The 121,896-nt window shown below is 37.7% G+C and overlaps 1 protein-coding gene across 12 annotated transcripts; it reads right to left on the bottom strand.

Annotated features, from left to right (window-relative positions):
- Positions 1–1,826: 1,826 nt before the first annotated feature.
- LOC121312688 (voltage-dependent L-type calcium channel subunit beta-2-like) lies at positions 1,827–118,704 on the bottom strand. Of its 12 annotated transcripts, none has more exons than XM_041244363.1 (15): positions 118,415–118,704; positions 117,021–117,113; positions 34,319–34,438; positions 23,679–23,801; positions 23,067–23,200; positions 22,145–22,218; positions 21,273–21,412; positions 18,779–18,859; positions 18,340–18,398; positions 14,144–14,253; positions 13,109–13,117; positions 11,086–11,237; positions 7,102–7,197; positions 5,851–6,036; positions 1,827–4,735 (listed from the first exon to the last, which is right to left on the bottom strand). In XM_041244363.1, the coding sequence occupies exons 1-15, from the start codon at positions 118,493–118,495 to the stop codon at positions 4,211–4,213; spliced, it is 1,983 nt and encodes a 660-aa protein (XP_041100297.1). In that variant the 5' UTR covers positions 118,496–118,704; the 3' UTR covers positions 1,827–4,210. The 12 variants fall into 12 exon arrangements, with proteins under 12 accessions (XP_041100297.1, XP_041100303.1, XP_041100298.1 ...); XM_041244369.1 differs by lacking the exon at positions 21,273–21,412 and adding an exon at positions 21,108–21,127 and having other exon boundaries at positions 118,415–118,703; XM_041244364.1 differs by having other exon boundaries at positions 21,279–21,412; positions 118,415–118,703.
- Between the last annotated feature and the right edge of the window lie 3,192 nt (positions 118,705–121,896).

Consider the following 121,896-nt stretch of genomic DNA (forward strand, 5'->3'; position numbering starts at 1 on the left):
GGATTGCAGAAAGTGGCATGGAGTCAACACATCAAATCATTTTTTACGTGGAACAGATGTGATGTTTTGAGCCACTATGCCTGTAGTCTAAAGCCAGATATTTAGTATAGTACATACAGAGGTGTGCAGACAATCTGTAGTGCACGTTCTCACCTGTACAAGATTATCTCGTGCTGCTTAATTAATTACACCAGGAGTATGTTAGTGCCACATTCATAAGCTGGTGAAGTTAGGAAACAACCTCACTCAAAGTGTTTAATTATTTATTTATTTATTTATTTTTTTCAATGCTGCTGTTGACACTAGTTCAAAATCCCTGCAACTTGTTCCCAACATTATCTAAAAGACTGTGTTCTATCCAGAACCTAAAAAAAATAAATAAAATTTGTTCCACTCGATTCACCCTCTGGTTCCCTTTCAAATACAAAATGTAACCATTACCATATGGTTATTTACCTGTAAAGACCTGAAACCTGAATATTTATACAAAAGCTGCTCAGCGAGTCTGTGACACAGTCATGGCCCACCCCCAAGAGCACAAAAGGACTGCGCTCACAGATCTCCGTGCCATCTTTCCTTTCAAGACTGACTGGATCAGAGAGCCTGATTAGGACAAGTACGTGTTGATTCTGACACAAATTTTTCGTAAATTATAGTTTCATATAAAATCTATGCGATATTAGATTAACAGTGTAATAATTTTACTAATTACGTATATATTGTGCCCTACAACCTGTTGCATCCCGCTCCGTCCTTGTGCCCCGCATTAATCCAGCGGCTTGAGTCGCTCCTTCCCAAGGATCCAGCAATGTAAGTCGGCTGACTTTGTGGTCTCCCCCAAGGCTGCAAAGCTCCTGCTGGTTATTTTATTTTCATTTTGGCTTTCAGCTAAAATACGAGCCGTTTGATATTATTTCTGAAAGTGTTTTATTACTGTTTTTGGGTCTCCTGCACATGTGCCCTCTGCAGGCCTGCTTCTGCAGATGGGTACGACGCCCAACGCAGATATGTGGTGAACCTTTTAAAAGCTATTCAAACTGCCAAGCCTTTTTGTTTTCCTAATTCCTGGAGTGTTGTTTGTCTTTGTCACTATTTTCAACTTATGGACTCTGTCTTTCAAAGGCTTGTTTTTTTCAAAGTTAGTAACAGTTAATAATAAACTATTTATTCTTTTAAATTATTAAAAAAAAATAAAAAAATTTAAAAAAATGCTTTTCACAGCGCTCTACCAATTATCTCCACCCCCATGTACGACTTGCCTGATTACTGCTTTGTATGGGATGTGTTTTACTAGTTTTTAGCACTTTGTTGATGGGAAACCTACACAGCAGTTCTCAAATCCATCAGATGCTTTTGTCGACTGCGGGACTAGATTTTGTCAGTTTTCCAAGAGGATGCAGTAACGTTTTGTTTTAATTCGCTAAGTTGAACACTTGAACTTGGCGTGGCTGTCATTCTTAATCTCGGTAGCTTGTCTGACGTAGCAGCAGTATCTAGAGCGTGAAAAGTGGGCAGGACTAAAATTGGATTTGCGATTGGTGAATTAATTCTGTCTCCCCAGGAGTTCACTTCCTGGCCACCTACGAGGGACATTATTCCTAGCTGGGTGAGTGAGATGCAGGCAGTCTCAATACTGAAAGCCTGCTTACTTTTTACAGAGGCCAGGACTAACGTTATGCTTTATATCAATCCTGCCTTTTTGCTGAAAACTATCTCAGCATTTCATGTCAACCAGTCTGTGGAATTGGAGGCATTCCATCCACCTCCTTTCCAGTCTGACAGAGAGCGACAGCTCCATACACTCTGCCCAGTTCGGCCCTGGCGTACTACGTTGACAGGACAAAATGTTACCCTTACAACACAGGCACAGATGGGAGTTTATCCCTCAATTGTTTTTGCCCAGCAATATGGTAATGCACAAGGCAGCCTCTTGGCTTCACCTTGCAGCATTCCAGTTGTTCTGCAATATTGCCCTTGATACACTCACCCATACGGTAATAGTTACATTTGGTACTTGAAAGGAAATGTTAGGTTATTATCATTCAGTTTTTGTTAAACGAGAAGCTATGTCCCTTGCATGAACATTGTGAGCCACAGCACTTCAAATTATAGTGCTTAAACATCATCACTTAGGAGATCAGCAAGCGTTGTGCAACATTTACACCATTTAAAGGTCTGAACAAAATCAGATTACCATTCTGCCTGTTCTCTAAATAACCCACCCTGAAATAACTTAAACTGCAATCACTGGTGTAGTGTATCCTGTTTTAACAGTGCTTAGGCCATTCCACTGTCAGAACAAGTGGATACACTAGTATTCAATATTGTGATTTTAGGTTCTAATGGCCAGTCTATTGGGAAAAACTAGTGTGTGCTTTTGGCTTGCAGTTTTAAAAACACTGTCGTTTTTGTTTCTTTGTTCTGAAGTTTATTTTTTATTTTTACACATATGTTCAATGTACATTCTTTAAATAGCCACTTGAGACCTTTTAAACACATAAAAGAAGTCTATGTGAAATTATATCAGTGAGTGAATTGTGCATTTAGTCTCCAAGCAGAAAAAAGGTTGAAAACAAAAGCCAGAAAAACTCATTGATCATGCCAAATGTATACTGTCTGCAAAGATGCTAAAACAGGAAGAACATTAACCTATCCCAGTTGAAATGATTCAAATATCTTTGTTGTATAGCAAAAGCATTGGAACACAGTTCATGTTGATGCAATGAGAGTCATACATGTTAAAATCAACATGTACATAATAGCCACCATTTGTACAGTTAAATAAATAAATAAAATCCATTTAACAGTGCAACAGGTTCATATGCTCACATACTGTCAATATCTACAAAGGCAATTCTGAAGTATATACAAATGCTTACAAATATTTTTTGGAAAATAATAATAATAATAATAATAATAAATCAACCACGTGCTTATTCAGTACCCAGCACAGTTAAGCAATGTTTTAGAAGCTTGAAAAATGCTTTTTAATGTGACAGTTTTATTCACAAAACAACAAAGAGAAAGCAGTTTAAAGACTAATGGCAGAGGTAACTTAATTTTTCACTTCCAAAAAAAAAAAAAAAAAAAAATGAATTTGATTGAAATGAAAATGATTTCACATTTAGAAAAAATGTATATTCAGTCTACTTTAAAATCAATTTTAGTGCAGAATAAAATGGGAACTAGCATAACACTAAATGTAAATCTAGACAACTCCAAATAAAATTAGAATAGAACAACAACAAAACACATATCCATAACACATTTAAACGTAGACTGAATATAACTAACAGGCTGATGATTTAATGGTAACTAAAACGTATGCAGCACTTTGAAATGGTTTGACTTATTAGAATTGATAATCTGCTTAAATTAGAGAGGGCTCTATAAGAATTAAAACTGAATTCACACTCGCTGAATCTATGTGTTCAAATCTATTTTAATTATGCAATTAAAATAGAAACTATACCAGTACATACTTGACCATGTTTACCACTGCAAATCCATGTGAGGGGTTATTTACCCTTTGTCAACTTAAAAGCACTAAAATCACTTTGGACAAGTCCAACTTGGTATAAAGTGTCTAAATACAAACAGTATGATACTTCTTTTTAAGACAGCATCAGAACATTGTGTTACTATTCCTTTGTCTTGTAAGGCAAGACCAAGTTAAGTCCCAAAAGAGGTACGTATAATTCATAACCTTTCAATTATTAGCATGCAAAAAATTTAAAACATAAAAAATAATGCATTACAATGCTAATCCCAGGTTGCTGAAAACAAAGGAGATTTTAACCTCATGTATATTTTTGATTAAAAACTCTTAACAGTAGTTTGATTGTACTATATATTGTTCAAGTGGCAGGTACCAAACAATTCCCTCAAGAAGCACAGCACAACACTGGGGTGTCTGAAATTGTACCATGCTCATTTAAATAGAGCACAAATGAAAAATATGTATGCATCTTATTTCTTTCTATAACAACACTGCTGCTGTATTAGCAACAGCTGTACAAAGTAGTCTCACATTAGCAAGGTTTGCCATGTAGACTAGAAAGTAGGGTCAACCGGAGGTACGAATGTTACACAAAACTCTTTTACTCTTTGTCAATTTAAAAGGAACACAAAGAAAGGGTAGGTTTGGGAGTCAAGGGTGTGATGGTGGGGAACAGTGGTGGGTGGAGGGCTGTAGCCGAGTCGGCAAAAGTTACTGGTGAATGTACACATCCTGGTTCCATTCAGCGACATCATTCCGTTTTTTGGATATGACTTCACTGTCCCTTTCGCTGAAGCAGTCTCTGGATTTGTGCCGGCTGCGCTGTTTGTTGCGCTCGTTGTGATCCTGTTCCCGGTCACGCTCCTTGGACCGGTGCCGTGACTCTCGGTGCCTGTGTTCACCCCCGCCGCCCCCGTCCCTGTGATTGTGTTCCCTGTGGGAATCGTAATGCTCATCCTGTTCCTCTGTGAACTCCTCCTTGGGCTCCATGTAGGCTGAGTCCCTGCTATCCTGCTTCTCCGCATCAAAGGTCTCCTGGTAGGCAAGGCCCCGGCTGCCTGTCCCGCCTCCGCTCCGGTGGTGCCGGTGGTGGGTATGGTGCTGTGTGGTGGCCGAGGAGGAGGAGCGATGCTGTGATTTCTTCGTAGTCTCAGTTCGGGGCTCCTCCTCCTCCTGTTCTCGGGAACCGGTCCGTTCAGGCGCAGACTTCGCGATTTTCTGTTCTCCCTGGGAGCCCTGGTTAGTGTCACACCATGCAAAATAGTTAGTGTTGTTTTCCCACACAAACAAGCACACAAATAAAACAGGCAAATTGAGCCCCCAGACAAGTATTAGGTAACTCACATTATACTCTGCTTTTACGATGGTAAACTTAAGCTAACAGGAGGTCGGTGAGTTCTCAAATAATAATTAAACAAAATGGAATGCATGCAGCAAAGTCCCTTTGCTTTTTACAATACCACCAAACAATGTACAGCACACAGTAAGGTTAGGGATATAATCAGTACACTATCCATCAGATCATTGTTAATATACTGTACAAAAGTGAATGGCTATTATTTCTTAAGTAATGGGCCTGAAAAATATCTACATTCACTGATTCATTTAAACTTTTTCTAAGAGGTAAAAAAAAGTTACATTTAAATTGTAACCAGATGGTGACGAAACTATAACATACAAAAATGCACCCATTTTGAAAGTGATTTTACCATTCAGCTGTGAAAGTGATAAATTATTCTAAATGTCATCTTCAAAAATGGAAATATCGAGTCAGAAATAAAGCATCTGCTATGTCAATAAAATGATTATCATGGTCTGCTCTGCATAGCCATTTACTAACAAATGTTAGAAGCTATAAAATGATCAGGGATATACAACGTAAAAATGTTATTTTAACAAATCCATGGAAGAAATAATAAAAAAATAAATAATCTGAGTGACCATATCCAGCTAATACATCCTGGATTCAAACATTAGTGTACTTGTTCCCACCCAACCAGAGATGAACAAATGATACTCATGAAGAAGCAATACAAATATTTGCTTTAATCTTCTTGACATATTACAAAAAATACATTTCAAGAATCAAAGGGACAGGCTTCGGTGCTAGCCTACATTTTATCTAGAGGTAACCCGACTGCACCCAGTTAGCATTCTCATGCATGGCTTTTTGGGAGATACCAAGAGAGGGACATTCTCACAAGGGGTCACAAGGTGGCATACTTTTTAAGTTGGCCATCTCCTGCATGTTCTGTTTTTCATATATTCTTTGCTTTGCTCTCCTGCTCATCTTCCTTCTCACTGGAACTCCAAAGCCCCAAATTGGATTTAAGTTTGGTCAGTACTTGTACCTGGAAGTTGGAAACGGGCACAGGGCTGGCTGGCAGGGCTGCTGTGGCTAGTGTGCAGCTCAGGAGAGGGTTCGGAGGGTTGCTGCTTGGGGGATGCGTTGACTTCCAGTAGGCTTCCAAATAGTCAGCCATGTGTTCACAGGCATCTTCCAGCTGATTCTCGTCCAGAATGACATCAAACATGTCCTGGTAAAGAATATGTTATTGCATATCATTCATTGTTTATCATACATTTCAAACAACTGTTTGTTATAATTCAGTTTATTAACCAGCAATATCACATATACATTCTGGACATAAATAGATTATGTATTAACTTTTAGAGGTTTTACGTACAAAATAAACCTGTTTAGATCATTTTTAAATACCTTTTATCAGAATTGGGTCCCTAGACCCAATTTTTATGTAATTCTGACCTACCCACAATTCTGACTGTGGCTAACAGTGTCCAAACTCAAATTGGTTTTAAATTTCGTACACATCTGGTATATGCAGAACGGCCTGCCTAAAAGAGACCCCAAATGTGAGTTTGGGGGGAAAGTTGGGAAAATCAAGCACATAAACACAGCAGAGAAACAGCTACAGTAAGATTTATACTGTGAGTAGTGACTAGTCATTTACTGTTAGGGACAGTCTCTTGCTCAAACCATTTGCTTATGAACAACACCAAAAAGTGTTAATTGTGAAAATCCATTGGGCTCAAGAATGTTCTGACAGAGCCACCTCTGCATTTACTTTCTTCAGCTGCAACAAAATAATCGCTATCAGCTGCAGAAACAATCATATTTGTAGCCATGGAAATATTTCGATGTTGAGTATTTGGCTAAAATAAACCTGAAGTGCAAGACGGTCTAAAAGCATGGCTTGCAAACAGAGATTCATCTAACCTATAGCCGTACCAGATATCATGTGTTTCTTTCAAAACTGCACATTTCAGACCTATATAGTGAAAAGGTGTGAATGGAAGAAAACCTTTATAGAACTATTGTGCTAACTTTAAACTCTTTCAATCAGCACATTGGAATGGATTCAATGTAATGGATTCAAAACATTTAAAATAATGTTTGTAACAACTGATGCAATCAAAACCAGGCAGCAAAGGTAGTGGTTGGTACCTGTAGACTTTTTTTTTTATTCTTAGACGGCAGAAAATGGGATAAAGAGAATAAAGTAACATTTAAATTGAAATTTTCAGATTGGGTTAAATTGGTAAACCATTGATCAAAGAATTTAGTGGTGAAAGTTACTCACTTGAGGACACTGGGCCAGTTTGTCAGCTGCTACCATCTGGACATTCAAGTGCTTTGCCTGTGATTTCCCTCGGGATTTTATTAACCTCTGTAAAACCTTCAAGTAATAAAAAAACATTCACAGTATTATATACATGAACAGTATCTAGTTGCTAATGCATAACTTATTTGTTATATGAAATTGTTTTCCATTTAGTTTTCCCAATATTTTGTCAACAGCTTTACACAGTGGCACTGGAACAATTTTTAAAGTGGGAGTGCTGAAAGCCATTGAACAAAACTGTAACCCCTGTATATCATGGAAGCCATGCAAAGCCTTGGCTTTACATTACACATAAGAAGAAGTCATAATGGATGAGTCCTGGTATATTGTTTTGGAGTTAGTGAGAATATAGTGCAAAAGACCATTTCTGATTTATTTAAATATACTGTGTGTGTGTGTGTGTGTATATATATAATATATATATATATATATATATATATATATATATATATATACCCAGTCAAAAGTTTGAGTACACCTGCTTGAAACCAGGTTTTTCATGATTATCTATGCTTTTAACTGTATAAATTTGTCTATAAACACTTAATATTTCATTATATGATACGTGTACTTATATAAGCTGATAATCATAATTGAATTTTTAAATGAAAATGTAAATCTTGTTAATTTCAATGAAATAGTCAACTCAAAGCAAATGGATTTCAGTCTGAAGCCCAAGTCAGTTAAATGTCTGAAATGTGTATAACATGGTGTTAGAACACTGGCCTAAGTATAAAAGTGTCTTTGTTAGATGTTCTCTGAGTTAACTAGCATGTTACCTAATTAACATTTTGTCACCAATTACTGTTAACAGATGAGGGTCCATGATTACTATAAATATAGGTAGCATAGGCACAAGTTTGTCATTTATGAATGTAAGGAAGCAGAAAACGGAAAAATACGCTCAGTTAAGCAAAGAAAAGACTTTAAAGTAATTACTTTAAGAAATGAAGGTCAATCTTTAAGACAAATCGCAAGAACTTTGCAAGTGTCTGTAACTGCTGTGGCCAAGACCAAATGATTTGAAGAAACTAGCACTCAAGAGGACCGAACAAGGTCAGGCAGGCCAAGGGTGACCTCAGAATCACAGAACAAGTTCATTCGAGTCACAAGTCTGTGAAGCCGGTGATTAACTGCCCCTGAAATACAAGCTCAGCTAAATGCTACTAGAAGTACAGATGTTTCAGGATCAATAGCGTGATGGAAATAGCGTGAAGCTGGCCTAACTGGAAGAATTGCTGCAAAGAAACCATTGTTAAGAGTGCAGAATAAGAGGAAGAGACTTGCCTGGGCCAAAAAACACAGAAACTGGATGTTTGAGGAGTGGAAGTCGGTCTTATGGACCGATGAGTCAAAATTTGAAATATTTGGGTCCAACCGCCGAGTATTTCTAAGACGCAGAGAGGGTGAGCGCATGAGTTCTGCATGTGTGGTTCCCACTGTCAAGCATGGAGGAGGCAGTGTCATGGTCTGGGGTTGCTTTGTTGGTGACAGAGTTGGTGATCTTTACCAAGTCCATGGCAAGCTCAACCAGGATGGCTATCATAGCATATTTCAGAGGCATGTCATTCCACCAGGATTACAGCTAGTTGTGCAAGAACTATCTGGCAAAGAAGGAAAGTGAAGGACAACTCAATCTAATGACCTGGCCTGCCCAGTCACCAGACCTCAATCCCAGAACTTGTATGGGACGAACTGGACAGAAGAGTCAAAGCAAAGCTACCCACTAGTGCCCTACATCTCTGGGAATTGCTGCAGAAGAGCTGGGAAGACATTTCGGGTGATTTCCTGCTGAAACTTTTTGTGAGGCTGTATTAAGGCAAAGGGTGGCTATTTTGAGGAATCCAAGATTGAGACAATTTTCAATTTTCTTGAACATTGCTTTGATACTCCTTATGCTTTGCTTTGTACATTGTAACCTGTGTTTTCATTTTCAAGTATTTACAGAAACGTATACAACGTAAAACATTATCAATTATGAAAAAAAAAAAACTAGTTTCCAGCAAGTGTACTCAAACCTTTGACTGGTACTGCATGTGTGTGTGTGTGTGTATATATAGACACACACAGTTTTAGTCAAAAGTTTACATGTCCCGATGGAAATGTATAATTTCTAGAAATTTCTCGAAAACAAAAAACTGTAGGAAAAATCCTTTGTAGCAAGAGTTAAGGAAAAAACTTACAAGTATGGATGTCTACAATAATTCATGTCAGCAGTTTTTTTTTTTTTTTTTTTGCAAAACTCCAAAAATGCTAATTCATACCCTTTGATGCTATGACAGTGTTGTCTACAAGGTGCTAGAAATTTCAATATGATAATGTAGAACCTAATTCTAGAAAAGTCTAGAAAATGCTGGATTGTAGGTGAACATTCTTAGAGAGTATAAAAAGGTTAGGCATAGGATGATTGCTGTCACTGCCAATAAGGCAATATGGGATCTGAAGACCTTAGGCAGAAAATAATTTTATTTAAGATTTCTAAGCATTTGAGTATCCCAATTTCAACTATTATTTTCTATTATCAAGAAGTACAAGACTCATGGTACTGTCACAACGCTCCCTCGGTCTGGAAGAAAGAAGGTTCTTTCACCAAGAACAAGTAGAAGAATTGTGATGACGGTTAATAACAATCCGAGATTGACTGTCAAAGATATTCAAAGTGAACTGGCTGCAAGTGGGACTGGGGTTTCCATTTCAACCACAGGTCGAGTATTGCATGGTGAAGGTCTCAATGGTCGCAGGCCAAGGAGAAAGCCACTCTTAGGAAAACGTCACAAGGACAATCGCTTAAAGTTTGCAAAACGGCATTTGAATGATGGATATGAGTTTTGGTCAAAGGTTTTGTGGAGTGGTGAAACAAAAATCAAGCTATTTGGTCATGTGTGTGTCGTTACAATTGGAGAAAGTCTGGTGAGGTGTACAAAGAAAAGAACACCATACCTACTGTCAAGCATGGAGGTGGTAATATCCTTCTATGTTCTTAATACACATCTGAATAAAATACAAAATAAAATAACTTGCTCTCTATGATGCACACATAGTGAAGCAAAAATGTAACTTTCTGTGAATTAAGCATATAAAGCACCATATAATATATATATATATATATATATATATATATATATATATATATATATATATATATATATATATATATATTATATATATATATTTTTTTAAACAAAAAAAAGGGTAACATTTCCACTCATGGATCATTTTAATTAGCAGTTTTTAAACTATAACTAGCCTGGCTAAACGGTGGTCAGGAGTTCTGTTCGAAGTGACAGACAAGCAAACCAAGTGCGAGAAGGAGAGCGGGTCAGGCGAGGGGAAGAGAGAATGGGTTCGCCCCAGGTTCAGCTGCCGGAGCAGGGCTGAAACGAAGCTGAAGTGTCTCATCTTCCGGAGAAAGCTGCAGCTCCTCTCACAGCAAAAAAGTAAATACATTAAGAAAGATAACCACGTAATAGGCCTAATATTTAGATTATTTATTTGACGCTCGTTTTGTAACATTAATGTGATTTTTCTCTTATTCCAAAAAATAGACATTAATTAAAGAATGATGGAAACGCTTTGAAAATATGTCCCTGTGTGTTGCAGAGGGACTGTAGATATTGTACTGAATGTATACACATGTTGATTCATGATTCTGTCAGCTCTATTAAGACCACAGGGATGCTTTCATTTTAAAAAAGTCACCAAAATGTGATGACCAAAACATAACATGATAAAAAGGTCTTCTAAAAAACAACTGGATCCTACCTACCGAGAAAGCCACCATCAACAGGTGTTTTACTTCTTTCAGAAAAGAAAAGCGCCAATGAAACTGGTGTGTTCTGAAGAAAGACCCCTAATTCCTGGTGGATATAATTAGACTGACTTCAGTTTTTGAGGTGCTTACATTTGAAAACAGCTGTTATAGTACATTTCGAATGCTCCTACCTTTGGAGATGAAATCTTTACATAAACAATGATTGGCGCAAGTGAAGTTTTTCCCAGCTGAGTTGGATGGTTGATAGTGTCAGCGTCCAGCACTACCAGCTGCAGGGTTCTTGCTAGTTCAAAGATTCGTTCAATTTCACTTTGTACTTCAGCTACACATAAAAAAGGAACAAACAGTAATTATTTTTTAATGTTAGTACCAAGGCTTTAATCTAATAGCTGTCCACATGTTTTTAATGATTAGATACTTGTCTCCATAGTAAAACATATACTTACAAAAACAACAACAAAAAGTTCAGCTGACAATCGACATGTGACACTTTTACTATACGTAAAGGGCTCTATCCTTGAACCATAGAAGTATGTAAAGATAACTAAGACTGTTTTCAAATAATATTTTCAGAAATATTTTACACTGGGAAATCCATGATATTACTCAGCTGCTAAGGGCATTTACTCTATTACCACTGAGGAGAAACCATCTGTGTCAGTCACTTGTCAAGCTGGTCATCTTAACATTCCACCACTGCTTTTGCTTACAATCATACATACAGTTTTAATTTGGAAGAAGAGTGTTAATATAGGATTATCCAGTTAATTCTGAAACAATTCCTGATAAACACATGGATGTCAAAGTACTTCCACCAGAAATGTTAAATTTTTTGTAGCACAACATAAAATCTCGTCTGTAGACCTGAAAGTACAAGTTGGCGGAGAAGACGATTGGTTAAAAGTACACAAATCAATCTTTGGAAGATATTAAAACATTACACCCTATATCTATCTGCCATGTAGGAGATTCTGTTTCCCCACAGTACTTATGAATGAAGCACTCTATGAAAGGATGTGCCACCATCCCACCAGATGAATTCATTCAGGGATTCAGCTTGCAAGACACAGAAACAACCCACAGGTTTGAATGGACATTATTCTTCAATATGTTTCAAGAATAGAGCCCTCAAGGTGAACTCTCCTGTAGCCAAGGTTTCTCAGGGAAAGGGTTAAAACATTTTCAAAAGCCAGGAATGGAATATTCTCTTGAAGCGATTCAGAGAATGAACTGAGAAAAGTAATCTGAGTTAAAATACAGGATGGCAGGAGGTGAAAACTGTGTTGAAGAGAAATGAAAGCCAAGATGATTCATTCCTGAAACCAGGATCAACTATATTCTCACTGAGCCAGTATTTAATAACATATGCACTTGCTTCTATTTGTTTTTGTTATTAAAAAAACACACATACTGTACTATTTAATTACTAGTATACCACCACCTAGAATAATTAAACATATTACACTATGTCAGTCAGAGAAAAACAACATATGAATCCAAATTAACATGTATTTATACTAAAGTAATATAAAAATGACTACAAAAGATTTAGAAGTGAGTATTTTTTCGAGATTTACGATTATACTGTAAATTTACAGTTTACCATTGGAAATAGTGATATTTTGAAATATCACTGTCCTGGTCACAAAAGCAAAGTCTGTGGGGAATAATAGCTATTTTCTATACTTTTGAGGCATAAGCAATTAGGAAATAACATTTACTACCCAGGAACAAAAAAAAAAAAATTGTTACACAGTGTTATTAAACACTTGAAAAAGTTCCTGGAATAATGCCTCTGAATCCATTGTTTTGTTGTACTTTACTGTTGGCAAGGGTTGTTAATTATAGCCTCTAACTGTTACAACTGTTCTAGGTTTTCAAAATGTTCAATATATAGGACAGTATTTCATTCTAACTTTAAGTAAGAGACATAAGGTTAAACCTCTCTACTTTTTCTACTGAATAACATTTACTATTAATAAAATGCTAATTATGTTTTAATTTATATAAATTCTGTTAAATTAATCATGACGTTTTAGGTAATACATGTGTTCCGGTTCTTTAAAACACACATTTGGCTCCTTCTAATTTGCCCCTCTAATCTGTTCTTGAAGTATTGTATTTGTATAGCACACAACAAACACTGCACACAAAGAAACAGCTGGATAATTAACAATCATATCATATACATACCCAAAGCATCTGGAAAGGGAGGGCAGAATGATGCAATAGAATGGAAAAAGCCAGAACAATCAGGTTCTCATACAAAGCATTGAAAATGTAATAATCAATTGCAATAGTAAGCAAGCAGTGTACAACATGTGGTAGACAGCAACAAAAGAAACACCTTCTCAGAAACTGAAAATGCGCATTAGTGAGCAATCGTGTAGAATGTTGTAAGAGCCAGCCATATTATTATTATTATTATTATTATGAAACTTCTGTGATTAATTACTATAAGAGAAAAAAAGATTCTGCAATAGCAACAAAAGGTGCAAAAAACTCCAGCTCTGAAGATGGGTTTATCTATTTTAAAAACCTTACCTCACCCAATAACATAAGAATAATGTATTTCCCATCATTACTGGGACACTTTCTCCTGCAATATGATCAGTCATGGCTTTATTTTTAAGAGAGGAGATACGTCTGGATGGCACTGTCTTATGTAATTCACAAAGATGTCTCATCAACAAATCGATTGCCCAGTGTTTGAAAGTGCTCTAATAACTTCCTGAGGTGGCATATCAGAGCACAGTCTAAGATGATAACATCTATATTTAAGTATATTTAAGTCTTGCATTTCTTTTCTTCTTGATTACCATGCTCTTTACAGTATTAGCTGTTCCTGAAAGATTAACCCAACTCAATGTTATGGGTATTTATCCTAAATGCAAGCATCAATGACGGGAGTTTCATCAAACTAAACTTTAAACATGTTCGGTTCTTAGAACAATTCAACCTATGTGCGTACTAGTAGGTAATCTATATAAATATACAGTGGTCAGACAGGAGGAAGACAAGGTAGAAGATCCTGGATTCAAACCCCAACTCAGCCCCTGATTTGGTTTGCAACCTTGGGAAGTACAAATCTGCACTTGTGGAAAGGAGATATTGTTTCTCATAGATTTTTTAAAGTCACACCTGCAAATGAGCTGCCACCACCTGGATGGGCTGAATACACATGTGCTCTGAATACACTTCGAAAGAAACAGCATTCACCATACTCACCTAAACTGGACCTTGTGTTGGAGCGCTCGATTATTGCATGTTTACTGGGATTGTTTAATACTGAGCGTTTGGCAAGTGAGATGTCGGCTGTGACCCGTGTGATTGATATTCTGAAAAGAAACCAACATAACGTTAGGTTATTATCATAACCCTGGTTCCCTGAAATAGAACTTAAATCATTACCGTATGGGTATTTACCTCCTAAAGACCCCGAAGATAAACCAAAGCTGCTCGCAGAGCCCGTGACGCAGTCATGACTCCGCGCCCGAGGACATAAAAGTACTGCGCTCACAGATCTCAGCGTCATTTTTCCTTCAAGCCTGCTGCAATCATGAACGCAGCAACCTTGAATGTTAATGCTTACATTTCTATTTCAGGGGACCAGGGTTATAATAATAACCTAACGTTCCCTTTCAAGTACCAAATGTAACCATTACCTAATGGGTGAGTATACTAAAGCCATCGCGAGGGCAATATTGCAGAACGACTGGAATGCTACAAGGCTAAGCAGAGGGGCTGACCTGTGTGTTACCATTAGGAACCCCAGTAATAATTAGTCTGTGTTGTAAGGGTTGACTGAGAAGCCGCCCTAACCCTCTAGTTCTAAAACTATGGATCTGAGGATCCACGACACTAAGTCTGTAGAACCTATTAGAGTATGGGAAGTATAGGGAGTAGCCCACACTTCTGCACTGCAATGTCCTTGACAGATGCACTCTGGAATAAAGCCCACAAAGGTGCAATGCTCCTGGTGGAATGGACAGTAAGATTTTCTGGAGGGGGAAAGTTGACCAGCTCATAGTCAGTCCAGACCGTGTCTGCTATCCCCTTGGACAGCCGCTGCTTCGACAGGGCTTGACCACAGGACTTCGCCCCATAGCAGACAAAAAATAATTTAGACTGCTTCCAACTTTTTGCCCTGTCAATGTAGTACACCAGATCCCAATCTAGGCATAGCGTATGAACCTGTCAGACTGGAAAGGAGGTGGATGGAAAGCCTCCAGTTCCATAGACTGGATGACATGAAACACAGAGACAGAAAAGGCAGGATCAGTGTGGAGAGTAACCTTTGTCCTATCATCTGTAAAAATTAAGCAGGCTTTCACAATAGAAAATGTCTGCGACTCACTTATCCAATTTGTTCAGGTGACAGCGAGCAAGAAAGCCACTTTCAAAATGTCAGGGGCTCAAATGGAGCCTTCATGAATGCATTAAGTACCACTTTTAGCTTCCAGTGAGGAACAATTTCCTTCAAAGGTGGTCAGTAAGTGAGCTCCTGGGGAGACCGAGTCAATTTTGACATGGTCCTGCAAAAATTGTGGTATTACTGCCATGGAACAAGTCGTGGGGTCAAACCCACGAGGCAGACACCACTTCTGGAAAACACCCCATTGTACCCACACTGGATGGTGCTCTGGCAATCTTCAGTGTCAATAACCCTGTTGGACAGACCAATGACGGCTTAAATGCCGCCGTCCAGGGGACAGACCCAGAGCTGCAGGCTCAATAGATCAGGATGCTGTAAGGTCCCCCGTACCTGTTTGAGCAGGTCGTGGTGCTTGGGCAGTCTCCACAGCTGGTCGCTCAGGAGCTGCATCAGGGTTGAAAACCGGTCTCCTGGGCCAACAAGGGGCTAATAGGAGCACCTTGGCCAGGTCCTGTCTGAGTGCCTTTAGTCAGTGATGAGACACTGTTAACACTGTAACCACCGTAGTTACAATCATAACTAAAACCGCCGCCGGCAGTCATTATGACGGTTACATTTTAAACAACGAAAACAATAGAGGTCGGCATCGGTACCCGAAAACCCGGCTATCCGTCGGGTTTTATTACCTGACTGCTACCGGGTTTCTTTTTACTACCCGGGTAGGTTATTAATTTGAGAAAATGTTGAAAATATGAGAATGCAGGTCTCTGGCCAGTGTAATAAAGATAATGTTAATAAAACAAGCCTTGTATTAAGCCTTTTCTTAACTGACACAATATTATGGTTTTACAGAAAACAATAACAGCGGCAATAACAACAACTGAGGCGACTATTCTCAGGATCTAAATCAAAACAACAACATAACATCCTGTTGGGTTTATGTCATTGCTAAAATAAAACCATATAACATGTGGCTTCAATACCAAGCCCATAGTCACCTATGAGGCACGGAGCTCGGATAAAATCATACTAATTATTTATTTAGGCTCTTTTACACGTTTAGTTGTTTTGCTGCAAAAAAAAATGAATTTCATCCCTCGTGTGCATACAAGAATTCTCAAGTCCTGCTGATATCTAAAGCCTCTGCTGTGCTTTTCAAAAATGTTTACTGCAATTGCAGAATACAGCAACACCTTACGGCTCAGTTCATACCACCACAGCTAGTTAAACGCGTTCGAATGGCTTCGAAACAACCAAGGACTTTTTTTTTTTTTTTTTTTTTTTTTTTTTTTAAGAAGGTGAGGCAAACTACTGTAATAATTTTGATTAAAGAAGTACACATCAACCTAATAATAAGGAACAATACTTTCCGGTAGCCTGCTGTTCAGTGAACCCAGCTTATTATTCCAATGCTAAATCGCTAGTGGAAAAAGCACGCACTCCAAAATGAGTAGGTACAAAATTAAATCATTATGAGAAAAACATTACTCACACACTCACAAAACGTTTAGCTATTCTGTTTTGAGTTAAATAAAAAAAAAAATTATTATTATTATTATATTATTATTATTATTATTATTATTATTATTATTATTATTATTATTATTTTGCTGTTTCCAATACTAAAAAAGGCTACACAAGTCTACAGATCTGAAGGCACTAAATGTATGTGTACTATATAGTATTTAAATGTGTATCTCCTTAAAATTTTTTTTTTTTTTTTTTAAATCATTACCCGAAAAAGATCCGGGTACCCGGGTATTTTTCACGGCGGTTGCCGACCTCTAGAAAATAATCTTTAATTATTCATTTAACAAACAATTATGAACAAGTGCTGTTTACAGAATTTAATTCCAACCCTGTTCTATTTAACAATCAGGCACACAGAGTATATAAAGCGTGGACGATCATTTCCCAATAGGGATGGTGCTAATTCCACAAATGAAAAGCATGCAACATGACTTTTTAAGGCATCGGCAGCAATGATAGACCCATCCCTTCAGTTGTTTTTTTTTTTGTTTTGTTTTGTTTTTGTTTGCTTTTTACTAAAAAGGACCGTTAGAAGCTTTTAAATATGTATTTTTTGAATACCTTCACCTTTTTTTATCCATACCGAAAGTAAAACTAAATTATGTTAGTCATGCCAGAAGTGTGCTTACTAAACTATAAGAACTGCAAAATCTAATGTTTTACAGTGTTTTAATCTGTCTGTAGAAATCATACAATTCAATACATGTAGTTCTTGTATTTCACCTGTGGAGAGCAGCACAGAAGAGATGTGGAACGTGCAGCAGAACGTGGGAAACTAGACTTCAGAATCATGCCCATCTAATTGCTGAGTTCAGTTAGAGATTTCCAGCCATAATGCTAATTTGTGCCAAATGATAAAAAAAAAAAAAGATCACCAGACTGGGCTGGCACCACTAGGGGTAACGCTAACTAGTCGACCAGCTGACTAGAAAAGTGTCAGTCAGCCTCAGAAGCTTGTACTAGAGGAAACGCACATTTCAATTTCAAAGCAGCAGCAGCAGCAACAACAGAATCATGTTTTTGTGTGTTTAGAGTTTACACTAGTAGCGAACTGGCAGTTTGAGTTAAACAGAAAGTAGTAGCGCGTGGTTTCAGCTGGATGGAAGTGCAGAAGCGGTTGCAATCCATTACATACAAATGACAAAAAAATTCAAAGCAGTTTTAAAACATTGTGCACAAACAGCAAAGTGTTACACAACTGTATAAACATAAAGAAAGAAGCACACATTATTAAATACATTGTTTTTAGAGTGCTGTGTCCAATTCAGTACAGCCTTTTATTTTAGGAAATATCTGAATTAAAGACATTCTACTTTTTTTGTGCTTTCATCATAATAATCTACACTGTCCAAAAACACAATATTTACTGTAATATACTAGAGACAGTAATGTTGTATTTTTGTATTTATTATAATGAGTTTATGGTATATCCTGAACACCAATAGCTGCTTCAGTTGTTTTTGATTTCTTTAAATTAACTTTATGTCAGATGACTGATAAGAGACATCACAGAACTTACCGTCCTTCGAATCTGTGTTTTAAAAAGTCAAACAGTGCTTTCTGCATCATGTCCGTCACCTAGAACAAAAGACATTGAAAGAAAATATAAGAGCTTTATTCAATCACCTGACATTTCTTTTGAAATAACTGGAATTAATATAATGGCAAAAATAAAAACATGTTTTGTTGGATAATTTTTACAAAACACTGCTCTGAGCATGTGCTCCTAAAGGGATATGTACTGTATTTAGGGGGTGGCTTGACAATATCCAGGTCCACTTGTATTTTCAATAATACAATTTAAAATTTTCCTTTCTGAAAAGAAAACAGAAGAACTTTTCGTGAATGAATCAAATCTGATTTTATTTTTCTATCCCTGGTTCTTTGCTCCTCAGTTCCACAGTTTATTATTTAAACAGGGCACAGATTAGAATTCTGGTGCAGCAGATGTTGCTTACCTCATATCCTTTCAAAGAAGGCCCCACTAAAACTACAGGTCGCATAGAAGGCACTACATCGTACGGAGGGATGTGTTCTGTCTGCATAATGAGGAAATAAACAAAGTCATTTTCATATATATTTTTCAAATTCAGGCTAACTTCACTATAACGAACCCTTCTTTTAACGAGCACCCATTTTTAATGATCCCAACAGCAAGAACTGTTTTCTTCAATGCAAATTAGCCCTATTAGAACAATCACGTACATGATTGACCCAGATACAACGATCTCAGTACTGACTGACACTGAACTTTCTCCAGTTTCAAGTGTGATATTCTCTCAGTGAAAACAAAGACCATGGTTGACTAATTGAAAGATAACGCTAATTCAAAAGATGCCCTATTGTAGTATGAATCATGCATGATGAATGCAGTCATGAAGGAGCAATCTCTACGCTGGATAGTTTTTTCAAGAGAAAGGACACATAATTACTGTATTCAGCATGTAAGTGCACATTCTTTACTGTTTTCTTTTAAACATACCTGTAGCAGGGTGATTGCCCTGTACTGGGGGAAATGAGTGTTGGTGGAATTTATATGTGGAAGCTGGTTTGTTTTTTTGTTCTTCATAAAAGTAAAATATATTGATAATCAATCCAAATTTGCTGTTTTGTCATTATTTTGATACAGAAAAATGCCAAATCCTATTACAGTGACCACCCTGACATAACAAACATTTCTACAGGTCCCACGGGGGTTCTTTATAGTGAAGTTAGCCTGTACATATTTTTTAAATACATTTAAATAAAACATAATAACATACTTATAAATCTTAATCAGTCTAGGAATTATACAATAAAATGTATCAGTCTATCTGTAAAGTTGCAAAACAGGCTGATCATTAAAATAAAAAGTCAGTACAATGTACACTGATTGAACACTGAATTAGAGACAACTACTATTCTGAACTGATGGGATCCAGTCAGTTTATTCAAGTTACCTGACGTGTACCATGCAAAAGACTGGGGTACTTTTCAAGCCCCCGGATGCGTTCAGTAGTTCAGGACAAGCCCACACAACACAGGATTTGTAATGATTAGCATTTATGGTGGAGTATGGTACATTTGGCCTTAAACCCACTTGGCTTGAGGGTTCATCCCATGGGCATGTGGTTGAGCCGTCCAGGTTAACCACTGGGTATTTGAAAAAAAATGTGCCAGTGGGGGAGGTTGAGGAATGTGAATCATTTGAACAAAAAGCAGGGTAAGTTACAGATCAGTTTGGTTTAGTTTTCTGATTGGCTGAATGGTGACATTATGATTGTAGAGGGTCGGCAATCCTTCCTCTTCAACTGAAGTTAAAAACGTACATTTATAGTATTTGGAACAAAAAAAAAAAAAACTATTGGAATCTCCATAAAACAACACAGAGCAAATCAAAGCACACTGATATTACACATAAACACACATGCACACACACAGTAAATGTCACAAGCACAAAAAAATGCACCACATTTACTGAACGCTAGTATTCCAGCACTGTCGGCATTTGTACTAGAACAAATTGGGACACATTGTTTTTTGTTCTTAGACTGGAAATAACAAAAATGTATCAACGTGGAGTTTTGCATCTACTTTCTGCTTATTAAGCAGGTTTCATTTGGTGCTTGCCTACAGTTCCCTGTGCAAACTTGCATTACACCACTGTGTGAATGTAGCTGTTGTAGATGCCTACAGCTGCTTCTATAATTACCAGAATAGTAGGATGCTGGTATTTCACCTTCATTCTCATTAAGAGAAATAAGGATAAAAGCATTTATTTTTATTTAAAAAAATTAAAAAATAAGACTATGTAAAGTGGTTGTCTGTTACTTATAATTACAAAGAATCTTGTATTCAGTTTTACTTATAATAAATCAACTAACATTACAAAAGATAAAAATCCTTAGTGTGAATTAATAAAGTCATTTGATTTGTTTTAAGTTACTTTTTATCACCATTACTTGCTTTCGACTACTTTCAGAATGGCCACATTCTTTTACTATTTCCAAAGTAACTGTGTTGGTTCACTGTTTATTATGAGTACTGCTATTATGCAACTGTGAAGCGGCCCTCATTTCTATTACAGCAGTAAGCAGATTAAAAGATTATTCAGATTTGAAAGCTGTTGTATAGTGTGTTGTACAAAGGATTCACTACATTATGATGACCATTAGGTTTTAATATAGAGAAATATTATTAAAAACACTGATATCACACACCAATATACAGAATGGTTTCACCATCTTGCTGGAGTTTTAAATGCTAGCAGTGCTGGTAGCTGGAGAACGCATGTCAATGTGAACTTACCGATTTTTGCTTCTGTTTAGCTATAGTGGCATAGAAGAGAAACAGAATAACAAAGCATGCAGGTTATTGACTTGGCAGAGGACGCAGACAGTAAACATGACTGGTTGCGTGGCACCGTGCAGAAGGGTAAGCGGCATGGACAGGCGACAGGAGCTCAGAAATTACCTTTACCTTCTTAAAGAAGGGCATTCTTTTCTCTTTGGATAGGGGGGACGTTACATTGTTTGGACTTGTTTTAGGGGAGCGGTGGTTGGTTGAGCTCTCAATGTCTTCCGCATCTAAGCCAGTGGCATCTATATCAGTATCTTTGTACAAACAAACAGGCCCAGTGTTATCGAAGGTTACATTATTTCAAAAGTAACAAAGCATTAAGAACAAACGTTAATTAAAACAGGATGAAATATAAAATATATCAAAGTGAAACTCGCACACAGTTACTCTCCAGTCAGGGCCTGCAGTTGAATTTAAACTTGGGAGTAAGATCTGATGAAATCCTTGCTAAGAAAAAATATATTGATTACACCGGCAATGCATGAAGGTTCATTCACACGACAATCTCAAGAACCTTTCATACAGGATATATTTAGAGATGACCTTGAATAAAATCAATACCCAGTCATACATGATATACGGTTGCTTGCTTTTAGATCAGATCTTAACCTTTAGTAACAATGAACACATTCCCTTTACAGTCACATCAGCAACATCTAATACATGTCTGCACTAAAAGTTTACACAATGTATGGTACACTCTTATAAACAGAAGAGTGTCACTAATCCTAAAACAAAACACAAGAAAATACAGTTGTACATAGTATTGCTTTCGTATCTTTCTTAAATTATAAATAGCTAATAGTTCAGTTTAATATTAATCAAAATATAAATGACAACCAGACTCTGCTGTTTTACTTTCAATAACTTCAAAGCTCTATTGCTTCTTTAAACATTTTGCATGTTAAGATTTGTTTAGAAAAATCTTATCTTAAAAATGTGCTTGACAGATCATTTTTCTTAAGCAAAATACATTTTATCCTTACCAGATGCCAGTGGAGTAGATTTTCTGGAACTAGCTACATCACCTAAACTGGCAGATGAGTTTCCTCCTGATTTACTGTATAAATACAAATATAAAAAGAATGTAAGACTGCACAAAGAATACAGCTCTAGAATAAACAATGTACATAGTATCCCTGGATGAGTATATTAATATACAATCTACGTGAATCTAATACAAATGTAATTAATTCCCAGAATAGAAAAAAAACACGACTCAATAATATTGTATTGTTAAACCGCTGGATTGAAACTTGCACCATAATTGGCTAGTGCACCAAAAATAGCTCATGCTGTTATCTAAAATACAGTCTATAGTTGAGTGGTCAATATGACTCCACCCTGGACCTGCCACAGCACCATGTATTTTTTGGATAAATCATTTGAAATAAGAGTTTAACTTTAATGTCAGAAAAATACTTATCTTGTCACAGCTGGAAATTCAAAATTAGAGCTATCAGCATGATGAAAAAAATGATGAAAACATGAAGCGTTGGAAACAGACAAACACCCCCATGTGTCCATCTATGTATTACAGACACAACCATATATCTCCAGAAGGCCCATTCCACATTATGTGTGTCACATCAACATTAAGGACTCTAAAAATCACACCTTATGAGTTTGTTAAATGTAATAGCTTTATATAAATGTGAGTTACACCAAGTTCTCAGCCTACATTACAATGCAGGACAGTGTGCACCAAACTGCAACACACGTAAATTGGAATGGGCCAGAATCTGATATTCTCAATAATGTTACCAACAAACATCATGGCAATTGGAGAAACAATTGCCCAATTTGCAGGTCTTACAGTGGAAAATTGCCCCTTGGTTTTGTTTGTATTTGTACTGGTTTTCTGATGAATGGAAAGCCTGGACTTTGAGATTTTAAATGCAGGTTTACCTTGAGTAGAATTTCCCTTTCGCCCGCTGCTCGTGCTGTATTCGCATGTTCTCCAGTTTCACCGGGCTTGGGATGAAGCCTATTTCACAACCTTCTTTAACCAAACGTCCTATCCACCAGTCATTATTAAATTTCTAAAACAAGGACATTAAATATTAAATATATACACTAGTTTACTAAAAGTTCACACTAAAGCCAACTTTAAATGGCCTCAATACACAAATAAAGAGTTATAGTGGTGTCTGGTCTGAAACTGACCCCTAATTGCAATCCTTAGTACAATGCACCCAAAACAGATTAAGCAATATGACTTGGAATTAAGGTTGACTGCAAAGATAACATTTGAAATCAGGTCTAAATCCATCAGGTCTTAGACTTAATAGGTCATTAAAAAAAAAAAAATGCCTGTAATGTGACATACATTTAGCAACTATAGCGTAAATACTTAGTGTACTCCACTGTTTGCTTGATTTGAAGTTACTTTGGTTGTCGTAATCAAAGGATTCCACTGTAGCTATTACAAATATAATTTTGGACAAAGTACGCCTTTAGCACAAGGGTTATTACTTCAAAAGACAATGATGGGATACAAAGTGAATCCGTTTTCCTCACCTCTTTGACATGAAGGAAATCCTTTGCTTCAAAAGAGACAGCCATGCTGGGGACAGGGACCTCATCGTCACGGGCTGCGCTGTAGTTGACGTTGGTCCGAACAGCAAACGCAACATGCTTAGCCTGCCATTGAGAAAGAACAAGAAAACAAGGGTTCAGTCTTAGTCCAGTTAATATGCATGAAATACCAGCAAAGCCTCTCACTTTGAACATTAATCTCTCAGCATCGCTCTCACCAGCATTATATTTATAGCATGTAATCCCTGGGGACTGAGGGAGCTGCATTAGTCTCAAAAAAAGATCAGTTAAGTCTTCTGTTATATAATAGTATGAAATGTGTCTGTGAAATAACAGCTCAAAGGGAGAAGTTGAAGACTGACTGACCCCCATTTCCGTATACCAGCAATGACACACAACATTTTATTTATTTGTGCAGCCACTGGGGCACCTGTGATCTTATTAAAAAGCTGAACATAGTAATGCACGTTCCAAAAAAAAAACCCTGCAAGCTGGCATTTTGTTTTGTTTATATTTACTGTGCTCTCTATCTTTCAACAGTGATGCAGGTATAGCTAATGCAGCTTAACCTTGTCTTCTAACTATGAAGCAGCCAGATCTGAAAACTATGGACACTGGCAAACCAATCTAACTATTTTCAGATCCTCTTCGGAATGTGATAATAAAATGACTTTCCACTCCAAAGTCCACCCTTTTTTAAATCAAGACGACTAAAGATTGTATAAAAGCCTTTACATTATATCTATGTTGTTGGGTTCTTTAAGGTGCCCATTCCACTATTTGTCACTTATTGTGCTCCAGTCCACGTGTGGTCTAACTGCAGCCAGACCACTGGTGAGTGGCTGATCTGTGGCCCAGGAAGTGAGCACTATAGGCACTAGGAAGCAGCACTTTATTCAGTAGCAATGTGTTCGAAACATCTGAATTAGTTAAAAAAAAAAAAAAAAAAAAAAAAACAAGGACAGTGAAAAAGGGTAGGGATAATGCTGCTAGTGCTAAATGGAGATTCTTATTCGCACATCAAACCCAGTCCCCATTTTAAAGACTAGTGTCTGCTATACTGACAGAGCTGAACTGATGGTCTATTGGGAACTGTTTTTTGACCAGCTCTATTTATTGAGACCAGTTCTCTACTACAGTATTTCAGTATTAATTGTAGTTAAATTGACTTGAGTCACAATGTTTAAAAATGCAAAACCCATTTTTACCTGCAGTCACTGCATCATTTCATAACCTTTAACTATTTGTACTCAGAAGCTTTGTTTTCTGCAGCTTTTCTGAAGGACTTTCCTTTGGAATCTTTCAGGTTGCATTACTGCTGATGAAGCTTTTTTTTGGACTGAAGCCATTTCCTTCTCCTTGATGTGAATGTGCCAAATATATAATATTCCAAGAATCCCGAATCCCAAGCACATCAATGAGCTCCTGATGCAGTATCTGTTCTGTTTTCAAACATTTCACAAACCATTCTGTATTCTTTAGAAAAACAACACGATAATCTGTGTGTGCAAAATGCCCATATACCGTAGAACATATTTCAAGGTAAAAGATGAACTTAACAAAAAACCCACAGAGCACCCTATGCAACACAAATTGCAGCCCACTTACTCATGTTACATGTGATGATTGGAAGCTAAAAATAGAACAGCATTTTATCAAAGATAACCGCTAGAATAAACAGATGCTTAACACCAGCATATCATTCACTCTGAATCTTTTTTTTTTTTTTTTTTTTAAAAGCAGGACCATTTTTTAAGAAACAAGATACCCCTAACAGACTAAATTAGTTCAGTTTAAAAATTAAATGCACCTTTGTCAAGGAGTAGCAGCTTGAGATTCCTATTATATAAGCTCAAGAATGGAAGGGACAGTGTTAGCTGCCTGTACCTCCAAGACTTCCAATAGATTCTTCAAGTAAGCACTTTCACATCTGCCTGCTTTATCGATCACATCCGGTGTTCAATTAAAACATATGATTTAATCTATTAAACGTGGCATTTATCGTCAATTTACTTTAATAAATAAATTGCACGATTTACCGTACACATGCTTTATTATTATAAAGAAAGGTAACACAGTAAAATTACAAGTTATTAGTAAAACTGTATTGCTCATTCAATATTGTGCCCAAAAAGCATACCAACAATGTATACAGTATCTGATATGCAAGTATGGTATTGACTAACGTTTCGGAATATTGAGTGTAAGTATTAAAATCAGAACATAAAATGACAATGGAAAGCCCTGTACTGGAAAAGGGTGCATTTCTTTACTATTGATGGATGAGAACTGGTGTTAGTGGATTGGGTTCAGGGTTTGACTGACCCTTATGTATTTAGAATACTTTAGATTTCATAATGCTACGTCTGGAAAAAGTAATAATTAGATTACACTGACATCCAGTAGAGATGCAGCCTTTGTGATCATTTATTAAATTTACTGTAAATGGATTAGTAAAATGCATGATCAGAAGGTTAAGGGGAATAACAAGTGAAATCCAAAAGCAATCATTTAAAAGCCAATTTAAAAAAATATTTTTTCTATGACTGTTGTTCTACAGTAATCTCAGTTCCAGCTCTATTTCCCCCTGCCAAAAAAAAAAAAAAAAAGTCATAATATATACAGAATTTTCCCTAGAACAAACTCAGCCACCTTCAGTACAGTGTCATATTTCTTTGTCTAGCACAAACATCACACTGTGGGCTACCTGTCACCACGTTAATTTAAAACCTGACAAAACACACAAAAAAATCTCCAATAGATCCCTCAGCCCCTGCCCCAAATTGGCACATGCAGATTTCAAACCAGGATGCTAAGTATGTCAGTTGTGAGCTCAACGAATTTTTTTTTTAACATCATCCTATTAGAAATGATCCAGTCACAAGGCTCAGACAATTGTAACTAGTCACCTAAAACCCCTATTCCTGCCTTTTTCTTACTAAGTTAACACCCAGTTATAGTGCATTCTTATTATGATTGAGTGTTTAAAGTCATACTTAATGTATACACCATATGTTACAAGCACAAAAATAAAATAGCTCAACTGAACCTTTTGATGTAACCTAAATTATAAACACACCAAAACCCAAACACAACTTCTAACTTAGACATCTGACAAATACATCACAGTACAATTCTTTAAACAATTCTACAGTTCTGTAATATGCATAGATACAGTAGTACTAGTAGCAGTACTATGTTAAACAGCATAAATAGATTTTGAACAAAGTCTGAAAGTCTTTTAAGACCTAAGCCTAATTTAAGACTAAGCTTAAATTACAAATGTTAAACAGTTTTTAACAAAAGTTTTCTTTGGATCCTTGCAAAAAGTCTGTCAGGTGTGCCTATTTCTCCTTTACCAAATCATGATACCAAATCAACAGTGTCACTTTTTTCAGTTTCTATTCAGCAGAGTCAAAAATACAACTGCGACTCACACACAGCATCCTTCATGGGTTTATTATCCTCTCACTTGTTGCCCAGTCCTAAGTGCTGATGAGCTCAGGAATATTCTTTTAAGACCAGTCTGTAACCCATATTCTTTCTTCTTTGTCTGTCAGTTGGCTGGTAACTACTGTCATTGACAAAGCTGGACAAGTTAAATTTGTCTGGGGATTGTATCTGGACCCCCAGAGGAAGGGATTTAAAAACTCCTCATAACTCACCAAATACAGCTTGTTCACTCCTGAAAGATCATATTGACAGTGAAACAACTTTTTGAAATTAGGCTGTTTCAGGATTTTCAATAATTACGCCAAGCCTACCTCAGGATGGATCAGCTTTTTCATATACAGTGAAGGTTGGCATAGTGCAGTCATTAACAGTTCTGTGGTGGCATCATTCCAAATATGTTGTGCAAGGCCCCCCAGAATTCTGGGGTCCAGTGGTTTCTACTGACTTCTAAAAGCACGCTGTGAGAGGCTACCTGGCCTCTTTCCAGACATGCCTGCTTCCAGTCAATACATGCCAGGAGAAATATAAATATTTACTGATGCCTAAGGCAGTGCCAGGCCTGAGCCACAGCCTAGCTATGTGACATCAATCGAGTGGGACTATAGTTAATGCCATTACAAAAGGTGGAAATAGGAAAGAGAAAACTAAGACCACAGTGGAACACATACATCCCTACTATTGTTAGAATCTGATTGATGAGTGCTTATGAACTGGAATTATACTGAAGCCTGATTGGCCAGTAAACAAAAGCAGCTTCATATATTTATTCAAAGGGGCACACAACATGTCTGCTGTCACAGGTCTCAAATTGAAGGATCTCTGGGAAAGCCAAAGTATCTCTGTGACTTATGCAGTGGGAACCTGGGTTATATCTGGGTGTCAAAAACATTACTGGGTTATTGACTTGGAATACTACCCCCAGTGTCTTGACTGCATTAAACAGCAGAAGAGCAATAATTAATGCATTTTACAACCATTCTTTTAAGAGATCGATCAGAAATATAAAGGATACTCATGGTCACACATAGGAAAATGTTTTAGGCCAAACCATTGATCGAGCATTGCAGAGTGAAAAGGTCAGTACTTGTCAGTACAAAGGAAACTCCCACCCTATCCATCAGCTGAATCATTTTATAAAATGCATGTTTCAGATACAGCTATCTATGAATTAGACTGAATGTCAGATACCTGCATTGCATTAAAAGAAACAGGGAACCAGTGACTGCAAACATGACACTTGACGATGCCAGTAGAAGCTAACCAAGGGAATGTGACACATCTCTGAACCCTTGTTTTAACCGTGCACTACAGGGAGAAGATTTTAAGATCATGATTGTTACTAACCCCTGCAGAGAAATTCCACATGTAAAAACGCTTATACTGCATTTTAGTGACATTTGACAAACCTGTGCTGGAAACAGCTGGGGTTATTATCATATTAGGGTTAAGCCTTTCAACAGGAGAGCTATTTTAGTTCAACATCCATTGAAGTCACAGAAAGTGCAAGGATTCCGCATAGAAATGAAGTGATAAAAAAAATTGTTTGCAGGCAGCAGGCTAGAGAGATGTGCGGGGACAGGAAAAACAGGTTCCGAATTACCATCGCACGCTGCTGAATCCAGCAGACTGCCGAGTCAGGCGCACAGTGAGGTGTCAGTGTCATTGTGCATCCTATCAAAAAGCGTATCTATTAGCTGCAGGTCTCCAGAGAGAGACAATGAGCCACAGTAACAGAGGTCCTCCAGCCACAGCCCCAGAAGAGGTGGGTGGCTATGGCTCAGTGAGTGCCATAACTAAAATGAATACACAGAGCTTTCGGTGCAAAGATCACACTAGATTTATAATAAGGCACAGGATCTCTCCTGCAGCAGAGCACCCTACTATAACATGCTGTGGTTTGGGCTTTTTTACATCAACAAAAGTTGACAACAGACTTCATCACTTATATTAAGTTAGTGTACTGATGGTTTCTCATGTACTGAAGACACTAGCTGGATTGTTTCTTCCTTTAATTAGATCACCCTGTACTGCAGCTTGCCACTGTATATAGAAACAAACAGCTGAAATTCAGTGTCTCTCATTATCCTGTAAACCAAACACTGCCAGGTTTAACTGCATCCACATAGCTCAAACCAGGGAACCAAAACTTGTACTCTCTTAATCAAATAATCATTAAAAAAAAACAACCTTTTTGTAAAACAAAAACTGGATAACCTTCAATGCTAAGAAGCACGTTGCGTCAACTGAGACTATTAATTCTATACCCTTTGTACTGTTGCTAACCACTGGCACCTAGTATAAATAAACTATTTTGAATAATTGCTCACAACCCTCTCTAGTCACAACAGCACTTCAGAAGCAAAACAGTAACCTCTCCACAGAGATCAAACTACTTTAGTAGCTGGACATATCATTTACATACTGTACTACAAGGGCTTAGCCAAACTAGGTCATCTGCAATAAACAAATCCTTTCATTCAGCTAATTTAGAGCAAGTCTTGATACCAACCAACTGACCTAATCACATGTGAAATAGTGTCTCCTATTAACCTTTTGGCTCTGCTCAACAGTATGGGATAGACACAGCATTTTTATTTCATCAACAAAGTAAAATTAAAGATTCACCCTATATTAATCTTAGTAGGCCGGTCAGCCTTGCTTATTTGCTTTTAAGCTGTGCTAGAGCCTAACGGCTTGGGCTCAGTGAGTTCTGTTAACCTGAGACACACCTGTACCTTCACCCCTTTACACACCCCTCACATCCCATCCGTGACCTCATTATCTCTTACTGCTACTGTCATGAGCTATAATCAGAACAAATACTGTAATACAAATATTGTTGTAAGTGATGCTGCAGCTGATGAATATAAGTGTTCAATTAATTGTCTTTAGTTTTGACATTTAACTTTAATAAATAATTCACTTTTACTAAATAGCACCATCTGTTTTTACAATCTTTTTAAGATAAAGGCCCCTTGGATAAATACCCCAGGATTACCGTGTGTCAATTAAGTTTAATCTCAGCCTGTCTTGCTTTGTATTTTGAAGGTGGCTGTGTGGTCCAGTGGTTAAAGAAGCAGCCTTGTAACCAGGAGGTCCCTGGTTCAAATCCCAGCTCACTCACTGACTCATCGTGAGACCCTGAGCAATTAATTTATCCTCTTTGTGCGCTGTCCTTAGGGTGAGATGTTGTTGTAAGTGATGCATAGTTCACACACCCTAGACTCTGTAAGTCACCTTGGATAAAGGCATCTGCTAAATAAACAAATAATAATAAAGGCACTTGCAGGTCCTTTAGGAATTAAGAAGGTGACACAATCCCAGCCAGTGCCAATGAAAATGCCAGCCCTGGTTACAGGAAAAGACATGCCTGGAATGTTGAATTGAATGTTGAATATTTGTCACCTCTTATTTGCATTAACAACATGATCACTGCCAGACCTTATTTGCATGTGCAAAACTTAGCTCGGTTCTATGCTTATTTATTTTACTTCAATGCAGATATACCATTTAAAGAAATTACAACACAGGGAATTAAAACTATGCCCTGATACAAAATCACTTGCAACGTTCAAGTTCAGATTTAAAATGTGATCTACAGCGCAGAAAACATTGGTATTGTACCAAGTACCCATAGCCCTTTTTTGAGAAATATACGTCTTGCAAGAAAATTGGTGTTAAGGTCTTAGCTATCAGCAGTGACAGCGTGCAGAGTGATGTCACGGAACAAACTTTTCAGCTCCTGACTATCTGCGTTTTGTAACTTTTTAAATGACTATACCTTAACTTCTTGTAACATGAATATCTATTTATATTGTAGCCTTTAGACCAATATACATATTACATAAATAAATAAAAAAGGTTCATTCCCGACATTTACAAGGAAAGCTTTTAATAATGAATTAATAATTAAATAATAACATACACAGCATCAAGTCACTGTATCTAACAGTGAACGCTGACAGCTGAAATGAACAGTGCAAGATTCCTGCAATGACTAAACATGCACATTCAATGCTTTCTAAGGAGCATTTGGATCCTAGCACTCAGGTTTAATTAAATTACTAATTAGTTTATTACCATCTTTCTGGTACTTGGACCTCAGGAGAATGGAGAGACAGATAAGTAGGGCTGTATTTTTTTGTTTTTTTAACGGTACAAAATGGCTTATTTAACACCATTTCACCGTCTAAAAAAAGGTATTTAAAGATAGTTCACAATTAAACATGACATCTATTGAGCAGTTGTCACATTCAAAATTGATAATTTTCTCTAGTTATTACACAAAAATGATTCCTAAATATTTCAATGCTTACCTGAAAAACAGTAAATGCTAAATTGTAAAGTTTTTTTTTTTTTTTTAATGTCCACCTTTTAAAAGACACTCTTTTCACCATCGGTGAAAACAAAATAAAAAACATAAATAAATGTAAAAATAACAACAGACTCGTGAAGTATTCTCTTCTTGTCCTGGACAGAACACTCTTTAGCAGAAATATTTCTGATCATTGATGCAGCTGGTTTCTTTTTTGTTGAAGACAGTTTGAGGAAATCATGCAGCTCTACGCAGTGCGTTCAATTATTTACTGGAAGCAAATTAAACCAGCAGCCAGGCTCCTAAATGCAGCGTAATAGGTGTGTGTCAATAAGGCAAATGTTTGTTGTATTTATTTTAAGTGATAAAATATATGTATATTTATACTATTCTTTCAGAAATGGGGATTTTCATGGGCAACTCCGTATTACACAGCAATCAGTAAATTTCACAGAAATCGTGAAATCTGTCAGAACTGTGAAAAACAAATACAGTCTTACAGATAAGCAGAACTTGGCTGCTTTCAACAACTGAAGCATCTGAGACCACTCCTGAGCAATTGTTTTCTTGTTTTGCTGGTTAGCACAGGCCAACAGGCTGGACACAATCAGCAAATATTGTCAAACGTTTGAACAGTTGAACTCAGACCTGACTTTCCACAGTTTCCATTATGGAATGCAATGGCGTGGATCTCCACTTTCTAACACACCTTGCAATGCTGTGAAACGATTTGTAATGGCAAATAACAATAATAATAACAACAACAACAACAACAACAACAACAACAACAATAATAATAATAATAATAATAATAATAATAATAATATCATCCATGTTGTTTTGAATCAAAAGATTTGACATTCCCTGGTACTGTATCACTGCCTGGATTTGTGAATTTGGAATTTTGTAGGTGACATTGAATTTTACCACTTAGTTTCAATGTGCATGTTCCATTCAGACAAGCTACAGTAATCAGCTCCTATAGAAGCTCCAGTAAAAACAGGTGTGACTCTTTAACAGCAACCCTACCCATAAGGTTATCACACTACATAGGTGGCCCTCAACATCCTTGTGAGTTGATTGACTTCAGGGTTATTAAGCCTATAGCCCCTATGAAGTTTTCATTAACACTAGTTCTTCACTGAAATCCTTGACTCCACAAGATTGCATGTCCAGCCTGTGTCTTGTCACATAATATCTCAAGGTGACCAATCATGAAATCTAATAGTATCAGTGCCATAACATATTAGGATTACATGTCAACTTCCCGGTGTGGAAACCACTTTATAATTTTATAACTCTGCCAGCTCAATAAGTAGCATTGCCTTGATGTACTGAGATACAATTTGGAAAGTCAAGGTCTGCCAGCCATTTCTTAGAGATCTGTTATGGCAGCTGTGCTTGAGGTCAGAAATATTACGTACCATCTGTGCACCCTTCCCGACATCACTAAAATACATTCTCAAAGCAAGCCCTCACATGGCCATACACTATAAAAGGAAATGTGTGTACCAGCAGAAAACATTACATGGAATCAGACATTTGTTGGCAAAAATGATGTTAATGTTACAATTATATTTCTTCTCCGTTTTGACATTAACAGGTGTTATTCAACTTTGAGAAGAAAAAAAAACTGAGATCAGTCTATTAACTAACTATTTAACAACTAATTCATTTGCTGTAGTCTTCCAGGCCACTGCGCTAAAATAAAATAGCCTTTTTCTTTACTACATGTATTAGTAGGGTTAAATAAGCATTGCTGGGGTGTGCTTAACCCCTTTGTGTTCAATCTGTTTCTCTTTACTCTCTGCTAATGAAATATGTACAGTATGCTTAATATTGCTACTCTATGTAAATCTTAGGATAAATGTTTTCTTAATAAGATTGCTATGGGCATTCTCAGCTCGTATTTACTGTGCCAAAATATGGTCAAATAAATAAATAAATAAACTAAAAGTCATGATGAACACTGTCTGCCTCAGGACTCTTACACACTGCTTTAACACATTGCTCAAACTGATTACAATCTACTGTGTCGTAAATGAAAGTCACTTTAAAAATCTGACGGTCTATGTGAAATTAGTTGTGTTGGTCTAAGTCAAGTTCTTAGCAGATAATTGTTCACAGAAACACAGAACGTCACAAATGACAGCGCATACCTTGTTGACAAACACTTATTCCTCGATGAAGTTAGTACTTCCAGGCCATGATGGCTGGATAGTGTATGTGGAACTTCACCCTGTGGTTTCTACAGGGACACAGGATTTCATTATCTGTGGTTGCTGATATGGTATCTTTTTCAGGCACATAAGTTAACTTTTTATTCAGAAATGTTGATTTCACTGTATGGACAGTGAAACAGAGTGGAGCACAATATCATTCTGAACACGGCAGTACTCTTTTTAAAGTCAATACTCACTCTTTATGAAATCTCCCTCTTGAAAAGTAGTTCATGTATTCCAATGGAGCTATCAACTGTGTCCCACATTCGCACCACCGAGCATTCTTGGGTCAAACGCTCATGTGAAAAGAGCCACGTCGAGCACTCGGAGCAGTGCCTGAGATGACATTCACACACTGATCTGGTCTATTGAATGCACTCTGTGATTGCCACTACTAAGAACTGAGAGTTTTTCTGATCTCACTGCTTGTTCATTAAGGTTTGGACTAAGCGCTGCTCGACATCTGGAATCCTGACTCAGAGCATTGCAATTTCGCTGAAATATTAAGAGGAGTGCAGAGCTCCAAATAAGAGCACACCCGAGCGCTCCGAGAACTGCAAGCGAATAAACAGATTCTATTTTTTTTGGCATCTATGACACAGTCGAATCCTGGAAAAGACCATCACTAATACCTTTGCTTTTTCCAGCTGTGCCTGGGCTTGCCGCTGTGCTTCTCTTCGTACAGCGTCCCTGTCTTCCTCAAGAGAAACATCAGAATCAGATGGACGGCTGGTGTAGGAGTCCGCCGAACCCTGCATGGAACAAACAAAATAGAGAGGAATAAATAAAACACAGGTTAAACCCCTGGAACTCACACACTGGGCTGTCAGATGAAAGGAAACTAAGTTTGATATTCACACACACTATTATGATTCAGCAAACAAACAAGTAATGATCATGTTTTCATGGAATTACCCGAGAATATTGCCTACGTAAACCATATGCATTAACCAACTTGTTACCTTGTTTCCCAGTAGACAGTTTTTTTAAACAATTTTTTTTTTTTTTTTTTAAGAAAAATGACTGCCTTTCAGTGTACTTCAAAATAGCACTATCAGAATAATTCTTAGGAAAATACACATCAGTTTATTCTGTTTTCTAAATATAATCTGACTTTTGAATGTGGAAACAATTTATATCACCATTAACAAACAATGCTGCTTATAACAGACAAAATGCTTTCTCAAATGGCTTCAACCTGCTTCATCCCTAAAATGGTTTGCAATCACCTACTTTATATAAGCACCTGGCAACAGGCTCAGCAATTGCAATGCTTGAATTAACACACAACTACAATATTTCCAAAAACATATTTTCTTTTAACTTCACAAGCCCTGAACCTATTTTCCATTCTACTATTAGACAAGCTGTGACATAACAGGAAAAAGACAAACAAAAACAACAAAAAGAAAATCACTTGCTGTGATCTCTTTTCTCAGCCATCAACACAAACCTCTCTCCAGCCTTTCTGAATTCAGCTAGAACAGAAACAGGAGAAGAGCATCCCTACTACTCCTCTACCACAAGCAGGCAAGCCACTGAACAAGAGAAAACCCACAGAGCTTACACAGATGTCAGAATTCTTCAATCGTCCTCCTTTGGCTCGTTTCAGAAGCCTGATCCAGGTGGCCTTCATTAGCCAGAAAGCTCCGTTATTGTCCGCAGCCGCTGCACCCGGCACTGATCCTCACTAAACATGTGCACACTGAGCTCTGCATAATCACTGCCACTGCCGCTCCTGCCTTCCGATGCATGCTCTGCAGCAAACTCCTTGCTTCTCCACTCTGCTCCTTCTCATTCCTCACTGTGCACTCCACAGGAACACGGCTCTTTGCATTGTGATGCAAACTGAACCTGTCCCTGCTCACATCCTGCGCGTGTAACCAGGCTCTCGATTCAGGATCTCTAGCTCCTAGAACTGCTGTACTGTATGAACTGTGTATATGTCTGGTTTTGCTGGTCTGTGCGCGTTCAGCTGCGCAGCGTCAGCATGTTTCTCAGAGGATCTCTCCGAATCCCATGCGCTTATTTCTTGAGTGATATTTGCGAGTTCAAAGATCATGCAGTGTATCCAGGGATTTGGGCACAGGCTTGTTGACATCCACAGACATGCTCAGTGGGCAGCCTCTTTACGCAGATGCTTGCATCACACTCTTATTAGTCTATGTCAGTGTCCCAAGAGTAAACAATTTGAAAATAGCCAAGCTGCTTTTCATCTCAGGAACAGTTAGGAGCTTGCTGGGATTCGACACCAGGCTTTTCTGTCACTGAACATTTTTTGACCCCAGACAAAAAAAAAAAACTACCAGCTGGGTGGTAAAATCTAAATTGTTTTTCATTTGAATTTACTTAAATATGCTGTTTTCACATTATAATTGGATGACTCTGTCAGATACAAGAAAAGGAATATATTTAAAAGTGTGAATTAACATATTGCTTTATCTTTTTTGTGCACAACTACAAGGGGAATTGGAAATAACACAATAACTGTTACTTGTGTTTAGAACTATGGATGTAGTTACATTTATGTGCAAGTGAAAAATTACTTTGTTTCTTTATCCAGAAAACACCTGATCATACATTGAGATTAAAAAATAAGAAACAGTAAAGATACTTGACTGAGATACTTATAGTTATCCTTCTTTCTGCTGCTCTATGTGATACCTAAACTTTAAGAGAATACGTCTGCATGTCCAAAAATTATAATACAACTTAATATTATAATACAAATAATATTATAAAAAATAACATTTCTTACTGAGCCCTGATAAATAACTATACACTAAAGTACTATATATAATTCTTATTATGTCAACTAATAATTATGAATTTGTAATAATTATCACATTCATCAGCATATCCTTGTTGTTAATAAGCATACTATATTTGTGGAACTTCAAAATGATTTAATTGCAACTGCATTCATAGTCTTTGAAAATAACTCAATTAAAGTCAGCATTACTGTATTATTAAAGTTATGCATAATGTTATTGGTGTCATAAAACCGTCATCTTTTCTTGGTGAGGCAAATCTGAAAGAGTATACCTTACCATGTGTTGGCTACTTTTACTAATCCCTGAATGACAAACTACAAATCAGCATTGTGGCAACTAAACAGTGGCTTGCGAAAGTATTGACCCCCCTTGGCATTTTTCCTATTTTGTTGCCTTACAACCTGGAATTAAAATTGATTTTTATTTGGATTTCATGTAATGGACATACACAGAATAGTCCAAATTGGTGAAGTAAAATGAAAAAAATAACTTGTTTCAAAAAATTCTAAAAAAAAAATAACGGAAAAGTGGTGCGTGCATATGTATTCACCCCTTTTGCTATTAAGCCTCTAAATAAGATCTGGTGCAACCAATTACCTTCAGAAGTCACATAATTAGTTAAATAAAGTCCACCTGTGTGCAATCTAAGTGTCACATGATCTGTCACATGATCTCAGTATATATACACCTGTTTTGAAAGGCCCCAGAGTCTGCAACACCACTAAGCAACGGGCAGCACCAAGCAAGCGGCACTATGAAGACCAAGGAGCTCTCCAAACAGGTCAGGGACAAAGTTGTGGAGAAGTATAGATCAGGGTTGGGTTATAAAAAAATATCAGAAACTTTGACTATCCAATGGAGCACCATTAAAACCATTATTAAAAAATGGAAAGAATATGGCACCACAACAAACCTGGCAAGAGAGGGCGGCCCACCAAAAAGAATGGACCAGGCAAGGAGGGCATTAATCAGAGAGGCAACAAAGAGACCAAAGATAACCCTAAAGGAGCTGTAAAGCTCCACAGCGGAGACTGGAGTATCTGTCCATAGGACCACTTTAAGCCATACACTCCACAGAGCTGGGCTTTACGGAAGAGTGGCCAGAAAAAAGCCATTGCTTAAAGAAAAAAATAAGCAAACACCTTTGGTGTTTGCCAAAAGGCACGTGGGAGACTCCCCAAACATATGGAAGAAGGTACTCTAAAATTGGAATAAGGAGACTAAAATTGAGCTTTTTGGCCATCAAGGTAAACGCTATGTCTGGCGCAAACCCAACACCTCATCACCCCGAGAACACCATCCCCACAGTGAAGCATGGTGGTGGCAGCATCATGCTGTGGGGATTTTTTTCATCGGCAAAGACTGGGAAACTGGTCAGAATTGAAGGAATGATGGATGGCACTAAATACAGGGAAATTCTTGAGGGAAACCTGTTTCAGTCTTCCAGAGATTTGAGACTGGGATGGGGGTTCACCTTCCAGCAGGACAATGACCCTAAGCATACTACTAAGGCAACACTCGAGTGGTTTAAGGAGAAACATTTAAATGTCTTGGAATGGCCTAGTCAAAGCCCAGACCTCAATCCAATTGAGAATCTGTGGTATGACTTAAATATTGCTGTACAAGAGCGGAACCCATCCAACTTGAAGGAGCTGGAGCAGTTTTGCCTTGAAGAATGGGAAAAATCCCAGAGGCTAGATGTGCCAAGCTTACAGATACATACACCAAGAGACTTGCAGCTGTAATTGATGCAAAAAGTGGCTCTACAAAGTATTGACTTTGGGGGGGTCAATACTTATGCATGCTCAAGTTGTTTGTTTTTTTGTCTTATTTCTTGTTTGTTTCACAATAAAAAATATTTTGCATCTTCAAAGTGGTAGGCATGTTGTGTAAATCAAATGATACAAACCCCCAAAAAATCTATTTTAATTCCAGGTTGTAAGGCAACAGAATAGGAAAAATGCCAAGGGGGGTCAATGCTTTCGCAAGCCACTGTAACTATCTGGTAAAGATGGACAGATGGTGCTGCACTGGTACCACTAGCTCTTAAAATACACAAGTAATCAATTACTGAAATCAATCGATCACAAATCCAAACAAACAATCAACACACACTTTCATATACAATTTCATATACAATAGTTACTGGAAATACAGTTGGTTGAAATCTTCCATCTTACAACATAATAAATACGTTTTTTTGTTTGTTTGTTTTTTTGTTGCTGTTCAAACAGGAATGGGTTCAGGGAATTGAAGTTTTCACTCTCATTCACCAGCTAAAAGGATTATGGTCATTTGAGTTGATGCCTCATTAAAATCATGTAAGTAGGGGTAATGGTTATAGAGGATTGTGGCTCCTAAGAATGTTGTGGAATGATTGTTCCTGTCATTACTGCAGTGATAGCACAATGTTTTGCTTGTGGACTCGATTATTTCTCAGGCATAGGGTTCTAGGTGGCTCAGTGGGTCAATGCTCTAGAACAGTGGTTCTCAAACTTTGTCATAGTGAGCCTCCCTGAGCTATAAAAAATAAAATAAAATTAAAAAAAGTGCCTCCCCGGTTTACTAAAACAATAACAAACTGAAATCCTATATGTTGCAAAAGGAGAATAAAAAAGTAGAAGGGATTGGTTCAATATAGAGCAGCATGAGTTTCACAAGTATTCATTAAAAATGAGTACAAATGTAAGCAACTTAGCACATTAAACAAAAGCAGCCACCCTTCCCATACAGTGCACACAGTAGCATCACCCAAGCTTCAACTTCAGACATGAACTCTTTATAAACACGTTTGACAAAGAAGATGCCTCCACACCAGCACCTGTCGGGTACTGTGTTTGTAATGCATTTAAAACATTGTGTCCAGAAACAAGGAAACTCAGACTGCCTTGAAAGCTGTGACAGCCGATAAAACTCAGCCAAGCATCAGGAAGATGAAAGCAAAGAACAAAAATGTACTCCTTCACTGCAGTACTACTTTTCACACTGGTAAGGGCTCCCTTTATGGAGCTATTGGTTCTACTCAGACATTAGTTATTTTAGTTATTTCTTTATCCTTCTAATTCCCAATCCTTTCAAAAAGATGTACCAATTACATAATTAAAGGTGAGTGTTTTTTTAAATGGTCATCATCAATCTAGGTATTGACAATGCCGACCCAAGGGACTGTTTCAACCTGAAAAAAGAAACAAGGACCAGGGGTCACAAATGGAGATTAGACAAAGGGGCATTCAGAACAGAAAATAGGACACACTTTTTTACACAGAGAATCATGAGAGTCTGGAATCAACGCCCCAGTAATGTTGTTGAAGCTGACACCCTGGGATCCTTCAATGATGAGATTCTGAGATCAATAAGCTACTAACAACCAAACAAGCAAGTTGGGCTGAATGGCCTCCTCTCGTTTGTAAACTTTCTTATGTTCTTATGTATCTTTGTAAAAGGTGCCTGAGACTGCTGGAAAAGGAACAGAGGAGAATGTCCTGCTACATGGAGCTCAGTTGGTGATGGAGGTGGGATATTTGTTGCCTCTTTGTCAGTCCCCCACTAATGTGTCACTGGATAGATACTGTCTTGAGCTTGGCTACTCCTCTAATGAACGAGCCACACAACATTTTAAATTTTGATATGTTGAACAGCTGTGTACCTGCTAAGACTTTTTATGGTGATTGAATGACTCACAGTCAAACCAAAGGATTGTGGTGAAATTGTCATGCTGCCTGCCCAAAGCTGTGTTGCTGGGGTGGCTCCACAAGGGCCATAATACATTTCATTCAGAAATACTTTCAAGCAAAGCACTAAATGCTGTGCTTCCATTCACAAATCTGTTGCTGCAAGATTTTATTAAAAAAGAGAGTAATGCTGGCATTTCTAAAATCCAGTTTCAGGAACAGAACTGAATTGTTTTCTTTAACTTATGACTCAAAATGAGAAGCCCAAGTTATGGCCTAGAGCAATGTTTCCCAAAGTGGGGGTCTATCTAAAAAACAGGATGTTCAGTGCGCACTGTTAAGATTTAGTTTCACTATACAACTTCTTATGCTTATATTCAAAATAAATATAATTTGCATACAAAGCATTAGCAGTAATTATGTAAACAATGTATTGTTTTATCACCAGTTTTTTTTATTTAAACATGAACCAAAAAGATAAAGTACAAGGTGACATTTTATGTGCGGTTACTTGGAATTTTGAAAACAATTGTTAAAATGGATGCAAAATGAAAAAAATAATCTAATCCTATTACAGCTCAAAGAAAAAAAAAGTCACGAGGCACCACTGAAATGCAATAAACAATAACGAACACAGGATAAATAAAAAGGTTTAACTAATAAGCAGTCAGGTAACACACACACAAAGTCTCTGCGTGTCTGACTCGGTAATTAAAAAAAAAAAAACAACAGGTTCTCCCACAGCTCCAAAACCCACACTCTTCACCCAGCCCCTCCCTCTGCCAGGCTTACATTTCGCTCTGTCGTGCGCGTTTCCACAATCACAGGCACGCATTCCCATCCCACCACCAATTATCTCAATGCACCCACATAGTCCATCAATCCGCACCAGGCTTGTCTGCCTCGTCGTTACAATGTTAGTTTAATAACATTTTTTTTTTTTTTTTTTTTACTAATTAATTTGATAAAAACAAACATTTTAGCAACCTGTAAAACTAGCAAAGCCTGAATGCTTATATAGTGAAATAAATTAAACGTTGCTTTTTGATTGGTTAAGAAGTATTTCAGTTAAAATACTGAATAGTGAATAATTTGGGGTCATGGGTTCATTATTCCTGTGTTCATTTGGGTCGCCAGTCAAAAAGTTTGGGAAACACTGACCTAGAAGATCTTAAACTATAGGAGCAATACAATAGGAGAGCAAGGAATCAGTTCTGTATTGAAGCATTACTACATTGGGCCTGATATAAATGATTGCTTCTTCTGTGCTCAGGACAAAGCCACAATTGCAATTATACAGCCTTACTTGATTTGACTTTCATATATAAGCAATTACTTTTGTCAATATGAAACTATGTAGGAATAAAACAATCAACAACAATCTGTTGACTATTGTGAGACATTTGATCCTGTATTTATTAGCAATCTTTGCTCAAGTTTCTTCTATGCTGGCAAAAGCCCAACATAGCTGGTCACATGTGGGTGTTCAGTGGTTCATCTGTGTTTGATTTTATATAGTACCAGGCAATCAACCATAAAGTTGTCTGTGTGGCGATTTAGAAATACCATCTGCCACCCTTAGGTGTCTCTAATAATGAAATGTTGCCTTCACTCCAACGATTACACTCCGTGCTCATATCATTCGCACATAGGCGGAACCCTAACCCTCACTCCAATGATTCCACTCTGTGTTTAAATCATTCACACATGGACAGAACCCTAACCCTCACTCCAATGATTCCACTCTGTGTTTAAATCATTCACACATGGACAGAACCCTAACCCTCACTCCAATGATTACACTCCGTGTTCATATCATTAACTGACTTACATTTCTGGTGCAAAATAGCTTTTGTGGGTGTGAGTCGCCAAATATTTTGGTAGCAGATATTTTGGTCACAAATATTTATGGCTTTACAGTATATAAAAGCTGCAACTTCCAGTTTACTAGTTTTAGTCATGATAGGCAAAACAGCATACCTGACAGACTTCAGGGCAGGCACTAGGCACTCAAAGCACTGCACACACTACCTATATTTCATCAATATTTTAATGGCAGTGTTGTGGCCGGTGTTCCTGTATATTTCAGCTGTACGTGAAAACTAGGATATACTGTACACGCAATCTCAAAAATGCTCCGATAAACATCAGAGGAGCAGGACCTGTATTTATTGTAGCTGATTTGGGGAGCTTGGATACATGAGACTACTGTTGATTGATGGAGTCTGTTGTATAGATATACCAGACTAAACTAAAATAATAAACAGTTTTTTACAGAAATTGCCCAAAACATATTACTTTAGTCTATTAGAACTTCAGAAAGGGTGTTGTTTTTATAAGCTTGTGTGGTTATTTTAAAGTTAGTCCATAAACACTTTGTTAACTGCACGATAAAGTTTGCAAACCACTTTCTTCTGTTTTAAGATTTCTGTTTTTTTTCTTTCTCTTTCCCATACACTGTGGTCTTTACTGAAAATAAGTTAAACATGCTTTTTCTTACACATGCTTTCCACGTGCTTTCAAAGAGTTTTTCTGTGTCTCTTATGGTTTAAGCTCTGGATCAGTCAAGTGCTACTACCTCTGCTTGGGTTTGCCGTTGTCTGCAAAGTCCATATTACAAAAAATGATAAAAGGACCTGATCCAGGCCCACAAGCTAAATTATCATTCAGCAACATTTAACAACTGTTAATTGTGTTAATCAACAAATTGTTAAGTAGTACTGTGTGGCAAGGTGTCCGTCTCTTTTATTATTTATGTATTATTATTTGTGTCGTATTACTATTATTATTATTATTATTATTATTATTATTATTATTATTATATATTATAAATGTGTTTATATGCGAACGGATGAAGGCCATCCGACATTATTATTTATTATTTGAGGCCGGCAAAAAGCCGGTCTCGTTAAATGTGGTTGGCATGGATGTGATTGGTTGAATCCCCATCCTGAGTAGCTCGTGGGAATGTGGCTGCAGCCTAACAAGGTAATTGTTTAATAAGGTAATTAAGGCTCCAGCCACAGAATAAAAGACTGACTCCAGGATCATTAGAAGAGGGTTGTAAGGAGAGTTAAGTAGAAAGAGAACGAATGCTACCAGGTACTAATTCTAAAAAGGTCTTACTGTTTTGTTTGGCCAACGTGCCCTTTTCCTTTGTTGTGTTTTGTATAAATCTTTGTTTTATTATTTAATAAATATACAGCTACGGCTGTTTTCCCCATACTGTTTGTGTTGCACTTCTTCCTGGTCCGTGACGTCACTCAAGCCATCCATTTGTGACATACTGGTTTTGGCATTTTCAAGCGGTCGCAATGCCTATATCTTAACGAGCAGTTCTTCTTGCGACTATGTGACAGAGATGGCTGCAGGGGTGATGTCAGATCAGGGAAATGAAACCAAAACAAGGAATGGTGGTGAAACTGAGACGCTGCGGCGCCCAGCTTTTTATTAAACAAAAACAAAAGAGTTAAACAAAACACAAAGCACTTTCAAAAGCAAAAAGGCATGTTGGCCAAAAGAACAAACAAATAACAACTTGAATAACCAAACAAGTATCACGCTGGTGCAAACCAGCATGAACAACAATTGTTTTAAGCTTTCTGTTTTTAATTACTTCCTTTCTCTCGACTACCGTTCTCCACTCTGAACATACATTCTGCACAGGTTTACTAAAGATGCGTGACTGTCAGCCAATTCAATAATTACTATAATTAAAAAAAGTGGGTTTTAGTTAACAAAACAGTGTATAATCACCTTGAAACAGACTGGCAGTGACGCTGACGATACAAAGAGAGAGTGCTCATTTTTTACAGACTACCTAGATAATTCAATATTTGTAGTTAAGAAAATATTTTACCCTTTTCTATGTTGGTGGTTATGAATGAGATTTATTTCCCTGTTTTAATAATTTGTAACCTTACGGAATGTTTGTTGTATTGATAAAATTTGCACCCAGTTTATTGTTACAGAAATTATCAATGCAACTGAAACCTGACAACTGACCTGTACTGTAAATTTTATTTGAATTGCACAAATAAAAACCTAAGAGTACATAATGAAACCATGGTATAGAATATGGCATACTAGATATCACAAAAAAAGTTTCCTTACAGGCAACAGATCATTGAGATGGATTTTACTTAAACGTATTTGTAATGTTGTTAGACTCCCTCCACACTTTATTTACAATGTACCCTTTCACCTTCACATGTCTGGGTGCATATAAAATATTCTTATAATACTGTAAGTGTTCGGTGGCTACTTCTAGTCATACTGCATTTTTTTTTGTTGTTTTTTTGTTGTTTTTTTAATCATAAAGGCGAGCAAAGAGTAGCCTACCAGAGAAAACGCATTCAACATGATTAGAGAAATTCACCAAATAATTATAAACAAACTGTATATTAGGTTAGGGAGTTCTATCATAATTTCAAAAGCTTAATAAATATATAATGAAGTGTTACATACATGGTATAATAACTATAGATATATTGTGATATATTGTATAACTAACAACTACAAACACAAATAGCACTTCAATCGTACTTATTTATAGCCTACAATCATACATACTAAAATATATACAAAAGTAGATGTGAACATGAAAATAAATTCCAACCAAGCCTACATAGATGGCTTAACCCACTCCAACCAAAAAGAAGATTGCGGCATGCACATTAAAAGAGTTGTACATAGTAAGCCATGTCAGAATACCCCCTCCCTCCTCCATGGGTGGAATGACTAGTGGGGTTTACATTTTTTTTAATCCGTGCCCTCCGATTTCAACCCACACTCCAGTTAATCGTAAATCAGCGTTTTATATGTGAAGTGTTCTAAATAAATGTACATTCTGGATGACACAATGCACAATTTTAAATGAAGTTCACAAATTATACACAAAATAGACATTCCCATTATTTTTTATTTCCGTTTGGCTGCTGCTCGGTGGTGGGAGAGCTGCCTCCCTGTACACTGGTAGTTTCCATAACAGTGAATTATGCTTCCATTCATTTTTCTTCTTCTCATTAACATGCATTTTGATTAACGTGTTCCCCTTATCTAGTCATTGAGACAGGAAGTGATATACGTGACCTGCAACAATTAAGCTTTTTAATGGGAACTGTGTTCATTACCGACCTGATTGACCCAATTTCAAAGCTTAATGACTTGATTTTATTAACATTTAGTTGGAAATTACTTGCTACTACAATTGTCGTTACTATACCGCAAGTTCAATACAATAATAGTTACAAAATACCCCCATGAATTACCATGCAATCCATTCACTATAAATGTCTATAATTTATAGTTTTGAAATTTTAAAGCATGCATTCAAAGCATTTGATATTAAAACATCACGTAACACAAGAAAGGTTTCAGAACGAGAAAAGCCCATTTGGCCCATCAAGGCTTGTTCTCCCCTGCTGAGGGGACTTATTAAAAGCACAGAATCGAGTCTTTTTTTTTTTTTTTTTAAATGTCCCCAGTGTTTTAGATCCTGCTACTTCACCTAGTCGGCTAGTCCATGCATTTACAACTCTGTATAAAAAAGTGCTTCCTACCTTCTGTTCTAAACTTACTTTTACTCAGCTTCCACTTATGCCCGGTTGTTGTTCTCTCTGTGCTAATTCTGAAGCAGTGTCTTGAGTTAACTTTATCTACACCATTTACGATTTTAAAAACTTAAGTCAAGTCCCCTCTTTCACTTATTTTTTCCAGACTGAAGAGATTTAATTATTTTAACCTGTCCTCATAGCTCACGTCATTCAGTCCTGAGATCTGCCTCGCTGCCCTTCTCTGTTTCTTGTCCAGTGCAATGATGTCCTTTTTGTAGCGAGTCGACCAGATCTACATCTGGTACTACCTAACTTAAAGAAATCTTTGTTTGCAGGCCAAGCTTTCAGATGGTCATGCACTGTTATGGCCATTTCACCTGGACATTGGAATTGTCCCCAACTCTTCAAGGACTTATTTCCTGTCAATAAACAACAGCTGCTGAAGACATGCTGGGGTGACATGACCCAGGAAATGTTAAAATAACACTTTCTGAGTTGTGTCAGGAACTGTTACAGCAAGATGAGAACTGTCTATACCTATTGTAGTCTGAGATGTCATGTTTTATATTGCGATACCATGGAGTTTGTTTCTTTAAGAACGTGTTAATTATGACTTATACAGTCTGTCAGTTTCCTGAGCCTGGATAATTTGGATGTCAAGATGATATTAAGCTACTGAAAAAGTTTTTGTACAGCTTAAATGATACCAAAAAGAGATCCATGCTGCACAATATAAAAGCCTCTTAATTAAGTGTGTCAGGGTACTTGCGTCAATTGCACAACACTGTAGAGCTTCATTCTGGTAAACAATAGCATTCCTGCTGGGGTGCACTTTTACAGAAGAGGGATGGATACGAAAAGCTAAACAGCAATTCCAATTCAAATTGCTCTTCAGTTAAACCCTACTAACACCTCCTCTACTAAAATACTAGTTCAAGATTTATATACAGTATGTACACTCTGTACAGCACTCATTGAAGATTTCCATCCAGTATGCACACTCTGTACAGCACTCATTCAAGATTTACATCCAGTAAGTACACTCTGTACAGCACTGTGACAGAAATCGAATGGTTCTTGGTGTTAGATCTCCCTCCCGATCTGTGAGGGCACTATGTAAAAGGAACAGAGTACCCTTAATCAAATGGCATGACAATTTATTCCATAGGGTAGTTGGAAGTCGGTCATTTAGGAAGGTGGCTGAGCTACAGCACCCGAGCTCAATGACTCGGACGGGAGACGGCGTGGCATCTGAGGATTGGAGGAGCAGATGCACTCGTTAACCTAGGGGTCATGAGCGAGGGTATTACTGGGAGCTTAGCGTAAGTGATCTGTTCCTTTGTAAATGGTTAGAAACAAACCAAAAAGGAGACTGAGAAACGTGAGTGTTGTGTTTTGTTAGTTTGTCTAGTTTACTGTTTGTTTGTCTGTTTCCAAGACTAACACCTATCCGGAGCTGTCACCGCAGGCCAGCATTAAACCCGACACCAACACTTCCCTTTCACGGAGAAAACTGTCTTTGCACCACGAGCACTAATTCACTCCCTGTAGGAACAGTGTATGTGTTTTGTGTTACGGGTCGGTGTAAACTTGACTTTTGGTTGTGGGTCAAACCCAGGGATTACAAACAAAGTTACACATGCAGCTGTATCACTTTATAACATTTATTATTTACAGTTGTTTGCCGTAAGGCTCTGGACATTGAAGCCATCAATAAACACCCTTGCCTTTGAATCATTGCCTGTATGATTAATCCACCTGTACTCACTCACCACTTTTTTAAGATTTACATCCAGTATGTACACTCTGTAGAGCACTCATTCAAGATTTTCTGGTTGATAATTAAACTACTATAGTAAGTATTTAAGGCCCTTTTAGAAACTAGGCTGTGGTAACAGATAATAACAGTGCAACATGTACTACATCCAGTAACCTGTATTCTGTTTGTAGACACAATTTTTCAACAGCAGCATTTTATTTTTTTAAAGAGAACACTACTGCCCTGGCTTTACTCTTGCATGTGCTGACTGTGCTAAATAAGTCTCCTGTGTTTTAAACAGCTTTAAAACTGTGGAGGAACAAAATGTTGCTGTTGTTTAAATCACAGAGTTTTATAACCGTAGATGCACATGCAATGTTATAACTAATTTTCATAGCCTTTTAAAGGCTCTGTTTCGATCAAGTGAAGTCGACCCCAGTGACTAATTGCACTACAGTAGCCTACTGTGGAATCATATTAATTGGCAATAGGATGCTTATTACTGGGGCTACACTGTCACTTTGTCATGATTAATTCATTCATTAATTCATGATTAATGTTATCTCACAAAACAAATGTAATAACACTAAAAGCCTAAGCTGTTTAATGAATCATTAAACCAATGATGGATGGGGAGGGACAGTGTTTACAGCCAGGTCTAAGCGCTGCAGGAATACAGTAAAATTGGATAAACAAATCAATACTAAGCATACCTACATATATTCATACACACATTGGTGTCTATTAATATTACAGAACTGAATTTGGACTGCCTCCACTTTATAATAAAATGACCTGAAATGGTATTTCCATTTTCAGTAATAAACAATGAGAGCCTGTATTTTTTAGGCCAGCACAATGATTTTGGAAATTAAGTGTCTCTGGACTCAATTAAAAAATCATGTGCATAAATATCGTTTCATTCAGTCAATAGCTCTGTCTCTTTGCTATGAGTAAAATGTACACTGTAACCCTAGATTAAATTGCTGTTATCAGAGGGAGGGGCATACTTTAAGCTACCGTTTTATGGCTTGCTAGAATACAGCAATTCAAAGAAAGCATGTGTCATTAAACTACAGTACAGTGGGCTAACAAAAGCCTAGTAAGGTCCACGTGAATCACGACTCACACACACACAGAATAAAGAGAGCTCCTGTCATACACTTTAATGTTATTCTCATCTTTGTTTTTCTGTTGCATCGGAAGTTCGGGGAGGAGGCACCAACCACGTTCTTGAACAAGGAAGTTTCTTTAACCAGAAGTAAACAACACCATGCCTTTTCACTGGAAAAAGGCAACATACTTTGCATTTTGTTGAACTAAGACCACCCCAAACTAATTTCTCGTATGACTGGGTGTGACGTCCTGTTTCCATAATTATGTGTTTAATAATACTGAAAAACTAATTACAAGCAAGTCCTCTAAGGCTGGTAACAACAGCAAAAACAGTATGGAAATGTTGCAACCACAGGCAGCATCTCTTACGGTATAGGGTAGATTATATTCTGATGAAGGCTGATGACATTTCAAAATCAATAAAACATGTATCAATCCATTCAAACAGCAATTTGTACAGTGCATTAATGAAGATAAGCTGCATACAGGAGGAAGGCATCACCAGTTTACATCTGGAAGCCATTCGGTATTCAGACAACAGTGAAGCACATGAGTCAGATATGTTTAAAAAAAAATGAAGGGGGTTATCAAGCCTTTCAAATGTTACTTTAAAGGTGTTGGTGAATAATGCAATATTTTACTAGTATGGTAAAGTAAGCGCTTGAAACAAATTCACTCTGCTTGAAAATAAGATCTGTATCATTTGAAAACTGAATGCAAAATAAGTTACATTGACTGATTGTCTGCATGCCAGCACACTTTTAGCACTTTTTTCTTCTTTAAAGAGGCTTATCAAACTTACCACGTCAGACTCCTCACTGCCGTAGTGGTACATGTCTTACTGTATAAAATAACTATCGACCATGGCCACCCCAAGCTCTTAGAGAAAGGCTCGTTTATGTATAAAAAACAAAAAGTTTATCCTTCCAGCTTTCAGTCTCCCCCAGCTGGAGGACGGGGCTGTCTCTTTCCCACGCTTGGAAATCTCCTTCAGTGTACTGCTGAAGCTTTCAGGCTCCCTCCCCCTCAGCCAGTAATTTAGAAAAATGAAACTCTGGCAAGCAGTGTGCAGGCCTGAAAATTCCAGAATGTAGTAAAAGCAGCTGCAGAAGTTTTGCTGTACAATTCTAAAACTAGAAAGAGACTACAGCAAAAGAGGAGCGGAGGCTTTCATTCACAGGTCGATGCTTAACGATGGAGATCCCATGCTGTCGTGGAGGAAGACGCTTAGTTGTTAGAACAAAGCAAAAGAGCAGAATATGAGCTCCTAAATAAGCTTAATGGGCCCATTTCCACAAGAGCAAAAAAAAAAAAAGGCATATAACTAGCAAGAAACAACTCCTTACAGTTCAGATCTCTTTCTTGGTATGGTTGTTTTCATAAGAAAACGTGCCTTTGGCTTTGTCGGTGCTTCTAAAAAGGTCAATTGAGTTGTAATACTGTATTTATACAGCATTACGCAACATTTACATTTATTTTGGTTTCTCTATTTTTAGAAAAGGGACGTCATCTGACCGCGAACAAATGCTTAATGAAACTGCCCCTTAATTGAAAAGCCAATGTCATTATTAGATCACAGCATTTCACAATAATTGTTAGTGTTTCATAATTGACTAGGTTGTAAAACTCATAAAGTAATATTAAACCATTGTCCCTTGTCACAGTGCTAGCAAAGTTTTGCTAAATCAAAGACACTTCCTAAGACCACCACAACGTTTTCTAATGGTTTTGGGGCAAATACAGGACATTTTTCATAACAAAATACACCCTATCCCTCTTTTATTTTAAAATAAACTACTAAAATACCCAAATCATGTTTAATTTGTTGAGAAATGTTGAGGTTACTGACAGTAAGACTCAGCAGATGCAGTTACAGTACAGTCATATTTTAATCTTAATGTCTTTGCCTTATTTCACATTTATCATTTCACATCGTAGGCTGCACACGTAGGAACAAGCACAAAAATATGATCCTATGTCACGATACTCCTTGGTTGGCCGCTTCTTTTAGAACAAACCTTGCCATTACACTCTTGCAACAAGCACAGTACAGTGGAGAAGAAATCAGAAATTCAAAATAAGGACATTCAACCAAACAATGACAAGAACTCAGAAAAAATGAGGTTAACACCAATAACAGAACCATTTAAAGAGACATTTTTAAAACAGCAACAAAATGAAAATACAAGAAAAATAACACAATGCTAAATACCTGCTATATCCGTTTCTATGAGTGTTTTACTATAATCCCCTTTTTGTTTTACCATCACTAAACATCCTGTATGATAATTTCACTCAGTATAGGTTTTGTCAATATCGCACACACAGTACTGTATATAGCTTTGTGGTCAAAGCACGGTGAGACTGCCCAGCAACTCCCTGTCAGTTTCCTGCACGCATACACTGGGTGTTCATAGTAGGGGGTTACATTTTTTATACTTTGAATTACATTTGTGTGTGTATATATATATATATATATATATATATATATATATATATATATATATATATATATATATATATATATATATATATATATATATATATATATATATGTGTGTGTGTGTGTGTGTGTGTGTGTGTGTGTGATTAATTATTATGATGAACTGCACTGTTTTATGTTAGTTGGCAAGGATGGGGTTGCCAATTGTGTAATTAACTCCTAGCCACCTACTATATAAGAACCAAGCTTCACCTGAGTCGTTGGTGAGTGTTTAGAGCGGAGAGCAGAGTCTCATGCACAAGAGAGAGAGAGAGAATCACACAGTAAAACAATTGCTACCTGGCCCGGGTGCACCTCGTGCGGCCACTTGGATCACTGCCGGTGGTGCCTCCAGACTGGTGCGGTCGCTGTGGACACAGCTGGAGGAAGTGCAGTTTTGTGGGACCGGCAGCACAACAATCTTTGCAGCTGGTTCTGGAGGCAATATCTACCACAGCTTTACTGCCGCCATCCGTCTACTGGTGCTGAATTTCCTAGCTGCAGACATGGGAGAGGCTCCGCCATCTTCAGCAGCCGTGAGTGGAGCCATAAATACTCCAGCGCATCAAGTGAAGGAGCCCGAGCATCCAACGCTCAAGAGAGGGAAGCCCGAGCATCCAGCGCCCAAGAGAGGGAAGCTAGAGACAGAGCCACCCCGCCCTGGACAACACCGGGAGGCGGAGGCGATCACCCCACGCCCCTTTGCCTGGGCCACGTGACCCAGAGGGAACTCCACCAGGTCCTGGCACCAGAGGGAGAAGACCTGCCATCTCCAAAGAGAAAGGGAGAGGCCTTGCTGTCTCCAGCACTGTAAAAAGACCCTGTCGTTCCTACTCCCGCCTGTTGTCCCTGTCTCTACTGCCAGGTGAAGACTGCCTGCTGTGTCTGTCTCCACCATCAGGGGAAGACTGTGTGCCTTCCCTTTCTCCACCAGAGAGAGACCGCCCACTCTGCACACAGCCATTGGTGTCACTGACGCCAGGGAAAGACTTCTTGCTGTTCCCGTCGCCATCGCCTGGGAAAGATGTCTTGCTGTTCCCTCCTCCAACACTAGAGAGAGATGGACTGCTGTGCCTATCTCTGCCACCAGAGGGAGACGGGTTGATGTTCCTGCTTCCACCAACAGAGGGAAAAGGATCACTGTACCCGTCTCCGCCACATGAAGGAGACGAACTTCTGTTCCCGCCTCCACCACCAGAGAGAGAGAGATGAGCTGCTACTCCCACCACTGTTGCTAGAGGAAGATACCTTAAAGTTCTTGCCTCCAGCACCAGAGACTGAGTGTATGATGTCTCGAGAACAGGAAGGGGTGGAACCATCACCATCCTGCCAGCCTGAGAGGAAGGACCCGCTGTTGCCACTGGAGTGGAAGAAAGTGCTGCAGTGTTCTCTGGAGCGGGAGTGGGTGTAGATGGTGCCGTGGTTCAGTGTGCCAGGAGAGACAGTGATCTCCACCACGGGGAGGAGAGTTAATGGAGCTAACTCTGCCTCCAGCAGCTGATGGAGCCGAGGAATTCTGTCTGCTGCCGCCTTGCCCAGAAACTCCCATGCTATCGCCACTATCAGCACTGCCCAAGATGTCTGCCCTGCTTGTTTGCTACTGCCTGGGTCTGCCTGTTTATCACTGCCCAGGGCCACCTGTTTGCCGAGGTGTGTGTGTGACGAGGTGCCCCACCCCTTTATATGATGTGCACTATATTATTTGCATGTTTCGTTTTATATACAGTGCCTTGCAAAAGTATTCATACCCCTGACCTATTCTCTCATATTACTGAATTACAGGAGTGATTTTGGCCCACTCTTCTTGGCAGATTTGCTCCAGGTTGTTCAGGTTGGTTGGACGACGCTTGTGGACCGCAATTCTCAAATAGTGCCTAAGATTCTCAATGGGATCGAGATCAGGACTTTGGCTGGGCCACTGTAGGACATTCACCTTTTTGTTCTTGAGCCACTCCAATGTTGCTTTGGCCTTGTGCTTGGGACCATTGTCCTGCTGAAAGGTGAATTTCCTCCCAAGCTTCAGTTTTTTAGCGGACTAAAGCAAATTCTCTTGCAGTATTTTCCTGTATTTTTCTCCATCCATTGTTCTTTCAATTGTAACAAGATGCCCAGTCCCTGCTGATAAGAAGCATCCCCACAGCATGATGCTGCCAACACCATACTTCATTGTAGGGATGGTGTGTCTTGAGGCATGGGCAATGTTAGGTTTACGCCACACATAGCGCTTTGAGTTTTGGCCAGAAGCTCTATCTTGGTCTCATCTGACAACAAAACCTTTTCCCACATCGCAGCTGGGTCACTCTCATGCTTTCTGGCAAACTCCAGACATGCTTTCAGATGGTACTTTTTGAGTAACGGCTTCTTTCTTGCCACCCTCCCATACAGGCCAGGGTTATGCAGAGCTCTTGATATGGTTGACTGGTGCACCATTACTCCACTCCCAGCCACTGAACTCTATAGCTCCTTCAAAGTGATTGTTGGCCTCTCTGTGGCTTCTCTCACAAGCCTCCTTCTTGTTTGAGCGCTGAGTTTTGAGGGATGGCCTTTTCTTGGCAGTGCCTGGGTGGTGTGATGCAGCTTCCACTTCCTGATTATTGATCCAACTGTGCTCACTGGGATATCCAAACACTTGGATATTATTTTGTACCCTTTCCCTAATCTTTGCATTTTTATTCCTTTATCTCTAACTTCTGTAGAATGCTCTTTGGTCTTCATTTTCCTTCATATTCACAGCCTTACCAATGATCCTTCAACAGTGGGGTTTTTATCCAGAAAATGTGACAGCAACTTTAATGGTTCACAGGTGGAGGCCAATGGTAAGGTAATTGTGTCCTCATTAGGGCAATTTCTTTCATCGGTGCAAACTGGGAGCTTCCACAGCACAGAGGTTGAATACTTATGCAAGCAAGATATTTCATTTTTGTTATTTTTCTTAAAAATATTTCCCAACATAAAACCAATGTCACCTTACAATAACTGATTCTGAGTTTCAGTGTATAAAAATAAAATATCAAACAGAACGAAATTGCAATGTACCATTTGTAATTCAGTAATATTAGAGAATTGGTCAGGGGTCTGAATACTTTTGCAAAGCACTGTATATATAATTGTAGAACGTGACAGATGGCTGAGAGTTAATTGATTGCTGATTGTGTAATTAACTCCTAGCCACAAGCTATATAAGGACCAAGCTTCACCTGAGTAGTTGGTGAGTGTTTGGAGCTGACAGCAGAGTCACAGAGAGAGAGAGAGAATCACACAGTAAAACGATTGCTACCAGTTTATGATAACATTACAGGTACTTGTTTGCTTGTTTTGTTGCTCTGGCTCTCCTGCTGATTTATTTTGGTGTTTGTTTTATTTTTCTGTTTGATTAATAAACACACTGCTACGGCAGTTTCAGCCCTGCATTCAGTCTGCTGCGTATTGCTTCCTGGTCTGTGACATCACCACACACGCCACTCAAGGCATCCTTGTGACACTGACCCATACATTATTCTATTTATAATACACTCCCTGATATCTATTATTCTTTGTATACTGTAGGCTAGATTTACAATACAAAATATATTGTTTACATTTTTGTATTTAGACTGCATTCAATAAAATGTGAAATTATACAGTGGTATACACTCCCTGCCACTATTATTCTCTATATAGGCTATATTTCACCAATGGAAAGTATGTTGTTTACATTTTCGTAACCATAGTTCCATTAAGTAATAATACATGAATGCAATGCCATGTTCCATGTAAACCAACTCATCTGAAGCATAAATAGACCATGCGCTGCCCATCAGAAACGTAAATACAACCCCATCCCAGACTCTGCTGTTTTTTATCACTGTCTAACATCTCTTTGCTTTCAAATACCTGAAAGGAGCTATCTCTATGCAATGGACTAAAACTCCATTCATGGCTTTACAGACGCCGATACTATCAACTCATTTTAACGGAACAGAAAATGCAACTGCACTAGCGAATACAAAAGACACATTGACATAAAACTTGCTACACCACAAATGTTCCTTGAATTTTGGGAAGTATAATACAGTCAGTGCCTGTCTATTCTAGTTGAGTATACTGTCCTGAGAATCCAATATGTACTATACAGTACTTCTAAAAGGTCACATAGTATATCTAATAATACTAGCTAATACAAAGATGCATTGACCTAAAACTTGGTACACCATCAATGTTTCTTGGGTTTGGGAAGGATAATGTGCTCCTAGTAGTTTACATGTGTACTCATTGACAGTACTAGAAGTCTGGGTGAGTGTTTAAAGTCTACATGGACACACATCTAGCATCTTGATTTAGCATATCTATAACAGCAAAGGCACCTCCCAGGCTTTAAATCCCTAAACCTATGTTGACAAAAGTTGTTTTCAGGCAATACTCTACGTTTGCATTTTGTTATTTCCTTATTACCTCCACTGATTAACACACATTGGTTCATGTGTTGGAATATCACTGCAGGACCTAAATGAATAGCCTACAGTACCTACATTCTGCATTAGACAGTAGTGTATGCTGGACCAACAAATGCTTTTACAAACTATAGCTTAATCACATAAAAGTGTTTGAAATACATTTTCTCCTTACGCTAATGCTAACAAAATGGATTATAAAACTTTCGTTAAAACTCCATTGAGGGATTTCTCCTTGAAGGGACTTCTTCATTTATGTCTCCAAATGTCAGTAAAACACAGAATTGAAGCAAACACCCAAACACAGTGTCAAGGCACATACAGGTAAGTTATACATCTCATGATTTGGGGGGGGGGGGGGGGGGGGGGGGGGGGGGAGAATAAACAGCAGATATCCTCCTCAGGAAGCTCAAATGAACCTTCCAACTCTAAAGCCATGTTTCCACATTAAGTTCTTGCATTGCAGACCTGATTTATCTACTGCAAGATGGCTTAAGTGCTCATCATGTTCAGTACAGTATGTGGTTGATTAAAATTTGTCTACAGTTCAAATCAACTGTAATCCTTTACATTCCTCTCTGCACACAGATGTACTTGCAATTCAGTAATACAGTAACACCAGTGCATGTCTATTCTAATTGAGTATACTGGATTGAGAATCCAGTACATATGTACTGTACAGTACTTCTGAAAGGTTAAGTCGCATATCTAATAATACTTAAAATCAACTGTTAAAATAGACAAGCTTATAATTAGCCGTCACTTATATTTGGCTGATAGTTCATTTTACCCATGGGAAATAATTACATCTTTTTGACAGACAATGAACCGATGTTGGATTTGAGTCAACTTCCATAATTCTAGTAACATAACAAAAAGATAGGCTGGTTAGCATGTAAATTAAGGGCATTCTGCTTGGACAGGAGCAGATATCGAAAGCGCAAAAAAAGGTGTAAAATTGCTTATATTATTAGGTTATTAACACAAAATAATAGATAAAACACGCAGAAACCTAACGAGCAGAAACCAAATGCTACTTAACATTTTAAGTGCCTTCAATGAGTGGTCGAGATAAGCTGCATACGTGCCATTTTATGCATTAAAAAATCTGAAATATGCGTAGCTATTTAAATTTTAGCAATTTTGCTGCACAGCTGGTCTGCCTCCCCTAAAAATTCCACTAACAACTACACCTCCCAGAATACAATCTCTTCAGTTACTAGGAAACAATACACAACAAATAAAAACAACCATCAAACATTATCCAATCTCCAGCTAGCCCTGTTGTTTTTGCAGCCAGTCACAGTAAGAATAACAATAATTCGAAGCTACACAGGTTGAAGCAAAACACCCCAGTCCAGCTACAAATCCAACTGGAACCATCAGAGGCAACCGCTAAAAAAAGGTGCCTATAATATTAAACAAACTGTTTTATAACTTACTAATGCATTTCCTTATTTTATATATCTGTGTTTATATTGACGTTTTAACATGTTCACTGAGTTTAAGAATTTAATGTTAAAATATAAGTAAAGTCATGAATTTGCAAGTGCGCGATACCTCAAAAAAAATGCGCTGAGCCGATAAAGAAGCTTGTAGAACACACGTGTGGTTGTGCAGTAGTTCAAAGAAACATTGTAGTCAAAATCGAAGGCTCTTTTCTAATGCCTACCCAAATACCATTAAAGATTGTGTAGTATTTATAATCATGCTTATACTTCACTGAAGTATAAGAGAATATAATATGCTCCAGAAGAACTAAACTACCTTCTAAATTGTAATGAAAAATAAACAAACATGCTAGTGGTATTGGTTTTCTGCCCAGGGGCATCTTTTAATAATGGAATGATTTTAGGAACAAAGGAAGCAGGCATCTGTTTGTTTAGCCGACCGGTTATTTAAAAATTGAACACCGAATAATTGTCTTGTTTGCTTTTTTGCAGAGTAAGATCTGTCAGTGTCTTGTTCTGTAAGCACGCAATAGCTTATTAGAGTGTGCAAATGAAATGCTGCATGATTCGTTAACTGCATAGGTCACTGAGCTGTAAAACAAGGGAACAGTAACTGCTTAAATCTTCTTCAGAGAAGGCTGACTTGAGGGACACAATCATACATGTTAAAATCAAAAAGAACATGTTCTTGTAAATGGTGTTTCAGACAAAACAGGAGTTTGGATTATACTATATATTCACCTTCCACTGCTCATGTTTCCTTAGCACTGTGTATTTCTTTCACTGCATTATTTCCCTGATGAAGGCAATGTTTAGCCAAAACGCAGCATTTTTTTAAAGGTGTGTTTAGCTAATAAAGTACTTTTTTGATATGTGATTTGCAAGGTTCCCTTCCTTTTATTCTGTTCAGAATAGCTTGGGAACTAACCTATTTTGTTAGATTTCACCCATTAACAAATAAGTCTAAGGTTTTGGTCTATTTTTAAACCAGCTTTGCCGCAGGTTACTGTACTTTGAGAATTTCACTGTGTATCTTTCCTCTTTAAAGTGAACCAAATTAAAGTTACTGTAAGCAAAGAATAGACCAAATAAAACAAGTGCATGAACTGCAAGATACTGCCAATCAAGCACCAGGTGAAGTTTATTCGTACTGCACACTGAATTTACTACAACAACATGCGTCTTCCTAATGCTGTGGACTTTCCTAAAGAGATATTCAGATGTATAATTAATGTGTCCCTTATAAATGTTTATGATGGTAAAAGTATGGCAAGGTGTAATAAAGCATACACATACTGTAGTGAAAGCATTGTAAAGCAGTGGAAGATGCACTGACAAAGGCTTGATAGCCGCAACACATCTGCTACTTTACCTTTTTTCTTTTGTCACCTGCCTAACCATGTTTCAAAGTAAAATAAAAATATCCTTTTTAAGGAGTGCTGACTTGTTTAATTTTCAAATGTTTATATGAACAACATGGCAAACCATTGCAAATGATGGTAAATGTACAGTATAATCATGGTAATAGCATTGGAGAACTGCTACATTACTGTGGAAATGTACTGGTAAACTCTTATCAGGGGTGTCTCAAATTAAGCAGACCCCACAAATCTTAAAAGTACACATACTGCATCAATACAAATTACACTGCAGAAAAGTAGTTTTAAGGCAAATGCAATTCTAAAAATAGAGCCTCCTATGTTACTCCAGGTTACTGTACTTAAATAAACCAAAATGAAGTGCACTTGAACTTGAAGATGTGAAAACAGGGACATGACAAAAAGCAGAACACATGAAATGATCAATGCTAGAATTGCAACAATGCATGCTGACGTGCTTAGTGCTTACCAGAAGCAAGGCTACTGATCTAAAATCCAAGTGTTATAAATAAACCCTGAGCAGCCTCTATACTCCTGAATGAAACTCACATACTGGACTTTACCAGCCAGGATCCTGTGAGAGCAAATGGAATCTTCCCAGAAAACATTTACACCAAAGGCGGCGTTCCTCTAGGCACTTCCTAATTAACAAGACTTCCTTCTGTTTAGCTCTGACACACACACACACACACACACACACACACACACACACACACACACACACACACACACACACACACACACACACACACACACACACACACACACACACACACACACACACACACACACACACACACACACACACTTTGCATTAGTTAAATAGCACACCTAGATAAGTAGGCCAACTTCCTTTTGCAACACAATGTTATACTTCTGCTCTGGGCAACAATTGGAACCATATGCTGCTTACCCCAGATATTATGTGTTTAGTTCGTGGAGACATCAGCCGTGTATCCAGCATACCAGTGTAAATACTCGCAGTGGGTCACCCACACAACCAGAAGTACAGGGGCTTTAATTAGTCCCAAGCGTAACTAAGCCAGTGAAAGCTTTGAGCCAGGCCCCCCTCCTCATTGAGAAACATGACGTCATCTTCTTGTCTGTGATGAATGAGGCCTTCCAGGAAACTTCTCAAAGCATGCCCACCACATGCACAGCAGCTGACAACTCTCAGCTGTTGATTTGTTACAGTTTTGCTTAGGTTAAGGGCTCAGCTTCGGAGCTCTGTCAACATCAATTAAATGGCAGACAGGGAGGATCTTTTTCACCCAGTCAATGTGACGTAAACTAACCTATAGCAGCACATTGCTGCCTGCACAATTACTGGCACAGAACAGAGTACAATTACATTTCACTGATCCTGGAAGCATGGCTGGGAGCGAGGAGAAGCAGATCAGAACTACAAAAGCTTCAGTGATGAACACTCTTTATGAATGTTACTTGTCAAAAGAGAAGCACGTTCTGCTTTAGTTAACCACAGCTAAATGTATTATCGGATATGTTTGCGGCATGCAGAAACACACACTGTGCGCCAACGTAATTCAATCAGCATCCCGCGCTCCAAAAGTCAGCCTTTATGTAATAGAGGAATATAACAATTACTCTGAACACTTGTAATGCTTTTGGATTAAAAAGGGCCTCCCTGACGATGCAGCAGATGTGAATGTCCATGTGACCACAGTACTACAGTGCATAAGAAATTGATCAAGAAATCAAACAAAAAAGATGATTCAATCACAAGCTGACCTTGTTGAGACTTTAAACTTTATGAAACAAACTCTTACAAAAAAAAGAAAAAAAAAAAAAAAAAAAAAAAAAAAAACTGTGGAATGTGTAACAGGTACTCAAGAGGCACCATTAAATGAAAATGTTTTCAGTAGTGCTGTGTGTCAGCACTGTGAAAATGTCAGTACTGTGAGTACGGGGAACAGCGTGTAACACATTATCATGCAATGTTTTATCTTTTTTTTTTTCCTTGAAGAACTAGCTCACCGATTAGAGGCTAGAGTATGTCTTTGTTTAAGTGCTGCTAGGGCTTGTATGAAGCAATGACCAGGTTTGTCCATAACTGTTGAGTGGATCTCTGTGTATAGGTAAAATACAATTCTTTATTTCTTAAGTTCAGAATCTAGGACAAGGTGACCTTTTGTGTGAGCTCTGACCCTGCTATTCAGGTAAGGAATATTGAATAAGACCTCACATTCCACTGTGTTGTACTACTTCACAAGTAGTACCATCGATATAAAGAATCAGTATTGCTATTTATAAACATCACAGTCAGTGTATTTACCAGCTTCAGGGTGCTTCTTTTTATTTTTCATACATTTAGTTGGATAGTGTGTTCTGTGGTTGCGAATACATAACATGTTGCTATGGAAAGTACCGTTTTTGCATTAGCCACCATGGTTGTTTTGTCCACCAGTAAGGCGGTGTAGTCTGCTGATGTCACATGGCTTTAACCCCTCAACTGGACTGTTTCTATCACGTGGATATGTTTGCTGTCGAAGGTACAGATCAGTACTAAACAGTACATTTCGAACAAAATAGTGGAAATCACTTAATCAACTAATGCACGTCAAAGCAAATATTAAAGCAAGGATGGCGTTTCTTATGCATTTCACTTAAAACCGGACCTTGGGGCGTCCGGGCTTGTGAATGGCTGCCCACCGGATGCCAATTCCCAGACTGTCCGGCTCAAATCAGACAGGTGACAACCCTAAAACAAACTCAAATCCATGTTTTCAGTTCATTTCTCCATGGAATGTAAGCAAGGTTTTCCTTCTGGTAAAGTCGAATGCACAGAAGGTTGAACTATGGAAAGTTGTTGTGGTAAACTGACTACAATATATTTTTGTGTAGAATATATCAGCCCACTTATTGTACCTTTATGATGATTATTACTTAAAAAGGAACACATGTTATTTCCTGAGTGATTCCTAATTTTTACTGTAAGTAATCTCTTGAAATGAAAAATAAAAACTGTACCCACTGCACTTTAATACCACATAACCAGTCATCTCTGTTACTAAGAATTACAGAAATATTGGCAAATATACTATGGTATTTATTTTTTGTGTGTATATATATATATATATATATATATATATATATATATATATATATATATAATATATATATATATATATATATATATATATATATGCAGCAGTGGCATCTACTTATTAAATTAAATATCACTTTAGAAAACTGAATAGCGAGTATGCAATGTTTAAACTCGACACAACAGATACATCTCATCACTACCCTCCAATTTCAGATACATATTTAAAACAAAATTAAAATCTATCCTGCTCTCTGCTGACAAAACCGTTGGACTTTTAAACAAGGTCGGGTTCGGCATAGAATTCTATTGTGCTCGCCGCGGACGGGAAGGACTGCAGCACTGCGCAAACTGACACGGAAGTCGTTTAGTCCACATATCATCTAATGCTGGTTTATAATCTAGGGAAATTATACCGGTTACTGGCCATTGGTGTGAAAACAGCCTCAGAAATTATTGGTTAGCTTCTGTTGAAGACTGCAAAGCCTGAGTAGGATCATTTCCTACAAAAAAAATAACAAAAAAAAGACACTTGGAAGCCCCTCCCTTGAGTGCCAGTGCATTGTAGTGTTTGGCTGTTCAATTCACAAATGCCATTTTATTTCATCTCGAAAATGTTACTATAAATGTCAATATTCAATGTAATGTTAATGGCAAATAAAAAAAAGTACAACATATATGTTACGATCATAGTCTTCAGGGACTATTTTTTCCAGGTGGAAGGATACATAATATATTTCTTATTTTTTTTCCTTAAAAAAGCTTATTTGTGTAATTGTTAAAAATAAATAAATGTAGCCATTTTATGTGAAATAACCCTCTCCAGGATGTGCACTTCCTGGGTGGTTGAAGGAACTCGGTCTGTGAGTTCCTGGCTTGCTTGCCTGCCTGAATGAGCTTACTGCCTGTCTTATTGTTTTATTGTTTTGATATGCAACAAGTTTAATTTATTGTGAAAACTGCTTTTATCAAAACAAATTAAAACGTTGTACCCCCCCCCCCTTCCAATTTGAAATGTAAATTGTTTCATTTGTTTAATTTAAAAAAAAAGTCTGAAGAGTTGCAGAAAGCTTTCTTGTTGTATCAGGGAGTGAGCACAAAGGGTTTGGAAGTCACCTCATTCGGGAACAGCCAGGAACTCAAGCAGGGTGTCACATCAATTACTTATGATTCTCAATTAAGCACTTTTAGAAGGAAGAACTACCGCTGTAAACCGAAAAAGTACACCCAATCCCAACTGCCAGAGTGCTGCTCCTTTGAAAAACTGCTACACCCAGCGCAGTATTTCCTACAAACCTGGATAAAATGAATGATCAGATCTGTAGCCACGTTCTCCATAACCTTGTAATGATGGATACTCGCAAGTTTGTTACTGCTCATCCTCAATGACCCTTGAACCAGGTTTACTTCCAACAGACAGAGACTTCTGCTTCGATTCATTTCCTGAGAGCCTTGCTGTTAAGCAGTGCTGCATACCACCTGGAGTACGTTGGGAAGACCAGTGGGGGTCTGACGTATACAGTACACGACTGGCTTCTAGATCATACTCATATGATAGAGGTGAGACACTAAATTATTACATTTCAGAATATTTTCAGGGTGTGACTTCTGAGGATAAAGACTTTGAATCAATACACATACAAAACTGCCCCATGATTTTGTTTTTACTGGATTTTATAACAGAGACATTATTTAACACATTTGGCAACCTATAATAAATATAGTAACCTCATACTATCATTTAACATGTATTTCAAGAAGCCAAGGGGAGCACAGCCGTTGTTAGTTTACTCTATAGTCTATTTCAGTAGTATCTTTATTTTAGTATTACTAAATTCAGCATTATTGAGGGTTTAAGAGTTATGGTTTAAAAAAAAAAAAAAAAAAAGAAAAAAACCTCGAACTCCAACTTTTGTTACTATTGTTGGAACTAAAAATTCCACTTTTTATAAGCAACAAGGCTGCATTCTCTGTTCAGATGTTCACATGCTCAGCTGCTTAGCCTTGCTGACCATAAACCTCAAGCAGTCATTTAGGAATGAAGTTGGCCAAGTGTTACAATTGTGATTTTCATTAAATGACAGTAGCTGTTATTTACTTCATGCTAATATTGGACTCGGCTTTCACAAAGATAAAATTAGATAGTCGTGATGTGGACCAAAGATGTAGCGTCATTGAAATATATGAGCCTTCAGTGCTTTTCCTCAGCCAGGTAGATTTCTTATTGGCCCTGTGCTGATGGCTGGAGTGTAATGCTGGCTCCAGGGATCAGCCTATTTGCGGTTTGTCTGGAGCATCAGCAGACATGACAGCAGCAATGCTGGCTCCAGGAATCAGCCTATTTGCGGGCTCGCTAGTGCCTCAGCATGGCAACTGTCTGGAATGGGCTGGGAGGGGCACTTCACAGGGTTCATCAGGTGGGTACTTCCCGTCTTCGTGTTTCATCGACTAGCCCACGGCACCTCAGGAAGACTCGACAGTAATCCATTTCTGTAACACCAACTATCAATTTTTTAATTTTTTAAACATTTTTTATAGAATTTTCCAAACATGTTTTAGATAATGGCACAAAACCAAAAATCACATAATGATTTGGTGTTCTGGGAATGCTACAGTAAAGCCATGGGATAGCTCAGTAGAGACTAGTAACTTCATTACTGGTAATGGGAAAAGCTTCTGTGTAACACATCTTTTCCCAGTCGTGTTATGGGGATGAATTTCTCCAAGCTGTTAAAAAATATTTCAAGAAGTTTATCCTGGCTGTCGAAAATCCATCAGTGATGACCATCCTCAGCAGATGTAGGAGAATTTTTAAATGTGAAATTGTGACAGAGATCGAATGATTCTTGGTGTTAGATCTCCCTCCCAACCTGTGAGGGCACTGTGTAAAAGGAACAGAGTACCCTTAACTAAATGACAGGACAATTTATTCCTTAGGGTAGGTGGAAGTCGGTCATTTAGGAAGCTCAGTGACTCGGACGGGAAATGGCGTGGCATTGGAGGACTGGAGGAGCGGATGCGCTCCTTAACCTAGGGGTCATGAGCGAGCGTATAAATAGGGGACGTAGCGTAAGTGATCTGTTCCTTGGTACAAGGAGTCTGTGTTGCCGTATTGTAAACCGTGAGTTTTGTCATGTGTTTGTTAACTGTTGTCTATTTCTTAATAGGCTACCAGTAGCACAAGCCGGAGCTGTAGCGAAAGCCAGCATAAACCCGGACATCACTTTCACCCCTGCATTTTCACGGAGAACTGTAATACACCACTAGCACTTATTCACTGTCACTAGGAACTGTGTTTTGTCTTTAGTGTTGGTGTGTTAAACTGGACTTTTGTTTGCGGGTCAAACCCGTGGGATTTTTACAAACAAAGTGATACACGCTGCTGTATTCACTTCCATCATTTATTATTTACAGGTGTTTGCCATAAGGCTCTGGACATTGCATTAACATCAATAAACACCCTTGCACCTGTTCGTAATTTTCTGTGTGATTCTTACCTGCACTGCACTACACTCGCCTGTACCCACAGAAATTAAATCACATTATTGCTATTTTAATGCCCTTTTTTTTTTTTTTTTACAGCAGTACAATGGGGTCTATTCAATTGATCTTTATGCCTGCAAATCTAAATAGTGACATTTAACTATACTGAATCGTAAGAAATGTATCCATAGTAAATTAGGTCTTCAAATTAGGGTGATGCATATAGCAGCTGCAGTACTTGATTTATGCAGTGTCTACAGCAATGCACTGTGATGACATGAACTGCCATTTGTGCCTATACTGTCTCGAAACAGTTTAAAAAAAAAAAAAAAAAAAAAGTGCTGTGACAAAAGTCACTACACTAAAATGTTATTATATATACACACAAAGAAAAATAAAATAAAACATTCAGAATTGAATGTTTATATTTGCTTCTTTTAAAAAGGTATTAGTCAGGGCAACATATTGTAGTATATATGGTACAACTCCCTGATTGAGCTTCATTACTTATTTGACAAAAATCCTATAATGACCACTATATCTTGCAAAGGGATAGTCTCTTTCCCATCATGCCTCTTAATGATTGTTTCTTGGTAAAGAGACTTAGATGGCTTGTGTCAATCCAGGATTTACAAAGAAAGATACAAATGCTATCCCCTCCTAGCTTTCGAAAACTGTCACAGCATTGTGCCCTCGTTATACTGTACTGCAGCCTCCACAACACAGCGGCAATACTGCCCATATAGTATCTTGCTTCTAAAGAATGAACCACAAAAATGCTATTTCATTTTTTTTTGAAAAAGGAAAGTACTTGAGGATAGAAAGCTTTTATTTAAATCTCCACAACCTAATCTTAATACAATTAATCAATCAAGTTAAATGTGTTGTTTTCTATAAACAGTACAGTAATCCAACAACGTGGGATATGCTGTCTGCTTTCTATTTAAACACTACAGCAAGACCTTTTGCATAAGAGTAAACTGGGTGACAATGTTTTAGAACTAATTTAAACCAATACACACACTGTACTGCAGTGTTATGTACTGTTATTTTTTATTATTATTTGTTTATTTTAGCAGGCTCCTTTATCCAAGGCAACTTACAGAGACTAGGTTGTGTGAACTATGTATCAGCTGCAGAGTCACTTACAATAACGTCCCACCCGAAAGACGGAGCACAAGGAGGTTAAGTGACTTGCTCAGGGTCACACAGTGAGTCAGTAGTTAAGCTGGGATTTGAACCCTCACTATCAAATTAAGTAGTAAACAGACAATATTAATGTACTGTAATTGTAAATACAATAGCAACAGTCGTCCTTATGGAAACTATAAAATATGTTTATTTCATTCGGCCATCCTCATATCCATGAATGTTAATGGACAATCCTCTACTATATGTATTTCCTGGATACATAAAAGGACATTCTTAAAAGTTTATTTTTTGATAAATAGTTTTATAGACACATTTAAATGAGACAGAACATAAAGCAAAAAAGCAGCATACGAAACTATTATTATTAGGTGAGAAATTGGATTACTCAGCCTATCCACTGGGAGATTGCTTTCAACACAGCAATAGCAAGATGTGCTAATTCACACTACAGTCATAGAATCATTCCACAGCTCCACTTCAGACTGTGTTTACTCACAGCAGCAGAGTTACACCAGGGAAATGGATCTGCCTTGTCTGTTTTCCATTTTTGAGTTTGTGTGGATGTTTATTTTGTTAAAAATATCAGTAGGGGTGTTATTGTATTATACATGATGGGAGCATACAGATTATTAAAATAAACCCTAGATGTTATTGTTTATTGCATCACAGCAAGTAAACCAGTCCTGGAAGAGGAGACTGAACCATTTATTGCCATGGCAACCAAGTCACAACAGCATCATTGGTGAGCTAGGCACCTTTTATTAAAAGTTAGAACTGAAGGGACAGCTGGATAGCTTTCACTGTAGACTTATTGTTTTCCACAATTACTAACACTCCTGTCTTTTAATTTGGTTGTTACAGCAAACAGTGGTGCCAATCTATTATACTGCAGCTTGTCCTTTTTCATCCTGGATACACCCACAGGAACTGTGAGTAAATTCTTCTTTTGTAGAAAAAAATGGGACAGCTCTTCATAGTTCCCCCTTTTCTAATATCATAACTAAAACCACAGTCATATGCTGAACTCCATTTGATTAAATAACATATCATATACTTTATCACAGTCGGAATGCCTCTAATACACCAAACCAAATAGAAAAGCATTTCTTCATGTAACAACAAATGTTATGTAACTGTATTTGGTTTGATTAATTTCGAGGCACATCAGGACCTTGCAATTAATGTCTGATAAACTGAAGGTGCTAAAAGGACGCACATTTTGTATTGTTCTGTCATAAGAATAAAAATAAATAACCCTAGGGGTACGTATCTGTGCTTTACCTCCAGAGACCTGAGCTTATCCTAGTTTCATTAGTAGTCTGCTGATTCCTACAGTACAGTGTTTTGTGTACAGCATGAAAGCACAACTTGATTCAAAACAAAAGCCCAAGGCAGCATTACATACAGCAGACCTGCACACAAAGTCAAAGCTAAGACAAACCAGTAAAACCAGTAAAGCCTGTGGAGATGGCCAGCATTATTAGTTCTTTACCATGGATTTCAGGAAACAAAAGAAAAAAAGTATTACCTTTGTTCTTCCAGGCATGCTTGTAGGGATCTACCTAGAAAATGCAGCTAGGCTGGCTTTTGTTAACCATGACAGTAATAAATTATGTAAACCCCTCATTTATTTTCAGCACACAGTGAAAGTAAATACAGCTGATGCCTTAAACTGCACCCAACATGATACTCTGCTGAAATCTATCCACTAGCACAGTTGTTGCCATATTTGCAAACCTAGTTTTCTATAGCTTACATATGTAGCATCCCCTTTGTTTTAGAAAAACAGTTTTTGCATATTTAAGAAGGTGGTTACCTTGAGAGCCCAGTGTCTCAGCAAGTGTATCCTGTAAAATTATATCAAACATTGCAGCATGTACACAGTTTTATTATTCCTTGTTATGCTTTCTGAGCACAACAGGTTACCATGTATGACCTCCTACTGCTGCCATGAAAGGATGTAGCCTGGCACAGTGGCTAGCAGATGTCAAGGTGGGGGGAATGATTGTGTGCCTGCAGCCAGTTACTGGCCAGTTAATAAACTTGTAGGAATGTCTAATAGTAGTAGCACTATAGCACAGTGGTCATTTTATAATTAATGATGTGCTTATAAAAAGTGGCAGGACACAACTGCAGGCACAATCAACAGAAGTCTAATAGTAAGTCTCCCTCTTCATATTTTACCATTGTGAGGGTGTTTTTTTTGGGTTACTAGGAACTGAGACTGACCATTCCACATCATAGCAACCACCAGTTCCAAAGAACTTCCACAGTCTAGCAACCTTGGCTAAAATCTAGTTAAAAAAAAAAAAAAAACCTCTACAGTACACTCATACAGGAACAAGACAAGTGTTTCATTGACCCTCTGTCAAAAATTGCCTTTCTTTGGTTTAAAATTCCATATTTTTAAAGACTGCAACCTCAGTAGAGACCAATATCGGTGCTTAGTCACATGTGAGGAAAATAAGAATACTACACTCATGCAGTAATACTGAATTATCAAGGGTATGTTTTTTTAAGTAGATGTGGTGAGGCCAGCTGATCCAGTTCAAATATTTCTCAGTGTGTCTCTGTGTTAGAAGAGCCCTCGTATTTCCCTGTCTCGCATATAGACTTACACAAACAAACAGCAAACTCCCTGGAGAACCATGTTAATCAATCAAACTGTAACCACTGTCAGGAAATGCTCCTTACAGTACACCTAGTGACAAATCATTATAGCTGCTGTAACATGTGAGAACAGAACGAAGCTGTACTCACTGCATGACAGCTTATGTTTAGCTCAGAACGTAAAAACAAAGAGGGAGGACTCAGGCCTGGTCATGGAAAGAAGCACTATATTATATTATAAAACTCAAAACAAATACTTTATTATTTCTATAAGATGGTTAATAAACGCTTTTGAACAAATTATAAGTCAATTTGTTTGTTTGGACTCTAGAATGATGTTTCAGTGACGATAATGTTTGGGGGGGGGGGGTTGACTATACACTATGACACTTATAAAATAGCTTAAATAATGTATATTTCCCATGCTCTGGTTCATTGATTACAATAAAGTATCACTGTACAATGGTTAATTGAATTTTTTCACTGCTTGTTAATTAAAATGGGACTCTAGATATATTCTAATCCATAGTGGTTTAATCCCTAGAACCCCTCCAACTGTCCAACTGTGAAAAGTAGTCATTTAATCCCTTCAATAAGGTCACCACCTAAATCTGTTTTATGTGGGCTAGCTGAATACCTTCTGCCTTTCAATTACATGTCTCATGAAATGTTATGTTAATTAAAGAGAGAGTCAAATCAGATAAACTCATCAGATCAGAAAACATCACATTTTCAAAAAGAGAGTAATTGTCCAAAATGACACCTGGAGCATACAATGGGAATTGTTAGCATCTTGCTGAGGGTCATACATTCACAGTTTTCTGTTTAATGCACAAAAGCTGTCTTATAATGCAGAGTAAGTTGCAACAGATCACATATCCTAATAAGAGCAAAAAGTTAATAGAGTGGTTCAACACACAGCTCTCTGTAATGTACACTATCCCATAGGGGAGCACAAACCTCAAATTTAAGGATTGAGACATAATTAAAAAATAACACTGTAGGAGCATAATTTAGAGCTTTTATTTAACATCATGTAATCAAAGAAGATACAAAATGATACTGCAAAAGTCTACCGGAAGCCATATTTTAAATAAGGTATGAGAGCATCTCTAACTATCAAAGTTTTTTGTGCTTCTGTTGAAGAAATGATGGATAGCCTTGAGCAGATTGTACTGGAGAGAGTCACTCATTCAAATAACCAGTCTCATTATTTTATAAACAACTTGCTACACTAGAGCACACCTCAATGTACCCTTCTGTAATAATACACACCAAAGAAATAACTGTCATATTTCGCAGGCATAAGGTATTTTCCATCAAAAGGAACTGAAAATGAAATTCACGTTTTTGTAATAATAAAACAAACACAGTTCTGGAAATAAAATGATTCTATTGTCTTGCATTGTATCTACTGTAGTGCATCCTCAACTTGGTTTACGTGTTTACTGTGATACACCCTAGTAACATGTAGTAAAGCTTAATAATCAGATGCATTGCACATCATTTTAGAATACTATGTTATTATACAATGAAGCATATTATAGCACAAATGATTATTCTCCTTTTTTCCCTCTAGTAACTTGTGAGATGGGCAGCAACTTTCATACGGCAAAGTGTCTGAACACAGATTGCCCAGGATTAACTGCAAGGTCAGCAACTTGGTCAATGCACCGGCAGTATCTGCTAAAGATTTGATGGCCTAGGCTTTAACAATTTAAGGGTATGTATGACAACTTTATAACGGAGCACCTTCATTTAATCTTCAGTGACTGTGCTTTGTAACTGTATTTGCATTCTGTATTACGGTAGTGCATGCAGTCTTGAACTCTAGTCAAAGTTTGGGGTGATTGGTTTTAATTCCTAGAACACTGGCACAGATCCAGTGGACTGAAACTAGGTTGGCTGGAATTAAAACACTCCACTTACTCATTCAAGATCAACTTATCTTGTTGAGGTGCGGTACAGAATATCAAGAAATATAATACAGGTAAGTGGACATCCACCTCCGAATAATGAATCGGAAATCTGCCTGGACTAACCTACACTTAAAATTAACTGGATGACGAGGTACGTTCGAAGCACCTAGTTTAATGTTGCATAAAAAGCTTGGAATCTAATTGGATAAAAAGAAGCTACAAGGCTGAACAAAGAGGAAACGATGACTAAATTATCAGGCCCTGGGCAAATAGCCATTTTCTGTGCTTTCAACTTGCATTGTTACAAAACCTGTTAACATGACAAGTACCAGAGTTCAAAGTCTTGCAGATTAGAGGAGCATTTAATACATTTCGGTACAGAGAATACAATGTAAAAAAAAAACAAAAACAAACAAACTATAGTATTTAACATCGTCTGAGCTGCAGCATGTGTCAGAAGGATTTTTTTTTTTTTTTTTAAATGGACAGCTTTGCTTAGCAATGTGTTACATAAGTACTGAGGCAATACAGAAGATTAACATAACTTCAGAACAGCTGACCTTTTCCATCAGGACGTTTGCCTAAACAAGGACATCTGGTCATTTTAACATATACTATACATATACCTAATGTATGTAATGATTATTACTATAATACAAAGCTAGTACTCACTGTGTTTATTTGCAAAGTGAACCTAGGAGACAGAGGCAGTTAAAAATCATAGCTGTGCAGTATAGTAATGCTAGACTAATATCTGTAATATTGATACAGGAAACTTAAGTTAAATACCTTCTGCAGAGTACCTACTAAATAACTTACATGTGTTTATTACTAATATGACGCCAAAAATTTAACAAAGCATGTCCGGCCCTTTTTTCAGCAATATACGAATAGATTGCTCAGGATGCCCTGAAGGAGACAAAAAATGAGAATACCAAACACCGCACGAAAATGTAGGTAAGAGTGTTCATAATGAAAAAGGGAAGTCTGTACACTATGAGGGTTTATCACAATGCTGGCTCCAATACACAGGTGTTGAAATGTCTATAATAATGTGAGCATAATGTGTTGTTGCATTCTCTAAGCAAAATGGAAAATAGTTTAAAACATACAGCATTTTATTTGTATTTTTGGTGGTAAAACCGATAAATCTACTAAAGCCTTTTCTAATAACACCATATATGGTATATTACTGGAAAAAAAAAAAAAAAAAAAGTTACAAAAAATGCTGATTTAATATTCTTTCAGGCTGTTACATAACAATTAAGCCAGGATATTGAAGCCTAAAAACAGCTCTCATGATGCCATTACAAGGTCAGTTCATTATTTTGAGGATCAAAGAAAGAACGTTGCATTTGTTTTCATTAAAGCACACCTACCTGTAACAGAATACTTCATACCTTATTTATTTATTTCTTACCCAAGGCGACTTACAGAGACTAGGATGTGTGAACTATGCATCAGCTGCAGAGTCATTTACAACAACGTCTCACCTGAAAAAGGTTAAGTGACTAGTCAGTAAGCCAGGATTTGAACCGGGGACCTTTTCTGTAACCACTGGACCACACAGCCTCCTATAAATGATTTTCTTGAATACATGCTCAAAATTGATCCGTGCTAAAACTGAAAATTTAGTAATTGCAATTAAGCAGCCGTAATCTCTCACGCAGTCTTTAAATCCTTTCTGAACGAGAGCACAAGTACTGTAGCACATCTCATATTCTGTATGGAGTTTTGCAATGTAGACAAAAAATGTATTTAAATAAAAATATTACATTTAGTGTTGAGGTACATTGTTGGAAATCAAAGGATAAATGAGTACCCTACAACCTAAAAATAAAAAACAGAAGAGCAAGGACATAGAAAAAATCAACACAGATTTAATGTTACAGAGCACCCTACATTAGATTCTAATACCCTTCCTGAACTGTCATCTGCTTTTTAAGTTTATGACCCTATTGTTTCCATCGAGCAGTGCTGGCTTTCATTAGCCACTGATTACGTTGTTTGAAAAGTGCTGTTAAAAAGCCTCCTATATATATTTATATATATATATATATATATAACTGCATTTGAGATTTTGTAAAACCAAACTATCAGTGTTTAATTTACTTAATGAAACTGCATTTAATGACATTTGCTGGTAACGAAAGGAAGAGAGTAAGTGCAACGAGTTGGCCGATTGCTTTCTGATCTCCAGTGGAAATTAATTATGAGTTCTGACATGCGATTTATTCTCAGAGAAGAAGGTGTAAAACAAACACAGACTAGAGCCCCATACAGACGGAACTCACCACATACAGTACTGTACACTGAACTCCTCTGAGTCACTACACCGTATCAGCTGAACCCCCACACATGAACTCCTCTGAGTCACTACACTGTATCAGCTGAACCCCCACACATGAACTCCTCTGAGTCACTACACCGTATCAGCTGAACCCCCACACATGAACTCCTCTGAGTCACTACACCGTATCAGCTGAACCCCCACACATGAACTCCTCTGTCAGTCAGCTGAACCCCCACACATGAACTCCTCTGAGTCACTACACTGTATCAGCTGAACCCCCACACATGAACTCCTCCTAGTCACTACACCGAATCAGCTGAACCCCCACACATGAACTCCTCTGAGTCACTACACCGTATCAGCTGAACCCCCACACATGAACTCCTCTGAGTCACTACACCGTATCAGCTGAACCCCCACACATGAACTCCTCCGAGTCACTACACCGATCAGCTGAACCCCCACACATGAACTCCTCCTAGTCACTACACCGAATCAGCTGAACCCCCACACATGAACTCCTCTGAGTCACTACACCGTATCAGCTGAACCCCCACACATGAACTCCTCTGAGTCACTACACCGTATCAGCTGAACCCCCACACATGAACTCCTCTGAGTCACTACACCGTATCAGCTGAACCCCCACACATGAACTTCTCTTTCACAAGGCGTTGTCTCTGAAATCTATGGCATTCTCATTTGAACAGCCAAACCTTGTTTTAACTGTAAGTCGTCAAATGCATAACGTATCTAGTTATTAATTCACTTGTGTTTGTTTTATCCATATGTATTAACTATTTCAGAGTGATGTATAAATTGTATGTAACCTAGATCTCACAAAAAAAAACAACAACATTAACAATTTGATATACATTCCATGCAACAAATAAACAGGGGACCTAATATTCAATTGAAACCATGTGACCACGTTCAATGTATAACATTTGAAGGGAAAAAGGGAAAATGTTTTAAGAATGTGTTATTGCCTGATGATATTACCTCCAAACCCTTCTGTGCTCAACTGTAAGGTTGTCAGTAAATTGGTAATACACTACATACTAAACCATTTCCAAATTGGTCTGCAGAAGGGTTTTATAAAGTACAACAGTCTTGTAATATTTATATAGTGTGTTGTTTGTCACTGCTTCCGAAGTCTTGCCCTGGTATTAATAAATAGTGATGTTTTCCTCAACTTAGGCATGTTTGTCATTTTTGCTCTAACCTGCCGTTTTCCTTAAAGTACAAAAAACACTAGTGACAACTTCAGGTAATCACGCGGCAAGCAACACATTCCATGAAGCTTGTCTCAACATTGTGCTTTTCTTTACACAAAAAAAAAAAAAAAAACAACAACACTGTTTTTATAGAGCATTATCTGGTTAGTTTGGAAGCTAGAGACTGGTAATGTGTTTACATGAAGACCTATCACCTTATAAGACGTATCACCTGATCCACCAGCAAAGGTGCTTCATTTATTGCAACACCCTTTGACCAACACAGTAAAGGTGTTATTACATCAGCTTCCTGTCACTTGGCATTTCAGGATAACTACAAAATGACTACGAGCAAATTTTACTGTTAAAGATACTCCCCACCACACACAAACACACACAGTCTTCCAATTGTTACAGGACACAGCCTTCCAATTGTTACAAGACCTACCCTAAAAACCTAAACCCTGCCATTTAAACATCAAACAGGTGACAACAACATAAGCTTTTCATTTGCAATACCACCAAACAAAGGTCCATATAAAGCAAACAACTGTCAGCAACGTCATTTATTCCATAAAAGCATTGTGTACTTACCCATGAGACATTTTTACTCTTGGGCGTTTTAAGCATGGCAACATGTGGCATCAAAATAACCAATAACAGCCCCACCAGCATGGAAAGCCCAATGGCAGGGTTGTTCTACTTGTAGTTGTCACCCAAATCTGTGAAGTTTCTTAACCTGGCAGGTACAGGCACAGTGGGTATCGGGAAAGGTCCCAAGCAGCTGAGCCATTGGTTTCTTGGTGAACACTCAAATCCAAAACCTGAAGTAACACCAACATGTGTTGGGTATGCCAGGCATCCAATTAAAATTGCAATAAAAGTATAAATTTCCTTTAGGATCTGTAACACACAAAAAAAAATAAAAGTTCAGTCTTCTTTTCTGACGATCCTGTATTCACATACTGTATGAATATGCAACGTCACATTAGCTTTAACCCTCCTGCTGTGAGGGAGCAGTGCCCAATCACTACTCAAGCTTTAATGAAAGCTTTGAGGCTGGGCTTATGAGAGCATTAAGACTTAAATACCAAAATGACTAGCATTGGGAAGACCTTGAAGACCTGCCGCTGTGGTGCCAGTTGAGAAGCTGGTTTTACTACCGATGAAAAACCTACAATATCTGCTGAAATAAAGAAGTGTTTGAATAATGTATGCAAACAGGTTGCTCTGCCTGTTCTCAAGCTGCTTGTGCCGGGGCTGAAGCTGTTGTTTGTTTCTGCCTGCCTGTCTGTCTGACGCTGCCTCTGTTACACGATGCACCTGTTGTCACTGCACCCAACCAACAGTGAAACACAGGTAACCTAACAACCAATAACGTTGCAGTCGGAGGTAAAGGGAGAAATCCCAGAAGAGAAAGAGCAGAAAGCTAGAAATCTGTTTCCCTCTTCTCTTTCATTCTCTCTCTCTCTGCCCTTCTGTCATGCTTTTACCTCACGTCAACCTAGATTACATAAGCAGATCCAGGCTAAATGTTTCAACTATCACTAGTGATTAGTGCGAGTTGATTGAAATCGGATTATGAAAGAAGACCTCTGCCTTCTCCCTCAGTGAGCAGGGCCTGTACTATTTTAAAACATGTGTTGCCTCTCCCTCCCCCACCTCCACTTCTGGCACAAGATAATGTTTGGTGGAATTGTCAGTTTTTTTATGCAATATATTACCAGTGAGTCATATGTATATTATTTGATATAAAAGACCAATCTGAAATGGAGAGAATTATGATAATAACAATACCTATACCGATAGAATAATAGAGGTTTTATGTTAGTAGAGCTTCATACACAGTTACGTTATTCCAGCCCAACAGGAACAATAGTTGCTGTAATTATTATGACCAATAATCTCAAAAGAATCAGCTTTCTTGAAAAAAGGCACAATTAGGCCCACAAATTCTACTTCATATACAATGTCAGCTTCAATGGATCAGAAACAATTAACATACACTAACACCCTGCTTTAGTTTGTACGTCACAAGAGCTACATTTCCTAGGTGGTGCTATGGTCTTTTGTTCTGCTGATCCTTATTCAGTTGAATGGGTTACTTTTAGATATCTGAACTGCTGATACACAGCACACTTACACAGTACATTTCTCCTGCTTACAAGGAGAACAACATAAACAAGAAAGATCGTACAATAGGATCAAAGAGTTTTATTTTTACTAAATCAAATTACAATGAGTTGAGGATGCACAGATCTGACATTCCTTGGAAAGTGCTACAATATTCCTACAAAAGCTGAACTTGTGTTCTATTTAGGAGGCAGTGTGGTGTAGTGGTTAAAGTCCATGGCTTGTACCCACAATATCATCTGTTCAAATCCCACCTCTGCCACTGACTGACTCACTATGTAACCCTAAGCAAGTCACTTAACCTCCTTGTGCTCCATCCTGCAGATGAGATGTTAAATCAATGTCCTATTGTAAGTGACTCTGCATATAATGCACAGTTCACAGCATACCTCTGTAAAGCGCTTGACGGTGGTCCACTATGAAAGGCGCTATATAAAAATAAAGATGTTATATTATTATTGTTATTCAGCACTACAAAGATACTCAGCCACAGTCTAGTAAAGCCCTATTTGTTGTATTGTTCCCGTTCACTCTGTTAACAATGCTTAGATGAGGAAAAGCAGCAGCTGGTGATTTGGACCCCACCCCCTCCAGACACTCTTCTTCAGAGAAATACAGTAAAGAAAGCCATCTGGAGCACTTCCAGCCACGTGTTCCACCACGGCAGATTACGCTTATTCCCAATGCATGTGTGACTTGTGTTGCTAAAGTGCTCTTCAACTGTCAGAACAGAATCAAAATGACTCCAAAAGATGGTGATAATAATATGAAGATGAATATGAATAATCCACACCCAACTGTACACAATAAGACTGTATCTATATTTTCTGGTGACATATACATTGCATGATTTATCAATGCCACCAGCAACCCCAGATACAATCCCAGCTTCATATGTACAGCTTTGGTGTATATTATTTGTTATAATGCTTGGTGACATAACAGGCAGAAATTGTAGAACTAGCCATTTTAACCGTTGAAGAAGTGTTGAGAATACCACTGGAAAAGAGAATTAAAAAAAAAATGTAAAACAAGTTTAATAAATCAATTTATTTTAAACTTCAGGATTTTTTGTTTTTTCATTATCATCATTTATTTGGGCGGGGGCGGGAGTTAACTGCCGGTATCATTGCTTAGAATTGGAGTTGAAAATTCACTTGTCTTTTTTGGAAGGTAGAGTTGGACGATTTCCTTATCACTCAAGTCCGTCTACACTCCCTAACATCCCACAGACAGCATGTGGCTGAGGTCATTTCAAACTCAACTTTAAGGTAAGTTTGACTGAGAAACCACCAACTGTGTTTACATTTGGTGAATCTAGTAATGAAGTAGCCATCGGATTTGCAGAACATATGTATGATTGCCAGTATTGGGAGTCCAGACCCACTCCAGTCTCACTGCACTTCAGTCAACACGGCCACGATTTCAAACTGCATGCATCTTCTATTCTGCAAAAAAACTAGAAGACCAGATGAGCTAGCTGCTTAATCTCACAGGTCCAATGGACAAGAGAGTGGCACTAGCAGAGCAATCCGCTTCATCTGACATGCAAAGTGACCTGTGCCACTTAGCAGAATGGCTCAATCATACTCAACTAATACCTTGTTTCCAGCTGCTCTCAACTCCATGTGTAACTCCTGTCTAGCACCTGATGCAAGCGTGCTTTCATCTCACTGGCACGTGTTCAGTGCGTGAAAAACGTGTTTGTCTAGCCTTGTTTTTAATACCAATCAAGCTCTTAATGTAACTAATCTGTTGTCAATATACAGCTGCTGTGCATCAGCAGAAAACATAAATCAGCATCTGGAGTTTTCTTTTTTTTTTCTTGTGGATTTATACAGACTTCTCAAACTACTGTAGCAAGATGTGATTTTGTGAACCCCCTGTGACCAAATAAAAGTGAATTTACTTTGTAAATTGTTAAAATTGAATACCCTCCTTATTAATTTCTGAAGATCAGATCGGCAGTATAGAAGCCATTTCTAAAAACAATATGTCTAACCATAACCTTTTAAAATCTGTCCCATAATCATTAAGTTTTGTCCAAATAAATACAGAAACATAAGTGTAGAACAGACGAAAGTTCATCGTTAAATTAAATCAAACTACGTAAATCAAAGGCAATCCATCCTTTGTGCAATATTCTCCAATTCCCAAATACATAATAGAACAAAAGTTTCTGCCTCAAATTGATTTGAGCAGCACTGACATGACATTCAGTTAAAAAAAAAAAAAAAAAACACCTCTGTGTCTTGACAGTCATCATTGCAGAAAACTATTTAGGAAGATGGCATCCTTAATTCACTGGCATTAAATAAAAAATATGTGAGGCACCTCCTGGCTTGTGAACTCATTACTTTTTTTTTGCATAGATTTTTCTGCAAAGAGAAATAAGGTTTTATGAAGTGGTTAGGTACAAGAAAAAAAGCAGCAACTTTTCATCTATATGATCCAATTTGCAGTATAAAATACAAGCAGAAAACCAAAAGACCTTCTGCAGAATAAAATGGGAACACTATTGGTCGTGCTAATAAGAGGTATATAACAGGTTAGAAACCTTGCAGATTCCCAGGCGAAAGCGTATCCTGTTCTAATAAAGAGAACAAATGGTAGTCAAAATTGCTGATTAAATTCCTGTCCTGCTGTTTCACATTTAATTGCCATAGCTCTGGCTGACAATCCTAGGCCTCTGCACCGAGGGGGCATACCAATGAGACCCTCTCTGTCCTTGTTGATGACACATCTAACAGCTGGCTTGCCCTGCCTGTCACACAGCACCACCACATGAGTTCACCAGTGATGCTGGCATTCACAGTTTTTTTATATTCTTGTCCATTTTTTATTTAAACGGTGGCTGGCCTAAATACTTACAGGGCTTTACATAATTTTACAGGCAAAAATGCACTATAGAAACTCCTGTGCAATGTTGAAGGCTTTGGCTTTCGTAATTAGATCAACTGAATAGACCTAATCATGTGGTACAGATGAAGAAGATTAAGACATATGCTGCTGACAAGTTCAATAATAGGTCTAAAAACAATTGTAGAATAATTAAAAATTATTCCATAGAAAATGCAAAAATAAAACAGAATCTGCCATTTCACAAACTACTGTTTTAATTTGAAAATTATGTGATTCTAAAATAAATAAAAAGGCATATTAGATGAGTTATTCCATAGGCACTGCAAAATATGTCCTGTACATCTGTTGCCGAAGTTGACGCAACAGATTACAATGTAATAATGAGATTGGCATATCATTTTTTTAATGACTCCTAAAAGCGAATATGTATGTATGTTAAATAACAAACGACTCCTCCTCATCCACTGCATGTAGTATAAAATGTCAAGTTTCCCTGTCTAGCCTGGGGAACCACAGCATTTATCAAACAATCAATCAATCAATCTTTATTTTATATAGTGCCTTTCATAGTGGACCACCATCACAATGCTGATAAAGTAAAAAAAAAAAAAAAAAAAAAAGCAAAATACATTAAATAGTGAAAAACAATGCAAAATAATACATTAAATACGAGACTAGGATGTGAAAATTCTAAAACCTTGTGGATGCGTACGTGTGACACAGTGGCTGAGTGGATGCAGGTGCAGGGGTGATGCAGTGCGGTAATGAAACAGACAGAGAGGTTTAATCCGGTTTGGAAAAGGGGTCCTAATTTTGTATCCAGGTCTGGTGACCAATAACAATAATAAGAAACAAATTCGGGTTTGCAGACCAAAACAATAACAATAATCCACACTTACACACGTATCCGCCCCACAATTATACATACACGGTCACCTGTCCTTGGTGAGTGCAGTAGTGCTTGTGGTGGGTGATACAGGTTATATTTGTGACAGTAGTGCAGTGCTGTTCCAGCTTTAGTGCTGGCCCTCAACGACAGCTCCGAAATCGTATTAGCTGTCTAGTACTGATTACACACAGACAAACAAATAAAAAACACCCCGATACTTCTTTCTCCGTTTAAAGGGTCTCTCACAGTCCTTCTCAGTTTAATGTACAAAACCAAATGAGAAGGATCAGATTACGATTCTCCGTCCCCTTTTATGCTGTCACACATGACCCCTTGGTAAACGAGTGCAGCTGTCTCTCCAATCTGCGGCTGCCACGTCGTTTTCATTCTGGGTCAATGCGTTATTGCAACAGAGACTCGCCCCTTTCTGGCTGGCCGAATTCAGGAACAGGTTGAGAGCGTGCATAATTGAAGCAGCAAGATGAAAAGCAGAGAGAAGGGCAAGATTAGTCGGCTGAGTCCAAGGGGCATGTGGCAGTAGATCATTTCAACAGTAGATCATTTCAACTAGAAACATCAGTAACGGAGAAAGGAGGAGTGTTAGGGACCGGTGTGCGAGTGTAGATAAAAACTTCAAGTGAAGACAAAAAAAAAGTATTTATTTCCTTGTGCCAAGCTGGCTATAATTTATGATTCATAAGAGGTGCAGTGCAAAAACCTCAGAACAAGAGGTTAACTGTGACTAACAGTGGTATCACAGATAAAAATAAAAACAAACCAAACAATAAAATAATAATAAAGCACTGGCTATTCAAAAGAGGCTATAACCTGGTAAACAGATTCCACTAAGCTCTGTACATGATCACAGCAGTCTCACTGACTCACTTGGCATGGCTGACCCAGGCTATTAATATCTTTCAGTCCCTCCCCCCTAGAACATACCAAATTAACAAAGATAAACAACTAATACTAGCAACACATTTCATAAAATGCAGCATTTCAGTTTTCCTTTTCTTAATTTCTTTTTCTAAAAACACAAAATGTCATAACAAACATTTCCTATCAGAGAGGTACTTCCTTGGACTAATAAAACATTATTTCCAATTTAATGTTTCCCTCTCATCTATAACACGGTAAGCGAACCCTCTTCTTACTATATCTAGGGCTGCTATACCACACGCGCCCCTTTACTGAGACATACCTCCTATACACCCACACAGAATCAGACTCCCAGCATGTGGTAAGTTTCACTTTCTTTATCTGTTCCCAATCTCCATTAATAACATTAAACAATCGCATTATCACATTTACTGCCCTAAAAATCAACTCAATCCTTATTCTCCAGGTTAAAGTTAAAAGCAAATTGTTTATTTGCTAACAGACACAATGCGAGATCAATGAATGTAGGCCTTCATTCATTGAGATCATCGTCCCTGTGCGACTAGCCATTCAACTACTACCTGTATTTAACTTATTTTTTCTATTTATATATTTATTTTTCAGGAATCCAATCAAATCCACCTCCTCCTGGACCCCAATGTCCCTGTTTGGTAAGTATGCTTATCTTTTTATTTTGCACATTTTATTATTTCAGAATTTCAAACTGGCAGATTTTTCTTTTCTTTTTTTTTTTTTATAAACTTTTGTCAGTAGAAGTGCAGATGAAGGAGATTAATTCTGAAAACTCGCCAATAAAAGCAGAGTTATTCTTTGAAGATATTAAGATATAGCCCACCAAGATTACTGGAACATTTTCAAAATGAGCTGTATTAGCTCATATGAACAGTTCCTTCTATTCCTTCAGGCCATTTCGAGGAAGATTAAATGGAAAAACTGTTCAGCTGATCCCAGGGTTCTAACAGAGTATCCAAAAAGCTGGCTCAAGGTTCAAAGACCATTGGCTCACAAAGCTTTAACACTCACGTTTGATAGATTCCATACAATTTGATAATCATGAAAATGTCATATACAAGTGACCCCTGGGGCAGGGGGGTAGCACATTTCAGAGGAGCCACAGCTCATACAAAAACATTCTACCCAATGAACCCTGAAGCCTGACAAAGCAATGCTCCCCAGTGACACTGCTGTTACAGTAGGGTCTTCAGAAATACTGTACTACTTATTCACTTACAAGGCTTCTAGAGCATTATTTACAAACAATCTACAGTAGAGCAGTTTTTAATGCATTTACAGTATCCAAATACAAGCTTTAAATACTGCAACTCCTTCATTTTGAACATACACAATCATAAGTAAAACAACAGAGTACCAGGGTCCTTTTCTATGTGAACCACTGTATATAAAATGTTTAAGATATCTACCATCTTCAGCATAGAAACTACATTGGAGATTAAATAATCCGGCATTAATATATTGGCTTTTAATTTGTATGACCATGTAGACAAGGTCTACAAAGTATTAAACTCTTTTTACCAGTACACTGTATTTAGGCAATACATACATACTTAATATTGAGCCTTTATATGTATGTTAGTATTTAAAAAGTGTGTGCAGTACCTTTGGCAGTATACTTTTGGTTCGGCACAATTGTCCTCCCCTGCCTGCACAGTCAGTAAAGTTCATGTGCTGCAGACATCCTGTTCGAATTCAGAAGACTTCCACACTTCAAGCACAACCTGACTATTCATTTTATATTAACACATGTCTTTTGATGTATGGCTTTAGTGATTGTCTTTGCTTGTCCTGCATCCTTAAATATGATTAGGCTTTTCAAAAGAAATACGCAATGTTCCAAATTAGCTTTTAGTGGTGCACTTCAGAAAAAACAAACAAACAAACAAAAAAAAAAAAAACATATATTTCTTTTTCAGTTTGACAGCATATCACACAAACTGCATGGCAGTGCTGCAGAAACCCAGAAAGTCATTGTTTCACTGAATTCTCTGCACAGTCTGAGGCGGCAGAAGAAAGGATACAGGTGGTATGTATGCAAAACTCATTGATGCATCCTTTTTTTGGGAGCTATCCAGTCTTATAAAATAGCTATCAGCTTAAGATCCTATTCTTCTAAATACATTAAAGGATTGTGATATATTTCTATATTCTGGTGATTGAGCCGACCTCCCCCTGATAATTAAATGTCTGGACTGTTAACACTGACATTGCAGCTACAGGTATGCAGTCAGGGGAGTACAAGCCTGATTGTATCTTACATGTCTTCTTTTCAAACATCCCTGTCTGCGTACAGTAGACTCTTCCAGATTTTATATATATATATGTGTGTGTGTGTAATATTGTTAGAGTTGCAGGTTTAGAGTCGTATACCTACCAAGCTTTTGTGTAATCAGAGAAATACTTCCGGCTCCATCAAAATTGATGAAGGACAAGTAAAGAGCCACAGCAATGCTACTGTGTAATAAATGACAAAGGACTTACATAGGAAACCCGTACTCTCCGCCGATGCCCCAGTCCACAGCACAGCATCAAGAGGGCAACAGAGTGCTATCAGCAGGTAGCTTCACAGAGCTCAGATCTGTTTCTACTGTCCATGTCTCCCTCCAGCTTTCAGTCAAAAGGTGTGCAAAAAAAAAAAAAAAAAATGGCTGCGGTGCCCCCTAAACCTCTGGGTTGGTAACTGATTTCAGATTGCCCTGAAGACAGATGAACCCTTCTTGGAGTTAATTAATCTTCTGCGCCTGGGACGAATGCACCTTTACATAAGCAGCAGTAGTCGTAGTAGTAATCTTTAATTGTGTTAGTGAACCTCTGTAATCAAGCCAGAACAGACCTGGTCCTTATCTTTGTGCCGTTTATTTTTTGAAGTCCCCAGGGTTGATACAAAGTAAATGTCAGATCTGACTGCTGTGCTGTAACATGTTCTGCTGAAAGTCTCCTGCCGCTGTTTTTACAGATCTCTTCACCATGCAGAAATTAGCAGCCTCCTTGATTCAATGTTATCTCTGTACTATACTGACCTGATCTATCATTTACCCTTCCCCCGTTCCAGCCTCTAAAATTACTGAGCCCAGTTTTTAATTCACTCTGGATTCCTGTGACTGCAGAGCCACCCTCAAAAGTGTCAGCTGCTTTGTCTTGGTACGTGTCTCACATCAAATGAAGGCAGAAATGCTCTGAGTGTCCTTACTACCTGAATCTCTTTGCTTGCTGGAAACTGCAGCCATGCATTGCTTGTGGTTCATTGCACTGCACATCAGAACAAGTATCAAGCATCGGATTAAATGTGTTGCTTGGCACAGGTGTTTAATGACTTCAATTGTAAGGATATGCAACAATTTGATCACCTGCAGCAGTTTGAAAAATTAACTGATAAATCAATATTAACAAGCTGTCTACTAATGCCTTGTGTAGACATTTAACCCTTTCCACTGGCATATACATATCAGTGGCAGAATAAGCAGAAGGCTGCACTGAAAAATTCAATGTAAGCATGGCTACAAGGTAAAATCATAGGAAAGCACTGCGAATCAGCCTTTTATGCAATCAAGTTTTCACTGTGAACATTTAACTAGGGAACTAGAATTCAAGTACAGGATGAAAACAAGCTGATGAGAGTTCCCTTTAAAGATTAAATATCATTAATTTTATAGCTTGAAAAAAATAGCGTATTACATAAACTCTGCTATACTGGTATTTCACTGCTATGCTGCCATTTGTTTTTCAATTGTTCGGTGTATGGTTCTAGTATTATTTAGACAGGTTTGTTCATTTGTTGTATCAGGTGTTCCTGCAACTAAATGTATACCCTGAGCCAGCCTAGTACAGCAAATTACTGCATTATCCAAATACAGCTATTAATTATCCCAATTATCCAAACTAACCAGGCACAGAAAATTATACCCATAAGGTTTATATAATTTAATGTAGTATTTGGACTATTGGTAAAACACATTAGGCCAGGTCATACTGTTTAACTATATCCTGCAGGACAATTAGCGAGCATTGCTTTGTTTTTTTCTGCCCTCCCAATTCTAAGGCAATGTCCTCAGTTCTTAAAATCTCTGTTTGAGATTCCAAGGAGACTGAGGACGCAGAAAGCAGCAATTCAGAGGGTACTGACTCCTTGACTATCCCAGCTTATTAAATATGCAGTGCAGATTGAATAGTGGTGCAGTCACTCCGGTATGAGACAAGCTGATTCAGCTGCAAGGCAAAGCTGATGGACAAACAGAATTCAAATTACAGGATTATTTTCTTATCATGAATATCGTGAAAGTAAAAAAGGTCATGCCGAGTCATTTTTTGGTGGAATTTCAAATAACAATCTTATTTTGGGGGAGGTTAAAGAATCAGGCGAAATAATCTGGTGTTATTGAAATTCTAGTTCTTTACTTCTGAAGTTTACACCGTAAGATATTCTGTGAGTATTCACTTCTCCGCAAAATATTCTGCGAGTGGTCACTTCTCCAAGATATTCTGTGAGTGGTCACTTCTCCAAGATATTCTACGAGTGGTCACTTCTCTGCAAGATATTCTACGAGTGGTCACTTCTCTGCAAGATATTCTACGAGTGGTCACTTCTCCAAGGTTGCATCCACATTTTGAATTGGAAGCAGCAAAAAGGTTTAATCATTTACTAAACTTTTTATTTTATGCCCCAGAGAAATAATATGTTGTTTGTAAATGTAACACTCGAGACAAACCCCTACCATTTTATGTATCGATTTTGCTGGCGATTTCTTGTGACTGCCCATCACACGTAGTAGACGTCTGCATGCTCGCACATCTTGCATACTATATTAACAGCTTTAAACATGCAAAGTCTCCTGTTGCCTTTCTAAGATCAATTATACTAGAAGTGTACGACATACCCTATTGCAATCGCAAATACAATACAGGAAATGTGTGCTTGCCTGTCCCGTTACAACTTTTTGCGTGTTCTGACTGCTGTGTTTTACGGCATGCTGTGACCTGGACCTCTCGCAATGACGTCGCACTGTGATAAAAAACAATAATCTAAAACCTGCATGGGCACTCAAACAAAATACGTTAGGAGGATAACCAAGATGAAAAAGTGCATAGAGCTGGGGAGAAAAACAAAACAGGTAAGACAAATGATCTGAAATAAGACAAACATCTGTCACTGATCAGTAACAAGAAATCCTCAGTATTTTTTATATATATCTATCCATCCATCTATCTATCTATCTATCTATCTATCTATCTATCTATCTATCTATCTATCTATCTATCTATATATATACACACACATATATATACACACACACACCAGTATTCAACAACGTTTTATGTTTTAAATGAAGCGTTTATTTAAAAATGACACCCCCTGTACTACTTTAAATGTATTATAAACATCACAAACTACTGTACAAACAAACCTCACCAGATTTTTTTTTTAGCAACAATGCAAAATGTTTTATCACATATAGACTATATCCAAACATACTGTCCCAGTGCTGTGCTGTTTACAATCCTGTTATATTTCCAGTACTGCGCTTTATTTATTTTACATACAGCAACTTGATCATTCATCTTGATCCAACCCTATTTACTGCATCTGGAACACAACATTTAATCTGTGTGGAGATATACCGATTGTAGTATAGCTTTTGATAATGTTATGACTGTCAGAGTGGGCATCTAACATTGTCCCTTCCCCAGAATGAAGCACACTTCCCTTGCCCTGTTCAATCTCCAGTTTTCAACCTAAACATCTGTTGGAACAGTGTTAACTGCAGTCATGCCAAGCACTGTAATGTATTGCTAGATACACAAGTAGAAAACGAACACAATGATTTCAATCATAAAGAAAGCATGTAATGAAAAGTCCTGTAGAAATGTACTTATGTGAAGAAATACATATTTAAATAGGCTCTGAATATCCATAATAATTAACCATATGAACCTCACTGCAATCTCCAGCTCCAGGTTAATGTTTTCAAATTCAAATTCAGCCATTATTAGCCTTTAAAACATGCCTGTGATGCTACCCTTTGATATTTTCATTGATTCATTGTGCAAATCTTCAAACTAAAAGTGGCTGTGTGGCTTTGAAGAGAAGGCGAGTGCAGGGCAGATATACTGTTGATTAAAGAATCAACAGTGTATGCTAGAAATCCACAGAAAACTGTGAGTCTGTCAATGAAACCACAGTCAAAGCAACTCAACAGAAAAGCAAATACCATTTTATTACACAACAAGCATTTAAATTAGTTAATTTTAGAATTACAACACTAACGCAACACTTAGAAAGGGTTTGCAATTTCAGTTTAACATTTCACTTTGTTTAAGAAAAGTAATACAATTATACATTTAAAAAGTTTTCATAATTGGAAATTCACTTCCACATAACCCCACCCCTTTTTATTTCACATTTCTACTGGACAGGTTCAGGAACAACTGCAATTTCATCATCACTTTGTAAATCTCTATCAATTACACAGGCGTTACATGTAAACTCAGCTTTTGTATTTCTTTTATTTAGCCATTGTTCAAACAAGCTTACTGCCCACTTACATTTTTCCCCGAGTACTTCTCGAAAATAAATTGCTGGCAATGATATTTAGGTCTTCATCTGTTTTAGGTTCGGCAAAACGATCAATAACATTACTTTCCGTTGCTGGTTCACATTCCTTTGTTTTCTGATTTTTTTTTATTTTTCTAATTCCACTTTCATGATCTAAAATGTAGTCCCCACTACAATCTTCACTTACTACCGGCAATTTTGTCTGTGTAAGTGGGATTTCAAAGTCAAACTTCGAGAAACTCATGACAACAGTCCCACAATGTGAGAAGCATACATTAACTGTTTGAAACATGAGAAAAAAAACAAATCCCACTACTGAATTAACAATGAACTGAATCTCATGAATCGAACAAGTACAAGTTAGCAAGAAACGTTTGAACTTGCATAAACAATGATCAGTGAACCACTTTTACCAGTTTAACACTTCTATTTGTTTATCTCTTACAGAATTACTACACCACTTCTGGTGTGGATGCCTTTTCATAATTGTGTTTTGACTGCCCCAGTACGTGGGATAAATTTGTATTTATAATTGAATATACTTGGTAAAATGACATTTCCATTCTTAATCTATGAGACTTGAAATGCTGTGATGTTAAATAAGTTTGTCTTCCCTCAACCTTCCTTCCCCCAAAACATTCTTGATTGATTTACTTCAAAAGGATTAGATATTGGTAACAGGGTCGTAACAGAGATTAGCTTCCTGTTTTACCCGGAAGAGATTGGATCACCGAAGTAAACTCCTCTTTGGGGCGCTACATTTAAAGCGAAACGAGAATGAATTAATTCTCCATCTTGGATTCATCCCACCATGAAGTAACCATGGAACCTTCGCTTGTAATGGGGACCCATTCAAGTGTCGTACATATCTTCGTCCCAAAGACGACTTCTCGCTGCTACATCTTGCAACTGAGTTACAAAAAAAACAAAAACAATGGCAACTTTGTTTTCAACAATGACCGCATCTCCAGAAAAAGTATTATGTTTCAAAGACTAAGATTTAAGTAAAATACTATTTGTTTAGATAAGAAATATCTACATGCAAACCAAAAGTAAAAATGTTTAATACAGTGTAACACTCTGATCAGAATAAAGACAGACAATGCTATTTTGATGAACAATTGAAACAAGATCCTACTTTAACTGAAGTGATGATATTAGAACATAAGAAAGTTTACAAACAAGAGGAGGACATTTGGCCCAACTTGCTAGTTTGGTTGTTAGTAGCTTATTGATCACAGAATCTTATCAAGCAGCTTCTTGAAGGTTCAAAAACATTACTGGGGAGTTGGTTCCAGACTACCACAATTCTCTGTGTAAAAAAAGTGCCTCCTATTTTCTGTTCTGAATGCCCCTTTATCTAATCTCCATTTGTGACCCCTGGTTTCTGTTTCTTTTTTCAGTTTGAAAAAGTCCCTTGGGTTGACATTGTTGATGCCTTTTAGAATTTTGAAATCTTGAATCAGATCGCAGTGTCGTCTTCTTTATTCAAGAACGAACACATTCAGTTATTTTAACCTTTCTGCATATGACATGCCTTTTAAACCCGGAATAATTCTGGTCGCCCTTCTTTGAAATTTTTCTAGAGCAGCAATATCCCTTTTGTACCAGAACGGTACAAAAATGATATTGCTTTCATAGATTCCTTTTTCAATTTCAGTATCTCCCATATGGTATTTATAATGCACATTTGTATTGGCTGCATGCAGTACCTTACACTTTTCTCTATTAAATGTAATGTGTCTGTCCAGTTCTGAATGACCTTTGCTGCTGCAACAGTGTTTGCCACTCCTATCTTTGTGTCGTCTGCAAATTTAACAATTCTGCTTACTATACCAGAATCTAAAGTCATTAATGTAGATTAGGAAGAGCATCGGACCTATACTGATCCCTGTGGTACTCCACTAGTTACCCCGCTCCATTTTGAGGTTTCTCCTCTAACAGTACTTTGTTTTCTACATGTTAACCACTCCCTAATCCATGTGCATGCATTTCCTTGAATCCCTATTGCATTCAGTTTGAGAATTAATAGTTTATGCAGGACTTTGTCAAAAGCTTTCTGGAAATCAAAATAAACGATGTTGTATGCTTTGCAATTATCCATTATCAATGTTGCATCCTCAAAAAAATCAAGTTAGACAGACACCATCTCCCTTTCCTAAAACCATGCTGACTGTCTCCCAGTATATTGTTACCACATAGGAAATTTTCCGTTTTGGATCTTACTACAGTTTCTATAGCTATACTGCGTATATTTAAAAACAACAACTATGACCGTCTGAACCATTTCAAATTTGCCTGAGTTTGTCTACAAGTTTGAAATAACTAATATTGCAACTCAATACTAAATGCAATTGAAACGGCTTCCGAACTGAACACAGTCTTCATTCCAACCAGCACAACAGACGTTGCTTCACACCATTACTACATAATCATACGGGAGCTTATAAAAATGTTTTTTCTTAATGTTTTATTCCAGCTTGTCGATACTTATAATTCTGGTACCATGATTTCTAACTTCTATATTCTTCTCGCTTTTGTTAGCCTTAATAAAATTAATAATTTGTATGAGTTGAGTTGCTTTTTGTTTGTTATGAGTACTAAAGTAAACACTTATGATCGATTTGAGATGATTGAAAACATGGAATAATGGAATGGTGAATTGTAATGATAATTTTATAAGAAATATGAAATTTGTTAAGGACTAAAACCCTATATTTATATTTAAATATTAATCATCCTGGCTTCATCCTGTATATTATAAATATTAACTACTGTTTGTATATTACCAACATAGTGGGGTGTTGCCTAGGATTTTGAGGTATTAATGTTAAATATAATCTTTTCCAAATATGTGCTACAAGTAGTACAGTACATATATTAAAGTATACAGCTATAGCCAAAAGCTTTGCATCACCTACAATTTTAGGATGAAGACAGAATAATAAAATAAAAAAACTGTATGAACATTGTTTTTATCATTTAACATCATGTAATCAAAGAAACTACAAAATAATATCGCAAAAGTCTATCGGAAGCCATAATAGTAGTACACTGTTAAATTTAGAAATGTCAGAATTGTTGTCAGTTTTTTGTTATGTGTTAAGGAAAACTACAAAGTGGTATGTAACACATTATTCAGCAGGTTTCACTCGGCTTAATGATGCAAAACGAGTTAATGCTATAGGGTGATGCAAAACTTTATTAAACTAAAAAAAAAAAAAAATTGCCAAAGCAAATATACTTTTGTGTGTCCTTTACAAAAATAAAGTCAGCTTGATGTCTCAACATATGCTTCTGCAATCAAGGCTTGCTTTGCCATTTAGCATTTTAAATAAGCGATCACAAACAGAACTTAAAAATCCCCCCTAGCTGGAGGCAGATAATCAGGTAGGGTCGATGTATTTGCTAGCTGTATGATCAGAAAGTATTAGTCCTGCCATACGTATGGTTTTACTCAGGTTTATTAATCTGGATGTCTGAAACCGTGGGAGATGTGCTACTGCACATCAGTATTAGATAACTGCACTTGCTAAATGATGATACTGTAAACAGATAGATCACCAGCAACCTGTGTAACGTATAAAGAATAAAGTACATTGGTCCTCTTGCATCATATGTGAAACACCCCTCTAACAGGGGTTTACTTGATACTGCATGCCATGCACCAGAGACAACAGAGTGCTGATGGATTATAAATACATGCCCATTAGCCCTTAATAACTGATACTAAATCACAATTAAACCTTGAGAAAAGCAGGCCCCATATCTGAGCTACAATCAGCTCTCAAAACGTCACACTAAGAAAACAATGCGGCCATGAGTGATATATGGTATGAATTATTATAGTGACATTTAAAAGGGCACTACCGTTTATCAAATGGTTCAATCAATTTGTAGCTGTCTCCCAGAAAATCTCTCACATATACTGTACTAGTACTTCTTTGTGAGACAAAAATAATGGCTGGCTGGCTTTTTCAAAAACACAAACACCACCCTCTGGACTTACAATAATGTGATTGGTGACTTGTGATTAAAACTAAAATGCCTAGTGCTGCTGTAAACATAAACGCTACAATACACATGACAGCTAATACAGCAGCAGCAGCTGTAAAAGAAAAAGGACTCCTACTGGCCCCGAAACACACCTACAGGCTATTCCATGCAGTGGGACCAGAGACTTATTGGCACATGTCTCTGTTCTTAATTCAGAATGCCCTAATTCACATTGATAGTATTAACACGTAGGCAATGTGTATATATACTTTATATGACAACTCTCCTCTTCTCACCTGAATTTGAAATAATGAAGCAAAATACAAATGTGAAAAAAGTAAATTAATGATAATAATACTAATTCACAGCATAGTACTGTATTTTAAAATAAGGTTTTCTAGTGCTGAATAAAAACATTTAGCAAGACATGAAAGTAGTGTGTGTCTGTGTGTGTGTGTATATATATATATATATATATATATATATATATATATATATATATATATATATATATATATATATATATATATATAGGAAGATTGGTTAATTGATTGATTTATTCAAGATTCCCAGAGATTTTTTTTTTTTTTTTTTTTATTCCTTAATAAATCCAGGTGGTTGGCCAACTCTTATCTACTGTCCTCACTTAAAAGCAGTGTCCATCATCCGGACTATCAAAGAACAAATGTTCTTGAGTACACAATTTGGGGGGGTTTCATCTTATAATGGCTCACATCTATCTTGTACCATACAATCTGATTAACAAGCTCCAAGGTGACATTCTTTGATAAATGATGCACAAAGCCATTGCATAAATGCTAATGTGGCTGCAAACGTCACATCGCTATCTTAAGAAATTCTTTGCAACAGCAGAAGCAGAAATCATCCTGCATAATTCAGCTGCATTCCAGGTAAGCTTTTAGCTTCGACACCGAGGTATGCCAGCTAGGGTAGCATTAAATTATACTGGGGAGCAATGACAATGGTGCTGACGCTATTTAAGAAAATCAATGGCATTAACTTAAGCAACAACAGATTCACCTGGATCACATTTATTTGAAGTTTGGAAAGGTTAAAATTATAGTTTCATTGTCAAAGTACAATAGCTATGACAGCTATGAGTCATACTGCTGTATACGCCCTTGTGTACAACAGCGTATTCCTATTATTTTTCATCTACAGCACCATAATTACAATTTAATCTCTGGGAAAATTCTATTAGCACTAGGAAATTAATCTACCACCTGTCTTAGATCTCTAAACTGTAGCCCTGAAGTTGCAATCAGATGATGTTAATCAAATGGCTGCTTTATGTGAATACAAGTATAAAACAATGATAATTATTTTGAAAAACATTGCAGAAATATGAGGCAATACATTAACAGTAGCACTTTAACATCACCCAACACAATGACTGTATTCTGACACAAACCTTTTTCAGCAGGCAAAGGGATGCAGTACTGTAACACATTTCAATCCGAGTTTGTTTTGGCTTTCTTTACAGTCTGTTCACCGGGTATAAGCAGCCAAAGAGTCTCAAAGAGGAACTGGGTGAATCAACATTAATCAGTGATGAGAATGTGTTAAAAAAAAAAAAAAAAAAAAAAAAAAAAAAAGATTAACAGTCAGTCCATCTGTTACTGTTGGAATGTGTGATATTCACTCACATGATTTGTATCTTCAATTGAGATTTTAATTCTCTAAAGTTCTGCAGCCCAAAGGTATTCTAAAAAAACTAAGACATGCATATATAAATAGTATAATCAGTCTGGATCAGCATATCTTTGGAATCAGCGACACAAAAAAAAGCAACTTCTTGACCTAGTCATTCTTAGTCCCTTGGCCAGTTAATTATTAAGTCAGAAAGAAACTTAATTGTGTGGACAGAACAGCATATTTGGAGAAGTAGCAGGTTCATGCGGGGGAAAAAAAGAAAAAAGTCAGATTTTCTAGCATTATTGTAAATAATGAACAAAGAGTCTTTATCACATTTGTACCACATGGTGGCAGATTTTACCACCTATATGTGCAATTCCCTATTAATCTTCTCAATCCTCAGATAACTTACAGGATGTTACATTTTCATACAACATTGTGCGCAGTACAGCATGTGCTTTTATGTGCATTTAGTTTTAATTTATATTTTTTGTCCCTGACAGTCATTTGTGGTGATTTTGAATGTGGAAGGCTTTAGATCAAAACATGCTCTTGTAAAATTGGTCATTTGTTTGAACCTTCTAGAATGGTAGTGAAGTTCCAAATCTATTTTTACTACCTGCATGGCACAGACAACTATAAAGTACCTATGTTATATCACTCTCTTCCTTAACCACAGGTATTTGGTATATTTTAAACACAGCCATGTTTTTCATTGGTTATACACTTTGGCAAATTAAGAGTACACAAGATGCCCTCCTTAGTTCACAGGACATTTTCAAGTACGGTATTAAATTAGTTAACTTAAATGAGTACCCATTTCCTTACCCCATACCACATTACAGCTTTTTTGCACTTCAGGGCCACCAGACTTTTAAAGAAGAAATATTTAACTGTGACAGTCCAGTAGTTGTTGCTACCTTTTTCATCATTGATTAGGATATTCAGATGGACCAAAAGAGGAATGACTTAACAACCTTTTGTACCATTTCAACTGAACCCTGCTGGCACAGACTATACTGCAGCATTCTCATTCAGTTTCTGGAGGGGGGGGGGGGGGGGGGGGGGGGTAGATTCATGTGTTTACATTTACCAAATCTTGAAGTCTTTTATAGTTAGTTTATTAGTCTTAAAATAACTTTCCTAGTGTTTTATTTATTTAGGCTCACTGAAATTGCTTACATAGACAATTCCCATGTGGTTACAGTAGTAAAAAAGAAAACCAAAAAAAAAAAAACCAAAAAAAAAAAACTAAATGTGATTACAGTTCTATTTTCTTAGAATTCACCATTACATGTTAGAAACACACAACAGACCCTGTCCTGATCACATTTTTATTTTTGTCAAGCTGTATTTATCAAATGGTAATGGAACTGAACAGATGGAGGCCCCTGCTCAAGCATGCAGGTGTCCTGAAAACAGCCCTGTCAGGTGCAGGCAGCTAGCTGGCTTGTGAAAAGTACGCACAGCACCAAGGCACACCGTCCTCCCTGTGTCAAATATAATTACAAATCCAGGGTCTTTACTACAGATAGAGATTTGTGTAAAATGTGGCATAATCGGGGGGGGGAAAAAAAGTTGTAGATTTTGGCAAAAAATGACTATACAGTACATTTCATAAACACATTGGCTGGTTACCTTAAAACTCTGCTAAAATGTTAATTAAAAAAAATAAATAAATAAACATTCCAAGGCGACATAAGAATTTCACTCCATGTGGTGCTATTTAAACCCTGCTAGAGCCAATGTTTCAATTGTCCCTGGTGTCTTTCCTTGTTTAATAGTCATTATTCAATGTGTTTACTGTCAGCCATTCTATAACTGAACTAGACACTAGATTAAAATAGTGGGGTTTTTACTATTTAAAATGTGGTTACTTTTCACTTTGCTTTGTTACAAATCTGGACAAGTACAGTTTAGCTATACACAGGCTGGCTGGATATGAAACTCAAGAGCCTCCATCTGTACACTTCCATTAACATTTGCCAGAGCCTATTGTTTTAGGTTCAGCTTATTATTGGCCTTTAGTTTGGAGAAGAGGAAAAGGTTTATGATGTTGAAAACCAAAAAAGTAAACATTAGAGGTTAACATTAGGAATAACTCTGCCAGTTTTGGTAGGTGTTTCCTCATTAACACCAAGGCTGAAGAAAGAGAATATGCAGTCAATGTTGTATTGGCAGTCAGGTAAGAGGATAGGAAAGGGGAAACACTATGAAATGTTTTAGAGTCCAGGTCCGGGATGCAGTCCGGGTTCTAGTAAGAAAACCGGGGTACAAGTCTGGGTAGCGTTCTTTATTTAAGCTTCCTCTCTATGATATTGTGTTGTACTCTGTACCAAAATGTTGAGCCTTAACATCTTTTATTCATTCTAAATTCACAGTGCATCATCTGGTAATCGCTTCACTGTTCAGCCAGAATAAAATCAAAATCCTGTTTTACATCCAGTACTGGTGTCACGGGAAATAAGTTAGCCGTGAAATAATATATAAACATTATAATTTTCATGGTAAAATGCTTGGTTGTTTTGTATTTTTTTTTTATAAATGTTATGGGCTAGTGGGTACAAACACTTATTGATATAGATAATACTTTTTGATGTTTTAATCAAGTCTACGTGTGGGAATCTAAACCAATATATAAAGAAAACATATATGTTTTTAGTGAAAGATGGTGTTTTAAGAGATATATAGAGAGATTATTTGAGAAACGCATAAAACTACTGGCTTCCTATACATACTTTCATACAATCATATGAAGAAACACACACAGACTTCATATACAGTGCCTTGCAAATGTATTCAGACCCCTGACAAATTCTCTCATATTACTGAATTACAAATGGTACATTGAAATTTCGTTCTGTTCGATATTTTATTTTAAAACACTGAAACTCAAAATCAATTATTGTAAGGTGACATTGGTTTTATGTTGGGAAATATTTATAAGAAAAATAACAAACTGAAATATCTTGCTTGCATAAGTATTCAACCCCCACACATTAATATTTGGTAGAGCCACCTTTCGCTGCCATAACAGCTTTAAGTCTTTTGGGGTAAGTATGTACCAGCTTTGCACACAGTGTCGGAGTAATTTTGGCCCATTCTTCTTGGCAGATTTGCTCCAGGTTGTTCAGGTTGGTTGGACGACGCTTGTAGACCACAATTTTCAAATAGTGCCACAGATTCTCAATGGGATTGAGATCAGGACTTTGACTGGGCCACTGTAGGACATTCACCTTTTTGTTCTTGAGCCACTCCAATGTTGCTTTGGCCTTATGCATGGGATCATTATCCTGCTGAAAGGTGAATTTCCTCCCAAGCTTCAGTTTTTCAGTGGACTGAAGCAGATTCTCTTGCAGTATTTTCCTCCATCCATTCTTCCTTCAATTGTAACAAGATGCCCAGTCCCTGCTGATGAGAAGCATCCCCACAGCATGATGCTGCCACCACCACACTTCATTGTAGGGATGGTGTGTCTTGAGGCATGGGCAGTGTTAGGTTTGCGCCACACATAGCGCTTTGAGTTTTGGCCAAAAAGCTCTACCTTGGTCTCATCTGACAACAAAACCTTTTCCCACATCACAGCTGGGTCACTCTGATGCTTTCTGGCAAACTCCAGACGTGCTTTCAGTTGGTACTTTTTGAGTAACGGCTTCTTTCTTGCCACCCTCCCATACAGGCCAGTGTTATGCAGAGCTCTTGATATGGTTGACTGGTGCACCATTACTCCACTCCCAGCCACTGAACTCTGCAGCTCCTTCAAAGTGATTGTTGGCCTCTCTGAGGCTTATCCTGGGGAATAAGTAGACAGAGGAAAAAGTGGATCGCCGTCTAGAATTTAAAAGGGGAGGTTCCACACACAAAACAGTTACAATGTAGATCAACACCTGTAAGGCACGTGCAAGGCCGCGTGATAGCTAACATGTGCAAGGCCGCGTGATAGCTAACATGTGCAAGGCCACGTGATAGCCAACACGTGTAAGGCCGCGTGACAGCTGCAATATAAAAGGGAAGGTGCGTGTGCACTTTCGTCAGGTTTTGGGGTTTTTGTGTTCTATGGTCTGTGTTCTGTGTGTAACTGCCTTAAGACCAAATAAGGGGTGTTCAGGTCAGAATCGAAGTGCATTTTCAAAATGTTCTTGGCCATTGTTCTTCACCTTTCAATAAGACTACATTAACAAACCTATTATAACCCTGCAACATGCTGGATTTGAAGACCTCTGCACCACAGTACTGGTAACCATTCAGCCACGCTGCCACCAATATAAACTTTCACTCCTATTAACAGGTGTTTTTTTTGTTTTTGTTTTTTTTTCGATACTGATATCCAAAGGATTTCCTGTGGTGAATTGATCAATTACATGAGTGCCAAATCTGATACATGTTCCATTTCCACACAGAATGCCCTTTTAGAATCTTTATATTCTACACAGTGCCTATGAATGTCATATTTGATGAATGGCAACACATAGTGAAAACATCAAAACAGAACAGAGTATTCTTAATCCTTTAACAACTGTACAAAACAGGGCTTAAAAAGACAATGTGTTAAAACAGCATGCTGAGTGCTGGTTCTGTTTTGGCTGCTTAAACTGATTGACTTAAGAGATAACCAGGAAGCTACAATGGACATATTGTACAGTACCATCAACAAATTTGCAACAGTTACTGCTCACATGCACATCACTTCAATGAAACTCAGTTACATTTCTAATTGTGCATTCTGTTATACAACTGCAAATATATATTGGTTTTTTTTTCTTCATAAATCCTGTTACATTGTAAATAAATATAACACATTTATCATGCAATAAACTCCCTACCTGTGACTAGAGTGACAACTTGTATAGAAATCTGCTGTGTGCAGTTACACTTTCAGAAGTTTTAAGATTAATATTTTCAAAAATAATCAGTATATATTATATACGTTCACATATGCAGGTCTTATGATACTTCTGTATACTTCACGTACACTATAGAATCACACTTTTTATAATCAAGTTGGTTCTCACATACAGTATTATAGATTAATGAAAATAATAACCTTTCAACAGTGGTAGCTCACAGACGGCAGTTATCAAGATTATTACTCAGACATGTCTGGAACATTAGGAGGTCAAGTTCCCGCTTCCCGTTGACCCTCCGCCCACTTTCTGTCAGTAAACATCCAGATTAGCAGCTAATGCAATTGATCATTTTCCGTTTCCATCCAGAACTTCACCAGGGGGCTGCTTTGTGCAGAGACTGGCAGTACTTGCTTGTCACATGCAGTCTTTCCGTGTAATTGGGACAGTTTCTGTGCAGGGCTATTAACACGTGAAGTGGGGATGGGCATGCACATTTGGGAGAATTACTCGTGTGAATCAGGGTTGTGGCCGAAAAAAAACCAAGAGAGTGAGATAGTGTAAATTTAATTTACTCGTGTAAATGATGAAAAACACAGGAAAACCATGGCCCCTTTCAACTGGAAACCCGCATTTCACGTGGAAATGTAAATGAGTTTGTTTGTCCTTCTGTGACACAGCTCTAAATATTGAAAGGGAACAGGTCAGTTGTTACTGTGGATTCCAAGTCGGTAGAAAGTGGGCAGTTTTATGGCTAGCATTGGTGTATTTCATCTTAATTATGTGCTGCACTTCAGTCTGTTTCATCAGTATCCGTCACCTCCCTTTCAAGTGCCCACTACCCGTATTTGCCCAGGCGTGGTGTTGAATGCTTTCTCACCAGGTGTCAGCCGTCTGAACGGGTAGGGTTTCATAAGCCAGGGAAGTAGTATACGCACCATCACCTGATCCGGTCAGGCAGGCCAAGGGTGACCTCAGAATCAGAGACCAAATTCATTCGAGTCACAAGTCTGCGAAACAGGCAATTAACTGCCCCTGAAATACAAGCTCAGTTAAATGCTACTAGAAGTATAGATGTTTCAACATCAACTGTTCAGAGGAGATTGAGTGAAGCTGGCCTAACTGGAAGAATTGCTACAAAGAAACCACTATTACAAGTGCAGAATAACAGGAAGAGACTTGCCTGGGCCAAAAAACACAGAAACTGGACGTTTGAGGAGTGGAAGTCGGTCTCATGGACCGATGAGTCAAAATTTGAAATATTTGGATCCAACCGCCGAGTACTTGTAAAACGCAGAGAAGGTGAGCGCATGAGTTCTGCATGTGTAGTTCCCACTGTCAAGCATGGAGGAGGCAGTGTCGTGGTCTGGGGTTGCTTTGCTGGTGACAGAGTTGGTGATCTTTACCAAGTCCATGGCAAGCTCAACCAGCATGGCTATCATAGCATACTTCAGAGGCATGCCATTCCATCAGGGTTACAGCTAGTTGGGCAGTCCTTCATTCTTTAGTGAGATAATTACCCGAAACACACCTCAAAGTTGTGCGAGAACTATCTGGCAAAGAAGGAAAGTGAAGGACAACTTAATCTAATGGCTTGGCCTGCCCAGTCTCCAGACCTCAATCCCATAGAACTTGTATGGGATGAACTGCACAGAACAGTCAAAGCAAAGCTACCCATAACTGCCCTACATCTATGGGAATTACTGCAGAAGAGCTGGGTAAACATGTCGGGTGATTTCCTGATGAAACTTGTTAACCGAATGCCTCATGTATGTGAGGCTGTTATTAAGATTTAGAGACCATTTTCAATTTTCTTGAACATTGCTTTGATACTCCTTATGTTTTGTATATTGTAACATTTGTTTTCATTTTCAAGTATTTACAGAAACATATACGACATAAAACATTGTCAATTATGAAAAAAACCTAGTTTCCAGCAAGTGTACTCAATCTTTTGACTGGCACTGTGTGTGTGTATATATAACGTTTTGACAAAAAGGGTCTCAGTTAGGTCTATCATTTGGAAACCAAAGTCACATGACCTCAATATGTCGACCATCTACACCTAAAATATGAAGTAGTGGATATTTTTCCATTTATTTTTCACTGTAATTTAAATAATCTGAAACGCATAAAAAAAGGAGCCAGCTCTGCAGAGACGGGGTGTGATAAGAGGGAATGGCAGCTGGGATTGGCAACTGGGATTCCTGAACAGATGGTGGGCGGGTCTTGGCAGTGAGTCTCACAATAAAACGGAGCTAGAGAATGATGGTCAGCCATTAAATCTAATTGAGAACACAATAAGAGATCACTGTGTGTGAAACCAAGATCTTTATAAAGAGAAGAACTACACGGCCACTGTGTGTGTAACTGGGATTACTGTTCTAGAATAAGAATTAAGAGGTGTCCCTCTTGGTTTTAGAGACAACTGTACGCCAAATTACTTAATTGGACCAATTAAGCTTCTAATAAGCACTTAATTGGTCCAATTAAGTAATTTAGGGTACAGTTGGAACTAAAACCAGGAGGGACACCGGCCCTCCAGGACCAGGATTGGAGACCCCTGGCGTAAGGGACTGTAATCCTGCAACAGTACACAGAAGGTGTTTCAATGAAGGTTCCTGTAGTGGAACCTCCCTTTTAGAGGTAGCCACGTTGAGCCGACCGTGTAGCGAATGTTTATTTTCTTAGTTACTTTCTCAAGGTTTTTGTTTTGCCTTTATTGTTGTCATTTTTGTTTCCACACCCTTGTTATTATTGTTGGTATAGCCATGTTGTTTACACTGATGCAACCACACACTAAGGATGCCATTGCCTAGTGATGGCCACCTGCAACTGCAGGTAAAACATCTGTAAATAAAACCAATGTAGCATTACAACAGCAACCTCCTGCGTCTCCCCTTTCAGCGGATATTCTCACACCGCTATTACAGCAGCTTGAATGGCTATGAGATATTAGCAGTGGTAGTTGCCTTGCCGATGGCGGGTTTGCAAACTCATGCAAGGTGCCCTTACTGGTTGCATAATAAAATTGGTAGGTAACTTGGGTTCCAATGGTTATTATCCTGCACACAAGACCACTACACAAATGGGCACAATTGGCAGTCTTTACATGAGAGGCCCTGGACAAAACAGCATGGCATGTTCTGGTTGCAATTGAGGTGCGCTCCCCGAATTGTAGTACTCATGCCGTCTGTCAGCATTAAGCACATTTCCAAAGGTGGGAGAGTAATAATTTGGAGGTTTGGATGTACAGTACATGTTTTCCTTTGCTAAGTGATATTTTACAAGTTTAAGAAGAGTGTTTGTATTCCCTGTGTTTACATTAAAAGTTCATCCAAATAGGCTTTTGATTTAAGTGTTGCAGACATATTTGTGAGGTGAGGTCAGAGTTGAACTGCTTGGCATCTAATTCTAACAAATGTTGAGCTTTCCATTGTGCAATCTGTAAGTACTGTGATTTCACGAATCTGCAGAGCACCCCTCTCTACTGTACAACTTTGCATCCTGTGTATAATGCACATTACTGAGCAGCTTTGTGCAAAACACACAACGTCATTGCCCTGGCCCTGGCCAAAATTAAAAAATAAAAATAAAAATATAATAAAATTCTTCAATCCACTGCAAACCTCTTGGATAACATATAGACCGACCAACTGTCCCTCCTGAGCTCCTTCAACTGGGCACTGCACTCGCCTGGGAAAAACAGGCTCTATAAACAAAGCCTAAACTCATGCATTATATAAAGAATGCTTAGAAAGTCTTTATTAGGGATGCACTGATAATCAGTAGCTTATCTGCATGACACCGATATAAGGGTAAAAAAACCACAATCGGCTATCAGCATTTTTTGTAAAATAATTTACCGATAATATCCACCGATATAAATTTGCTTTTTTCGTAGCACAGTATTTATTATTTCGGTTTGACGTGCTTACTGATGACACAAAAACACTGAGACAGCTATTTTCCTTCAGTACTGACTGAGTGTAAGGTGCGATCAACCAGAATGTCTCAGAAGAGCAGTGTTTGGGTTTTTTATTCTTTTTTTAAATTGTTTTAATTATGTGAAGACAAGAGTAGGCTAGCAGATTGCATGCTGTGTGCAGCAAAAATCTCATGTGGGGGCAATAGCTGTAAGGACAATAATACAAATTTAATCCATTATCTCAAGGTATGTCACCCCGTTGAACATGCAGATTTCTCAATGACCACGAAGGAAAAGAACGAGGCAGAATCAAGGAGAAAAAAAAACTGATACAACACAGCTAACTTTAATTCAAGCACTAAAACATTCAAAGCAATCTGATCGTGAAAATCCCTGGGCAAAGGAAATAACTAAACATTTAATTGAATTTATAGCTCTGGGTGATCAGCCATTTTCGGTTGTTCAAGATACTGGATTTTGCCGATTCATTCAATTTCTGGAGTCTCGTTACACACTACCTAGTAGAATGTTTGTGTTGGAGACTGCGCTACCAGAACTTTACAATGCTGTTTTTAATCGCATACAGACACTCATTGAAAGCGATCATGTATCAGCACTAAGCTTCAAGACTGATATTTGAAGCTCTGGTGTTTTAGTAATGTCAGTGCGGAGTTTAACGGCCCAGTGGATTGACAACGATTACAATTTACAGAAGGCAGTACTCCAGACCCATGAGTTTAACAGCACCCACACAGCAGAGGCCATTTCAATAGCACTTGACAAGATGTTTCAAATGTGGAAAATTCCACCTACCAAAATTCATGTGATTATCAGAGATAACGGAAGAAACATTGCAAAGGCAATGCTAGACTCCAGCCTTGTGTTGCACATGCACTGCAGCTCGTTGTGAAAGAAGGTGTGTTATCACAGTGTAGTGTTTCCGACATACTGGCTATCAGATGAAAAATTGTTGGCCATTTTAAACATTCTGCACTGGCCTATTCTCGTCAACAAGGGATTCAGGCAGAGCTTGCAATGTCTTCCAGTAGGTTACAACAGGACGTAAATACAAGGTGGAACAGTACTTACTACATGTTGCAAAGCCTTTTGGAGCAAAAACCAGCTTTTGCAGCTTATGCTGGAGATTATGAAATTCCAGCAACCCTTACATTGCATCAGTGAGGGTTAATTGAAATGGTAGAGCTAGTCCTAGCACCCTTTGAAGAACTAACACGTGAAGTAAGTTTGTCATCAACTTGTACTTTGGCCATCATCCCATGCATTGTGGCTTTATAGAGACTGCTCAGCAAAGTTATGGATTTAGCCAGCAGAATAAAAACTATGAAAAACACTTTTGGGGGGCCATGGAAACGCAGTTCAGTGAAATTGATTCAGAACCACTCGATTGCATAGCAACACTGCTGGATTCAAGATAAAAGGCCAGGTACTTTACAAATAATGAGAACAGGCTACAATCCAAGGGAATGCTGTTGACAATAAAACACAAATGGCAATGTCGGGACATCAACACAGCCTGCCAACAAAAAACAGAAGAAACCAGATGACGGGCCTCCTACTGTAAGTAATACTTGAAGAACAGAGCAACAGACCCAGTCTCACCCTAGTGGGCCACCACTTCCAAGAAAACCACAAAAACTCCAATACTGGAAAAAGATTGAATCCTGTTTTCCAATTTTGGTAGAAGCTGCAAGAAAGATTCTTTCTGCGCCTTGCAGCAGTGTTGACAGGGAACGTTTACTTAGTGCTGCTTCACATACTGTGGATGAGAAAAGGAACAGGGTTTTGTGTGAAAAAGCAGAAATGTTGCTTTTTGTAAGGAAAAACCTTCCACTTACAGACATGGCTATAAATCCAATGATGAACTGAGTAGAACATCAATGTGATGTGTCCCCCCCCAGAAAAAATATTATTTTTATTATTAAAAATACAATTGAATATTACCTTATTGTTTATCTTAACTAATCTGCATTAGTTGTGTGTGTATTTTGAAGTACAAATTAATTATTTTGCCATCTTTTGTTATCTTTCACCGAATTAAATCAGAAATTTAATTTTTATATCATTTTGGTTTTGGTCAAGTGATAAGTTCAAATTGTTATGCACAGTGTGCTTAAAACACTACAAAAATTTTATGTTATTTTATAGTGCAGTACAAGTTATACTATGCACTGTTTGGCTATAAAAAAGTAATTATATATAATTTTCTATACCAGAACAGACGTGTTTTACTCCTGTAGTACGAATGCCTTTTTTTGTCTTGTAAAACAAATGTATTTGTTGCCGTTCACTGTTTTTAATACATGTAAATGATATTTACTATTATTGTTCTTGTACAGTAGTTTGAAATAGCTTACAGGCACTATCTATATGAGGCAGATCATTATCGGCTATCAGTATCAGCCTAGAAAATCTTATAGGTGCACCCCTAGTTCTTATGGATAGTAAGTCATGTTTGATATTCCTGAAACTTTTCTGGACTACTGGTGGTTTCATTAACAACATTACAGAACAGTTTAATAAATGATCAAAATTAAATAACCCAAATTGAGAGGTAAAAGTAGTGCTACTGCTAACTGACTTATTCACCTGTTTTTTTGGTACAAGCAAGACATTTACACAATCCTAATACAGTTACAGTGCATTCATTTCTTTCCCATATAATAACTAAGTTCACCTCAACACCACTCTCAGCATTAACATAAAATAAACTGGTCAGAATGTGCACTTTTTAGCCAGAGAAATTGTTCCAAATGCAAATATCCTAATTAATATTAAAATACAGGGGTGTGTTTAAATGTTTGTGTCCAAGCTCCAGTTTGGTCTTGAGCGACTGCTTATATCATTCAGCTTTCTTAAACTGGGTTTCTATGAAGTTTTTAGGCTGTGCACTGAAAGTGCAGCCTGACTTACAAAAAAAACAAAAAAAAACAAACAAGGGTTACACAAATAATATAAAAAAAAAAACAACATTCTGTAAGAAAGCACTGTGTATCTTGCTCACTGAATTTGCTCAAGCCTTGTGTTGTCAGTAGACAGCAGCAATAATACAGCAAAGCTATTTTAATACATATTTTGGTACAAACATGACTTTTTAGGTACCCATGGTAGATCCTACTTAAGCTAGTGTACAATTAATTGCATCTTATTGCTAAGGGGGACAGAACAACCGAAACTAAAGCTGTCCGATGACCAATGACAAAGATAACAAAAACAAGTGTAAAGAAGGACTTCATTATTTACGTATTTATTGCAATATTTTTTTGCTTTTTTTTGTAGTAGCTTCAGTATTTTTTCTAACCTTGCTTATAAAACAACTGTACTATAAAGCACTTTTAATGAGTCAAATGGCAATAAACTGAAACGTTGACTAAATGTTGTCACGTCAAAAAATAAATAAAACAAACACCCTGAATGAAGAGGTCTTTAAAACGCTTCGTACTGTAGGTTTTTTTTGTTTTTTTCCCCCTATTTGGTCAAAGAAGTTTGCTAATAAAGGATTGCTTGGCAATATAGTACAAATTTGCACGAGGTTACATCACAAACGGGATTTGAACTGCTGAAGTCTCGTAAACATACTGTGTTTCCAGACATGTTTCCATGGTCGTGGTATGTTTGTGCTATGTCACATAAATAAAGGCTGTGGGGGAGAGTGATGACTTCCTAAGCTGCCATCTTAAATATGATTTAAAAAAAAAACAAAAGCAGAAACACAACCACCAGAAAATCAAGAACAGACTGTCTGCACTACGAGTTTGATTAGTTCAATGGTGAAGCATGTATCAGGACGAGGGTGTGCGAGTTTGATCAGTTCAGTGGTGAAGCATGTATCAGGACGAGGGTGTGATCCACAGCTCATACCTTGTCTACACTGCACACAATGGTAAAGTAGGCAGCTTCAACTAACTAGTTTAAAGATGTGGCTTTGCAGTTTGCTATTAGGTAACTACATAATGTAACTATTAGTATGAGCATGACATTTGAAAAACAGAAGACATATTAAGAAAAGAAGAATGTTACAAACCTTCAATATAAAGACCATTCATATTACTCGCTACATAGTGTGCACCGCTATACAGTATGCACTGCTATGCATGCTCCAGACTGCACCCAGCTACCTCCAGGCCCTCATCTCTCCCTACACCCCCACCCGACCTCTCAGCTCGAAGACCGGCTGTACCTCCTCTACGCTCACCTGCCTCCACAGCCCGCTCCTTCTCTACCCTCGCCCCGCAGTGGTGGAACGACCTTCCTATGGATGTCAGAACTGCCCAGTCCCTGACCACCTTCCGACAACACCTGTAAAACTCAACTCTTCTCTTCTGGACTGTATAGCACTCTGCCCTTAATGCACTTTAACTTGAACTTATCTGCTCCCTATTTTACTGTATGTAATCCTGCACTCAATCCAGTCTGTAGTATTTTGTATTTCACCCGCACTCCTACCTAACATGATGTAACTATCAACACTTATCTGCTCTTGAACTGCCCCGATATCAAATCATACTGTGTTTTGTATTTGCTCTTATTAGGACTAAAGTCACTGTATTTTGTATCCTGCTCTTAATTGTACTGTAATTCTTGATATGCATTTTTTGTATACAACTGTAAGTCGCCCTGTCTGCTAAGAAATAAATAATACTAATACTAATACTAATAATAATAATAATAATAATAATAATAAAGCAAACAATAGGACTGTTTTTAAAATTAACCAAGACCTGTGCTAGTTCGTCTGTCATGTTTGTATGTAAGCTAGTCAGGTAGGTTAGAATCAATGTTTCATTAAGTAGATTCGGTCAAGCAAAACCTTAACACCACTTTGTACCATTACATACAGAGTAGCCATTAAGCCACCATGGTAACTGAATAAGAGGGAAGTAAAAGGTCTTGTTTCTATAGCAACTATCACACAGACTATCTGTAACATAGAAGGATCATGGCTGGAATGATTTTGAGAAGCTCTTGGTGCAACCAAAACAGAAAAAATAAATAAATTATTCTTTCTAATCATTAAACATATTTGTGAGAGTACAAAGAATGCATAGTACACACCAGCCTTCAAATTACCTTGACGTGAAACAAATAAGAAATCATTAGATGGATTAAACAATGCCACTACACCTTATTCAGCTGCATGCTTCCCCCATGAAAGACTTTCTCATGCAAATCAAAGATTATTTTAAAAGAGTCACTTGGTAAAGATAAGAAATATGAGTATGCTGCTTTTTGTTTAGATTCACTTTGTATATAATATTCTGTTTCAGTCATCCCATCCTGGTGACGTTTTAAAACTCAAGCATGAAGTTACTACATGGTCTTCATATAGCTCTCAAACACATCTTCTCTCGCGGTACAGCCAGTACACCAGTGTGTAACGATTAACTTGCCCCGAGGGAATTTAAAAAATACCAACATGGATTTTTTTTTCTACTGATGTATTTCTTATATTCATTAGAGGCAGTGTTGCCAGATAAACTCTGATATCTTGTATGCAAAAAAATGAATGTGTTCCCAAAAGAATGTGTTTTTTTTAATAACTTAGTGGTTGACTGTGATGACTCATCACAGGGTGACAGTATGCTTCCCCTGAGGGGGCTCTGCCAGTCAGGCTGGCTGGCATGTGAACGGAAGATGCAGCAAGTTTCCAGATCTCAATTCGTCATCATTGAGGGAGTGACTGATCAACATAATCCTGCTAATAGAAGTTTTAACTGTTTAAGTGATACTAAAATGGAAGCTTTACCTCATGCTTTACTTTAAGACTTTCATTCATTCAGCATTAGATCACTTGGTGATGGTAATTCAACACTGCTTTTCCCACAACTTGTTCTGGGTCAGCATTAACATTCACTTTGGGTCAACTTGATAATATATGTCAAGTAGTTTGATCAGATGCTCAATTTGACTGCTAGGAGAATACCTTCTAAAGATAACTAACACTGGATTATATAAGAATATTGCTATATTTGACACACTTCCATCTATGTCACAACAGACAATTCAATCCCAAACCATGTGCGCCTTCCTAAAATAGACAAAAACAGAGACCCAATATGAAAGCAGCTATTCAAGGGATTTCAAATTCAGCAGGGGACCAATCCAAATCATGCAAAACAAATCATCCCTCCAGCTGGATTGACAAGCAAACCACAAACATTTTGGAGCCACCACCTGGCTCACAACAACTTTTGATGCAAATAACTGCATAGCTAAATTTAGAAATGATATAAAGACCCACATTGCACAGCTGCTTAGTGTGTGGCTCTTTCTACCAACCATGCCTACACAATCATAAACTTTATCCAGGTTATGTGCTGCCATGGAAAACAGACTGTCCATAATTAGATTGAGGCATATCACATCAGACATTAGACAAATAGTAGTAGTGCCAATAAACTAAATCAGATCTCTGCAGGGAGATGATAACCTCATTTGTCTGATTTCCTGGATAGTAATGAGGTAATGTAATAGCTAGAAAAACATATCAAGCTATTTTATGATACCAAGATAGATTATTTTTTTCTTCACATCATTGTTAGCACTTTTTCTTCCTAAAAAGAAAATCTTGGTAATGACAATTAGGATGAAACACTTTCATAAATCTGCCCCACTGACTGTAAACCAGTTTAGCAATAGAAGGACCTTCAGCTGAAGACATCTGCAAATGCAAGACAGGCATGGCTAAGGTGTTTTCAGATTTGCATTACAATATAACATCATGGCAAGTTGTTTTCCTCCAGCTCTTTTCTAATCCATACCTCATACAAGCACATGTGTGCTCATTTTTTGCAATATGGTCCTCAAATAAACCCAGGGATGCTACCAGCAGACATGCACAGTCTTGTATGGCCCTTATAGCAATACAGTTGGCAACCTTGGTCTGACAGAACCACCTTCTTGGAGAAAAATGAACGCTCTTACCCACAAGGTTTTCTGAATAAACATTATTCCCTTCCTATGTCTAGATTTAGCTCACTGAAACTAAACTATTCATCAAAATGTATCCCTTTAATAACCAGACATTCTTTGGAATAATTTCAAAATGTTTTTTTTACCTCTCTAAATACATAAATGAAAGCTCTGAGGGTCTCATTAAGATAAGAGCCTGATAAACTTCCTGGGATATGCAATATGAGTATGAGATTTAGTTCCAAAAGTTTTTTCCACCATGGGTTCCCTGGATTAATTTGGGCACTTCCAGAGAGCAAGTGAAGTCATTGCCCTGGAGAGTTACCATGGCAATGGAGACATGCCCCTGTAAAACTGTTCTGAACTTAAAAGTAATTGCAAATCCATGCCCAGAGACTTTCAAAGTACTGAAGTAATCTTCTTTACTTACAGTACAAAGCACCAATTCAGCCAGGAACCATATTCTTAGTACCACAGGTCAGTTTATTAAATTATTTATTTATTGGCTATATATAGCGCTTTTTATACAAAAGTATCACAAAGCACTGTACAGTACATAGCAGAAAAAAGAACAAACTACAATACAGTTGTACAGCATGTCACTCACACACACAACTGCCATAATCAGATCATTTAAAAAACCTATTTAAAAATGACACTATACATATAATACACAAGCAAAAATTTTAAAGTTACATTAAACCCCACTAAAATAAGAAACATTTTATAAAAGTGCGTTTTTAGTCTTGACTTAAACCGTAACGGTCCCAGCTTCCCTGACAAACAAAGGCTGAGCATTCCATAATTTAGGAGCTCTACAAGAAAAAGCCCTCCCTCCCATGTTGCTTTTGTTGACCCTTGGAACAACCAGCAGCCCCGCATCCTGGGATCTCAGAGTGCGGTTTGGAAGATACAGGGTCAGTAACTCCTGCAAATAACTAGGTGCTAATCAATTCTGGGCCTCAGGATCTTGTAAGTTAACAGCAAAATCTTAAAATCAATTCTATATTGCAGGGAGCCAGTGTAAAGAGGCCAAAACAGGGGCAATATGTTCACTCTTTTTCTGGTTTTAGTCAGAACTCTAGCAGCGGTATTCTGAACAAGCTGCAAGCAGGATACCACATGTTTTGGGACACCAGGAAAAAAAAAAGTGCATTAGAATAATCAATTCTAGATGGAACAAAGGCATGCATTAGTCTCTTGGCATCAGATGCAGAAATAATTGGTCATCTGTTTAATTTGAGCACCTGTTACCTCACAGATGATCACTGGCTATTATCTTGAGCTGAGGAAGCACTACAGTACGTCATGAAGAAATAAGTAAAGAAAAACATTTGTTAACCCTTGAGCTTTCACAATATATCTGCCACTGTTTAATGACAGATAAACTACATGAGATTATATATATATATATATATATATATATATATATATATATATATATATATATATATATATATATATATAATATAAAATAAAATAAAAAAAAAAAAATATATTACCTTTTTGGCTAAAGGCACAGTTTCCAGAAGATAAATAATATCTACAGCATTTTTGTGTTGAAAACAAGACCTTGACTGCTCTGTAGTTCTGTTTACTTTGTGTCATCTACCAGAGCCTGCTCTCTATCCGTCTGATGATTTCCTAAACCTCCTGTTCAAACAGAGTGCCAGAACTGCATCTATAACCTCCTGTACACTACATACCTTGTTGTCCAAACTGCTCTGAAATTTTCCTTGCAGTGTGACCAAAAAAAGGCAGAAACATTTCGAAGGATATAGCGTACTACCATATTTTACACAAATTACAGTACAGAACAACGTATTTTTCTTAATCTGTGTAAACATCTCTACTGATATTTTGCTATACTACATGAACCACATATACTCCAAAAAACAAAAACATATGCTTATATTGCATGTTTATAACACAGTGACTTGGGCAGACCGAGCACTCTGATTGGCTGAAGAAGATTCCCATCAGGGCTGTTGACAAATACAGATCGATTAAGATTTTATTATCTACACTACTTAGGTTTTTCAGGATTGGTCCACTTGCATGATAAAACACCTGTGGCAGTCAGAATTGATGGGCCCCTCCTAATTAATTGTGCCTTAATTTGCATCTTACCCTATTGAAGTACATTTCCTTGGTCATTTACTGTATCATTGGGCAGTCTCAATGCCAAGCATACATACAAAGGGTCTATCCTTTTCTTAAGCAGTGTACACTTTCCAGGGAGTGAACCACACTTCATTGAGTTCCCAGAAACCTTTGCACACAGTCCTGTTGTATTGAAAAATTGAAAACAAAACAAAAAAAGCGAAGGAATCCAACGTAATCACTGCTATCAGAAGTAATTAGACATATACCTTTCACAAGACCAAAAACATGTGACTGCTGAAGTGCATTTTGAAGTGACAATGTACTGTACTACACTATCCTTTTCTCTAGCAGGAGAGTGAAGGGAGCAATACTGTAGGGTTTGGCATAGGTGGACGAGTGTGAATTAAGACAGATTGGGAACTGGTAGATAAAAGTCCTAACATGTACCAACCATAAAAGAGTATTATTTGTTCTATTGTTATGGAAACCCTAATTACTAAAACAATCCACAGTTTATATTGGAGACATTCTTTGTTTTATTCCCAGAGGCTTGTGTACGTTACTCCAAGTGTGTAGGTGGTTCAATGCATTAAGTACAGAACACCCGCTTTAGATGCTAAAGTGAACATGAAGTTCATCTGCCAGTTCTTTGTTATGAAATACTGGTCTTATAAAACACAAATGGCAATTCTTTGTCCTTTATTGTTATTTGCAACACATATGGTGGCTCATTAAGGACTGTGGAAAATATATGATATTGAGTTCACAAGATCATCCCCCCCCCCAGCGAACCACTGTACAAAAATATCACCATAGCAAACATATGGATTTTATTCAGATAAGTGCCCATCCTAGATTTTCTAGCACTCTTAAAACACACAACACAGCCAGTAACACAAGGACAGAAGACTGCTATAAGAATGCTTTCACAGTGCGATTGGCTTATTCCTTCATTTTTACATTCAAATACAATGCTTTTCTGGGGTTTTCACAACCAACACCTTCTATAAAAACTCACAGATTGAAAAGTCACTAGCTTTTAGATCTGGTTAATTCAGGGGGCACTTGTCTCTGAGATTCTCCATACTGTGTAGGATATACAAAAGTTTGGAAATATATAGAAATATAGGAATGCTGTGAGAAACACTGACTGAAACAACTTATTTCCTTTCAACTTCAGGCTGTTTGGTTCCCATAGGTGTTATTATTTAATGACGTATAAAGTGTATTCCTCTCGGTAGTGCCTACATGAAGGACAGCCTCATGGATAAGACCAACCAAACTGTATAGACAGATAGCAGTATTATAATAATGTGCAAGGTAATAGTGATTTCTTTCCCCTTTAACTATGTGTTTTTACAACTGGGCCTACATAAAGCAATTCACTAAGAACACTATCCAGGAGAATAAAGTGGAGTTTGTTTGTTTTTCTACACTAGGCTCAGGCTACGTTTATGAAGTACATCATCTTAATAGAATTGTTTTCTGCTGGTTCAGTGCACCATAACATATGTCATCAGACCTAGATAAGGAACACTCACAACGGATGTGCATGGCGATAACCAAGCCCAGTGAATTTGGTTGGGCCGAGAATCTGTATTAAACATGATGTGAGCTATTTCAAGGTTTTCTTTCCATTTTTGAGTTCTGACTAAGATTGCCAATGTAGAACTGCAAAACACTATAGTGATTACACTGTAACTTGGCTTTATCAGTTCACCAAAACCCAGCAAAATAAGCATTTCTGGCAATCGACTCCATGAAGCATTGATACAGCTATGTTTTAAAACTTAACACACAGTAGGTTTGCATTACAGTTTCCCCCCATTAAATCATGTTTTCCATTTCAGAGTGAAATAATTAAAGATTATGGTACAGTACAGAGGGACAGGCAGAGCTGCAACTTCAAATGCAGCAGCATTCACTAGATAGACCAGGGTCAGAAATTTCAATAACTCCATAACCAAAACGGCTCATCTTCACCAGCGTGAATAGCAATTATATATATTTCATTTTAGAATTCCTGCCTAATGGATTTCCTCAAACTCACCGTTATACATTTAAGTCAATACGAGACTTAGATTTTAAGTATAAGCTTATAGTAGGTACATTATACAGTAGTTTAATGCTTGTTTTTCAATTCATGTACAGTGTTATGCAAGCAAAAAAGTGTATATGATCCGGTAGTATAAAATACTGTACGACAGTTAACTCAAATCTATTATTTACATACTGTACAAGAGTACCAAGTTATTAAATACAGTAAGTTACCTCAACAATGCATTTCATACTTTGTTTCACACCAAGTTTAGCAGACATCTGTTGACAGAGCTGACTTATTATTATTATTATTACTATTTTCTTAGCAGATGCCCTTATCCAGGGCAACTTACAATTATTACAAAATATCACAATACAAAGTATCACATTACAAATAAGAGCAGTTATAAAATACAAAAACATCAGTAGTAAACAAGAGCAAATTCAAATGAGAGGAAAAATACAGTGAATAATTATGTTTGAGAGCGATTACAGCTAAGAGCAGTTAAACCTTGGTAATAAGAGTAAATTTCAATTCCAAGTATAAGTACAATGAATGGATAAGAACAATTTAAAATAAGAGCAAATTACAAAAACTGTGAATAGTTACCTTTAACAGGAAAATCAAGTACAAAATGCAGAAAACCTCATTATGACTCAGAGCAGTAGAGGAATACAATAAAGTGTTAAGCAGTTACGTGCAAGCACAAGATGCAAGTTCTGATACAATTGGGTTTCACATAGTCGAGAGTTGTGAGGGTTACGGATGTTGTCTGAACAGATGTTTCTTGAGGAGGCATGGAAAGCTGGTCAGCGACTGAGCAGTCCTGATATCCGTGGGTAGGTCATTCCACCACTGATGGGCAAAAGTGGAGAAGGAGTGGGCTCTGGAGGCGGGGGAGCGGAGGGGGGATACAACTATTCTGCTGGTGGCAGAGGAGCAAAGGGGGAGAGAGGGGGTGTAGGGAGAAAGTGGAGCTAGTGGAGGGACTTGAGCAGCAGAGTTGTGTGGGAGAAACAAGGAAGAGAAAAGACAAGACGGGCAAGCTGTAGCGGATAGTGGAAGCAGGGAGGCCAGCCAGGAGGGAGTTGCAGTAGTCAAGGCGGTACACTACCAGGGCCTGAAGCTATGTTGGTTAGTCTGTGAGGAAGGGGCAAATTCTGCATATGTTGCTGAGTAAAAAGCAATAGGAGTGTGCCAGAGTAGAGATGTGCTGAGAGTAGGAGAGGGAGGGGTCAAAGGTGACACCAAGGTTCTTGGTGGATGAGGAGGGAGAGAAGGTGATAAATTCAAGAGGAATAGAGATAGAGAGATCAGTGGGACAGGAAGGGGGGGGGGGGGGGGGGGGTCTGATTTGGAGAGGTTGAGTTTAAGATGATGCAAGTGCATCCAGAAGGAGACACAGGTAGATACGGGAGGAGATGTGGGAGTCAGAGGGGGAAAAAGAGATGAAGATCTGGGTATCATCAGCATAGAAATGATACAGGCCATGGGAGGAGATGAGGGGACCCAGGGAGGGAGGGTAGTTTTTGCCATTTCCAGTGGGAACTATTGCAGCTACTGTAGTAAAATTAAAATTGGGCATACTGTCAGGCAAAAGACAGAAAATGTTCAGGCCACAGGGATTGTTTTTATTTATTTTTTTTATTTTAAATTAAAGGCTTCTGCTGTCTGTACAACAACCCACTGATTTAATGAAATGAGCACTGAGGCTGCCTTACTATCATTGTAAACATCACTATACAAGTTACAGCAACTGGTCTGTGATATAATCAGATAATACAGTTGGTTAACAGCAATTGAAATTTCAGTAAGTGCAGAACTTGATCATGGTTTAAAAGAATGATTATAGTACTACAGTATGCCTACACCAATGCTAGCTTCCAGACCCATTCCATTTGGAATGGTGTAATTCTCAAATTGACTGCAAAACAACCAGTGGTTCTGATACAGTATCACAGTGCCATGGTACTGCAATGGGACTTGGGACAGTATAGAAAAGTATTAAAATGATATCAATGTGGACTACTCTACTTTTAGCATCATTGCTCCATAGAATCACAAATGCCATTGTAGTGCCTCTACATTGCTACTATAGATAATTAGAAAAAAAAATGTATTAATAAAATATAACACTAAAAAGTACATTAACAAGCTTGAAGTCGTTAAGCACAGCTTTTTCTGGGTATGAAATGGTCATTAAAAAATGAAATCCTTGGGAAGCGTTATTATGATGACAACGCACAGCATGACGTGACTAATTAGATTGACAGGTATAGTTTGAATGTTAGCAACCTTGCCCCAAGCCAGAGGGGTGCAGGATATATCACAAGATATGGTCATTTGCGCTCATTAAAATCCATTAAGACCTTTCAGCTCTAAACTGACCCATTAAGCAGATTTTGTGATTCTTTTGAACACTGCAGAGCAAAATCAATTGCATTTATCATAAAACACTGTTTCTTGGCTGCAAATTGAAAAATATCTTTAAAAGACAAGCAACATAAATTGTATTTAGATTCTCTTTCAACTCAAACAGAATGTTGAGCCATGACACCTCAAGAGTGTTAAAAAAGACACTTTGCTTCCTTTTTTATTTTTGTATTCTACTTGCGCCATCTTTTCCAATACATGAAGAAATTCAGAAGTGCTGTAATTTGTTTTGGGCTTTAAATTCCGAAGCTAATAAGTCTACAAGAAGTGTATGTGGCACAACTAACAAATTGTTTAGCTTTCCACACATGCCTTTCCCCTTTGAAGTCCTAAGTTTGATTTCATTACTGGGCATATATTAAAATAAATGTACTTGCCTCAACATAGACGCCCATGGACAGTAGTTAACAAAACCGCAACACGATTCTGTACTATTGGCATTTTATTTTTGTGAGAAGAGCAGGACTGAACAGCAGAGTGGGGTGTGCAGATCAGGGCTGCGAGGAGAAGCTCTCCTGGTGCCTAACACCACTGTGCAGTGCCTAAAATGATCTGCTACCATCCCATATAAAAGTTTTCCATAGCAAAAGCATATAAACGTGTAATAACACATAGTGAAACCATGGTAAAGAGTTGGTAAGACTGTCAAGACCCGCAAGGTATGGTAACGCATATTGTATTAATAAACATGGAAAATCAGGCTAAAATATGGTAAATGCACAGTATAACCATGGGAAAACATGGGAATACTGCAAAAATACAGTGCAAAAATACATTGGTAAACTTTTATTAGTGATGAGCACTAAATTCATATAAGTATTTAAAAAAAACAACAAATCCCATGCTATAACACACACACACAATGCCTTTTAATCAGATCAAAGGGCTACCTTATGTGGTGTTAAACATTCTACAAAACTGAACTGTGTTCTGTTGGAAAAAGAAATAAAAAATTCTTCAGATATCAATGTGGCAACTTTAGTAAAATGGAGTTTTAGGTGTGAAATGAGATAAGAAATGAAGACTTTCTTATCTTATGCTGAACATGGCCTACAAGGAGGCTCACACAACAACAACAACATCAATGAAATGCACTGGTTGTGCTGTTTTTCTGACGTCAGAAAATGTGGTTCCTGACTTCATGTATGCAATTTTTTGTAGATGTGTACAAGTTTCAGGGGAATGTGTGCAACTTACTGTGACAAGCAAGAGACAGGCTACAGTAGCCCAAATTCCATAAAAGTTCAAAACTGGACAGTACACATCTGTTTTCACTTGAACAATGCGGTGGAAACTAATCATTTTGGGGTTTGGAAGCAGGTCACTTTGATAATTTGGACAATGTATGTTGTCTTTAGCCACAGTAATTAACAAATCAGAGAAGTGGGGTTCCAACAGTTCCAATGGAACCAGGCCCAGGCCTGTCAGAGGCTTGTAAATAACCTTTTTTCCCCTTGCTATTTTCTTCCATTGTAGAAATATCCCTTTCTCAAAGTATTTTGTGTTAAATCATGTTTGGTTTTTTTTTTTTGGTGGTGGTGGTGGTGGTGGGGGGCAGTCTTTGAACCAGGCCCGGAGCACCTTTGGTACAGCATTGTTAACAATGAATGTATATCACAATATTACATTCATGTTTATCCATGAAATACTAACATCTCTCTATCCCAGCACAGTAAATGAATAAGCATTGCCTTACCTGTCTGACAAAGCTGTTAGAAGTGGTGTCTGATGAAGTGCTTTCATCAGAGCCTTTAAGTTGTCCTTTCCTTCGAGCTCCTTTTCCATGAGCCTTCATAAAATAAAGGAATAGGAAGAAATTACAACAGCATCAAAATACTATCTGAAATATTCACTGAAAACCCATCAGTAACAAAAACAGAGTGGAATTTCACGTGGATAAATACTGAAATGTTTGTCTACTTGTCTTTGTTTATTATAATGTTTTATAATAAACAGTGTGTAAATACACACGAACTAAAAACAAGAAACAAATTGCACATTCAAAATATTGCACAGGCTGACTCCTAAGTGTAAGATTTGTGCAACGAGGCTTGCCATGCCAGCCGGAGTGGACAGCGAGACGGTCTCATTGGACATTCTTTTGATATTATAAAAAACCATCGGTGGCCTTGAGATTGCAGCTTCTCACCCTAAAATACTACTTCTACAAACTTTTGATCGTTATAAATCCTGGCACACTTTTCAGTGACGCTGGAACCATTTTTATAGTGGGAGTGCTGAAAGCTATTGAACAAAACTGTAACCCCTGTATATGATGGAAGCCATGCAAAGTTATCGCACCCCCAGCACCCCTGACACTTCGGAAATTACTTGTTATATGACTGACATTCTATGACAAAAATAATTTTCAGATTTGTATTCTGCAGAGATGTTTACTCCTAGATTTGAGTTCCAAGATTTAATTGACCCCATTGTTAACACCTATGTTCATCACCTTTAACAATAAAAGTTCCCTAAAGACTGATTTTGTAATTCTAATAATAATAATAATAATAATAATAATAATAATAATAATAATAATACAGTTCCTGACTTTGATGTCATTAATTACACAGATGTTTCTGGTGGGTGTCCAGAAATCCACACACCTGTTAAAGAAAGAAAGAAAGAAAGAAAGAAAGAAAGAAAGAAAGAAAGAAAGAAAGAATCCTAGTGTAATATAGAACACCTATGCTGTTGTAGTGTACATACATGTTGTATAGTCACTTTACACCAAATCTTAATGGAGTACTGTAGTTATTAAATAATAACAATAGGGAAGATCAAGTAAAAACAATAGGCATTAATTCACATAAAATATTTTTTTAACCTGACCGTTAATGCATCTGTACTAGTAAAATGACTGTATATATGCGTAGTATACTACAACATTGCCAATCAATAACGACAGTTACAATTACTCTATCCTGCTTGCAAATGCCTGTATTTTGTTAACAGAAAACAATTAAGCCTATTCGTTATCTTGTTGAATAAAAACTAGTCAATGTTGCTATTTAATGTTAAAGTTAAAATGTCAGCAATTTAATAATAAACAAAAAGAACAGATACGCAGTGGAAGAGGCACTGTACCTGGAAGCGAGGGTTTTCCAGCACGTCCATCTGGATCTCTTGAGAAGTTGGAGGCGTTTTGGACATGTCGCTCTGAACCATTTGATACAGTTCAATGCAACGCCGGGTTATTAAAGTAACAAAACACGTGGAAGAATTTGAACACTGATTTGTGTTTTTGGTTAAAACTGGTGGTCTATTAAACTATTCCTGTCATTATTCAGCAAGACAGAATTCCAGTTGCACTGTGACGCGTTGCCATTGATACCTCCGTTCCAATCGCTCCCGGTTTGTTCGGCAGAAGTTGTTGCCGTTTTGAGGCTGAAGGGAGCAGCGAAGTAGCTGTAAAGGGGGCGCGGTCCTGTAGGAGGAAACGAGGAGGAACCAGTCTTCGTGTTTTGTTTTTTCATTTTATTTGAGATATCTTTCTAAAACTCTAAGTTGAGTTAATCGATTTCAGAAAAAAATATTCCAATCACCACAAAAAAAAAAAAAAAAAAAAAAATATTAAAGCTTTTGTTAAAGCAAATCTCATTATTTAACAATAAACACACACACACACACACACACACACAGCATAATTCCAGTGACGAAGGATCTAAAATACACCCCATGTTAGTGCTCTTATTCTTAGTTAAGATTAGTAGGCCTTTAAAGCTACCTCCACATATTCAGCCATTGACAAACACTAATTGTGACATCTTGACTCAAGGAACAGTTCCTATATTCAGATCTCCAGATAATGGGATAAGATATTCCCTATACACTTCCAATAAATGTCATTAACATACATATGGCTCTATGACAGGATAGCCAAAGTGAGGAGACTTAGACAAAGTGCAGCAAATGAAATACTTTTAATAAAATAATGATTACCAAACAAAACAAAAGGGCACAATGGCCAAACAAAGACACAAACCAGTCTAAACAATAACTAATAAACAACTGGCAAAAACACAACCCTCTCCCACTCCCAACCATTCCATTTTATACAGGTGCTGCAGCTAATTGGGCAATTCACACCTCATCAGCTGCAGCACCTTTCACACATTCCTCACACAAAATCATTACCTCAGATCCAAACAGCAGACTCGCATCCACCCTAAACACCACAAATACACACAAAGACAGGCTGCACCATGTCACAGGCTCATATGTATTAACTCATTGCAAGTATCATAAGTATCAAAAATCCTAACTGTCAACATTGAGTTACCAAAGTAAGGAAGACTGCGCAGTGACTGAGTGCTAAATGTGTCACAGACAGTGAGACCAGCCAGAAAGCTAAAGGTGGGAGAAAGCTTTCGTGTCTGGAGCTACTGTAAAATGACCATAAATAATGTAAACAAACTGGTAAGCCAACAAAGTCTGGTTTTCGATGAAGCGGAGTGCACATAAGGCTAATTGTTTTTTTTTTTTTTTTTTTTTTTTTTTTTTTAATAATAACACTGCAGCTTTAAACATCCACACCTGGAACATACATTAATTAACAACAGTTATTGGTCCAACTAACAGATCATTTTAGACTGACTAATAAAATAAAATTGTATCAATTAAAAGCAGCAAAAACAAAACAAGTCACTATACCAATATAAGGGCACATTAAAGTGGTGTGTATGATTTGGACAGAAAAATAAGTGCCATTAAAACACATTACTGGCACGGCAAACCTGCCTCAGAGCTTTATAAATCCAGCCCACTGTATTTTACCATGATTACAGATTTTGAACCCCCGCTATTTCTAAAAACAAGGAAGCAGATGGTGCATCCCCTACCTTTTTAAGCAGCTTCTGTTTATCTGTGGAGAACACAGTGGAATCTTGCCCCCTCCCCCATCATTTAAGGGCATCCAATTGTATTCTTACTGAAAAATGTATTATATACAACTCTGCCAAATGAAAATAATAGTGTGTAATGGGTGTATTGTGTGAATGGCAGGTGCCAGTGCAGTGCACACCACAGTATATGATAAGTTACTTCCAGCAACAGTTGGGGTGGACCTGGGCTCCCAGATATTGTGCTCTGAGATATTGTGACGTGGTAAAAAATAAATAAATAAATAAAAACAAACAAAGGCATGCTTAGATCACTGCACCATGGGAGGAGAAACAGGAAGAGATCAGAGGATGACATGCAGACTGCCTCTTTTTACCTGCCAAGCCTAGCGCTAGGGCCAGTGCAATTCTCCCTGTGGACGCCTAGCCAAAATCAGCATGATCATGATCCGAACCAAAGAGCTCCTGAATGACTCATAGGGTTATTGAATCAAACCAATGATGGCATTACTATTGATGACAATATCTAAAATATACTAAATTAAAATCTTGCATGAGTGGTGCTTGCATTGATCAATCTTGGTAATTCAGTGATTTAATGTAGCCAACAGTGTACTGTATAGTGTGCCAGGTGCAGATACAAAGTGGTGTCATTTTCAGACACATACTCATCAATATGTGTATGCACATTAGTAGAACTTCATGGTATCAAATTAAAAAGTAGTATTTGTTACACAACAGTATATTTAACCAGCTTGACCTCATTCATTTCATGTTCACTGCACTGATGAAGATGGTGAAAGGGCTGCATTTGTAAACAATGCTCTGGTTACTATACCTCAGACAGGAAATAATTAGAAAGCAGGTGTTTACAGGCTGTTAGATATGACTTCATCCCATGAGTAATGCCATAACCAGCCTTTGTAACATGTTTAATGTGCGCCACTTGTACCAATGTAAAATTTACACTATATTTGTTTTAAAGCGATAAATAGTCTTCTTAATTAATCTAAAGAACAGTAATGGAAATTAGTAAAGCCAACTGAAAAGGTTATAACTTATGATTGGAGTATAGAGAATACAATCATGTCAAGTGACCCTCATCTCAAGGGCCAGGCTCACTGTTCTCAAACCCCCAACCCTTGTATACTGCTTGTTGTTGCATATCTGTATGCTGTGGCTTTATCTAGGGATGCACAGGGCTAAATGTTGATACTAGTACAGAATAAGTCGATTCATTCATTTCCCTATTCTGATCCCCATAGTTGGTTCTACCAATACCAAAATGTAGCATTCTACACCAGCCAAATGATACTAGAAATGTCCATGTGTGGAATTAGTCGATTCATTATTCTGATCCCCATAGTTGGTTCTACCAATACCAAAATGCAGCATTCTACACCAGCCAAATGAGACCCAGGGTACATAGACTGTGTAAGATATAGACTGTATAAGAACCCAAAAACAGTTTCATGAATATTAACCTGAATTTCATTTAGAAAACTGTGCTTCGTAAAAACAAACTTCTGCCTGATACAGGAGACAGGCCACTCAGAATGAACCAGGACCGATCTTCAGATGAATTTTAGGGGTACAACCCTATTTTGTTGCTGAGTACTGTATTCAAGGTCTCTGTTATTTTATTTAAAGGGTGAAAGGGTTGTCTGCTACCGATAGTTTATTGAAATGATCCGATCTGAATTAGACTTCTCTTTATTCAAATGACAC

Source organism: Polyodon spathula, chromosome 3, assembly GCF_017654505.1.
Source record: "Polyodon spathula isolate WHYD16114869_AA chromosome 3, ASM1765450v1, whole genome shotgun sequence".
NCBI classification, from domain to species: domain Eukaryota; kingdom Metazoa; phylum Chordata; class Actinopteri; order Acipenseriformes; family Polyodontidae; genus Polyodon; species Polyodon spathula.

Bases quoted from the DNA above. Each gene is read 5' to 3' on its own strand.
- LOC121312688 (XM_041244363.1), bottom strand. From the start codon at position 118,495: ATGGTTCAGAGCGACATGTCCAAAACGCCTCCAACTTCTCAAGAGATC. The intron at 23,802-34,318 runs GTATTAGTGATG...TCTCAATGGCAG, and splicing joins CACAGCTGGAAAAAGCAAAG to GCTAAGCATGTTGCGTTTGC. The intron at 18,860-21,272 runs GTAATTTCTGAG...CTCATTATGCAG, and splicing joins CCTTCTTTAAGAAGGTAAAG to ACAGAACACATCCCTCCGTA.